Source organism: Lithobates pipiens, unplaced genomic scaffold (genome assembly GCF_037356315.1).
Source record: "Lithobates pipiens isolate NorthernLeopardFrog02 unplaced genomic scaffold, aLitPip1_a1.2 Scaffold_18, whole genome shotgun sequence".
NCBI lineage: Eukaryota > Metazoa > Chordata > Amphibia > Anura > Ranidae > Lithobates > Lithobates pipiens.
In genome coordinates, this window is record NW_027507758.1 from 604,950,387 (window position 1) to 605,094,565 (window position 144,179).

The following is a 144,179-nucleotide window of genomic DNA, read 5'->3' on the forward strand; positions in this document are numbered from 1 at the left end:
TATGGTTCTGGCCTCCAGGCAGGCTCAGTCAATCTCCAGCAGAGTGAACGATGCCCTTTAGCACAAAGCAGGGAAAGCATATGAGGTTAAATAGTTACATATGATTACATTGAGTCAGTGGCTGGCTACTACCCCCCCCCCCCCCAGCTACATACAGAAAATACTCGGGCAGATTGTGCATATATTAGCTTTGGAGGAATCTGCTACTTTTGCAGGGGGATCTATTGTTGCTCTGGGGGGGGGGTCTATTATTGCTGTAGGGTCATCTATTGATGCTGGGTGGTCTATTAATGTTGGGTGGTCTGTTGATGCTTGGTATTCTGCCGATGCTGAGTGGTCCACTGATGCTGAGTGGTCCACTGATGCTGGGTGGTTTACTGATGCTGGAGTGTCTGTTGATGCTTGGTGATCTACTGATGCTGAGCGGTCCATTGATGCTGGGTGGTTTACTGATGTTGGGTGGTCTATTAATGCTGGTGTGGTCTACTGATGCTGGGAGGTCTATTGATGCTGGGGGGGGGGTAATGTTTCATAGTGGTCTATTGATGCTGGGTGGTCTACTGATGCTGGGTGGTCTATTAATGCTGGGGGTCTATTGCGATAGGGCAGTGATGGTGGAACTAGTTCCAGATGTTTTGGAACTACATTCCCCATGATGCTCAACTACACTACAGAGTACATGAGCATCATGGGAAATGTAGTTCCAAAACATCTGGGGTGCCAAGGTTCGCCATCACTGATAAAGGGGGTCCACTATTGTTACTAGGTGGCGTATTGAGGCTTGATAGTCTAGTGAAGCTGGCCGGTCTATTGATGTGAGGGGATTTATTGTTTCTGGGTGGTTTATTGATGGTAGGGGGTCGAATATTTCTGGGTGGTCTACTGTTGCTGTATGGTCTATTGATGCTTGATGGTCTAATGATGCTGGGTGGTCTACTAATGCTGGATGGTATGTTGATGGTGGGGGGTATATTGTTGCTGGGTGAACGACCGCAAATTGCACTTCTTGTGGCTGAGGATCGGTGCTCTGGCTGGAGTGTCTCAGCACTAAAATGGCAAAACGTGTAGTAAACTTTGACCGGCCATGTTAAAACACAAGTGGTACCACGTCGGCTGTAAATATTTGTTTTAACATGTAGCCAATAAAGATTTGCATTTCTACAGATGATGGCAAGCTTATGTTTACTACAATTGTTGCTGGGTGGTCTATTGTTGCTGAAGAGGGTCCACTACTGTTGTTAGGTGGTCTATTGATGCTGGGTGGTCTACTGATGCTAGGTGGTCTGTTGATGTTGTAGGATCTACTGTTGCTGCGTGGTCTATTGAGGGTGGGGGTTCTATGGATGACTGGTGGTCTACTGATGCTGGGTGGTCTACTAATGCTAAGGGGTATTTTAATGCTGGGGGGTCTATTGAGGCTGGGTAGCCTATTGATGGTGGGAGGTCTGTTGATATTTGGAGGTCTGTTGCTGTTGGAAGGGGTCTATTGTTACTGCAATTGTCCAATACTGCTGCAGAGTGGTCTGTGGTTGTTGTGTGGTCTATTGATGATGGGGGTCTAGAGCCAGGACAAAGGATGGGCAGAAGGAGTGGCTGCCCTAGGTGCAGCATCTCTCCCCCTTCTTCTCATAAGCTCACACATAATGAAGGGGGGCACAATGGGGCATCTTTGCCCTGGGCACTGGATGATCTTGTCCCAGCACTGTAGCTGACTATTGTTGCAGGGTAGTCTATTGTACTGTATATAGCACCACAAAAAGGGAACTCGACTCCGTGTTCTAAAAAAGGGGCAGTGCTGGGAGGAGATTAGGATGCAGACACAAGGGGAGGTAATGGGAGCCCCGGAAATAAGTACAATAAGACCCGCATTTACAGAACCCTAAACCCCCAAATGACCCAGAGGAAGACAAAAAAATGTAGTGGTGTGTTAGTCCACTTTATCTTACGTCTGACTCTATTTGCTGCCAGTCAAGATGACTGCCCATCTTGTTGGGTGTATGTAGGGAGGGGCAAGAATAAGAGTGGTGGAGAGCAGTGCAGAGGTTTTCCTTGTGCAGGTTTTCCCCCGCCATCAGTGGACTCAAACTCACCCTAATTTTTGGGAATTGGAATGCAGGCAGCCTTGAGTATTGGGACCAAGTTGTTTACCTAGGGAGCAATTGAGGGAACACCTGACCATTGGTGAGCCCTTAAGCCTAAAATGTGAGACTGCCAAAGGAGAAACAGCAGACTGCAGCAGTAGCCACCTCTTAAAGTGGAGTTCCAGCTGAAATATGATTTTTAAGATAAAAAATACCCCTAGAATACTCATGTCTTGTATGCTGTAAACTATGCACAGTTTTCTATTTGTGCAGCACAGTTTTCTTACTTTGCAAAGTTCCTGCACAGTGCAGCCATCTCCAATGTGGGCATCTGAAGCCGCAGTGTCCTTCTTACTGGATTCCGTGCATGCTGGCTACCCAGCATGCACCTACCAATCTCACGCATATGCAGTGCAATCTTGGTCAACTTGACATGGCATGGCTCCAGTAACATTTAACATTAGCTTCTATGGAAAATCTTGGTCAGCTTGACATGGCACTGAAGCAGTGCCATGTCAAGCTGACTAAGATTTTCCTTAGATATCAATGTTAAATGTCACTGGAGCCATGCCATGTCAAGGTGACCAAGATTTTCCATAGATGCCAATGTTAAAGCGGGGTTCCACCGCCGTTTTTTTTGGGGGGGGGAAATGGCAAGGAGTACGTTTTATAATTGTTTTACTTACTTTTGCTTTTTTCTAAGGCTCCTGCTGCCGATTTTCCATATTGTAAACACTTTATAAAAACGTCTCCTGACGTTTTCCATCTTGCCTGTGGGCATGTGAAGTCCACAGGCATTGTCTTCCGGGACACTGTGCTGCTGATGTCCCAGCATGCACCGCCTGTTCAATCGCCGATCTCGCGCATGCGCAGATGAAACAAATCGAGCGCTGACAACAACTCAGGGCGCCGCACAGACTCCTGGGAAATTGAAAAAAACGATCCCAGGAGACAGTGCGGCCAACAGGAAGCGCAGACCTGCCGCTGAAGCCCCGCCCATATCCGCAGCCGCACCGCCCCCTATCCGGAATCTCCAGGACCAGGAAATTCAAAAAGAGAAAAAGACAGAAGGTGCCAGCAGCAAGGTAAGGGGGATATCTTGCAATTAGACAACAAGACAATCCTAAGGGCATAGGAGTTGTAATTCGGGTGGAGCTCTGCTTACGGGAGCAGTGCCATGTCAAGTTGGCCAAGATCTCCCAGCAGCCAATGCAAAACCAGAAATGACATATGGCGCCATGGCCCCTAAAGGAGGAAGTGAAATTAGATATAGGCATAAATCAGGTAAGTGAACGGAAAAAATTAAAATAAATTGCCAATTCATTTTAAGGATGCACATTAGTGCTGCATGGTGAGGAGTGAAAAATGTGGGTGGAACCCAAAAACCAATAGAAGTCTGACGCATGGGTTTATTTAAATGCACAATGTCCAGAATGTCTTTTCCTTTGGGCAAGTGTGTTCATGACAAACTAGCGTGTTTTCAGACTGTAAACCTATATGTACAAACCTCTTCATTAGAGTCATTGTGGTGGAGTAGGGGGAAAATTGTGCCTGTGGAAAGCCCTTTTATTCTTTTATAGCACGCTTTTTGTCATATCATTTCTAATGCCTTTCCTACAAGCCACTTGAATTTTGAAGAGCAATGGTTAGGTAAATATTTATGATCATATGGAATTTAGATGTAATTATCATCTTCTATTTAAGTGGAGATGTTCCCTCTGAATGGAGATTGCTTAGAAATGCTATTTAAGTGACTGCCGGGGACAGGGGTCTGAAACCACTGAATAAAGAACAGTACAGGTCATAGCAGAAATGTACCTGGAGTTGTGTGATGACACAGGGGTCACTGAGATGCACAGGGGCACTGAGATGTACAGAGGTCACTGAGATACACAGGGCCACTGAGATGCACAGGGGTCACAGACATGCACAGGGGCACTGAGATGCACATGGGTCACTGAGATACACAGGGGCACTGAGGTGCACAGAGGCACTGAGATTCACAGGGGTTACTGTGATTCAAAGGGGTCCCTGAGGTGCACTGAAATACATAGGGGTCACTGAGATGCACAGGGGCACTGAGATACACAGGGGTCACTGAGATACACAGGGGTCACAGACATGCACAGGGGCACTGAGATGCACAGGGGTCACTGAGATACACAGGGGTCACTGAGATGCACAGGGGCACTTAGATACACAGGGGTCACTGAGATACACAGGGGTCACTGAGATGCGCAGGGTCACTGAGGTGCACAGGGGCACTGAGATTCACAGGGATTACTGTGATTCAAAGGGTCCCTGAGGTGCACTGAGATGCACAGGGGTCACTGAGATGCACAGGGGCACTAAGATGCACAGGGGTCACTGAGATGCACAGAGGCTCTGAGATTCACCGGGGGGCACTGAGATGCACAGAGGCACTGAGATGCACAGGGGTCACTGAGATGCACAGGGATCATTGAGATGCACAGGGGTCACTAAGATGCACAGGGGCACTGAGGTGCACAGGGGCACTGAGATGCACAGGGATCACTGAGATTCAAAGGGGTTCCTGAGATGCACAGGGGTCACTGAGATGCACAGGGGTCATTGAGATACAGAGGGGTCACAGACATGCACAGGAGCACTGAGATGCACAGAGGCACTGAGATGCACAGGGGTCACTGAGATGCACAGGGGTCATTGAGATACAGAGGGGTCACAGACATGCACAGGGGCACTGAGATGCGCAGGGGCACTGAGATGCGCAGGGGCACTGAGGTGCACAGGGGTCACTGAGATACACAGGGGTCACTGAGATGCACAGGGGCACTGAAATACACAGGGGTCACTGAGATGCACAGGGGCAGTGAGGTGCACAGGGGCACTGAGATTCACAGGGATTACTGTGATTCAAAGGGATCCCTGAGGTGCACTGAGATACACAGGGGTCACTGAGATACACAGGGGCACTGAGATGCACAGGGGTCACTGAGATGCACAGATGCACTGAGATTCACCGGGGGCACTGAGATACACAGAAGCACTGAGATGCACAGGGGGCACAGAGATGCACAGGGATCATTGAGATGCACTGGGGTCACTGAGATGCACAGGGGCACTGCACAGGGGTACTGAGATTCACAGGGATCACTGAGATTCAAAAGGGTCCCTGAGGTGCACTGAGATGCACAGGGGTCACTGAGATGCACAGAGGCACTGAGATTCACCGGGGGCACTGAGATTCACCGGGGGCACTGAGATGCACAGGGTCACTGAGATGCACAGGGTCACTGAGATGCACAGGGGTCACTGAGATGCACAGAGGCACTGAGATTCACTGGGGGCACTGAGATGCACAGAAGCACTGAGATGCACTGGGGGCACAGAGATGCACAGGGATCATTGAGATGCACTGGGGTCACTGAGATGCACAGGGGCACTGCACAGGGGTACTGAGATTCACAGGGATCACTGAGATTCAAAGGGGTCCCTGAGGTGCACTGAGATGCACAGGGGTCACTCAGATGCACAGAGGCACTGAGATTCAACGGGGGCACTGAGATTCACCAGGGCACTGAGATGCACAGGGTCACTGAGATGCACAGGGGTCACTGAGATGCACAGAGGCACTGAGATTCACAGGGGTCACTGAGATGGATAGGGGACCTGAGATGCACAGGGGTCACTGAAATTCCCCGGGGCACTGAGAGTCCCCATATTTTTTTTCCATATAACACTGCATATAATGGAAATAGTACTGCTGTTAACTATCAAGCAACTAGCAAATATGAATGACAATATCATATGAGAATAATAGATGTTATGATGTCAATGGACACAATAAAAAAAAACTACATTTGTATCAATAGACGCAATAATAAGCCCCTGAATTGGTGTAAATGGAAGTAATAATAAACCCTGCATTGCTGTCAATGGACGCAATAATAAACCCTTATATTGGTGTTAATAGACCCAATAATCAAACCTTGAGTTGGTGTTAATAGACACAATAATAAACCCCTGAATTGGTGTAAATGGAGGTAATAATCAAACCTTGAGTTGGTGTTAATAGACGCAATAATAAACCCCTGAATTGGTGTCAATTGACGCAATAATAAACCCTTGAATTGGTGTCAATGGACACAATACTAAACCCCTGCATTGGTGTCAATGGACGCAAGAATAAACCCTTGAATTGGTGTTAATGGACGCAATAATAAACCCCTGCATTGGTGTCAACTGATGCAATATTAAACCCTTGAACTGGTGTCAGTGGATTTAAAAATAACCCGCAATATTGGTGTCAGTACTATTAACCCCTACTCCCATGTTGGTGGTTAGTGGAATTGAAATTTATCTCCCTAATGACCACTAATGCTGGGGGAGGTAAGTTAACTTTTGCTGTATGACCAAAAATGCAGAAAGTAATTGGTTAAAATTTCACTGATATAACCACTAATGCTTAATGGTTGGGCGATGGGAGCTAACTTTCACTATCACTGACCATCAATGAGGGGGGACAGTGAAAGTAAACCCCAACCCCATCCTAAGTTGCTGATCAAAGCAATGACATTTTACCCCCCCCCATCTGCATTTGTGGTCATACAGGGAAAGTTAACCCACCTACCCCCAGCTTTGGTGGTCGGGGGGGGGGGGTAAATTTAAATACCATTCAATCCTACGCTCCTTCACTGCCTAATTGTTGATCACTTACCTGATTAGAGGTTCCCACGCTGCTCTATCTCCCTCCATTCTTGGACTTTGGTTGTACTGTGAGCGGAGATATCTCCTCCCACAGTGCAGGTTCCTTTTATTGTTGGGTGCTGGAATGCAGAAAGCCTTTCAGTGTCCAGCATCTTGCTGCATGCTCGGCATGCTTTGGGTACAAGGGACATTGGTAGATATCATTGCTGCTGTCCCACATCTCGGATCCTGGGACATAGCTGTGGGGCAGCTGGCAAAGTGGCAAGTATGAGCTCACACTGCACTGCATATCAGTAAGTGGAGGAGACAGACTGCGGCACCATGAATGAAACCCCCCTGACCCTCCCTTATCTACGCTCCTGTACGTGATGGCGTGATGGTGTCACCCCTCTGGCTAGTGTCACCTGGGTGGGATCCACACCCCCATAGCAACACCACTGGCTGGTAGGTTAATTTGCTCATGTCCAAACTGGCCTTAGTATGTACATGTGTGTAAAATGTGATAGTGTCAGAAACCATGAAATCAGACCGAGTGTCAGGGAACCTCCGCAGAAAACGCCTGTTCCTGTGCACTAATCACCAACCTTTGTTCCCTCCAATGCGAACACGCGTGCACCAAGTCGCAAGTGAGAGCAAGTGAGTCCCGGATCCACTGGCACTGGTGCATCCACCTGAACAGATATGTGCATCAGCGCATCCATTGGAATAGATATGCGCATCCATTGGAACAGATATGCGCATTGGCGCATCCATTGGAACAGATATGCGCACTAGGCACATCCTTTGCACTGGTATGCGTGCGTATTTGCGCACGCCAACGAATCACGGCACACCGCGCCCTATTTAAATGAGGAGCCACTTAATGTCAGTGCTGGATTGTCTCAGCTTGTTCCTGTATACCTTCTGTTACCTTGTTTGACTTCTCCTGATCCTGAACACCCGGCTCTCCCTGGCTACTCTCTTGGATTACCCCTGCAACCTTGTCTGCCTCTGTTTACCTTCACCAACCTCGACTTGGACTTCTGACTACGGGTCTGTCTTCTGATTTTGTACTTCGCTGCCTAGCCTATTTGCCGACCTCTGACTGTCCCCGACCACGAGTCTGCCTGCCATTTGTGTACCTCTCTGCCAGCCCCGTTTCTGACTCTTACTTGTTTCTTACCTGCTATTTACCTGCCTACAGGCACCTGCACCCTTCCGCTGCCTTAGCAGTTCCTGTCTCCACCTCCAGGGGTGCTAGGACCGGGACCGTGCAAGAGGCCGCCCTCGTCATTTTGAACTCCGCTGTAAGGTACGTGACACCGAGACAGAAGTACAATTAAATAACACTTTTTTAATAATAAAAGTAAATAGAACAAATGTAGTCAAAACATAGCCAGTGTGAAGGAACCGGAATGGATAGTCAGACAAGCCAAACGTCAGGGAGTCGGAGATGAGCGTAGTAAAACAGCAAGCAGGATCTGGAGCCAGAAGGGATGTCAGCCAAGCAAGTCTTTTAACAGGAATGCAGGAGATAGTCTCTGTGATGTTGACTACGGCAAAGGCAGAGATTCACTGGGCTGGGCGGCTTAGGTAGGCAGGACTGACGAGCAGGATATCATCAACAGCTGAATAACTGTGGAGAGATAGAAGCTGGCAATTAGCCGTCAGCTGAGCGGCCACCTCAGAGAAGGAAGGGCTGAGCCCACCCCGGACAGATAGTGACTTTAGATCGTAAGCTCCTTGACGGCTGGGAACGATATGAATGTCCAAAATGTAAATTCTTGGTGCTATATACATGACTTGCTGAAGTTCAAACCAAGCATCAGAATGGGGAAGAAAGGGGATTTAAGTGACTTTTGAACGTGCCTTGGTTGTTGGTGTCAGACAGGCTGGTCTGTGTATTTTAAAAACTGCTGATCTACTGGGATTTTCACACACAACCATCTCTCGGGTTTACAGAGAATGGTCCGATAAAGAGAAAATATTCCGTGAACTGCAGTTGCGTGGAGGAAAATGCCTTGTTGATGTCAGAGGTCAGAGGAGAATGGGCAGACTGGTTCCAGATGATAGAAGAGTAACAGTAACTCAAATAACCACTCATTACAATCAAGGTATGCAGAAAGCTCTGAACGTACAACACATCGAACCTTGAAGCAGATGAGCTACAGCGGCAGAAGACCACACCAGGTGCCACTCATGTCAGCTAAGAACAAGAAACTGAGGCTACAATTTGCACAGGCTCACCAAAATTGGACAATAGAAGATTGGAAAAAAAACTTTGCCTGGTCTGATGAGTATCTATTTCAGCTGCAACATTCAGATGGTTGGGTCAGAATTTGGCATAAACTACATGAAAGCATGGATCCATCCTGCCTTGTATCAATGGGTCAGGCTGGTGGTGGTGGTATAATTCTTACAATGGCCTACCTGGGTATTGTTGCTGACCATGTCCATCCCTTTATGACTACAGTGTACCCATCATCTGATGGCTCCTTCCAGCAGGATAACGCACCATGTCACAAAGCTCAAATCATCTCACCACTGGTTTCTTGAACATGACAATGACATCACTGTACCCCAATGGCCTCCATAGTCACCATATCTCAATCCAGTAGAGCACCTTTGGGATGTGGTGGAACGAGGACATTCACATCATGGATGTGCAGCCATCAAATCTGCAGCAACTGCGTTAAGTCAATATGGACCAAAATCTCTGAGGAATGTTTCCAACACCTTGTTGAATCTATGCCACAAAGAATTAAGGCAGTTCTGAATGCAAAAGGGAGTCCAATCCGGTACTAGAAAGGTGTACCTAATAAAGTGGCCGGTGAGTGGAAATACCTGTAATTGTACTAAAAATACAGTGCTTCTAAGAACCTATATGGTGTATAAGAGCCAAACGGAACCCAAAACTGGCTTGCATCTTCTTGGAAAAAAATAAAAAATTTGGAGGGCCATTCCCCAATAAACAAAGGAAATGAACATGGTCCACAGCACAATGCCAATAAAAAAAAAAATAAGAAAAATATATGCGGTTGTATCAAGGGGACAGGAAATAAAAAAAGGCTCCTTTCATCCCCTCCCTGTATTAGTTCAAAATCAATTACAACCACTTTTAATAATGACTAATTCAGGGTAGCACGCACTTTGTGCAGGCCAGCAGGGATGGTTGATTACAGTTCAAACATAATTGATGGTCTCTAATATTGAAAATGAAAAAAAAAATTAAGAGAGTAATGGGAGTCATTCCTGCTTAGCAGAAAATTCAAATCAGCATCTCACAAAAGGAGCCTTTGTGGCCCAGCCTGCCTTCTTTTTTCGGGGCCCGAATTTTTAGTCTTATTTGTGTTTGCTGTATACGCAATTTTCTGCTGCCTTTGTGCCAGCCAGGAGCGGAGGTGTAAAATATGCGCAACCTGTGGTCATATTTTTCTACCTTTATGTCTTTCTAATCAAGGGTGATATTATGGCACAAAGGCACTGCTACAAGGCGAGAGACGGCAATTGTAATATTCCACCGAAACCGTCCAAAGTTACATGGAGAAAATGACTCTGAGGCGGCGAATAATAAAGTATTTTGCCCTGATAAAGAAATTAGAGAAGGGGAATGCTGAACAAATTTATTGTCCTCGAAATGTTGTTTCTTTTTGTAACTTTGTTCTTTCTGTGAAAAGTAACCGGTTCTCTTGGAAGAATGCCCTACCTATTGGTCCTCACATTTTTCCCACCTGCTCAGAGCCCTCAATAATTATCTGGTGCTTCTGAATATGGGGAGCATGTGACTTCTTCCCAGGATGGAGAACTTGGGCTTGGGTGGCGATAAGGCGGTGGAGAGCAACCCTGTGTAAGCTCTAAGACCAACTGATACAGAGCTTACACAAGGTTAGGACTCCCCTCTTAAAGGGTGTAATGGAGTGGTGGCAGGTGGAGGGGGATTATTTGTATTAGATCAGGAAATGTGACCGTAGACGTGGATTTACAAAATGAACATTATAGGTAACATCTAGAAATGTTAATTGTGTCTAAACACTATCCTTACCCCTGTGTATAATGTACAGCCTGGTATATGATGTGCAGAGCCCTGTGTATAATGTGCAGCCTGGTATATGATGTGCAGAGCCCTGTGTATAATGTGCAGCCTGGTATATGATGTGCAGAGCCCGGTGTATAATGTGCAGCCTAGTATATGATGTGCAGAGCCCTGTGTATAACGTGCAGCCTGGTATATGATGCAGACCGGGTAAAATCTTGTAATGGGTCGGATGTGGCTCTCATGCCATAGTTTGGAGACCCCTAGTCTATACTTCCTTTCAAGTGTGCAATCTAAGGGGAAATACCCCAAAATAACAACTGATAGCTATTGTTCCAAGATAAACTGAAAATTTCTGGCTGTGTTTTTCACATGGCAATATTGAATAAACATGCATCCAGAACATTTGAAAAATGTGGTGATCAGGTTGAACCTACATAATGTACCCTGTACATTTGTTCTCTGAAGTCTATTGCCAGTATAAAAGCCAGCCACAAACTCAGCACAGGGATGGTGGGAACCCTTCATAATGGGCACAGTGGGTGTACAGACCCGGGAACTCAGCACAGGCATGGTGGGAACCCCACATTATGGGCCAAGCGGGTGTACAGACCCAGGAACTCAACACAGGCATGGTGGGAACACCTCATTATGGGCACAGTGAGTCTGCATATGATGTGCACAGTGAGGCTACATTTGATTAAATAGACACTTGGATTTGGCAGCCATACCTATCTCTTAAACTTACACTAAACTAACAGTGTAATTTTTCCGTTTGTTTGCGCCAATCTGTAAGGCTGCGTTATATACCATGATTTGTGATGCTGGGGCTGTATACTCTGTCCTATGATGCTGGGGCTATATACTCTGTCCTGTGATGCTGGGGCTGTATACTCTGTGTTGTGATGCTGAGCTGTATACTCCTGACACTATGAGTGTAAGTGGAATACAGGGGACAGAGTGGGTGAATTCTATAAGGGGTGTGGCTTGTGTGAAGGGGGGCCAAACATGGAGTCTTGTGCCCCCCATCCTAAAACTTTACCAGCCGCCACTGCTTAAAGATTTACATTTTGTCTTGAATTCCTATAAAAAGTGCAGTGCACTTCCTGTGCCTAAGCATTCCTATTCTGTTGCATCCTAGCTGTATATCTGTGCTGTGAGATCATCTAAGGCAGGGGCCTCCAAACTTTCTAAACAAAGAAGAACACATAGATTGGACTTGATGGACTTTGTGTATTTTTTCTACCTCACCTACTATGTAAGGGCCAGTTTATTGTCCTTCTGACTGTGACCAGTGGAGGTAGAAATTGTCCTGGCATCAGTGGGAGTAAACAATTCAAATAATGCCTCCCCCTAGTACATGTAAACATAGTGGGGGGGAATAGTGCCTCATCTTTGGTGTCAGTTGGAGTAAACAATGTGCCATGATTGGTATCAGTGGGAGGAATAGTGCCCTGTCATTGGTATCAATGGAAGGAATAGTACCCCATCACTGGCATTAGTGGGAGGAATAGTACTCCATCATTGGCGTCAGTGGGAGAGATAGTACCCCATCACTAGTATTAGTGGGATCAATAGTGCCCCATCCTTGGTATCAGTGGGAGGAATAGCACCCCATCACTGGTATCCGTTGGAGGAATAGTTCCCCACCATTGATAATAGTTGAAAGAATAGTGCCCATCATTGGTATCAATGGGACGAATAGTACCCCATCACTGGCATTAGTGGGAGGAATAGTACTCCATCATTGGTATCAGTGGGAGAGATAGTACCCCATCACTAGTATTAGTGGGAACAACAGTGCCCCATCCTTGGTGTCAGTGGGAGGAATAGTGCTCCCTCCTTGGTATCAGTGGAAGGAATAGCACCCAATCATTGGTATCGGTTGGAGGAATAGTTCCCCACCATTGAAAATAGTTGGAGGAATAGTACCCCATCATTGGTACTCGTGGGCAGAATAGTACCCCATCATTGGTATTAGTGGGAGCAATACCACCTCATTATTGGTATTAGTGGGTGGAACTTGCCTCATCATTGGTATCAGTGGGAGGAATAGTGCCTCATCATTGGTATTAGTGGGAGGAATACTACCACATCACTGGTATTAGTGGGCGCAACTTGCCTCATCATTGGTATCAGTGGGAGAGATAGTACCCCATCACTAGTATTAGTGGGAACAATAGTGCCCCATCCTTGGTGTCAGTGTGAGGAATAGAGCCCCATCATTGGTATCAGTTGGAGGAATAGTTCCCCACCATTGATAATACTTGGAGGAATAGTATCCCCTCATTGGTACTAGTGGGCGGAACTTGCCTCATCATTGGTATCAGTGGGAGGAATAGTGCCCCATCAATGGTATTAGTGGGAGGAATTGTACCCCATCATTGGTATTAGTGGGTGGAACTTGCCTCATCATTGGTATCAATGGGAGGAATAGTGCCTTATCATTGGTATTAGTGGGAGGAATAGTACCACATCATTGGTATTAGTGGGCAGAACTTGCCTCATCGTTGGTATCAGTGGGGGGAATAGTGCCCCATGGTTGGTGTCAGTGGAAGGCATAGTGTCTCAAATCATTGGGAGGCATAGTGCCCCAAGGGCTGGATAAAGGCTAGGAAAGGGTCACATCTGGCCCTCGGACTGCAATTTGGAGATCTTTGGTCTAGATATAATATGAGATTGACTACACCCTGCCAGTTTTGTGTCTTTAGTTCAATTATATCCTCTTTATCTTGTAGGCACTGTTTAAACGAAGATCTAATGTTTACAATAGGGCGTTGTTTTTTGGGGTTTTTTTTTTTACATGACTGTATCAGCCAAACAACTAGCATATTGAGGAGCAGGAGTAGCAGCAATCCAGTATTTTCTCAGGAATCATTGAATTCAAACATGATAAACTTATTTGAATCTTCATGGCTTCAAAAGTGTGGAGTTTGCTTGGGTTATGTCGCTACAAATGAACTCAGCCGTTAACGAGTTAAAGATTCAATCAGGGAAGAAAAGAGACCCTCAGACACAGACGCAGCAAAATCAGCCACGTGCATTAACTTAATTAACTCAAACATTTTGCAGACAATTTAAAAAAAAAAAAGTATTGTCAGGGCATAAAACCCAGTCCTCGGAGGAAACAGAATAGAAGTACTTTGCGAGGGATGCAAATTACGTGCTGTTAATGTGTCAGAGTTGTTCTATTTAAATGGATACATTCAGTCTCTTCATTTGAGTCATTAAGATGTTAAGTATTTAGTTTAATCATCTGTTCTGTTTCTCTTGTGGACAAGAGCAATGTTTTCCAAATGAAGTCTCTTCAACTTTAATACATATAATAGGTCCCAATTTATAGCTGATTAGTTGCTGTGAATACTGGAGGCTCCGGCAATCTTTTATAGAGGTGGTCGTCTCTTTTGCCTTGCATTGTGGAACATTTTTTGAAAAAAAAAAAGAAGTTTATTTCATAGAAACCTGTCGGGATAAAAAAATTTAGAAGTTGTCACACCCAGCATCAGGTCTGCACTCCAGCACACAGTTGCTGCCACATCTGGGTTTCACCTGGAGCACTGGCACTGCTTTCTGGAGACCGCTTTCTGGATTGCCACCAGCTTTAAAGGGTGGAGTGATATGTAGCTCAGTGTTCAAGGAACGCCTAAGCCAAGTCCCTCGCTGCAGTGTCTCCTATGTATTACTGTGATTCCCTGTGTTTTCTGGTGACTTCTGAAATTTCTAAGCACTCTGAACATCCTGTGTCACCCCATGACCTCAGGGACTCCTTAACACCCTGAGCATCTTGTGTCACCCCTTTGCCTCAGTGAGTCCCAAGCACCCTGAGAATCCTGTGTCATCCCATGATCTCAGTGACTCCTGAGCACCCTTGTGCATCTGGTTCCCACCATGACCTCAGTGACTCCCGAGCACCCTGAGAATCCTGTATCATCTCATGATCTCAGTGACTCCTGAGCACCCTTGTGCATCTGGTTCCCACCATGACCTCAGTGACTCCCGAGCACCCTGAGAATCCTGTGTCATCCCATGATCTCAGTGACTCCTGAGCACCTTGTGCATCTGGTTCCCACCATGAACTCAGTGACTCCCGAGCACCCTGAGAATCCTGTGTCATCCCATGATCTCAGTGACTCCTGAGCACCCTTGTGCATCTGGTTCCCACCATGACCTCAGTGACTCCCGAGCACCCTGAGAATCCTGTATCATCTCATGATCTCAGTGACTCCTGAGCACCCTTGTGCATCTGGTTCCCACCATGACCTCAGTGACTCCCGAGCACCCTGAGAATCCTGTGTCATCCCATGATCTCAGTGACTCCTGAGCACCTTGTGCATCTGGTTCCCACCATGAACTCAGTGACTCCCGAGCACCCTGAGAATCCTGTGTCATCCCATGATCTCAGTGACTCCTGCGCACCCTGTGCATCTGGTTCCCACCATGAACTCAGTGACTCCCGAGCACCCTGAGAATCCTGTGTCATCCCATGATCTCAGTGACTCCTGAGCACCCTTGTGCATCTGGTTCCCACCATGACCTCAGTGACTCCCGAGCACCCTGAGAATCCTGTGTCATCCCATGATCTCAGTGACTCCTGAGCACCTTGTGCATCTGGTTCCCACCATGAACTCAGTGACTCCCGAGCACCCTGAGAATCCTGTGTCATCCCATGATCTCAGTGACTCCTGAGCACCCTGTGCATCTGGTTCCCACCATGACCTCAGTGACTCCCGAGCACCCTGAGAATCCTGTGTCATCCCATGATCTCAGTGACTCCTGAGCACCCTGTGCATCTGGTTCCCACCATGACCTCAGTGACTCCCGAGCACCCTGAGAATCCTGTGTTATCCCATTAACTCAGTGACTCCTGAGCACCCTGTGCATCTGGTTCCCACCATGAACTCAGTGACTCCCGAGCACCCTGAGAATCCTGTGTCATCCCATGATCTCAGTGACTCCTGAGCACCCTGTGCATCTGGTTCCCACCATGACCTCAGTGACTCCCGAGCACCCTGAGAATCCTGTGTCATCCCATGATCTCAGTGACTCCTGAGCACCCTGTGCATCTGGTTCCCACCATGACCTCAGTGACTCCCGAGCACCCTGAGAATCCTGTGTCATCCCATTAACTCAGTGACTCCTGAGCACCCTGTGCATCTGGTTCCCACCATGACCTCAGTGACTCCTGAGCACACTGAGCATCTTGTGTCAACCCATGACCTCAATGACTCTCAAGCACCCTGAGAATCCTGTTTCACCCCATGAACTTAATGACTCCTGAGCACCCTAAACATCCTGTATTACCCCATGACCTCTGTCACTCTCAAGCACCCTGAACATCCTGTGTTATACCACGACTTATGTGACTCCAGAGCACCTTGAGCATCCTGTGTCGTCCATCATAGGTTAATGTCAGTGTAGGTAGGTCAGTGTATGTAAATGTCAGTGTATGTTAGGTCAGTCAGTGTAGACAGGTCAGGCAAGTCAGTGTAGGTAGGTCACTACCGTTAGTGTATGTATATGTCCAGTGTATGTAGGTCAGGCAGGTGAGTGTAGGTAGGTTACTATCGTCAGTGTAGGTAGGTCAGGTAGGTAGGTCACTGCCGTCAGTGTAGGTAGGTTAGTGTATGCAAGTCACTATCATCAGTGTCACGGCCCAGCCAAAAAAAAAACCTGTGTCGCGTACAACACCCCCCCCCCCCCCCCCGGTTTCCGGCTTGGACTATGAGCTGAAGCCCCTGGTCCTTTTGCCACCTAGCAACGCCCCTGAGTCCCACCCTGTGACCTCTGCAACCTGAGTAGCCTATGTCTGTCCATAACCCCTGTGATGAACACTCTGAGCATAATTTGTTATCTTGTGACATTTACAAAGAAGAAAAAAAATTCTGAAAGCATTATGGTATTACAAAAAGTTGGAGACGATTGCTTAATCACTTGGCCCTACCAGTGGTTTCTTTGCAAGATGGCAGCTTTTCATAGAGTGAACTCTCTAACTCAGAAATCCCACAATTTATCTTCTAATTTCAATATACGAATTGGTACCACACAGCAGTACTCACTACCTCTTTGGGCAGATTAAAATTTCTCTAAACAAATTTTGCCATTGAATTCATAAATAACCTTATACAAAAGGTAATAATTATAGAATTCTACTCAAAGGACTTTCTACATATTTTTCCCCTGGGTTATCCATTTCTATTTAGACTTATTTGTTATATTTTATGTAGCACCCTCTACCAGAAGTTAGGTGCTAGTAATGCCGCATACACACGACCAAACTTTTCGACTGACTAGGTCTGACGGTCTTCCCGACGAACTTTTGGCAGAGTTCCAACAGACTTTCCAAACGAACGGACTCACGGCCACACACAAGCACACCAAAGTCTGACGGATTCGAACGTGATGACGTATGACCGGACTAGAATAAGGAAATTCATAGCCAGTAGCCAATAGCTGCCCTAGCGTCGGTTTTCATCCATCGGATGAACATATAGATGAACGGATTTTTCGACCGGACTCAAGTCCGTTGGAAAGATTTGAAACATGTTTTAAATCTAAAGTCCATCTGATTTTTAGACAGCAAAGGTCCGATGAAGCCCACACACGATCTAATTTTCCAACGGATTAATTCCATTGGACCTAATCCGTTGAAAAGTCTGGTCGTGTATACGCGGCATAAGGGTTGTTTTACTAGGTTTGTTCAGCACAGGCAAATGCTGTAAGCTAGGCCTGTCTGTTTTAATTCTGGGGCTGGGAGTGGTTAGAGTAGCAGTGGGTGTGACCACCTGGGCTCCACTCTGAGGCGCCTCCCCTGCTTCCAGGGAGAATGTTCTGGAAGAGGAGGCTGGGCCTAGAGCTGGAGTGGCAGGCTGCTGGGTAGGAGAAGTCGACTGGGTGATGTGAGGAATGGAGTGCTAGACAGCCACAGGATAACACCCCCATCAGGGGGGGGGGGGGTTGTGGGGTTGTGGGATTGCAGGAGGAGGCCCGGAGAGAGCTGTGAGGGAACATTGCCTTTACACGGTCATTGGCAATGTCTCTGTTACCACACGGTTGGTGGCAGGGAACTCCTGGAGCAGAAGGGGCAGGAGAAGCTATCAGAAAACATGGTCCGGGAAAGTTCCTCATCAAGGACTCAGGGCTGGAAGGTTGGAAGGTCAGCGAGTGTTACCGATGGATGGCACAGGGAGTCTGTAAGGAAACTCTGCTTCTACACAGTAACTAGCAGAGTCTTTATCATGCACACAGTGGATGGTGAAGAGTCCTGGATCAGAGAAGAGACTGTGGGGATGTGTGTGTCAAACCAGTGTGGCGGGGGGAACACATGGTTTGCAAGTTGGACTGGCTGGGAGGAGTAGTCCATTTCCTAGAACATAGACTTTAACCTACTAGGTCTCCGGGGAGAGGTTCTGCAGGCCTCAGGGCAGGGGTGGATCCAGAGCCTAGTCTCGGGAGGGGCACTGCTATAAAATATGTTTTTTTGGGGGCAATTTATATGGGAAATGGCTGGTATTGGCGCTTCAATCATTACGGCACCATGGTTGTTATGGTGTCAGGATGATTGAAGCGCATAATTTCTATTATTACATTGTAATATAAAATGAAATGGTTCATCTCACCATAATGCAGAATCAGTGGGAGCCCTGAGGGTGTCACTTGCCATATCGCCTTCCACCAAATGCGGATTGTCACTTGCCAGGTCACTTGTCACCAAATGCGGATTGTCACTTGCCACGTCACTTGTCACCAAATGCGGAATGTCACTTGCCAGGTCACCTGCAACACATTGCGAATGGTCACTTGCCACATCACCTGCCACACATTGCGGATTGCCACTTGCCACGTCACCTGCCACACATTGCTGCTAAGGTGGTCTTTTGTTGTGTCCCAGAGTGAAGATAGGCAGCAGAGAGATGATGTAATCTCTCTGCTGCACACAGCTTCCCGCACATTGAGGGCGGAACTGGAGGGATGCAGGGCAGTGAAAGATGATGTCATCTCCCTGCTCCCCTGCCCGCTGGCTTCCTGATTGGCCAGCAGCCCTCAGACCCTAAGCCGCCCAGCTGCCCCCCCCTCGCCCGTCCACTCACCAGCACTCAGCGCAGTCACCCGCAGAACTGGCCTCGCTGGCACCCGCAGAACCGGCCGCGCTGGCACCTGCGGAACCGGGAGCGCTGGCACCTGCGGAACCGGCCGTGGGACCGGCCGCGCTGGCACCCGTGGAACCGGCTGCGCTGGCACCTGCAGAACCGGCCGTGCTGGCCCCCGCCGGCCTTATTCTCGGAGGGGGCAATTGCCCCGTTGCCCCCCCTGGATCCGCCCCTGCCTTAGGGTTAGTAGCAGCGAGTCCCCAGAGCCAGTAGAGGGGCTTATTCAGAGTGAGTTCTTCATACCCATTAGAAGAAGATGTGTTATACCCTAATGTAATTACAAGTTGTGCATGAGGAAAACCAAGTGTGCAAGGAGAAGCAAGTTTGGACAGCTTGTAAAGAGAACTAAGACCATTACTTTTACACGGTCAAAGGTGATGTTTCTGTCCCTCACACAGTGATGGGTGGAGAACTCTTGGAGTAACAGCAGTCTGCATGGAGATGTTCTATCTTCAAGCTCTAAACAGACCAAAGTATATTGAAACCTGTAAATATGATGGCAATGATTAATTCTATGGGCATCCCATATCCCAATCCCTATCCAAGTTGTACCCCCCCCCCCCAATAAAACAACAAAAACAAAGCTTGCAAATGACTGTTCATTGTAAGGGATGCATGAAGTCTGGCAGTGGGGTGATTTAGAGGATTGTTTGTCAGTAGTGCTATCACCATGGCTACATTTATTTTTCTGTCAAGTTGTTTGACTGTATTTTCTATTTTTTGTTCACAAAAGCATCTTAACCACTTCCCGACCGGCGCATGCTGATGTACGTCGGCAGAATCGCACGGGCAGGCAAATGGGCGTACCTGTACGTCCCTTAAAAATTTGCCGCCTTGCCACCGCGAGCGCGCTGGAGGCGGCGAGCTCGTGTGCCGGTCGGGACCCCCGTGAGTCCGGTCGCGGGTCCCGCGGACTCAATCGCCGCGGGCATACCCACTATCGTCTCATGGGGCGGCTGAACTGGGAGATGCCATTACACAGCATCTCCCCGTTCTGCCTAGCAACAAGTGACGCTGATCTCTGCTCCATGTGATTGGAGCAGAGATCAGTGTTCGCTAAAAGTAAGCCCAGCCCCCAACAGTTAGTAACACGCACCTAGGAACACTTAACCCCTACACTGCCACCCACTGGTTAACCCCTTCACTGCCAGTGTCATTTACACAGGAATCACTGCATTTGTATAGCAGTGATTGCTGTATAAATGACAATGGTCCCAAAAACTTGTCAAAAATGTCTGATGTGTCTGCCATAATGTCGCAGTCACAATAAAAATCACTGATCGCCACCATTACTAGTAAAAAAAAAAATATTAATAAAAATGCCATAAAACTATCCCCTATTTTGTAAACGCTATAACTTTTGCGCAAACCAATCAATAATCGCTTATTGCGATTTTTTTTTACCAAAAATATGTAGAAGAATACGTATCGGCCTAAACTGAGGGGAAATTTTTTTTTTATATATATTTTTGGGGGATATTTATTATAACAAAAAGTAAAAAATAATGCGTTTTTTCAAAATTGTCGATCTATTTTTGTTTATAGCACAAAAAATAAAAACCGCAGAGGTGATCAAATACCACCAAAAAAAAGCTCTATTTGTGGGAAAAAAAGGACGTAAATTTTATTTGGGAGCCACGTCGCATGACCGCGCAGTTGTCAGTTAAAGCGACGCAGTGCCGAATCGCAAAAAGTGGTCTGGTCTTAAGCCAGCAAAATGGTCCGGGGCTTAAGTGGTTAATACACATGCTTAATGGAGAAAATCTTATGAGCATAGTGTTATCTTCTGGGCATATTGTTCATCCATGCTTTGAGTGTAACACAGTTAGTAATCTTCTAATAGAAAAATTATACACTGTATATGTTCTTATATCAAGTGCTATACTACACAAAACACTGTCTCTTGAAATAACAAAAGAAACCTTAAAGCGGAGTTCCACCCAAAAATTGAACTTCCGCTTTAAGTGTAGGTGACCCCCTGACATGCCACATTTGGCATGTCATTTTTTGGGGGGAGGAGCGGGTACGCTGTTTTTATGGGCACCCAGCTCCCACTTCCTCCTTGGATCACTTCTCCCCCCTCCCTCCCTGCAATCTTCTGCTTCATAGGTCCCAGAAGATTGCCCGGCCAATCACAGCGTGCAACGCGGCTCGCGCATGTGCAGTGCGCGCCTGGCTGTGGCTTCACAGCCAGGCGGCCACAGTAACAATGCCGACGCCACAGAGAGGAGCGGCGTTTTGTTCGCCCGCATCACTGGACCGTGAGACAGGTGAGTGTCTGATTATTAAAATTCAGCAGCTACACTTTTTGTAGCTGCTGACTTTTAAATGGTTGGAACTCCACTTTAAGATATTTTGTATTGCCATTTATTCTTATTATTCTGATCTCTCTTGTCTACCTTTATTTTATTTTGTATTTTGTATTTAATTACAATTTTTCATAATTTTATTTTGTAATTTTTTGGGAAAATAATAAAATTGTATAAAAAAAATAATAATAATTGCCAGTAAATGACAGCTTCCAGCTGCTTTGTTCTAGTTGTAAAGAAAGCAGCAGAAGATTGCCTTCATCTATACCAGATTCTTAACCTAGAATGACAAAAAATCATTTTTTCAATGATATCACCCAGGATATCTCACTCCTTTATTTTGATTCCGTTGTAGGGACTGGGAGCTGTCATTTGCAGCAGTCACCAGGTTCAGATCGTGTCAGTGACTGATGTTTTTTTTTTCCCTTCGGAGAGTTGGCAGAAATCATTTGTGTTCAGTTTTTTTTTTTTTTTTTTTTTTTAATAAAGACCTTGTCAAAGTGTGTCATTGTGTTTATTTACTATTTATTTAAATGTATTTACTATTATTTACTGTTTATTTACGAATTGCATTTTTTAATGAATGACTAAGGATGCCCCTGTCCAAAGACCCCCATAATCACCAGGCCAGGGTTGTAGACAAGAGACCCCCGTCCTCATCAACAAGGTCTGACCAAGTACCCTCCCAATGTTGAGGAAATGTGTTTTAGTATGGTTCAGGAGGAGGGAGGACTTGCTTGTCTCCCCTGTTTCTAGGCCTCCCAGACTGCATGCTCAAATAGCGTCCTGGTGTGGACTGTGAAGGGGAACCCATGCTTTTTATTTCAGTGCTGTCTTCCCGTGGCTAGTTCTTCTTACTGCTCTTGTTCCCCCGTGCCACCATCTTTGATATGGGAGCTAGTTGTGGCTTCCTGAGGAACCACAGCTGGCTCCCCACTGTGCACGTGGGAGCTCATGTGGCACTCTGTACATGATCCCGCAGCCTCCTCTAACATGTGACGTGTCCTAGGAGGCTGAGGGAAGTAATGGCTCGGCAAGTGGCGTCATACTCGCCTAGGAGAGGATTGTGGAAGTGAAAGCAGGTATCGATAAAAATTGGTATCCCCCCCGAAACTCAGTTACAGGCTGGGATGAGGGAGCAAACCAGCGATACTACACTTTTTTTACACTACACCTTGCCCTGGACCCCTAGCCTAACTACAAGCGTAACTTTTTTTTCTACGATTCCCAGGGTTCAGCTTTAACTAGTTTAGAACAGTGGGGATGCTACACACCACAGCTCCCAACTGTCCCTGATTTCGAGGGACTGTCCCTGATTTGAAGTAATGTCCCTCTGTCCCTCATTCCTCCTCATTTGTCCCTCATTTTGGTCTGATCTATATGGATCAGGGGCGGACTGACCATTTGGCCACTCGGGCAATGCCCGAGGGCCCCCGGGCCAGGAGGGGGCCCCATCAGGGTTGCCAGCCTCAGTAAAAAGAGGGACAGTATGTAAAAATCTGTGTTTTTTTTTTTTTACTTCTGTCTCTGAAATGTCCCTTACCGACATCCTTTTGGTCTAAAAATCCTGAGATTATAGCTGCCCCACCTCTCCGGTACCTTCTCAGCCAATAGAAACATGTCTGTATATACTATGTAATTGTATACTGTGTGTGTGTATACTGTGTGGCCCCATAATCTCCGATTGCCCGGGGGCCCCATAATCTCCTATCGCCCGGGGGCCCCATGAGTTGTCAGATATAGATGTAAATAAAATTCACTTTTTATCTATCAAAAAGTGTTTTCCAGCGTTAAACCTGTCATCTGATTTCTAAATGGTTGCATTTGTAAATTCCAAAAGCCAATATAAAAGAATAGTAGTGGTAAAAAAAAAGCACTTGTGGGTTTAACCAATCTTGTTTTTTTGTACAATTCTCCTTTAAGGGGGAGTGGCAATGGGGTGTGTCCTATGCCTGCATACTTTTGCTGACAGGCATCCCTCATTCCCATCTTAAAAAGGAGGGAGGTATGTAAACACACCCCAACAAAAATCAACCCCCTCCACTCCAAAGCAATTTTTGGCTCTAATTAATCAAAGCCAGGAGTTGACAGTTGACTCAGCTGACAGCTGAATGTAAAAAACAAAACAAAAAAACAAAAAAAAGATTACCGGGAAATAAAAAATTGTGGAAAAAAACGGCATGGGGGTCCCCTCCAATCCATACCAGGCCCTTACAGGGATCCCAACGCCAAAATAAGGTGAGTGGAGCTTTTTTTTGTTTTTCCATTTTTTTTTAGGTTGGCGGTGGCTGTGGGCGTTGTGATTGATGATGGATCTACATCGGGGGACATTGTTTCTGTCTTTCAATAAAGGAATAGGCAAGAAGTGTGTCGTTCTTTTTACTTGACACCTTTTCGGTGAATGAGTAGGGGTACAATTATTCAGATGGAGGGGTTGTGGGATCTGGGTGTCCCCTTGTTAAAGGGGGCTTCCAGTTTCCGATAAACCCCTTTCATGCAGACTCCCAAAACGACTGGCCAGGGTTGTGGGGAAGAGGCCCTTTGTCCCCACCAATACGGGGACACGGTGCATTGGGGTGGGGGGCCCCCTGCCCCAAAGCACCCCTCCATTTTGAGGGCCTGTGGCCTGCCATGGGGGGGGGGCACTCGTTTATCCCCTACTTTCCTAGGCTGCCAGGCTGTATGCTTGGATATGGATCTGATATGGACTTTTGGGGGGACCCCACATCATTTTTTTTTTCATTTGGCGTGGGACTGCCTCTCAAAATCTATACCAGACCTAAGGTATGATTTTGGGGGGACCCCATACCAAAATAAAAAATGGCGTGGGATCCCCACCCCCAAATCTATACCAAACCCAAACGGGCCTGATATGGGTTGGGGCGAGGATGCTGTTTTGTTTTTTTCAAAAAGATCAAATTTGTGTTCAAAACTGATCAGATGTGCCATTCAGCTGCTTTCCCATAGAAGGCAATGAGCCTGGAACCCACATCTGAACCACATCACAGTGCTCAGAAACCGCATAGGACTCTTTTTAAATTTGCAGCAAATTCGCACTACCACTGCACTGCACATATGTGAACTGGGAAAAGGCTGCTGGTTCACAATGCGAGGTAGGGGCACAGAGCCGTAGGCAGCGTCTGCATGTGCCTGACATTGTACCCACCATCCACTGTTGTGGAGCCATTGGCTCCATGCTGCTATCAGGCAAATCCTGTGAGCAGAGAGTGTGGGACAGGGCAGAGCCATGCTATGCGTGTCTATGGATACACACAGAAACACAAGAAAAGAACAACTTCTCCTGCGCTCTGGTGTCAGGATCCTCAATATGTGGTACAGGCAGCTTCACAAGGTAGTGTCTAAAAGTCTTGCAGGCCTCCTCAGAATAATGGGTATTCAAAAGCTGGAGAAAACAAAACAGAAAAGGAGGGCACACCAACCTAGTGCATTACCATAGACAGAGCTTTATTTGAACAAAACACATGGATACACACAGACCAGCTTGGGAGCATGCCCACACGCCCACAAGCAGCTTGATATAGGGGCACATGGAGAAGAGGGGGAGTCAGGAGCACCAGTGGGGTAACCCAGTAGAGGTGCTAAGGGTAGGGTTGCCACCTGTCCAGGATTCACCTGGACAGTCCTGATTTTACATCATGTGTCCAGGTTTCAGACCACCTGAAACCCGAACACAATATTTAGAATGGACTGTGGCGCCACCAAGTGAGCAAGTACCACAACTGCTGAATGCATAGGTGTGCACATGGGCCCCACCCCCATACACGAACAGTAGAGAGGGCTTCATCTGCTCCTCCTCCTCCTGCCCCTACCCCTCTGTCTGCCCACCCACACTCCAATCCCCTGTGTTCTGTGCCTCATTGAAGGGATGTGTGGACTGGAAGTTTGAAGCTCAGCAACTGGCAGATACATTGTGGATGAAGGGTGTCAATGTCGATGCCTGAGCCTCCATTTTCTGATGAATAAGCTCACCATCCAATGTCTGTGACTGAAGTCTCTACCCTCCCTCCTTTCTCTCTCCTGCCTCCAAGCAAGTGAGTACACTAAGGTACTTGTGGACTCTGATGAGAGGGGGGCTTTGGGAACCCTAATTTAAGGGGAATTCTGGAAACTCTGATGTAAGTGAGAGGTTTGGTGAACAGAAACCCCCCCTTACATCAGAGTTCCCCTTTACACCAGAGTCCACAGAGTTCTCCCTTCAAAATAATATTTTTCCATGCAGGGATAAAGTGTTCGGGTTTAGCTTGAAGAAAAGGTGGCAACCCTAGCTAAGGGGATGCTCTATGCAATTCAATTGCACAGAGCAGGTAGGTATAAACCTTTTTTTATTTTTACAATCACTTTAACACCTTCACTTTAATCTGCTGTAAGGAGAGTAGGGTGGAGCGCTGGCGGGAGCAACTGATGAGATAAATAAATAGGTGATAGTAGAATACCTCCCAACATTTTGAGATGGGAATGAGGGACAATTACTAGCAAATGTATGTAGGCATCAGACACTTCCCCTTGCCATACCCCCTAAAGGAGAAATAACCCCCCAAAAAAAGGTTAATTAAATCCACAAGGGCTTTTTTTTTACCACCACTATTCCTTTATATTGGCTTTTAAAGAGGAAGTAAACCCTTCCAAACAACTTGGACCTATAGGTAAGCCTAGATTAAGGCTTACCTGTAGGTCCAAGCAATATCTCCTAAACCTATATGGTTTAGGAGATATTTGCCCGAAAATGGGCACCGCTGTCTACGGCGCATGCGCCGTAGACAGCGGCGCGCAGGCGCACTAAATGCGGCAAATCCAAGAATGGATTTGCCTAATTTGTCGACTCCCGTGCGCATGCGCGGGAGTGACGTCATCGCGGCTTCGCCGTATGGCAGCGGCGGAGCTGCGAGACGCGACTCCCGTGCGCATGCGCGGGAGTGACGTCATCGCGGCTGCGCCGCTGTGATTCGTCGGAGCTGCGAGACGCCACCAGCAACATGGATGCGGCGGACTACAGGGGACAGCGGCGACTTCGCTGGCTCCTGTGTCAGGTAAGTGACACATAATGAGCTACTATGCGATGCATAGTAGTCCATTATGCTTTACCTTTGCAGGGAAAAAAAGAGGAAGTAAACCCATCAGGGTTTACTTCCTCTTTAAGATGTACAAATGCAGAAATTTAGAAATTGGATGAAAGGTTTAGCACTGGGAAACACTTTCTGAAGGATAAAAAGTGCATTTTATATACAACTATATAGATCAGACCAAAATAAGGGACACATGAGGAGGAAAGAGGCACAGAGGGACAGAGGGACATTGCTCGAAATCAAGGACAGTCCCTCGAAATCAGAGACAGTTGGGAGGTATGTAGTAGTAAATAATAAAGATGGTAGTAAAAGTCCAGTTTTGATTTTGGGGAGATTAGTCCATTTTTCTTTCTGGATCTGGACCTGTGTTAAAGGTTCTGGTTGGAGTTGGGAGCGGCAGCCAGCTCAGGAGAGCAGAAGTGACTCTATGGTAACAAGAGAAGAGGAGAGAGAGAGAGCAGCGCCGCTCTAAGCGTAACAAATTAGTTAAAACAAGCTTTAATTTGCTTTTAAAATATACTCACATTCTGGCAGTGGTAATCAAGCATTTGGTTAAAAGTTAGTACTGGATGTTCTCTCGGATCCTGGCTGAACAGAAGTGATGAAACAATCAATAGGGGTTGGGAGAGGAGGGGGTGAGGGAGTCAGGGGTTTAGCTGGCAGATTGGAGGAGTCCTGATGGCAAGTTGTAAGGGGTAGCTAGAGTTACAATGAAAAAGTCTTTGGGTGCCATTATATGTTAATAGATTAAAGTGTTGGAAACCTTTACAGACCACTTTTACCTACAGGTAAGCCTAGATTAAGGCCTACCTGTAGGTGCAAGAAATATCTCCTAAACCTACATGGTTTAGGAGATATTTACAAAAGACAGGGACCGCTGTCTAAGGCACATGCGCCATAGACAGCGGCGCTCAGGCGCACCGAGCGTGCCATTGCTAACGGCAATCATACCATTGGTGGAGGCTCCCGTGACGTCATCGCGGCTCCGGCCAATTACAGTGACACATAATGGGCTACTATGCGATGCATAGTAGCCCATTATGCTTTACCTTTTGCAGGGAAACAAAAAGGAAGTAAAACCCATCAGGGTTTACATCCTCTTTAATAGATTGAATGAATTTCAATTTCCTCATTTAGGCTCCCAGGCTTTAAACTATCTAAAGTGTAGAACCTGAATGTTTCCCTTTCACACAAACGCTTAATGGGTTCAGCTCGAGGGGAAACTAACCAGTCCTGTAGGCCATTGTGGTGGAGCCCTTATGGAATTCGGTGAAATGTCTAGGAATGGTGAGGTTGTTATTGCCTTCAATGGAGCGTCTATGTCCTCCAAACCTTTTTCATCGAGTTCTGGTAGTGCGGCCTACATAAAGCAGCCCGCAGGGGCAATGAAAGGCAATATACCACAAATTCTGTTGAGCAGTTAAAAATTTTTCCAAGGGGATATGTTTTGCCTTTTGTGGTAAAATGTTTTTGTCTGTGTTGAACAAATTTTCAGGTCAAGCAATTAAACTTACGGCATTGGTACATCCCCTTTATGTCTAGAAAGGTAGGAGTTGATGTTGGTTTAGGTTTACGGAATTTCAATTTGCTGGGTGCTATTTTTCCTTTTATATTTTGAGCCTTTCTGTGTGTGATTTTTGGTATATCACTGAGGCTGTTTTGGAGGTGGGGATCTTCTCGCAGTATGCCCCAGTGTTTTATGGAAGATGTGTTCCATCATTTTGTGCTGTGTATGGAACAGGGTGATGAATCTGGGTGTCTGGGAGGATGTGGTGGGTTGGTGATGGTGGGGTCTGGGTGCTTCACTCTGGAAATGGTTATAGGCACCATCAATTAGAGGGGCACGGTGGCCGTTTCGAGGAACTTCTTCTTGAAGAAATCACTCTGTTCCTCATAGTCCTCGGTGCAGTTATGTTTTAACCCGAAAAAATTGACTTTTGGGTATATTGGAAATCCATCTTGAGTGATCTTGGGCAGCTACGGAAATTAAGATATGAGTTACCTGTGGTCGGTTTCGTGTAGTTCTTTGCATGGATGATGTTGTCAGTATGGCTGAGTTCTAGATCTAGCAAGGCTACAGTGTCAGGATCGCAAACTGAGTTAAAGGCCTTTCGTCCCCTTTTCGGAGTGGATGTCGTATGATATCATCCCAGAAGGTGGCACTCATGCGGCCACAGGGCTGTGCATCGGCGTGATCTGTCACTGGCTGTCAATGCCTAATCAGTGTATTGGCTCGCTGCTGGTACCATGTGACTACTGTGACCAATGACAGTTGTATACAATAGATGGCTTCCATTCATGCCATCCATTCTGCATAATTGTGTTGCTAGATGAGATTGGTCAATGTGATCACATGGTGCAGACAGGACCAATCACGGCTTATCTGTACCATGTGATTGGCTGTGGCCAATCACAGCTAATCACAAACAAAAATGGAATAACAAATGAATCCATTTCATTCAGTAAAACACTTGCTTATAGCAATGAAATTCACTGTTAGAAGCAATCATAACGTGTAAAAAATAAATAAAATACTGATCACTTACCCAAAGTAGTACAATGTTACTATGATAACATTATATTTCTCTAGTCACAGTGTGTTAAAAAAAAACAAAAAACTGGCCAATCACAGCTAATCACAAAAAAACGGAATGAATTGATTTCATTCAGTAAAATGATTGATTATAGCAATGAAATTTACTGCTATAAGCAATCATAATGTGTAAAAAAAATATATATATCGATCACTTCCCCAGAGTAGTACAATCTTAGTCTGGTAACATTACATTGCTCTGGTCACAGTTTGTTAAAAAAATCTTACATTTTTAAAAAAACATTTGTCAAAAATTGTGAAAAGAAAACAAAGGAGGCCATTTCTGTGAAGAGAGAGAGAGAGAGATTTTGCTAGTTTCAAGCAACTTGACCGTCTTGAATATTGTCTCTAACCACAAAAATGGCCGCCCTTGCCCCGTATAATGTAAGTGACCGGTATGCTTTTGAGTGACAAACACAATAAGAGCGAGCCTTTCCTGTAATTATTTTTTTGCACGGTAAAAGCAGCTGCTCTTATTTCCTCCTGTCTATGAGAGCCATAGATATTCCGCCTGATTGAGAGAATATTGATTTGGAGGCCTTGGCGCAGGCTGTTCCATCAGAGCCGGGCCTGGCTCCCATCCCCCCCTCCCCCCTCCTCTGCTCGCCTTCCATTATTCAGCATCTGCTGTGCACTTACACTGCATTTCTTCACTCACCTGCTCCAGTGATTGATGCCGCATCCGCCGCAGCCTCTAATGAAGCACAGCCAGATGGATCTTGCTGTGCGCCTAACGCGCCATCCCACATAAGGCCGGGGGGTATTATTCACAGGCCGCTCACCTCCGTATCGATTATACATCTGCAATGGTTAGATTACACGCTGTGTGCCTGTTATATATGCATTGCTGTAGGGACATATATTACTCCCTCTCTGCAGAGACCTTCGAATTATTACTTTGTGGTTTAATATAGATGTGTGTGTGTTGGGGATAAACTTGTAATTCTCAAATGTACCATTTTTTTTTAAAAAGCCACTTTACACATAGCACAGGTATTCTTTTTATTTTTATTTTAAAATGTTAAATCTTTTAAAAGAGAAAAGAATGAGTGAAGGGTTTCAATCAGACAAATCATGCCTAAAAGCAGACAGGTACTGCTGTACTGTCGCTTTAGATAACCCATCATGCTCTGGGAATCCTTTGGCTTGTATTAAAAGGTTCTTATATAAATAAATATGATATACATGTAGAAAGAGAGGAATATAGAGAAGTTTGATGGTCTGCGTTATGCCACAACTGCTTCTCTACCCATAAAAATCAATGGGGACACAAAAGCAGCTTGAAGTAAAGTGACGCAACTTGATGCAGAAGGAAGCAGAGTGAAGCAGCTTGAAGCAGAGTGAAGCAGCTTGAAGCAGAGTGATGCAGCTTGAAGCAGAGTGATGCAGCTTTAAGCAGAGTGATGTAGCTTTAAGCAGAGTGATGCAGCTTGAAGTAGGGTGATGCAGCTTGAAGTAGGGTGATGCAACTTGAAGTAGGGTGATGCAGCTTGAAGTAGGGTGATTCAGGTTTGATCAGAGTGATGCAGCTTGAGGTAGGGCGATGCAGCTTGAAGTAGGGTAATGCAGCTTGGATCAGAGTAATGCAGCTTGAAGTAGGGTGATGCAGCTTGAAGTAGGCTGATGCAGCCTGGAGCAGAGTGATGCAGGTTTAAGTAGGGTGATGCAGCTTGAAGTAGGCTGATGCAGCTTGGAGCAGAGTGATGCAGCTTGAAGTAGGGTGATGCTGTTCGGAGCAGAGTGATGCAGCTTGAAGTAGGGTGATGCAGCTTGGATCGGAGTGATGCAGCTTGAGGTAGGGTGATGCAGTGTGGAGTGGAGGGATGCCGCTTGAGGTAGGGCAATTCAGCTTGAAGTAGGGTGATGCAGCTTGGAGCAGAGTGATGCAGCTTGAAGTAGAGTGATGCAGCTTGAAGTAGGCTGATGCAGCGTGGAGTGGAGGGATGCAGCTGGAAGTAGGGTGATGCTGCTTGATGTAAGCTCTTGCAGCTTGGAGCAGAGTGATGCAGCTTGAAGTAGAGTGATGCAGCTTTAAGCAGAGTGATGTAGTTTGAAGTAGGGTGATGCAGCTTGAAGTAGGGTGATGCAGCTTGAAGTAGGGTGATGCAGCTTGGATCAGAGTGATGCAGCTTGAAGTAGGGTGATGCAGCTTGAAGTAGGCTGATGCAGCTTGGAGCAGAGTGATGTAGCTTGAAGTAGGGTGATGCAGCTTGAAGTAGGGTGATGCAGCTTGGATCAGAGTGATGCAGCTTGAAGTAGGGTGATGCAGCTTGAAGTAGGCTGATGCAGCGTGGAGCAGAGTGATGTAGCTTGAAGTAGGGTGATGCAGCTTGAAGTAGGGTAATGCAGCTTGGAGCAGAGTGATGTAGTTTGAAGTAGGGTGATGCAGCTTGAAGTAGGGTGATGCAGCTTGGATCAGAGTGATGCAGCTTGAAGTAGGGTGATGCAGCTTGAAGTAGGCTGATGCAGCTTGGAGCAGAGTGATGTAGCTTGAAGTAGGGTGATGCAGCTTGAAGTAGGGTAATGCAGCTTGGATCAGAGTGATGCAGCTTGAAGTAGGGTGATGCAGCTTGAAGTAGGGTGATGCAGTGTAGAGTGGAGGGGTGCAGCTTGAGGTAAGCTGATGCAGGTTGAAGTAGGCTGATGCAGCTTCGAGCAGAGTGATGCAGTTTGAAGTAGGGTGATGCAGCTTGAAGTAGGCTGATGAAGCTTAAAGTAGGCTGATGAAGCTTGAAGTAGGGTCATGCAGCTTGAAGTAGGGTGATGCAGCTTGAAGTAGGTTGATGTAGCTTGGAGCAGAGTGATGCAGATTGAAGTAGGGTGATGCCGCTTGAAGCAGGATGATGCAGCTTGGAGCAGAGTGATGCAGCGTGGAGTGAAGGGGTGCAGCTTGAGGAAGGGTAATGCAGCTTGAAGTAGGGTGATGCAGCTTGAAGCAGGATGATGCAGCTTGGAGCAGAGTGATGCAGCGTGGAGAGGAGGGGTGCAGCTTGAGGAAGGGTAATGCAACTTGAAGTAGGGTGATGCAGCTTGATGTAGGCTCTTGCAGCTTGGAGCAGAGTGATGCAGCTTGAAGTAGAGTGATGCAGCTTTAAGCAGAGTGATGTAGTTTGAAGTAGGGTGATGCAGCTTGAAGTAGGCTGATGCAGCTTGGAGCAGAGTGATGCAGCTTGAAGTAGGGTGATGCAGCTTGAAGTAGGCTGATGCAGCTTGAAGCAGAGTGATGCAGCATGGAGTGGAGGGGTGCAGCTTGAGGAAGGGTAATGCAGCTTGAAGTAGGGTGATTCAGCTTGAAGTAGGGTGGTGCAGCTTGGATCAGAGTGATGCAGCTTGAAGTAGGGTGATGCAGCTTGAAGTAGGGTGATGCAGCGTAAAGTCGAGGGGTGCAGCTTGAAGTAGGGTGATGCAGCGTAGAGTGGAGGGGTGCAGCTTGAGGTAGGGTAATGCAGCTTGAAGTAGGGTGATGCAGGTTGAAGTAGGCTGATGCAGCTTCGAGCAGAGTGATGCAGTTTGAAGTAGGGTGATGCTATTCGAAGTAGGCTGATGCAGCTTGAAGTAGGCTGATGCAGCTTGAAGTAGGCTGATGAAGCTTGAAGTAGGCTGATGAAGCTTGAAGTAGGCTGATGCAGCTTGAAGCAGAGTGATGCAGGTTGAAGTAGGGTGATGCAGCTTGGAGCAGAGTGATGCAGCTTTAAATAGGCTGATGCAGCTTGAAGCAGGGTGATGCAGTTTGAAGCATAATGATGTAGCCGGAAGTTCAATGATGCAGCTTGATGCAGTGTGATGCAGCTTGAAGCATGATGATGCACCTTAATGCAGGGTGATGCAGCTTAGAAGGAGGTCAAATGCACCTGTCAATGAACTCTGAATATTCTCAGAAGCGGGATTGTAGATAGGAGGGTACAGGCAGTACTTTTGTGCCGGGCCCAAGCCCCATCAAGTCAGCAAAAAAGGCCCAGTTTGTCAGATAGGCTGTACAGGGCCCCATGATTTCTAACGGCGGTCCTGCATAGCTATACTACAAGGAATCTGAGCTTATATAAGCAGGACTTGTCATTACTGTGGGTGACCAGGAAAAGTAGCAGAAAGGTCAGCACTGAGCAACATAGGCAGTGTGTTGTGATGGTTATGGAAGGGTCCCAACTGCAGAGGAAAGCAGGGGAAGAGTAAGCCACCTATGATGCCCGCGGAGAGGAGCAGGGGAGGGGGAAGCTGCCCGTAATGCAAAGGAGGAAAGCAGGAGAAAAGCAGGGGAAAAAGAAGCCACCCGTGATGCCAAGGAGAAGAGCAGGGAAAAGGAAGCCACCCGTGATGCTGAGGAGAAGAGCAGGAAAGGAGAAACCACCCATGATGCCGAGGAGGAGAGCAGGGGAAGGGGAACCCGCCTTTGATGCCTGCAGAGGGGAGCAGGGGAAGGGGAAGCCGCCTGTGATGCTGAGGAGGAGAGCAGGGGAAGGGGAAGTTGCCTGTGATGCTGAAGAGAGCAGGGGAAGAGGAAGCCGACAGTGATGCCTGCGGAGGAGAGCAGGGGAAGAGGAATCCGCCAGTGATGCAGAGGAGGAGAGCAGGGGAAGAGGAAGTTGCCTGTGATGCCAAGGAGAGCAGGGAAAGAGGAATCCGCCAGTGATGCCTGCGGAGGAAAGCAGGGGAAGAGGAAGCTGCCTTTGATGCAGAGGAGGAGAGCAGGGGAAGAAGAAGCTGCCTGTGATGCCTGCGGAGGAGAGCAGGGGAAGAAGAAGCCATCTGTGATGCCTGCGGAGGAGAGCAGGGGAAGAGGAAGCCATCTGTGATGCCTGCGGAGGAGAGCAGGGGAAGGGGAAGCCGCCCGTCACCCGAGTGAAGATCTTTCTGTTCATTGCTTATTGCATTGACTACTGGGGTTACATTTTAACAAGCGCATGTGCTGTCGATTTTTCTAACTGTTTTCGATCGGTTACACTACTGATCTTTCAAAAATCAATAGTTTCGTCAAAAAAATACAACCCAGCGGGTTGTTTTTTTTGCATTAAAATTGCCATTTCGGGAATCAAAATAAGCCCACTAACATTTCCCACTAACTTTTCGGCAGTCGAACAAATCTATCTAATATCCTATCTATCTATCTATCTATCTATCTATCTATCTATCTATCTATCTATCTATCTATCTATCTATCTATCTATCTATCTATCTATCTATCTATCTAATATCCTATCTATCTATCTATCTATCTATCTATCTATCTATCTATCTATCTATCTATCTATCTATCTATCCTCTTATGATCTATCTATCTATCTATCTATCTATCCTCTTATGATCTATCTATCTATCTATCTATCTATCCTCTTATGATCTATCTATCTATCTATCTATCTATCTATCTATCTATCTATCTATCTATCTATCTATCCTCTTATGATCTATCTATCTATCTATCTATCTATCCTCTTATGATCTATCTATCTATCTATCTATCTATCTATGTATCTATCCTCTTATGATCTATCTATCTATCTATCTATCTATCTATCTATCTATCTATCTATCTATCTATCTATCTATCTCTTTTTCCATAGAAGAAAGTTCAGTAGTTTCTATAGCCTTGTAGTACAGTTGGGTGCTGCGGTGCAGTCTTTTATCAGACAGTACATTTCGGCAGTTCTGATTGGTAGTGGGTTGTGTGCCGCAGTCCTAATGGCCGCTGCCCACAGGCCAGGCACATCCATCTTGTTCTGTACTCCGCTGCCAAGCCCTTTAATTGGTTCTGGGTTAGTTCTCAGATAACAGCTAAAAGATTGTGAACAAATGAAGGTGAAGCAGATTGAATAAAGGCGATTTTAATAATAAACTTATTTCCTCCAGGACCTTCCTGTCAAAGCGTTTTACAGCTGCGATGTATTGCGGCCTACAGCGCCGTGTAGAGGAAAGTGGACGCTCGGAGCCGTACGCAGTGGCATGGTTATGGTAATGTAAAGCGACCTGATTTTTTTTTTTTTACGTGCCGTTGACAAATTGCTGGAGAAAAGTAATTTCTCTGAATCTTAAAAAGTCTGCATCTGTTAGTGCCGGATGAAGGAAGGGAGCCTGGAGCCCGGGTAAATTATGCATGGGAATGTTGTGGGTTTTCCAATTTGGTGTAGAGTGTGCAGCCAAAACATTTTACATTGTATTTGGGTTTTGGGGAGAGTTTGTAAAAATTAGGACCATTGTTGAGTTTTTTAGGCCTCATGCACACAGCGCTTTAACAGGCGCTTTTACCAGCGTCAGACATTTTTTTTTTGTTTTGCAAGCTTAAAAAACGCCTCTCCATGTCATTCTATGTGTCCATGCACACATAGGCTTTTAGGAGCTGTAAGAGGCATAGACAATTTCAAGCTGCAAAAAAAAAAAAAAAAAAGGGGGGGCCAGCGCGTTCTGAAGACCAGCGTTACAGCTGTATGTCAAAATCAATAGTTCCCTATGAGAGCCGTCTATACTGATCTGACTTTCAGCCCCTTGATTTACATGGAAGTCGCATCCAAGTCAGATTAACATGATCTGACTTGTGGCAATAAGACTTGTGCTCTGAAGATCTTTAAGAGGAACCCCACGCCAAAATAAAATAAAAAAAACGGCAAGAGGCCCCCCCCAGATCCATACCAGGCCCTTTGAATCTGGTATGGATGTTAAGTGGGAATCTCATGCCAAAACGAAAAAAAAAACAGCGCCCCCCCAGGACTATACCAAACCCTTCGGCCTGGTGGACGGGAAACCCCAGGCCAAAAAAAAAAGGTGTGGTCCCCCTCCCCACAATCCATGCCAGACCCTTATGCAGCCTGGCTGGTCAGGAAGGGGGGGGAACGAGTGAGCGCACCCCCTCCTCCTGGACCATACCAGGCCACATGCTTTCAACATGGGGGGTTCTTTGGGACGGAGTGGGCGCCTTGTCACGGGCCTTTTCCCAACAACCCTGGGCAGTGGTTGTGGGGGTCTGCGGGCAGAGGGGGCTTATCGGAATCTGGAAGCCCCTTTTAATAAGGTGGCCCACAGATCCCTCCCATATATGAATAGGTATGCGGTACATTGTACCCCTACCCATTTACCCCCAAAAAAAGGCAGTGTAAATAAAAACAAGAGACGGTTTTGAGAAGACCTTTATTAAAAATTAAGAATGTCCCCTGTCATAGCGTCAACATGTCTTCTCCCTCTGGTGATGTGTCCTTCCTCCGGTCTTCTCCCTCCACTGCTGTCATCCCCGCCACTGCTGTCTTTTCCACCACTGATGGCCTGTGCCAACACAAGGGATGGAGTCTCATGGTGATGTCACCGGGTGGCCAAGCCCCATGGTTATATGAGAACTGGCTGAGAATGGAGCTGGCACAACCACAGGAGCCAGGGTCGAAGGAGGAGACAGCAGTGACAGAAAAGTCCAGACAGACAAGGTGGTCAGAGGGAAGAATGTTCCTTACATTGGTGATCAGTGGGAAGAATGTTCCTTACATTGGAGAACAGTGGGAAGAATGTTCCTTACATTGGTGATCAGTGGGAAGAATGTTCCTTACATTGGTGATCAGTGGGAAGAATGTTCCTTACATTGGTGATCAGTGGGAAGAATGTTCCTTACATTGGTGATCAGTGAGAAGAATGCTCCTTACATTGGTGATCAGTGGGAAGAATGTTCCTTACATTGGTGGTCAGTGGGAAGAATGTTCCTTACATTGGAGAACAGTGGGAAGAATGCTCCTTACATTGGTGATCAGTGGGAAGAATGCTCCTTACATTGGTGGTCAGTGGGAAGAATGTTCCTTACATTGGAGGTCAGTGGGAAGAATGCTCCTTACATTGGTGATCAGTGGGAAGAATGCTCCTTACATTGGAGGTCCATGGGAAGAATGTCCCTTACATTGGTGGTCAGTGGGAAGAATGTTCCTTACATTGGTGGTCAGTGGGAAGAATGTTCCTTACATTGGTGATCAGTGGGAAGAATGTTCCTTACATTGGTGATCAGTGGGAAGAATGTCCCTTACATTGGTGATCAGTGGGAAGAATGTCCCTTACATTGGTGATCAGTGAGAAGAATGTTCCTTACATTGGTGATCAGTGGGAAGAATGTTCCTTACATTGGTGATCAGTGGGAAGAATGTTCCTTACATTGGTGATCAGTGGGAAGAATGTTCCTTACATTGGAGGTCAGTGGGAAGAATGCTCCTTACATTGGAGGTCAGTGGGAAGAATGCTCCTTACATTGGTAAATTTGGTAAATACAGAGCAATAAGTGTAGTTAAAGTGGAAGTAAACCCTCCTATCATTTTCAGCCATGGAAGCTGCCATTTTCGACCCTGTTTAATCTTCAACTGCCATGGTGCTGCACATGTGATCAGTTATGACACCAGCCATTGGATGGTTTGACAGTTTGACTGAGAGCACAACTAATGTGCAGTTAGCATTCCCGGCATGCCGGGAATGTAACTGTTTTTTGAAACTGTTAAATTGATAGGTTTACTTCCACTTTAAACCAATACATTTGCCTCCTGTCCTTTCTTGTTATAGCTAATAGCAAAATGCATCCTGAATTTCCAAATAAGATAGGTTATCTGTCATTGATTTTAGTTCAGGAATAATTATACACATCTGTCCTAATTTTCTTATACAAATAACGTATATGCATTTGACTAAATGAATCTGAACTGAAGTTGAAATGATGAAAATGTCCTCTGGGTGGCAGTGTTGAGAACATACAAAATTCAATTTTCAGCTCCTGCTTGTGAAATGATAATTATTATTATACAGAATTTATACAGCGCCAACAGTTTGCGCAGCGCTTAACAAAATGAAGGCAGACATTACAGTTACATTACAATTTGGTACAAGAGGAATCAGGGGACCCTGCTCATTACAGCTTACAATCTAGGATATAATGATTATATTTTTGTTTTTGATTACAGCTTGTTAATATGTCTGCGGAAATCTGAAGTTCTACATATCATCAGCTGATCAAGACTCCTTCACAATGATGATTTTGCCATGTCGTGTCCAGGAAAATGCATGGGCGAGAGTCATTGTATGCAGAGGCGTGCAATGGACTAGGTCTGTGCATTGCAAAATATGGGTGCATTTTTGGTGCATCCAACTTCCTTTTCCTATTTCAGACAATCTAATGGGAACCTTCAAGAACACAGCAGTTCATTCAGTCCATTGTGCATTGTGACTTACAAATATACAATATAAAGTCAGAGTGATCACTTGGGCATCAATGTATTTTAACCTTGCATCCCCCCCCCCCCCCCCCTTATCTTTATGTACCTTTGATGCTGGCAGGGTCAGATCTAAACTATCTGATCTGGGAATGCATTAAAAAAGTCAGGGGGCATAATGTCATTAGCATGACAGAGATACAGGGAATCAGTATTCTCTGTTCACTCTGCACTCTTCTACACCATGGGGGTTATTTACGAAAAGCAAATCCACTTTGCACTGAGAGTGCCCTTGGAAGTGCAGTCACTCTAAATTTTAGCCCTTGTACACACGGTCGGACATTCCGACGGAAAATGTTCCGATCGGACCGTGTTGTCGGATAATCCGACTGTGTGTGGGCTCCATCGGACTGTTTCCGTCGGAATATCTGACGGACAATGTTTTAGAGCTGGGCTATAAAAGTTTCCGACAACATGATCCGATCGGACTTTGTCCGATCGTTTGTAGAGAATTCCGATCGGACAAAGTGGCACGCATGCTCAGGTCAAATTCCTAGACCAAAGCTATTGGCTTCTAGCCTGAACGTAGTCCCGTCGTAACGAAATAACATCGTCACGTTACGTACGAAAGGATTTTCCGACAACTTTGTCCGACCGTGTGTATGCAACACCAGTTTCGGCCAAAATCCGTCGGACAAAATCCGACGGATTTTGTTGTCGGAATGTCTGACCATGTGTACAAGGGCTAAGGGGTAGATCTGAAATGAGTGGAAGCTCTGCTGATTTTATCATCCAATCATGTGCAAGCTAAAATGCTGTTTTTTCTTTTCCTTGCATGTCCCTCTCGGATCTACAGCGACTTTACTTCCAAATGCACTTGCAGTGCAAAGTGGATTTTCGTTTAATAAATGTATGTATTACATAATGTATGTATGTAATAATGAGAAATCTTTGGATTGAGGTTTACTGCAGAACTTGGTACAGAAATTGCACATTCTATGAGCGTTTCCTGCACCACACTGGAACGCACTGCCCTCGATTGGTTGTTGGTACCAATGACCTGTGATCTGACCTGTGTGTTACGCACTCCTGACCCCTGTTAGTCCACTGCATGCATAGGGAGGGGACTATTCACAAATTTTTAGGAGCTGGCAGGTGTTAACTGCTAGTTTAGGTCTAAGGACATATAAAAGAAGATCTATTAACCCAATACAGGGGTGTAGATGAAGGGGGGGATAGGGGGGTCCAAACCCTCACAGTGTCTGTACTGGGAGGAAGGGGGAATTTGGCTAGGGGAGGAAGGTCATTTTTTGTTCTACCCCATCTACTGACCTGTGCGTTATGCACTCCTGACCCCTGCTAGTCCACCTCTCACACGGAGGAGGGACTATTCACTCGTTTTCAGGAGCAGGCAGGGGTTAACCTTACTTGTTTAGGTCTAAGGGCATAGAAAAGAAGATCTATCAATCCAATCTAGGGGTGTAGATTAGGAGGGAATGGGGGATCCAAACCCTCACAGTGTGAGATCTGTACTAGGGGGGAGTGGGAATTTATTATCCTACTCTATCTACTGACCTGTGCGTTACACACTCTTAACCCCAGTTAGTCCACTGCTTGCATAGGGAGGGGACTATTCACTAATTTTTAGGAGCAGTTAAGGGCATAGAAAAAGAGATCCATTACCTCCATCCAGGGGTGTAGATAAGGGGGGGATAAGGGGGATCCAAACCCCCCCAGTATGAGATCTGAACTAGGGAGATTTTGGGGAGGAAGGTAACTTTTTTTGTTCTACCCCGTCAACTGACCTGCGCGTTGTGCATGCCTGACCCCATTAGACTCTCATGCTCGTGGCACAATAATTAAAGAATGTTTTTTGTGTACAAGGACTGTGCCATTTCTTTCCATGTGCATATAGCTACATAGTTAGTCAGGTTAAAAAAAAAAAGCAGGTCCATCTAGTTCAACCAGGGGAAAATAGTGTGTGTACCCTTTACGTTTTAAGCCCCTCCCACTGCTGTAATTTTGCCACACCCACAATTCTCCTTGGAATGTTGCATGCAATGCCTAATTTTAATCCCTTAGTTGCCGAAGGGTTAAAAATAAAAATTATATAGAAACCCTTTCACTGCCTAACACTGGGAGAGTGGGCAAAAAAATTGGGGCTTTATATGTGCCAGCAAGGAATAACAGAATTAAAAATGTCAATGATTTATTTAATCTCATAAAAAAAGTGATACGAATAGAAGAACATGGTTAAAAAAAAAAAAAGAAAAAAAATAGTTCATGTATATAACCAGTATGGTGGTATTTGACATCTAGGACCGACGCATTTCACAAAAGACTCACTTCTTCAGGATCCATTACTTTTATATCAACAATAAATAGAAGTCTGTATTCATTATTCAGTGTATGTATAAAAGGAGTGGATCCTGAAGAAGTGAGTCTTTTGTAAAATGCATCGGTCTTAGATGCCAAATACCACCATACTGGTTATATACATGAACTCTGTATTTTTTTTCTTTTCCTTTTCTGAAGAACCGAGTGTTTCGGGGAACTCTATTTTTAACCATGTTCTTCTTTTTTGTATAACTTTTTTTATATAATATAATAAAACATTATTAAAATTGTAACTCTATGTGATTTCTATATTCATTGCATAAATAAAATGCATGGATGCTGAAAAAGCTATTTTTCCATGAAACATGTCAGTCCTAGACACTAAATACCATCATTTTGGTTATATGCAGTACATGAACTCTGTATTTTTAACCATGTTCTTCTTTTTTGTATCACTTTTTTATATGATATATTACAACATCATTGCCATTTTCAACTCTATGTGATTTCTATATTTATTGTACTGTATATATAAAACACGTGGATCCTGAAGGAACAAGTCTTTTGTGAAATGCGTCAGTCCTAGATGCCAAATATCACCATATTGGTTATATACGGTACGTGTATTTATAACCACGTTCTTCTTTTTTGTATCACTTTTTTATATGATATATTAAAACATTATTGGCATTTTTAACTCCATGTGATTTCTGTATTTAATGTACTGTGTATATATAAAACACGTGGATCCCAAAGAAGCAAGTCTTTCATGAAACGCGTCCTAGGCACCAAATACCACCATATTGGTTATATACATGAACTCTGTATTTTTAACCGTGTTCTTCTTTTTTTGTATCACTTTTTTATATGATATAGTAAAGCATAATTGGCATTTTTAACCATATGTGATTTATTTATTTATTGTATATATAAAAAGTGTTTATCCTGATAAAGTGACTCTCTCGTGAAACATGTCAGTCCTAGACGCCAAATACCATCATATGTATTATATACATGAAATCTGTATTTTTAACCCTTTTCTTCTTTCTTGTATCACTTTTTATACATATAATAAAACAATATTGACATTTTTAACTCTATGTGATTTCTATATTCATTGTATACATATATAGATATAGATATACAGTGGTGTGAAAAAGTGTTTGCCCCCTTCCTCATTTCCTGTTCCTTTGCATGTTTGTCACACTTAAGTGTTTCGGAAAAACATCAAACCAATTTAAACAATAGTCAAGGACAACACAAGTAAACACAAAATGCAATTTGTAAATGAAGGTGTTTATTATTAAAGGTGAAAAAAAATCCAAACCATCATGGCCCTGTGTGAAAAAGTGATTGCCCCCTAAACCTAATAACTGGTTGGGCCACCCTTAGCAGCAACAACTGCAACCAAGCGTTTGTGATAACATGCAATGAGGCTTTTACAGCGTCCTGGAGGAATTTTGGCCCACTCATCTTTGCAGAATTGTCCTAATTCAGTTACATTAGAGGGTTTTCGAGCATGAACGGCCTTTTTAAGGTCATACCACAACATCTCAATAGGATTCAGGTCAGGACTTTGGCTAGGCCACTCCAAAGTCTTCATTTTGTTTTTCTTCAGCCATTCGGTGGTGGACTTGCTGGTGTGTTTAGGATCATTGTCCTGCTGCAGAACCCAAGTTCGTTTCAGCTTGAGTACACGAACAGATGGTCGGACATTCTCCTTCAGGATCTCTTGGTAGACAGCAGAATTCATAGTTCCTTTTATCACGGCAAGTCTTCCAGGTCCTGAAGCAGCAAAACAGCCTAAGACCATCACACTACCACCACCATATTTTACTGTTGGTATAATGTTCTTTTTATGAAATGCAGTGTTCCTTCTACGCCAGATATACTTGGACACACACCTTCCAAAGAGTTCCACTTTTGTCTCATCGGTCCACAGAATGTTGTCCCAAAAGTCTTGGGGATCATCAAGATGTGTTGTGGAGAAATTGAGAGGAGCTTTGATGTTCTTTTTGCTCAGCAGTGGTTTTCTCCTTGGAACTCTGCCATGCAGGCCATTTTTGCCCAGTCTTTTCCTGATGGTGGAGGCATGAACGCTGACCTTAACTGAGGCAAGTGAGGCCTGCAGTTCCTTGGACGTTGTTGTGGGGTCTTTTGTGACCTCTTGGATGAGTCGTCGCTGCGCTCTTGGGGTAATTTTGGGCGGCCGGCCACTCCTGGGAAGGTTCACCACTGTTCCATGTCTTCGCCATTTGTGGATAATGGCTCTCACTGTGGTTCGCTGGATTCCCAAAGCTTTGGAAATGGCTTTATAACCCTTTCCAGACTGATAGATCTCAATTACTTTCTTTCTCAATTGTTCCTGAATTTCTTTGGGTCTCGGCATGATGTGTAGCTTTTAAGGATCTTCTGGTGGACCTTACTGTGTCAAGCAGCTCCTATTTAAGTGATGCCTTGATTGTGAACAGGTGTGGCAATAATCAGGCCTGGGTGTGGCTAGAGAAATTGAACTCAGGTGTGGACAACCACAGTTATAGTATGTTTTAACAAGGGGGGCAATCACTTTTTCACACAGGGCCATGATGGTTTGGATTTTTTTTTCACCTTTAATAATAAACACCTTCATTTACAAATTGCATTTTGTGTTTACTTGTGTTGTCCTTGACTATTGTTTAAATTGGTTTGATGTTCCGAAACACTTAAGTGTGACAAACATGCAAAGGAACAGGAAATGAGGAAGGGGGCAAACACTTTTTCACACCATTGTATATACATATATATGTGTGTGTGTGTATATATATATATATATATATATATATATATGTAAATATATATATATATATATATATATATAAAAAACGTGGATCCCGAAGAAGAGTCTTTCGTGATACGTGTTGGTCCTAGACTCCAAATACCATGATATTGGTTATATACATGAATTCTGTATTTTTAACTTTGTTCTTCATTTTTGTATCACTTTTTTTATATGATGTAATAAAACATTATTGACATTTTTAAATTTTAACCACTTTAAGACCAGACCCTTTTCTGACATGTGTTGTTTACAAGTAAAAAAAATCTGTATTTTTTGCTAGAAACAAACATTATACATAGATTTTTTGTAGCAAAGACCCTAGAGAATAAAATGCCAGTCGTTGCAATATTTTATATCACACTGTATTTGAGCATGGGTCTTTCAAACACATTTTTTTTTTTTTTTAAATACACTTTAATGATAAAAAAACAAACAGTAAAGTTAGCCCAATTTTACCCAATAGATACCTAACATGTCATGCTTTAAAGTTGGTCATGATTGTGGAATGGCTCACGCTCTAATGGTCACGGCAATACTTCAAATGTGTGATTTAACCACTTCCCACCCGGCCAATGTATATATACGGCCGGGTGGGAGCCGCCTGCTCCTGATAGGACGTTCAGGAACGTCATTCAGGAGCAGCGGGATCGCGCGGCCGCGCGCCCGCGCAGCGGCGCGATCCCGATGTGCTCGTGTCACCCGGACACGGCACATCTCAGATCGGCAGGAGGGCTCTGTGATTGGCCCTCCTGATCACATGACGGCCGTGTCCAATCACGGCCGTCATGTGATGTAAACAAACAGCCGGTTGCTAGGCAATCGGCTCTCCTCTCCTCACACGGAAGTCACCGCTGAGAAGAGGAGAGCAGAACGCTGCAGCCGGCTGATGATCAGTGAGTATGGGCTGCTTTTCACAGCTTTTTACTCACTGATCATCAGTGTAGTGTAAACACACAACACACCACACAGTGAAAACACAGTGCCCACATATGTCCCCAAAACACACATGTCCCCAAAACATACATGTCCCCAAATAATAAAAACACATGTCCCTAATAATAAAAACATGTCCCCCACATATGTCCCACTAAAATCACATGTCCCAATGATTATCTGCACACATATGTACGTGATCACCTGCACACATATGTACATGATCATTTGCGTACATATGTCCGTGATCACACAAACCAATTATTATACACTTAACTGAATTTTTTTTACCAAAAACATGTAGCAGAATACATTTTGGCTTAAATTTATGACAAAATTTGATTTTATTGGATTTCTTTTCAAATAGAAAAAAGAAAATATTGTTTTTTTCCCAAATTTCCGCTTTTTTTGCGCTTATATCGCAAAAAAAAAAAAACGGAGTCGTGAATAAATAACACCAAAATAAAGCTCTATTTGTGCGAACAAAATGATAACAATTTCATTTGGGTACAGTGTAGCATGACCGCGCAATTGTCACTGAAAGCGCTAGAGCGCTGAAAGCTGAAAATTGGGCTGGGAAGGAAGGGGGTGAAAGTGCCCTGTATTGAAGTGGTTAAACAGGGATTACATATGTGGGCACAAGGAATGTAAATGTGTCTTGAAATAGAAATAAATATGACAGGTCCTCTTTATTGAGAGATCTGGGGTCAAAAAAGATCCCAGATCTCTCACTTACCTTTAAAAGCAAAAAAACATTTTGCTTTAAAAAAAAATCCTTTCTGTCTGACCAAGAACAGGAAGTGATGTAGGTTGCTCTGGTCCTCCAAGGGCATAGAGCTGAGTGGGGGCTATCTTGCCCTCACTCAACTTCCTGCCTAGTCATCGGCTGCACCGGATCGGTTCTGGGCTTACCAACGGCTCCGGTGTAATTAGCTGCTGCCATAACCCCTGTATTTAACGTAAAAGTAATGATGTACATTTACAGTTAGTCAATCAGTTAAATGTGATTTCTTGGTGGCACACATAAAGTCCCAGTTTCCTTTCTCACCCTCCTGGTGTTGGGGAGAGAAAGGGTTTCTATAATGTTTGTACATGATCAGGGATGGTGTCCACTGTGAAATAGATATAAGCCACTTCCTGCTGGCCATACACCAGCCAGTTAAGTTCCTCCACCCCAAACTCACTCATCCATGTCTTTATGAACCTTGCTTTGTGCACTGGTCCAAATCATTTGGTGGAGGGGGGATTATGGTGTGGGGTTGTTTTTCAGGGATTGGCCTTGGCCACATAGTTCAAGTAAAGGGAACTCTTAAGGCATCAGCATACCAAGACATTTTGGTCAATTTCATGCTCCCAGCTTTGGGGGAACAGTTTGGGGATGGCCCCTTCCTGTTCCAACATGACTGCATACCAGTGCACAAAGACAGGCCCATAAAAGACATGGATGAGCGAGTGTGGGGTGGAGGAACTTGGCTGGCCTGCACAGAGTCCTGACCTCAACCCTGTAGAACACCTTTGGGATGAATTTGAGCGGAGACTGGGAGGTTGGCCTTCTCTTCCATGTGCCTGACCTCACAAATGCACTTCTGGAAGAATGGTCAAACATTCCCATAGACACACTCCTAAACCTTGTAGTCAGCCTTCCCAGAAGAGTTGAAGCTGTTATAGCTACAAAGGGTGGGCCAACTCAATATTGAACCCTACGGACTAAGACTGGGATGCCATAAATGTTCACGTGCGTGTAAAGGCAGGAGTCCCAATACTTTTGATAATATAGTGTATGTGTACTCGCAGCGGATGGGCTTTAACACTGAATGGCCACCTATGTGCGCCCTTATGCAAACACTTTACTGTCCCTTCGCACCCCCGACACAGTAACCGACAGGTACCAGAAAGCTCCTGATGCATACTTGCGATCGAGAGCTTTCCGGTCACGTGACCATTGTGACTGTCAATCACTGCGTTCACATGATCAAAATGCCCGCATCTGCCTTCTGGCATCTAGAACCTGTTAAAGTGCTGGTAGGTGGCGGTAGGAACCTCCACATACTTCTATAGGATAAAAAAAAGGATCTATGGCCTTGTCTGATCTTTCTCTGTCAAACAGGCTGTATGGTGGCGAAGGGAGGGTGTTGTCAGGCAGGCACTTTGGGGGGGGGGGGGCAGAGGGCGCAGTCAGGCAGGCCATATGGGGCCCCCGTAATTTCTAATGGCCCTGCTAGAAAATGAAATAGGGGAGGGGTCTGTGGACCCACTTCGGGATACAAAAGGTGCCGCTCCAGGCTCCTTCTTCCTGATTTGCTGACCAGCACTGTGGGTCCCGGCTGGGAAGAGCTCCTCCCGGCTCAGGAAGAAGATATCCTGAACGCCACACACTAACATACCCGACAGATGCTTGGATTATTATTGTTATACAAGATTTATATATCGCCAATAGTTTGCACAGCGCTTTACAATGTTAGGGCAAACAGTACCATTACAATACAATTCAATACAGGAGGATTAATAGAGCCCTGCTCATTAGAGCTTACAATCTAAAAGGGAGAGTCAAGTGATAGCGTACAAAAGCTAATGACAGAAAACATGAACCAGACCGAGACAGAAGTAGAGTAAAATCACACTTGCTTATTAATAAAAATAAAAAGATAAATAAAGTAAGCGTAATCAAAGCATAGCCAGAGTCCAGTAAACAGATCGGGTAGTCAACCAAGCCAGAGTTCAGTAACCAGATCGGGTAATCAGCCAAGTCAGAGTTCAGTAACCAGATTGGGTAATCGGCCAAGCCAGAGTTCAGTAACCAGATCGGGTAAACGGCCAAGCCAGAGTTCAGTAACCAGATCGGGTAATCGGCCAAGCCAGAGTTCAGTAATCAGATTGGGTAATCAGCCAGGCCAGAAGTCAGGGATCCAAGTAGAGGAACAGCAAGCAGGATAAGGAGCCAAAAGGGATGTCAGCAAAGCCAGTCTTTAAACAGGAATGCAAGAGATCGTTTCTTGTGATGTGACCAAGGCAAAGGCAGGAATGAAGTGAGCTTGAGATCTTTAAGTAGGCGGGACTGACGAGCAGATTCACAACAGCTGGTTAACTGTGGAGAGAGATGAGAGCTGGCAATTAGCTGACAGCTGAGCGTTCAGCTCAGAGAAGGAAGGGCTGAGCCCAGCCCTGACAGGTAATAACTGTGGGGGATGAGCTGATGGAGAAAATAAAAGTAGGTGTGAGCAGGATATGCTTCCCTGAAGAGAATGAAGGCAGACTCAGCCCAGCCCCGTCTAGGTTACAAACTCGACGCGTTTCACCACGCCAACGGAGCTTAATTATGGAGGTATTTCTTACAAGCCAGCACCGCTTGGGCTGAGTACAAAAACCCCGCCCCCTCTTCCTGTGCAAGCAGATACCCACCCCTGCTGTCCAGCATCAGTTCCAAGCAATGTAAAGAAGCTTTTTTTATAATATTATTATTATTATTATAATACAGGATTTTTATAGTGCCAACAGGTTGCACAGCTACAATATAAAGGGAAACGATACAGTTACCTTACAATAAAATACATGGGAGTTAAGAGGGTTCTGCTCATAAGAGCTTACAATCTAATAGACTGTACAATTTTTAAAATTACTTCTTGCCATTTACCATTTGATTTTAAAAACTGCGCTTTCAAATCTTCCATTCCCCTAAGAAAAGGACACGCTGATCCTTTGTTTCATTTACTCAAATATTTCTTTTTATATATATATATATATTATATATCTATAAAGTCATATATATTTTATTTTTCTCTGTTCACAGAAGAAAGAATATTTTTTCCCCCTTAATTTGTAAATTTCGGAAAACACAGTAGTGTGTGCGGCTCAGCTAAGAAGAAATGATTTTCCTTACTAAGAATTCTTCATTTTGGCAATTTGTTTACTTAGAGCTGACATCTGCTCTTGAACGACCTTAATGCTTTGTTTAGTCGCCGCACACAAGCAGATTACCAATGTAACATGTTTGTCAGGCTTTGTAGCGTTTTTTCCCTTACCATTTTTTGAAAGGAAATTTTGTCTTTTTAACTTAAAGGACCCTTACATATGGCAGGCAGGAAAACTAGCGGCTGATATATTTAAAGCTGAAGTTTAGTCTGCTTTTATTTGACCTTCTTTAATCCTGGAGGAGTGGGTGTTCCTAGGCAGGAATGCACTTGTATTCAGACCACCCTAGGTAATGCCCGCATGTAATGTTGAGCCTGTCAGGACCTTAATCACCTGCTGGTGGCACTGTGCTTCCAAGAGGAGAAGTTTGTATTTTCAGTGCTCACCAAATCCCAGTAATCAGCTCCACCTGGTGCTGGCTGCTGGGAGGGTATTTAGTCCCTCTTCTGCTGTTACACCTTGCTTCCTTGTTTTGCTTTCTGCCAGGTACTGCTATCCATCTTCTTGCTTGTGCTTTTTGATGTCTCGGGTGTCTCCCAGGAGCCAGCAGATCCCAGTAATCAGCTCCACCTGGTGCTGGCTGCTGGGAGGGTATTTAGTCCCTCTTCTGCTGTTACACCTTGCTTCCTTGTTTTGCTTGCTGCCAGATACTGCTATCCATCATCTTGCTTGTGCTTTTTGATTGTGCGCTCTGCCTGGTACCATTAACTGGAAACCTCCTGCCTTGTTCCTACTTCTTGTTCCTGATCCCAGATTTAGTTCTCCCCTCCTATATGTTCCCTGCACCTCCAGTTTTACCCTGCTTTCTTTATGTTTGGTGTTTTTTTTCAATAAATTTTATTGAAGAAAAGGCATTATGTAGAATCATAACAATGAGTATACAATTTTCTCATACATTATGTATAAGCCAGTAGTCTGGGCACTTACAGACATGGATAGAGACAAGTAACTAGAGTAGAAATTGCTGGTGTTTAGCTGTCTTTTGTTTTACAAAAGGGGACCACCCCGCCCCCCCTCCATATCAGCATTTTGTTAGACCGCCTTTTGCTTTAATTACAGCCTTTATTCCCCACACACACGGTCGAAAATTCCAACGGAAAAAGTCAGATTGGATTATGTTGTCGGAAAATCCAAACGTGTGTGGGCTCTATCGGACTTTTCCTGTCGGAATTTCCGACAGAAAAAGTTTGAGAGCAGGATCTAAAATTTTCCGACAAAATCTGATCTGACTTTTTCTGATCATGTGTAGAGAATTCCGATGCACAAAGTGCCACGCATGCTCAGAAAAATTTGGAGACGAAAGCTATTGGCTACTGGCCTCTACGTAGTTCCGTCATAAGTTACGAACGTCACCTCATTCCGAACGATCGGATTTTCCCACAACTTTGTGCGACGGTGTGTTTACAAGACTAGTTTCGGGCAAAATCAGTTGGAAGAAATCAGAGGAATTGTGTTGTCGGAATGTCCAACCGTGTGTACAAGGCATTAGTCTGTGGTGATATGTCTCCACTAACTTTGCACAGCTAGACTTTGCAATATTTGCCCACTCTTTGCAGAACTGCTTATGTTCAATTAAATTTGATTGTAACCGTTTGTGGACTGCAGTCTTCAAGTCATGGACTCTGACTAGGTCATGCAAGGACATTCACCTTTTTCTCCTTCAATCACTGGGTGCTCATTTTTGCTGTGTGCTTTGGGTCATTGTCATGTTGGAAGGAAAAACATCTTCTCACTGACAACTTTCTGGCAGAGGGCAGCAGAATTTCCTCAAGAATTTTATGGTATTTTGCCCCATCCATTTTTCTTCTATCCTGAAGTGTACCAGTCCCTGCTGCAGAGAAACACCCCATAACAGAATATTACTACCTCCATGCTTTACTGTAAGAATGGTGTTATTTGGATGGTGATCTGTATTGGATTTCCAACATATATTTTGTTTGGTGTTGAGGCCAAATCATTCAGTTTTAGTCTCATCTGACCACCTTAAATGCACCTTGAAGTTTCTGAGGCCACATGGAAAAGGTTGTTATGGTCAGATGAGACTAAAATTGTCACATACCTGGTTGGAGGCCGAAGTGCTGAGAAAGCTCCTCTTGTGTCTAAGTGCAGGACATCCCTGGAAGTGGCACAGGTAATGCAGTGCCCAAAGAAGCACTGGTTGTTAGTTGTAGTAATCTGCAGAGCTGATCACCAGATGGCAGCAGGAACAAGCAGGATGCACTTCAGGGCAGGTGTCCTTAGCAGTTCCAGGCATACTTGGCAGCAGGGAAAAACAGGAAGCAGAACCAAAACGCAGGCCAAGGGTCATACATGGTGGATCGGTCAGTGGCATAGGCAGGGAGCAAACTGGAACAAGTCGGGGTCATACATGGGTAGACAGATAACAGCAGAGTCGGTGAGCCAAGCTCAGGTCAAACACAGTGGATAAAGAAGAAGCAAAGTCAGTAGTTCAAGCCAGGGGTCAGAGCCAGGAATTAAGATGAAGCAGGTCCAAAGGCAAGCCGGGTGGGGTTATGAGAGGAGCTTCTGTTCTTATATAGGCCACTGGATGCTAGCAATTAGCACGCTTTGTCTGCCCTGATGCGCCGTCGCACTTTGAGATTCGCCAATGCATGCCATTCGCTAATACGCATGCGTGAATTAGCGCGGCCATAGTGGATATTGACATATTTGCCAGGTCTTCTCGGAATTCTTCTCTGACAAAAATGTAATTATTTGACTTCAACATCAAACAATATGTCTTGTGGAAATCCAATGTAGCAGCAGGTAAGTACTGCAGGCAGGTACAGCAGGTAGGTATGATGTATGAACATGGCAGCGAAAGGGTTAATACAAAAAGAGACCGCAGATGATATAGGAGGATAAAATTGGAGCAGCAGGATATTGTTTAATAAATAGCAAGGCTAGGCCCAAATTTACTAGCGACAAAGAACCCAGGCTGGGGCTTTACTAAATTAAGATACTGCAATAGATACAGCAATATAAAATTGTCCAGCAGCAGAACAGTTTAAGTTCAAATATCTGTTTGTTAAAATTATTAAAGTTTTTCAGAATAAAAAAATCATAACAAGCAGAAAGGGTGATGGAAAGTCATCAGTATGGTCAGCTAACATCTTATTCTATCTCCTAATTGAATTCCAATATGAATGACCCAGAGAGAGAAAACTTATGGAGAGAGAACATAACATTGATACTTTCTAAAGAAGAAAGATGGAACCCCAATTTAAGTTACCAAAATTTGTAAAACGGTCACAAAGATAGATAAATACGTTCACCACATGGAACAATCAGGCCGTACGGGTCTGTCTGCGTGTGGAACGGTATTAGCGCACAATAACGAGAGAGCAGGGAAGCTATCGGAGCCCACCAGCATGTCCACATAGCGTGGGTTTTTGCTGTCCATAGCCACTAGAGTTTACATTGTCATTAAGTCATTTAGAATTTGGGCCCTAAGATGTGTAGTGGGATAATGGATTTCCAGTGGCAATGTTTTTTTGTGCAGTTAAAGGAGTCACCACTGTGAAGACCTTTTGAATAATCCGCCTTCTTTCAACACAGCTAAAAGTGATTCAATGCGATAAGTGTGAGAAATAGACCAGAGCTCCACCTTCTGGCAAGATAACAGACTGCATAATAAAAATATGAAACGTTTCACATTTATCTGGGTAAAAACATTTTTTGTTTTTTTTTACCCTGACCACAATAAATTCAGAAAGTATGTACAAATGTAATTACTATTAGTAGCATCCCACCACTACAGCACAGCCACCAAGAATAGTGAGTTTTATGAGAAAAGGTTCGCTTAGTTGGATTGTGTGGTTAAAACCTCTGTGTCTGATTCTTTCTGTGTTCGCTGTGTCTTCTGAGTCTTTTCAGAGAAGGTTTGCTTAGTTTGATTTGTGTGGTTAAAACCTCTGACTGTGTCGTCTGATAAGGAAGGAGTCACCACTGTGATGACCTATTGAATAATCTGCCTTCTTTCAGCACAGCTAAAAATGATACAATGCCATAAGTGTGAGAAGGAGACCAGGGCTCCACCTTCTGGCAAGATAGAAGACTGTATAATAATATTATGCAACGTTTCACATTTATCTGAGTGAAACATGTTGTTGTTTTTTAGACTAACTTTAATAAATAGGGGAAATATATAAAAATGTAATTCCTTTTAGTAGCATCCCACCACAACACCATTTCCACCATGCATAGTGAGGCTCATCATCGAAAGTTTGCTTAGAGGTTTGATTTGTGTGGTTAAAACCTTTGACTGTCGCCTGATAAGGAAGGAGTCACTGCTGTAAAGACCTATTGAGAAATGTGCCTTCTTTCAGCACAGCTAAAAGTGATACAGTGCTATATGTGTGAGAAGGAGACCAGGGCTCCACCTTCTGGCAAGATAGGAGACTGCATAATAATAATATAATAGGAATAATATGCAACATTTACTTTTTTTTTTTTAAACATGACTATAATAAATTAGGAAAATTTGCACAAATTCAATTCTTTTTAGTAGCATCCCACTCTTATAATCACCTTCCTTTACTCCCCTGTTGTTGGAATAATGGTTGTTTGTGGGTGGTCTATTGTATAAACCTGGTCACTATAGCCTGCCCTCCCTCTCTTTAGCCCTCTACTCTTCTGACTACCGCTAACTGCTGTTCCCAACTCCAAGCAACGTAAGTGCAACGCCAAGGTGATGTCATGTTATGCAGGGCCACCCTGGAAGTCCTGGAAATGTGCTGCAATATCTGGCTCGATCCCATGTATGGATAACAAGAAAAAAGACTAAAACCTACAGGGGCATCACAAAAAATTGGAATATCATCAAAACCTTAATTTATTTCAGTACTTCAATTAAAAAAGTGAAACTCATATATTATATAGATTCATTACACACAGAGTGATGTATTCCAAGCATTTCTTTCTTTTAATTTAGATAATTATGGCTTACAGCTAGTAAAAACCCCAAATTCAGTATCTCAAAAAATTACAATATTGTGATTAAAGCGGGTTTCCACCGCCGTTTTTTTATTTATTTATTTTTTTGGTAAAATGCCAAAGAGTACGTTTTATAATTGTTTTACTTACTTTTTATGTTTTCTAAGGTTCCTGCTGCCGTTTTTCCGTATAGTGCAGACTTTATAAAAAACGTCTCCTGACGTTTTCCATCTTGCCTATTGGCATGTGAAGCCCACAGGCATTGTCTTCCGGGACACTGTGCTGCCGATGTCCCAGCATGCACCACCCCTTCAATCGCCGATCTCGTGCATGCGCAGATCAAAAAACTTGAGCGCTGACAACAAGAACTCGAGCCTGGGCGCTGCACAGACTACTGGGAAATTGAAAAACGATCCCAGGAGCCAGGGCGGCCAACAGGAAGCGCAGACCTGCCGCTGAAGCCCCGCCCATATCCGCAGCCGCACCGCCCCTTTCCGGAATCTCCAGGACCAGGACATTTAAAAAAAAGAAAAAGACACAAGATGACAGCAGCAAGGTAAGGGGGATATCCAGCAATTACACAACAAGACAAACCTATAGGCATAGGAGTAGTAATTTGGGTGGAGCTCCGCTTTAAGTTCAATATTGTAGACTAATGGTTTCACACTCTAATCAGATAATTAACTTAAAACACCTGTAAAGGTTTTGTGAGCCTTCAAATTGTCTCCCAGTCTGGTTAGGTAGGTTACACAATTATGGGGAAGACTGATGACTTGACAGTTGTCCAGAAGACAGCAATTGACACCCTCCACAAGGAGGGTAAGTTGCAAGGCTCTCAAGGCTCTTAAGGCTATGGTTATCCTTGTTGCTTGTGCACCTTTTTCTACCACACTTTTTCCTTACACTCAACTTTCCATAATATGCTTGGATACAGCACTCTGTGAACAACCAGCTTGCTAAAGCAGAGTGTTGTATCCAAGCATATTATGTAAAGTTGAGCGGAAGGAAAAAGTGTGGTAGAAAAAGGTGCACAAGCAAGATGGATAACCACAGCCTTGATTGGATTGTGAAGCCAGGGCCATTCAAGAATTTGGGAGAGATTCACAAGGAGTGTACTACAGCTGGTGTCAGTGCTTCAAGAGCCACCACACACAGATGTATGCAGGACATGGGCTACAACTGTTGCATCCCTTGTGTCATTACCTGGGCTAAGGAGAAAAAGGACTGGACTGTTGTTCAGTGGTCCAAAGTCCTGTTTTCAGATGAAAGTAAATTTAGTATTTCATTTGGAAATCAAGGTCCCAGAGTCTGGAGGAAGAGTGGAGAGGCACAGAATCCAAGTTGCATGAGGTCCAGTGTGAAGTTTCCACAGTCATTGATGATTTGGGGAGCCATGTCCAAAGTCAGCACAACCTTCTACCAGGAAATTCTAGAGCACCTTAATGCTTCCCTCTGCTGACCGGCTTTATGGAGACGCTGATTTCATTTTCCAGCAGGAATTGGCACGTGCCCACACTGCCAAAATACCTGGTTTAATGACCATGGTATCACTGTGCTTGATTGGCCAGCAAACTCATCTGACCTAAACCCCATAAAGAATCTGTGGGGTATTGTCAAGAGGAAGATGAGAGACACCAGACCCAACAATGCAGATGAGCTGAAGGCCATTATCAAAGCAACCTGGGCTTCCATAACACCTCAGCAGTGCCACAGGCTGATCGCCTCCATACCACACCGCATTGATGCAGTAATTCATTCAAAAAGGAACCCCAACCCCCACAGCATACTATACTGTGCATGGACATACTTTTTAGTAGGCCAACATTTCTGTATTAAAACTCCTTTTTTTTATTGGTCTTATGTATTTTTCTAATTTTCCGAGATACTGAATGAAGTTTTCACTAGCTGTAAGCCATAATCATCAAAATTAAAATCAAGAAATGGTTGAAATATATCACTCTGTGTGCAACTGATATATATAATATATGGCTTTCACTTTTTGAATTGAATTACTGAAATAAATGAACTTTTTGATGATATTCTAATTTATTGCGATGCACTTGTATTAGGCCTAGTTTGGATGATGGGTGGAATGACATACTAAGTGCTTAGAAATGAAAGTTGGTCTAGTGTGCTGCCCCCCAATCCCTTTGTGAAATACCCTTAAATATGCCTCTAGGGAGAGATAAATCTATGGTGAGTCTTCATTTTAAAAGAGCATCCTGCCCTCCCATTAAATCTACTTTACAAAAAAAGTTACCAGGAATTATATAAAATTAATCATCAATCAACAATCTCAGCAGTCAATGTGGGCAAGCAATAAACTCATAATTAAAGAACGGAGCAGCCTGGATCATCCCTGTGTATCCGCGAAGCCTAGTAAGCTACAGATATATTTTCGGCGTGGGTTGGTGGCTACACCTCCAGTTATCGTGATTCATGAGAACATTTTGTGTGATGTTATAATCCTCCTCTGCAAGAATCATTATATAATAATCACGGCTGGTGGTTGCGCTGTGTGTGTCTCTCTCTCACAGAACGCCATTATCGTTCTGCAAAACTCCTGCCAGGGGGAAAAAAAAAATTATCTATTAAATGGTTTAATCCATTTTCTCACCAAAGGCCTCTTTTGTGTCAGCTTTTGTCCTGCAGGCCTTAAACGTAGCTTTTACATGATGATAATGTCAGGGTAACCTTATGGTATAAAGTATATGTAAACCGGAACAATGAACTTCTATTATTTGCTCCCTTCTGGTCTGTTCAATATACTATTGAAAGTGTTTTGTGATATCTGTGAGATTCAACTCCAAATAACTTTCCAGGAACTCAGTTCACTTGGAAATATACATTATTCTGCCCACTTTTAGTCATCAACAGACGTCCCTTTACATAAGGTTTACCCTCGCAGGGGTTCATAGAATCACACAGATACATAGTGAGTCTTCAGCCTCCTGGTTATATGGTCTACATAGACCCCCCAGCCTTTCATAGCTAGGGTTCCTCCAGAAGTTCCTTGGGGTTCCTTGAGCAATGAGCAATTTCTGACTCTCAAGTAACCACTGGCACCAAGTTCCTCCATGGTAAAAAGGTTGGGAAAGGCAGGCGTAGACCCTAAGTCTATTTCAGCAAAGATTTAATTTTTCCCTCAGGTGTTGTAGTGGTCAGGGCCTGGATCAGAACCAGGGACCTCTGCCGTGTCTGGTAGTAACTCTTAATGCTGAACCATCTGAGATGCTTGACAGCTCCCTGCCTGATTGCTTAGACAACATTGCTTTGTGTCTTGTTTTTCTTGAACCTTAAACTCTTTGCTCCTCCCATGAGCTTCCCATTTTGGCCATGCCTTTGCATTTCCTGTTTGCCAGATTTTTGTGCTCTCTCTAATCAATATCTTGCTCTTGTCGCTTCTGATGCTTTCCATGTCTTTGCTACTTCTCGTCACTGACCTTTGGCTTGTTCATCGACTATGTTTCTGCTTGATTCCAACCTGCAACCATTTGTTAGAGACCTTTGGCTTGTTTACTGACTACGCTTCTGCTTGATCCCTACCTGCTATATTTGCTACTTGCTCACCTCCTGGTGGGGCGATCCTGAAGACAATGACATGATACTAACACGCAGTAAAACCCATCTCCGCCATCAGGAACTTTGGTGAATACCGGTTAGTAATCAGACTCCACACCTTTGGATGAGCCCGCATCATCCGCCAGGGTGACCTGCTTTTATACCTATCCTGCTGGTTGGCGGGAGCCTCTCTACTGCTTTAGCTACTGGTTGCTGAGCCTGACCCTTGACTGTAATATCAGGGTGCCTGTCCATAAGGCTGGATGGGCCTGGACATGAGCATGGATGGGATGGGCCTTGCATGTACGCCTACTCACACGTGGTCATGCACTAACCTTCTGGTTATTTGGTCTGCTTGGACCCTCAAACTGTTTCAATACAGATTGGAATTTTCCCTCCGGTTTCAGTTTAGTCACAATCCCTGGACACAAGCTCCTTGCTTGTCCATCTACACATACACTGCTTCTGCAGCAACCTCCCAGTTATATATATATATATGGTCTGCTTGGACACACACACAAGTACATCTCATCCTGGTACAGATTCCTCCCTCAGCATCAGTATAGCTCCCCAGTACAGAATTCTCCCTCCCATAACCACAGCCCCCCCCCCCCCCATTAGATTTCTCTCTTCCTACCAGTATAGTTCTCCCCAGTACAGATTTCTCCCTCCGGACCAATATAGCACCCCCCCAAAATATTTTTCCATCCCCATCAATACAGCTCCCCTGTACAGGTTTTTTCCTCCCCCCCAGTACAGATTTCTCCCTCTCCACCAATACAGCTCCCCCAGTACAGATTTCTCCCTCTCCACCAATACAGATCCCCCAGTACAGATTTCTCCCTCTCTACCAATACAGCTCCCCCCAGTACAGATTTCTCCCTCTCTACCAATACAGCTCCCCCAGTACAGATTTCTTCCTCCCCACCAATACAGCTCCCCCAGAACAGATTTCCCTCTCCCCACCATCATAGCATTCCCCATTACAGATTTCTCCCTCCACCCCAGTACCACCCCCCCCCCCCCAGTACAGATTTTTACTTCACCACCACAAGTACAGAACCCCCCAGTACAGATATCTCCCTCCTTACCAGTACAACTCCTCCCCCTCACCAGTACAGCTGACCCCAGTAAGATCCCCCCTCTGTACTGCTCTCTCCAGTTCAGCACTCCTCTCCACCAGTATAGCTCTTTCTCCAGGACAGCCATGCTGCCCACAAGTACAGCTTGCCCCCACAAGCACAGCCTTCCCATATATCTGCCCCTCCCCCCTTCCCCGTGTAGCTCTCCTCCCTCCCTGAAATCCACTCACAAGACCAGGTAGTTTAAAGTGAGTTTGGTGTGGGGAAGTCCTCCCTTGGCTGTGCCATGTGACCGTAATCGAGGAGGAGATAAATAGACGCTCCTTCTCTTATTTTTTGACAGGAGTTCTGACAGGAGTAGTGCCTGCAGTGTTTCGAGTTCACACCAGGTTTCAGTGCTAAGTTTGGCATCACGGATGCTCTGGGAGGAAGGGGTTTGGACCCCCTTCCCCCTCTTTATCTACGCCCCTGTCACCGTACTATGTCATGGTAAAAAAGGAGATGAAGGGGTGACCTAGGATGACATCACCACTCCTCCTTGGATACAGTACAGTGAGAGAGTGTTGTCACCCTAGGACAGGAAGCATGTTACTGGCAGGAACACCAGGTGAAAATAAAGAAACAAAAAGCACGAAAAGAAAAATACTAATGCACCCACCATATATAAGGACCGGCAAGCTGCCATATATTACATTTTCCTCTTGGGTTAACATGCACTTTAATGGACATAATGAATGGCTATTTTAAAGTGAAAGTCACGGACCCCTTTAAATAAAAAATAAATTCTCCGTGAGGTCAACTCTAAATCTTTTACAAGGATTGAAGCAAACTTTATTGAAGATGCTGGCCTGCTTAGGTTCTGTAGATGCTGAAGTAGGACTTGCTAAAAGTGACTGGCAAGAGAAGAAATCTGCATTCTATGATCACATGATCAATTCTAGTGTAAGAAACGTTGTGCCCTCTGCGTCCCCTTAGACATGCAGTAGTACCTCACCACAGATGGTCTCCTTGCACTTTGGAAAGCAGGCCTGGAATTTGACATCAAGACCAATGGAGAATTCTACAGAAAGCCAGAGTCCACATATGGGGCAACACAGTGGCTTGGTGGTTAGCACTTCCGCTTGGCAGCACTGGGGTACTTGATTCATATCCTGATCAGTAGATTATCTACATGGAGTCTGCATGTTCTCCCCTGTACTTGCATGGGTTTCCTCACACTTTCCAAGGACAAAGTCTAAAATGGCCCCCTAGTATATGTATGTGAGATGTGAGGGACCTAAGATTGTAAACTCCTTGAGCAGAGACTAATAGAAATGTAGGAATGAAGTGTGGTATAAAGAAGCAGCACAAGGTGCCAATCAGATCATGTGCAGATTAAAAGCATGCTGACAGGAGGAGAGAGCAGAGTGACAGAGAGATAATCATCATTGTGCGACTTCTCCTTTCATTGTCCAGTCACAGGGCGAGGGCAGGTCCGGTACAACCTAGGCTTAGATGAAGTGGGCTGAATGAATGATGCTGGCTATTCTGACTCCGACTTTTGTAACAGTGACTTATCCCTTGCTGAGACTTCCATGCCTACCCTGTATAAGCAGATATAATCACCCTGGACAGTTCCCATCAGATAGCTTGAACTCACCAGACACGTCTTTACCATCAGCGTAACGTTTATTGCAAGCAGCAGGTCTAGCAGACAAAAAGATGTGGCAGATGAATGAAAGACGGTATCTGCAAGTCAGAACATGGTAATGTGTTCCAGGATGTGAGCAGATTGCATGGGGCCTATACAGAAGTGGCCATCTCTGTTCTCCCGAGACAGGGAAGGGACAGGAAAAGGAAGTACATCATAATGTGGGAGGGGACACAGATAATAGACAGAAAAGGATAGCGCTACAATCAAAATAATCACAAGATTGCAGTATAATAAACAATTATATAAACATTACCATAACTATGCATAGTATTATATTTCACACACAAATGTAGCAGCACACTGGCCATCAGCTCATGTGACAGAGTGACAGTAACAGTGAAATAAGCTCACTACTGTGTTGCTTCTCTTTTCACTGTCCAGTCAAAGGCTTGAGGGGATTCAGGACAACTTGGGCTCAGAGGATGTGGGTTGAATGATGATGGTCATCAGCTCATGTGCTGACAAGAGGCACGCTGATAGGAGAAGGGAGCAGAGTGACAGAGGGATGAGCTCACAACTGTGCTGCTTCTCTTTTCACTCTCCAGTCAAAGGCTGGGGGACGGGTCTAGGACAACTTGGACTCAGAATAAGTGGGCTGAATGATGCTGGCCATTGTTTCCTGTGCTGATAAGAAGCATGCTGATAGCATTAGGGAGCAGAGTGACAGAGATGAGCTCGCTACTGTGCTGCTTCTCTTTTCACTGTCCAGTCAAAGGCTTGGGGGGATTCAGGACAACTTGGGCTCAGAGGATGTGGGTTGAATGATGATGGCCATCAGCTCATCGAGGATGCTGATAGGAGGAGAGAGCAGAGCGAGAGCAAGACAGGCTCATCACTGTGCTGCTTCTCTATTCATTGTCCGGTCACAGGCTGGAGGTGGATCCAGGACAAGATGAACTGGGTCGAATGATGTTGGCCATCAGGCTGAGGTCATCTAGTCGCAGGAAAAAGTACTGCAAATCTTTACACAGAAGGTAAATATTTTAGCAGAAGCCTTTTGTGTTATTTTTCTATTTTTTTCTGCTTTATATTAGCTCAAATGCGACCTACCTGCACCCACGAGGATATCATATCACACTTTTAATTATGCCGCTCTGTTCTAAAAGAAGTCCTGAAAGGGAAGGGCCACCTCTAAAAACCCAACATGAAAGATGTGGGAGATAAAAGGATCCTGAGGCAAGGAAGGGCATGTAGTGTGCATCATGATGACCCCGGCTTGCTAAATTACAGCCATCATAAAAAGGAGAAAAAAGCTTGCAAAGAGGAAAAAGAAACAGATGTCATTATGTGTGAGCACGGCACCAATTTGTTTCAGCACCATAGACAGCGGCATGGGGAAATCAGAACGCTGTATTCTTATTGGATGGCGGGTTTGTTCCGAGAGGCCTACAAGGGCGGCTGCCGCTGGCCCCCTGTATGGATGTCTTCAGTACGCAGAACAGAACATGTGGCAAGTCAAATCAAAGACCGGCCAGACGTCCTTAAAGCTGAAGTTTAATCTGCTTATATTTGCCTATCCCTGATCAAATCAAATCGTACCACTTGTATATCTTTTATAGCGGGGGGGGGGGGGGGGGGGGGTCTCTAAACTTTCTAAACAAGGGTCCAGTTTACTGTCCTTCAGACTGTAGGGGTGCTGGGCTGTGCCCTTTAGAAGTAGAAAAGGTCCTGGTGTCAGTGGAGAAAAAAACAATGCCCCATCTTTGGTGTCAGTGGGAGGAATAGTGCCCCATCATTGGTAGCAGTGGGAGGAATAGTGCCCCATCATTGGTATCAGTGGAAGGAATAGTTCCCCATCATTGGTATCAGTGGGAGGAATAGTGCCCCATCATTGGTATCAGTGGAAGGAATAGTGCCCCATAATTGGTATCAGTGGGAGGAATAGTGCCCCATCATTGGTATCAGTGGGAGGGATAGTGCCCCATCATTGGTATCAGTGGGAGGAAGAGTGCCCCATCATTGGTATCAGTAAAAGGAATAGTGCCCCATCATTGGTATCAGTGGGAGGAATAACGCCCCATCATTGGTATCAGTGGGAGGAATAGTGCCCCATCAATGGTATGAGTGAAATGAATAGTGCCCCATCATTGGTATCAGTGGGAGGAATAGTGCCCCATCATTGGTATCAGTGGGAGGAATAGTGCCCCATCATTGGTATCAGTGGGAGGAATTGCGCCCTATCATTGGTGTGAGGGGGAGGAACCGTGCCCCATTATTGGTGTCATTGTGCCTCATTGTTGGTGTCATTGGGATAAATTGTGCCCCATCATTAGTGTCTTTGGCAGTTTGGAAACCACTGTTTTATGGGATGTCATCACTGGGTCCCTGCACTTCTCTATGCCAGTGTTTCTCAACATTTTTCCATTCATTGCCACCTTTCTAGTTTTGCAAAAATCTCAAGACACCCCAATCTAAAATGATGTACCCCATTCACTTTAGAGTTCTCAGGCCCCCCCCTTTTACATCAGAGTTTTTAGCCCCCTTTTCTTTTTCATCAGAGTCTTACCACCCCCTCCTTTCTATTTCACATCATAGTCTCTGCCCCCACCTTCACATCATAGTCCACCTTCACATCATAGTCTCTGCCCCCACCTTCACATCATAGTCTCTGCCCTCACCTTCACATCATAGTCTGTGCCCCCACCTTCACATCATAGTCTCTGCCCTCACCTTCACATCATAGTCTCTGCCCTCACCTTCACATCATAGTCTCAGCCCTCACCTTCACATCATAGTCTCAGCCCTCACCTTCACATCATAGTCTGTGCCCCCACCTTCACATCATAGTCTCTGCCCTCACCTTCACATCATAGTCTCTGCCCTCACCTTCACATCATAGTCTCAGCCCTCACCTTCACATCATAGTCTCTGCCCTCACCTTCACATCATAGTCTCTGCCCTCGCCTTCACATCATAGTCTCTGCCCTCGCCTTCACATCATAGTCTCTGCCCTCACCTTCACATCATAGTCTGTGCCACCACCTTCACATCATAGTCTCTGCCCTCACCTTCACATCATAGTCTCTGCCCTCACCTTCACATCATAGTCTGTGCCCCCCACCTTCACATCATAGTCTCTGCCCTCACCTTCAATTCATAGTCTGTGCCCCCGCCTTCACATCATAGTCTCTGCCCTCGCCTTCACATCATAGTCTCTGCCCTCGCCTTTACATCATAGTCTCTGCCCCCACCTTCACATCATAGTCTCTGCCCTTGCCTTCACATCATAGTCTCTGCCCTCACCTTCACATCATAGTCTCTGCCCGCACTTCACATCATAGTCTCTGCCCTCGCCTTCGCATCATAGTCTCTGCCCCCACATTCACATCATAGTCTCTGCCCCCACCTTCACATCACAGTCCTAATCCCCCCTTCACATCCGATTCCTCTTTCCTTCCATTCATGTCAGAGTCCTCAGTCCCTCCACTTCTCACATCAAAGTCCTAAGCCCATTCTTTCACATCATAATCCTCTATCCCCGTTTTCACCCCCCCCCCCCACCTTCACATCAGAGTCTTCAGTCCCTCCACCCAGGGTTGCTGTTATAAATCACGGGGCCCCATCAGCCTTCCTCACAGCAGAAAATGACCGAGGACATAGATTTATCAGTCCCTTGCTCGGCAGCCTCAGCATAACAGATGAATGAATAGGAAGCGCTCTGAGGCTTTCTGCTCATTCACAAACTGAAGCACAGTACGCACAGTTTACTATGCTTCAGTGATGAATGGACACAGGAGTAATTGGTACCTATTGCCCACTGTGCTTATTCAAGAAAGAAAGGGGGCCAGTATATGACATATTTACTGACCCCTTTCTCCGCTCTTCACCCTGAAGCACCCCCCTGTGTGCCGATGGAAGAGGAGAGAAGGGAAGCCAGAGGGATTAAGAAGAAGTGAATAGAGGCAGTTCCAAAGCGCCAACGCCCGCTGAACTCTGCCAGCAGAGCTTTGACTCTCGTCCTGCAAACCGTTTAGTCTCTATGGTTGTGATGGCATTTCTTCCATTAAACAGCCCCCTACTTAGACTGGGCATGAATCTCCAATCTATGCTACACAGATCATCAACTCAGCAGCTTCCTCTCAGCCTCCAAGATTTGAGAGGCGGTCCCAAAGCTTAATATATCCCTGAAATGATTGGTCAGTTCCTGGCTTTAGTGCAATCCAAGATAATAACTTAATATGAAAATTAGAAATGAATCTATCAATTCGCTCCCACTTGCTATGGTTCCATCTGCTGTCCCCTCTGTCAACATGGGGCACAGTCAGTGGCGGCCTGTCCATTAGGGGCACACGGGTGCCGTCCCCCTATCCATGTATCCAGCCTCCTGATCTACATACAGGGCGTCGGACTATGGATTCCAATGCGGGGTGGGTGTTTTTTTGAAGCACGTGATTAGAGCCAGAGGCTCTAATAGGCTTCAAAAAAGGGTGAGCTCGGGGTGTAGTGCTCTGTGTGACAATAGCGAATTAATATTCTCTATTTTCACACTAAATATCCTCCCTGCCAATCAGGAAGTGGGTCGTGAGACTCATTTCCAATTGGCCAAAACATCAGGTGATTCTATTAGATGCCTAGCGTCTAGGAGGAGGAGAGAGGAGATGCGCAGAGAAAGCCCCCATTCTGGAGATGAAGACACCAGAGCCACTGCCCGCAGCCGCCACCTAAATTGGGTCTGCTGTGCTAGAGCAGAGGACACAGGAGCCGCTGCCCACAGATTGCCACCTAGATTGGTCCGCTGTGCCAGAGCAGAGGACACCGGAGCCTATGCCCTCAGCCCGCCACCTAGATCGGGCCCACTGTGCTGGAGCAGAGGTCACCAGAACCACTGCCTGCAGACCGCCACCTGCCACCTAGATCAGGTCCACTGTGCCGGAGCAGAGGATACCGGAGCCTCTGCCCTCAGCCCGCCACCTAGATCGGGCCCACTGTGCTGGAGCAGAGGTCACCAGAACCACTGCCTGCAGACCGCCACCTGCCACCTAGATTGGTCCGCGGTGCCGGAGCAGAGGACACCGGAGCCTCTGCCCTCAGCCCGCCACCTAGATCGGGCCCACTGTGCTGGAGCAGAGGTCACCAGAACCACTGCCTGCAGACCGCCACCTGCCACCTATATCAGGTCCACTGTGCTGGAGCAGAGGACACCAGAGCCGCTGCCCGCAGCCCGCTACCTGCCACCTAGATCGGGTCCGCTTTGCTGGAACAGAGGTCACCAGAGCCACTGCCTGCAGGCCGCCACCTGCCACCTAGATCAGGTCCACTGTGCTGGAGAAGAGGACACCAGAGCCGCTGCCCACAGCCCGCCACCTGCCACCTAGATCGGGTCCGCTGTGCTGGAACACAGGTCACCAGAGCTGCTGCCTGCAGCCCGCCACCTGCTACCTAGATCAGATCCGCTGTGCTGGAGCAGAGGACACCAGAGCCACTGCCCACAGCCCACCACCTAGATCGGGTCCACTGTGCTGGAGCAGAGGTCACCAGAGCCGCTGTCCGCAACCCGCCACCTGCCAACTAGATAGGGTCCACTGTGCTGGAGCACAGGGCACCAGAGCCACTGCCCACAGCACGCCACCTAGATCAGGTCTGTTTTGCTGGAGCAGGGGACACCCGAGCTGCTGCTCGCCACTCTCCACCTAGATCAGGTCCACTGTGTTGAAGCAGAGGACACCAGAGCTGCTGCCTGCAGCCCACCACCTAGATCGGTCCACTGTGCTGGAGCAGAGGTCACCAGAGCCTCTGTCCGCAGCCCACCACCTGCCAACTGGTTCAGGTCCACTGTGCTGGAGCAGAGGACACCACTGCCCACAGCCCGCCACCTGCCACCTAGATCGGGTCTGCTGTGTTGGAACAGAGGACACCAGAGCTGCTGCCCGCAGCACGCCACCTAGATTGGGTCCGCTGTGCTGGTGCAGAGGCCACCAGAGCCGCTGCCCGCAGCCCGCCACCTGCCGCCTAGATTGGGTCCACTGTGCTGGAGCAGAGGACACCAGAGCCACTGCCCACAGCCCGCCACCTGCCACCTAGATCGGGTCCGCTGTGCTGGAGCAGAGGTCATTAGAGCCGCTGCCCGCAGCCCGCCACCTGCTATCTAGATCAGGTCCGCTTTGCTGAAGCAGAGGTCACCAGAGCCGCTGCCCACAGCCCGCCACCCAGATCGGGTCTGCTGTACTGGAGCAGAGGACACCAGAGCCACTTCCCACAGCCCACCACCTAGATCGGTCCGCTGTGCTGGAGCAGAGGTCACCAGAGCCGCTGTCCGCAGCCCACCACCTGCCAACTAGTTCAGGTCCACTGTGCTAGAGCAGAGGCCACCAGAGCCGCTGCCTGCAGTCCACCACCAGCCACCTAGATCGGGTCCACTGTGCTGGAGCAGAGGACACCAGAGGTGCTGCCCGCAGCCCACCACCCGCCGCCTAGATCAGGTCCGCTGTCCTGGAACAGAGGTCACTAGAGCCGCTGTCCGCAGCCCGCCACTTGCCAACTAAATTGGGTCCGCTTTGCTGGAGCAAAGGACACCAGAGCCATTGTCCGTAGCCCGCCACCTAGATCAGGTCCACTGTGCTGGAGCAAAGGACACCAGAGCCGCTGCCTGCCACCCACCACCTAGATCGGGTCCGCTGTGCTGGAGCAGAGAACACCAGATCGGGTCTGCTGTGCTGGTGCAGAGGCCACCAGAGCTGTTGCCCACAGCCCGCCATCCACCACCTAGATCGGGTCCACTGTGCTGGAGCAGAGGTCATCAGAGCCACTGGCCGCAGCCCACCACCTGCTACCTAGATCAGGTATGCTTTGCTGAAGCAGAGGTCACCAGAGCCGCTGCCCACAGCCCGCTACCCAGATTGGGTCCGCTGTGCTGGAGCAGAGGACACCAGAGCCACTTCCCACAGCCTACCACCTAGTTCGGGTCCGCTGTGCTGGAGCAGAGGTCATTAGAGCCGCTGCCCGCAGCCCGCCACCTGCTATCTAGATCAGGTCCGCTTTGCTGAAGCAGAGGTCACCAGAGCCGCTGCCCACAGCCCGCCACCCAGATCGGGTCTGCTGTACTGGAGCAGAGGACACCAGAGCCACTTCCCACAGCCCACCACCTAGATCGGTCCGCTGTGCTGGAGCAGAGGTCACCAGAGCCGCTGTCCGCAGCCCACCACCTGCCAACTAGTTCAGGTCCACTGTGCTAGAGCAGAGGCCACCAGAGCCGCTGCCTGCAGTCCACCACCAGCCACCTAGATCGGGTCCACTGTGCTGGAGCAGAGGACACCAGAGGTGCTGCCCGCAGCCCACCACCCGCCGCCTAGATCAGGTCCGCTGTCCTGGAACAGAGGTCCCTAGAGCCGCTGTCCGCAGCCCGCCACTTGCCAACTAAATTGGGTCCGCTTTGCTGGAGCAAAGGACACCAGAGCCATTGTCCGAAGCCCGCCACCTAGATCAGGTCCACTGTGCTGGAGCAAAGGACACCAGAGCCGCTGCCTGCCACCCACCACCTAGATCGGGTCCGCTGTGCTGGAGCAGAGAACACCAGATCGGGTCTGCTGTGCTGGTGCAGAGGCCACCAGAGCTGTTGCCCACAGCCCGCCATCCACCACCTAGATCGGGTCCACTGTGCTGGAGCAGAGGTCATCAGAGCCACTGGCCGCAGCCCACCACCTGCTACCTAGATCAGGTATGCTTTGCTGAAGCAGAGGTCACCAGAGCCGCTGCCCACAGCCCGCTACCCAGATTGGGTCCGCTGTGCTGGAGCAGAGGACACCAGAGCCACTTCCCACAGCCTACCACCTAGTTCGGGTCTGCTGTGCTGGAGCAAAGGCCACCAGAGCCACTGCCCGCAGTCCGCCACCTGCCACCTAGATTGGGTCCACTGTGCTGGAGCAGAGGACACCAGAGCCTCAGCCCGCCACCTGCTACCTAGATCAGGTCCGCTTTGCTGGAGCAGAGGTCACCAGAGCCGCTGCCCGCAGCCCGCCACCCAGATCAAGTCCACTTTGCTAGAGCAGAGGACACCAGAGCCGCTGCCCTCCAACCGCCACCTAGATCGGGTCCGCTGTGCTGGAGCAGAGGACACCAGAGTTGCAGCCCGCAGCCCGCCACCTAGATCAGGTCCGCTTTGCTGGAGCAGAGGTCACCAGAGCCGCTGCCCACAGCCCACCACCTAGTTCGGGTCTGCTGTACTGGAGCAGAGGCCACCAGAGCCACTGCCCGCAGTCCGCCACCTGCCACCTAGATTGGGTCCACTGTGCTGGAGCAGAGGACACCAGAGCCGCAGCCTGCCACCTGCTACCTAGATCAGGTCCGCTTTGCTGGAGCAGAGGCCACCAGAGCCGCTGCCCACAGCCCGCCACCCAGATCTGGTCTGCTGTGCTTGAGCAGAGGACACCAGAGCCACTTCCCACAGCCCACCACCTAGATCGGGTCCGCTGTGCTGGAACAGAGCCCGCCACCCAGATCAAATCCGCTTTGCTAGAGCAGAGGACACCAGAGCCACTGCCCTCCAACTGCCACCTAGATCGGGTCCGCTGTGCTGGAGCAGAGGACACCAGAGCTGCAGCCCACAGCCCGCCACCTAGATCAGGTCTGCTGTGCTTGAGCAGAGGACACCAGAGCCACTTCCCACAGCCCACCACCTAGATCGGGTCCGCTGTGCTGGAACAGAGGTCACCAGAGCCGCTGCCCGCCACCTGCTACCTAGATCAGGTCTGCTTTGCTGGAGCAGAGGCTACCAGAGCCGCTGCCCACAGCCCGCCACCAAGATCTGGTCTACTGTGCTTGAGCAGAGGACACCAGAGCCACTTCCCACAGCCCACCACCTAGATCGGGTCCGCTGTGCTGAACCGAGCCCGCCACCCAGATCAAATCCGCTTTGCTAAAGCAGAGGACACCAGAGCCGCTGCCCTCCAACCGCCACCTAGATCGGGTCCACTGTGCTGGAGCAGAGGACACCAGAGCTGCAGCCCACAGCCCGCCACCTAGATCAGGTCTGCTGTGCTGGAGCAGAGGACACCAGAGCCGCTGCCCACCACCTGCTACCTAGATTAGGCCCACTGTGCTGGAGCAGAGGACACCAGAGCCACTGCCTGCAGTCCACCACCTGCCACCTAGATTGGGTCCACTGTGCTGGTGCAGAGGACACCAGAGCCGCAGCCCGCCACCTACTACCTAGATTAGGCCCGCTGTGCTGGAGTAGAGGCCACCAGAGCCGCTGACAGCAGACAGCAGACAGAGGTAGTAACGCCGCCGGCCACCCAGGGGGGTGGTTGTTTGCCGCCACCCCCCCAAAACAAACAAAAAACACCGCCTCCACTGGTCACAGCAGCACAGTGATTCAGCAGCTTGTGATCCACAAATGGGTTGATGGTGTAGGTGAGGATAAACTTTTTATTTTTGAGGTGCTTCGCTGAAAAGGTTCCCCCCCCCCCCAGAATGGGGAAGGGTTATAACCTCTGTCAGGTTTTTGTTGCTGTCTATGTCCCCCCTGGGAAAAGTGCACCTGCCCTTCCTGTTGAGTGGGAAAGGGATAGAAATTATGTTATTAATGCTGAAAAAATTAAACTACTGGAAATTGATGTGCTTTGCATCTTACCCACCAGATGCTAAAATTTGACTTTTATTCTCCACCATTAAATTTATTTATTTATTTTTTCACATAATTTTTTCCCCCACACATCTACAGCCTCAAAATTATGTAGGGGTTTAGTCTATTTATGTATATAGTATATATATATATATATATATATATATATAGATATATTACACAGTAATGAATGTGCCAATATCTCAACGTTGTCACAGCCGTCACAAATAATCCCTGTTTAACATATTTATTTATTATGATCATCAGCTCCATCTAGTGACCATTATATATATTTTTCTGATTGGGGTCCATTTATAAAAAGAAATTGCTGAGAGAATGTATCAAAATTTGAACACCCGTCAGAAATAATTCCCATCTAATATGTTTATTTACTATGATCATCAGCGCCATCTAGTGGCCTTTATGCATATTTTCCTGATTGGTATACTTCATAAAAATACTGTATTATGGCCACTAGATGGAGCCTATGGCCATAGGAAATAAACATATTAGACACATTGCAGGGATTATTTGTAATGGTTGTGCGAATGCTGAGACATTTGCACAGTAAATATTTTATAAATAGACATCCTAGTGTTTTTTACAATGGGGGCTTTTCAATATATAAATGCTACAGCACTGACAGTTCTTTGAAAAACATGTTTCCCTACATTGGGGCTTCTTCAGGGATATAGTGCTCAAGGGATGTGCATAGGTGCCGATATCACCTGGCGGGCCCCATCTAGTTATAGGGTGCCCTCCATGTGCCTGAATGCTACTTAACCACTTCCAGTCTGCCCCATAGTAGTTTTACTGCTACAGGGCGGTTCTCCTCTGTAGAATCACGTTTCTATGTGATTCTGCACTTCCGCCTGCAGGGGGAGCATGTGCCACCGGCGGACTGCTTCTGTTATGAATATTCACAGCAGAAGCCGACCTTCGGGTGCCAGGCACTCGATGTCCTCCAGCACCCACCGACCATCGGTATGTAAACAAGGCAGAAGGGGGGAGGGATGGATTCTGTGTTCCCGCAAAGCAGGGACTGGCATCCATGACTCCCCCTAGTAAAAGCAGCACATACATGTCGCGGCCTTGACTTATTGGGCTTACCAGTTACCTTCTCTTGGCCTGCTCTTCCACGTCTAGGGGTTCCCAGGGTTGATACCCAATGACTTGAACACTGACACATATGAAGTCCTCTTTAAAAGGTTTTATTTTGCAGCAACAACTTCAATAACACAGTCTCTTAGGGAACAGAGGGTACGGGTGAAGAACTAAGGCACCTTGAACTTCAGGTCTAGCAATGTCTCTATATCCCAGACAGTAGCCACTCGCAGCTGGGTACTTCAAGGCTGAACAGATCTCTAGCCAGAGATCATGGCAGTCAGCACGTTGACTCAAAACTTGAACAATCAACTAAGGGTGAACAGGAACCTCTTTCCTCCGTACCTGTAACGTTTCCCGCTTCCTTTATGGTACTGGAAAAGTGTGAATTTGTCAATGTCCTTCCTAACTCAGTAACCAGGCACTTCTCAGGATGCCACTTGCCGGCCCTCCTCTGAAGAGTCCTCCCCCGGTCACTTCCACAAGCTGTGGTGCCCCTCCAAGCCGAGAGCACACCCGGACACTTTGAATCCTCCCTCAGTTACTGTGCCTCGGACCAGCCGGGTCCGAGACTAGGGAACAGACCGATCACTACCCCAGACCAGACAGGTCCATCAGGGGCCATCAACAGGAACATGTTGCGGGATGTCGAACACCCCGTGATCGGGACCCCTTACGAGGCTACCCCGGTCCTGGAACCAGACCCCACGGGTCTCACAAACACCTCTCCTCTAACACGTGACCCACACCCCTTAAGTACCCCTTCCCAGACTCCTCAGTGGGCCTCGACACTCCCACTGATTGGCTCAGAGAAGGCTGATACCTAAACATCCAACCAGGCCTGGTTCTGGCCTGTCATGTGCACCTCACCGCTCACATGACCAGGCAGAACTTCCAAACACAGCCTGGCCAGACTGGTGTTAAGGCCTAGATACAATAAATAGCCCTCAGAACCCCTATTGTTCTGAGGAAAAAACTGAATTTACATGCATATGACATTTTATCCAAAATGTCATCCGCTACATACAGTACACATAAACAGTGGCCAGGCACACATTTAACCTTTTGATCGCCCTAGATGTTTAACCCCTTCACAGCCAGTGTCATTAGTACAGTGACAGTCATTCCTCCCAACATTTTGAGATAGGAATGAGGGACACCTACTAACAAACGTATGTAGGCACAGGACACTCCCCCCTGACACACCCCCTTAAAGGAGAAATAACAAAAAAAAAAGGTTAAGTAAATCCACAAGGGCTTTTTTTTTACCACTACTTCCTTCATATTGGCTTATAAAGTTTACAAATGCAGCAATTTAGAATTTAGATGAAAGGTTTAGCACTGGAAAAACTTTTTGAAAGATAAAAAGTGCATTTTATATACAACTATATAGATCAAACCAAAATGAGGGACAAATGAAGAGGAAGAAGGGACAGAGGGACATTGCTCCAAATCAGGGACTGTTGCATACACACGGTCGGACAAAGTTGTCGGAAAATCCGATCGTTCAGAACGTGATGACATTATTTTGTTACGACAGGACTATGTTCAGGCTAGTAGCCAATAGCTTTGATGTAGGAATTTGATCTGAGCATGCGTGGCACTTTGTCCGATCGGAATTCTCTACACACGATCATAGTATGTCCGATCGGAGCATTTTGTCGGAAAATTTTACCAACAAGTTGGAAAACTTGGTCCGTCGGATACTCAGTCGGAAACAGTCCAATGGAGACCACACATAGTCGGAATATTCGACAAAACGGTCCGATCGGACACATTCCGTCGGAATCTCCGACCGTGTGTACAAGGGCTTTGACAAGTCCTTTATTAAAGTCTTCTTTCATCTTCTTTCTTCTGGTCTTCTTCTGTCTTCCTTTCTTCAACCTTTGGTTTCTTCCTCCATCTTCTTCTTCCTCCATCTTCTTCTCCCTCGGATCCGCTTCCGCTGTTCTCATCCGGCGTATTCCTCCACGGCGTCTCTTCTTCGTTCTCGGGCCGCTCCGCTCAATGGGAGGCCCAATGTTGAGGGCATCTGTCCTGGTACGGTTCTTTTCCTGCGGCCTGCCAGGTTGCGTGCTCGGATAAAAGTCTGGTAATTCTCTACACACGATCATAGTATGTCCGATCGGAGCATTTTGTCGGAAAATTTTACCAACAAGTTGGAAAACTTGGTCCGTCGGATACTCAGTCGGAAACAGTCCAATGGAGACCACACATAGTCGGAATATTCGACAAAACGGTCCGATCGGACACATTCCGTCGGAATCTCTGACCGTGTGTACAAGGGCTTTGACAAGTCCTTTATTAAAGTCTTCTTTCATCTTCTTTCTTCTGGTCTTCTTCTGTCTTCCTTTCTTCAACCTTTGGTTTCTTCCTCCATCTTCTTCTTCCTCCATTTTCTTCTCCCTCGGATCCGCTTCCGCTGTTCTCATCCGGCGTATTCCTCCACGGCGTCTCTTCTTCGTTCTCGGGCCGCTCCGCTCAATGGGAGGCCCAATGTTGAGGGCATCTGTCCTGGTACGGTTCTTTTCCTGCGGCCTGCCAGGTTGCGTGCTCGGATAAAAGTCTGGTATGGATTTTGAGGGGGACCCCCATGCCATTTTTTTTTGCCACGGGGTTCCCCTTAATATCCATACCAGACCTGAAGGGCCTGGTATGGAGTTTCGGGGGACCCCCACGCATTTGTTTTCTTCATTTTTTTTCTTAATGCTAACAAATAGCCTTAAAAAACCCATAGAAGTAAAAAAAAAAGTCAAGTTGAGAGGTGCACCTGTTCAACTTATGCAAATGAACCTACGTGGCTTGACATTTACGAAGATTTTGCCGGCTCAGTGAACCAGAGGACCTGAACGGGCGCAAATGCCGCTTGCGCATGTGCAGTGCATAAATTGACCTAGCGCTGTTCCGAGTGTATTTGCAGGAGCAGCAAGCTTGCTCAGAGAAAGTACATTTTTCGTTCTATTTTGGGCATAGTGGTTACTTGGACAGTCATATCTATACTTCTTCACATCACCCCACATCACCCCCATAATATTGGCACTTCCAGCTTCTTTTAATTCTGAGCTGAAGATGCCGTGTGCCAGGTCTATAGCGGCGCGGCATGCTCATAGTAAATGGGGAATCGTGCTGTGTTACAGGCGCAAATGCTTCGTGAATACGAAAACGGCTGTTGCGCGTTGGCGTGCGCTGCAACTCATGGTGCAAATGCTTTGTAAATCAGCCCCTATAACCTTCACCCAAACTAACCAATATACGCTTATTGGGATTCTTTTACCAAAAACATGTAGCGGAATACATATTAGTCTAAATTTATGAAGACATTTTTGAGATTTTTTTTTTTATTGGATAGGTTTTCAAAATTGTCTGCCTTTTTTTTTGGGATTATAGCGTAAACAATAAAAACACTGAGGTGATCAAATACCACCAAAAGAAAGCTCTATTTGTGGGGAAAAAAAGTGGCATAAATTTTAGTTGGGTACAGCGTAGCATGACTGTGCAATTGTCAGTTAAGGTAATGCAGTGCCGCATCGCAAAATATGGCCTGGTCATGAAGGGGGATAAATCTTCCGGAGCCTCCAGTGTCCTCGACCACAGCGGACCCCATCTAGGTGGCAGGTGGTGGGTGGCGGTCAGTGGCTCCGGTGTCCTCGAGCACAACGGACCCCATCTATGTGGCAGGCTGCGGGCAGCGGATCCAGTGTCCTCGAGCACTGAGGACCCCATCTAGGTGGCAGGTGGTTGGTGGCAGTCAGTGGCTCTGGTGTCCTCAAGCACAACGGCCCCCTATATGTGGCAGGCTGTGAGCAGCAGCTCCAGTGTCCTCGAGCGCGGCGGACCCCATCCCGGTGGTGGGTGGCAGGTGGCGGACAGTGGCTCCGGTGTCCTCGAGCACAACGGACCCCATTTAGGTGGCAGACTATGGGCAGCGGCTCCAGTGTCCTGAAGCACAGCAGACCCCATCTTGGTGGCAGGTGGTGGGCTGCGAGCCGCAGCACCAGTGTCCTCGAGCACAACGGACCCCATCTAGGAGGCAGGCTGCGGGCAGCGGCTCCAGTGCCCTCGAGCGCGGCGGACCCCATTTAGGTGGCAGGTGGTGGGCTGCGGGCCACGGCTCCGGTGTCCTCAAGCACAACTGACCCCATCTAGGTGGCAGGCTGCGGGCAGTGGATCCAGTGTCCTTGAGCACGGCGGACCCCATCTAAGTGGCAGGTGGTGGGTGGCGGGCAGCGGCTCCGGTGTCCTCAAGCACAATGGACCCCATCTAGGTGGCGGGCTGCGTGCAGTGACTCCAGTGTCCTCGATCACGGCGCACCCCATCTAGGTGGCGGGCTGAGGGAAACGGCTCCGGTGTCCTCTCCTCCAGCACGCCAGCTTCTGCCATGCAAGCCCCTGTGCATCTCCTCTCTCTTCCTCCTAGGCGCTGGGCGTCCAATAGGATAGCCTGACGTTTTGGCCAATCGGGAAACTGGCCTCATGACCCACTTCCTGATTAGCGGGGCGGAGATTTATTGTGAAAATAGGTAATATTAATTCGCTATGATCACACAACTGGGTGCTCTGCGCCCAGAGCCCACCCTTTTTTTAAACCTATTAGAGCCTATTGCTCTAATCACATACTTCATGTATGTAGATCAGGGGGCCAGACGCATGGATGGGGGGGGGGGGCGGCGCCCGTGCACCCCTAATGGACGGGCCACCACTGTTCATCAAACTACGTGCACAATGACATCATTATATGACACCAACTAACGTCTGGCCATGTGTATATACTTTCTCAGCATTGTACTGCCTTTCATTTCTTTATCTCTTCCTTCTAGCTACAGGGCTATATGCATTCAAAGGAATTATTTATTAAAGGGGGTCATTTATGTTCATCAAACTACGTGCACAATGACATCATTATATGACACCAACTAACGTCTGGCCATGTGTATATACTTTCTCAGCATTGTACTGCCTTTCATTTCTTTATCTCTTCCTTCTAGCTACAGGGCTATATGCATTCAAAGGAATTATTTATTAAAGGGGGTCATTTATTTTTCTGGAAAATTGTAGGAATTCTGTTCTGAGAAAAGTGAAGAGGAAGAAGAATAGAACTGTCATTTAAAGGACAATGGTCAAGGTTAAAGGAAGAAGAAGAAACCGGTAGGCAAATGATAGGAATCATCTTATGAGATACTTCAGAAAGAAGAAGGATACAATGGTTTTATCCATGAGATCAGGAATACGAGAGAGGAGAAAATGGTTGACATAGAAGAGGGGTAAGATTGCTTTTTACCATTCAATAAAAACAGAATAAGATAGCATAGACTGCAAAGAACGGTCAGTACCATAGTATTTATAGATTGCCCAGCCTCCATTATAGGAAACACAATATGGTTTCTGAGTTTGCTGATGTGTACAGAAATTGCAGCCTACATGTTGTATTTCTGTCAATGGAAGTATCCTATGAACCAGGGGTCCTCATACTTTAAGCAAAGGGCCATTTCACTAACCATCTGACTGTACAGGGGCCAAACTGTGACCAATCAGACTAAAGAAAAGCCCTGGTGTCCATTAGAACTCAATATTTTTTTATAATGCCGCGTACACACGAGCAGACTTTCTGGCAGACTTGGTCCGGCGGACTGGAGTCCAGCAGACAATTCAATAGTGTGTGGGCTCCAGTGGACTTTTTTCCCCAAAAGTCCAACGGACTTAGAAATAAAACATGTTTCAATGAGTCCGTCGGACTAAAAATCAGGAAAAACCATTCGTCTGTGTGCTGGTCCGATGGACCAAATATGATGCAAGGGCAGCTATTGGCTACTGGCTATTGACCTTCCTTGTTTAGTCCCATTTACGTCATCACGTTCAAAACGAACAGACTTTCGAACTTACTTTGTCCGGTCATGTGTGGCCAAGTCCGTTTCGTTCAGAAAGTCCGTTGGACCTCCGCAGAAAGTCCGTCGGGAAGACTGTCGGACCTAGTCCGTCGAAAAAGTCCGGTCGTGTGTACGTGGCATTAAAGTTCAGTAGTTCTGTAGTCAACAATTCAAGTAGAAGCAAAATCTCTTAATCACAAAGATCAATACAAATGGTTTCCAAAAATTTAGTTGAAAACATACACTATATTGGGACGTCTGCCTTTACACACACATGAACTTTAATGGCATCCCAGTCTTAGTCCATGGGTTCAATATCGAGTTGGCCCACCCTTTTACTGCTATAACAGCTTCAAGTCTTCTGGGAAGGTTGTCCACAAGGTTTAGGAGTGTGTCTATGGGGATGTTTGACCATTCTTCCAGAAGCGCATTTGTGAGGTCAGGCACTGATGTTGGAGAGAAAACCTGACTCCATCACTGGTGTCATTAGTGCCCCATCATTGGTGTCAGTGAAAGTAATAAATACCACATCATTGTTGTCAGTGAGTGTATTAAATGGCCCATCATTGGTGCCAGTGGGAGTAATAAATACCCCATAACTGGTGTTAGTGGAAGGATTAGTGCCCCGTCATTGGTGTCAGTGGAAGGATTAGTGCCTCATCATTGGTGTCAGTAGGAGAATTAAATGCCCCATTTTTGGTATCAGTGAGAGTAATAAATGCCCCATCACTGGTGTCAATGGGATTCAATCCCCCCCCCCCCCCCCTACCAGCATTGGTGTATAGTGGCTTTGCCTAACAGTGCCTAAGATAGATTGCCTGCATTACACTGCCCAGCACCCACTGCCACTTAACAGGTTCCTCTGGCTTCCAATTAGAGAGCCCTGCATGAGGGCCATCTCATTGGAGAAACCAGTTTATGGCAACCAGCGGGCTGTTACCAACACACAGACCATAGTTTAAGGGCCGTTGCTTTAAAGAGAAGAGAGTACCATGATGTCAATGTGTGAAATGCGCCAGAAGGAAGTAGCCTCCTGCTGAGCTGAAAGAGAGGCCTTCCTCGCTTGTCGTGCTTGAGGAGAGTCCTACCCTGCCTGTTGTGCTTGAAGAAGGTCCTACTTTGCCTGCTGTCTTAAAGTATAGTTCTACCCTGTCTTCTGTGCTAGAGGATAATCCTAAATGACCTGCTGGGCTAGAGGAGAGTCCTACCCTCCCTGTTGTGCTGGAAGCGTGTCCCACTCTGCCTGCTGTGCTAGAGACGAGTACTGGCCTGTTGTGCTAGAGGAGAATCTTACCCTCCCTGTTGTGCTGGAAGCATGTCCCATTCTGCCTGCTGTGCTAGAGAAGAGTACTGGCCTGTTGTACTAGAGGAGAATCCTACCCTGCCTGTTGTGCTAGAAGAGGGTCTCACTCTGCCTGCTGTATTAAAGTAGAGTTCTACCCTGTTTGTTGTGCTAGATAGGAGTCCTATATTTCCTGCTGTGCTAGAGAAGTGTCCTACCCTGCCTGGTGTGCTGGAAGAGTGTCCCATCCTGCCTGCTGTGATGGAGAAGAATACTGGCCTGTTGTGCTAATGGACAATCATATCCTGCCTGTTGTGATGGAGAAGAATACTGGCCTGCAGGGCCGGATTAACATAGGGGCTATTGGAGCTGCAGCTCCAGGCCCCTTTCTCAAGATAGGCCCATTTGCCCAAAAAAAATAAAAAATAATCAAAAAAAAAAAGATTGACTTTGAGAATTGTAGCTCGGCGATCAGGAGTCACAGAGACCCCACCTTTGGAGAGTAGGTAGCTAAAGACCCACTCCAGCACTGGTTCAAATATGGGGCTGCTATCATCTATGGTTCCGGAGATACTGGGCTCCTTGCACAGCCTGTCAGAAGCTGCATACAGAGCGACAGTATAAATACAAGCTGGAACACTCTGCAGCAGACGGAGAGGATGAACTCACAGAGCTTATAATAATTATTTGTAGATAACTTATGATAATTAACCCCTTGCCACCCAGGCCCATTCTGAGACTTCTCTCCTACATGTAAAAATCATCATTTTTTTTATGCTAGAAAATTACTCAGAACCCTCAAACATTATATATTGTTTTAGCAGACACCCTATGGAATAAAATGGTGGTCTTTGCAACTTTTTATGTTATACAATATTTGCGCAGCAATTTTTCAAACTTTTTTTGGAAAGAAACTGTTTCATTCATAAAAAAAAACACTAAAGTTAGCACGATTTTGCTTTACATTTTTTACAGGTTACATGTTTAGAGTTACAGAGGAAGGTCTAGTGCTAGAATTATTGTTCTCGCTCTAACAATCGTGGCATATGTAACCTGTGTGTATCTGACTCTAAAACTAACCAGAGCCTACCCAGGGACTGACTAGTATCTCTCCCCAGCCTGTCCCCACACACCCTCTCACCTGCTGACCTGTGAATGGGGCAATCACTCCCGCAGTGTTATTGTGTTCTGCCAGTCAATACAATGATTAGTGTTGCTAACTATAGCTGGCAGCACTGATTGTTTTGGGGAAAACCTGACAGGCTGGTGGTACTCAAGTTGGTTAATAGGTTATTTTCCAAAAAAAGCTGTGCTAAAATGATCCAGTAATACTTGTGAAAAATAGATAAATAAAATAAATGAATATATCAAACAACATTTAGACAAAATATAATCCAAAAGTGTATGTGTTCAAATATTGGTCCATATCCCCATGAAAATTTTTTCTAATTGTAGTCTGCACTGTGTAACACACCACACCAGTAAAGGAAAAGTGTCCTCAAAGTTGCAGAGACAGGCTTCCACCACCAACACTACTGCCGCTTACCAGCTAGACTGGTCCCATCACAGAGACCAGATATCGCCACAAATGAATCGCTCCTTCTGCAAATGAACCGCCTGGGGGATATATCTCTATTAGGCACTCAGTTCAGGTGGTTGGAAAGATCCTACGGCCACACCGCTCATTGCCCGGCACATATAGAAACGAAAGGGATCGCCATAGTGTAATAAATTCTTAAGTTTAATAAATAAAATAAAGGTTGCACTTACATCAAACTGAAAAACAGTTTGCTGTATTAAAAACAAGTTTGCCGGCCTGCTTCGTGAACGCTGCCCGTCGCTTCCGGGTTCAGCGTGGATCACGGTGACGTCAATACGCCACTCCTCCCTACGCCGTTTCGTTAAAAGTAACGTCTTCCAGGGGCACTGTCATATCCTACACACTCCTCCTCTCTTGTAAATAGTGCCCACTGTCATACACTTCTCTCCTGTACATATTGCCCACTGTCATACCCTCCATACTCCTCTCCTATACATAGTGCCCACTGTCATACCTCCAACACTTCTCTCCTATGCATAGCACCCACTGTCATACCCTCCGCACTCCTCTCCTGTACATACTACCCACTGTCATACCCTCCGCACTCCTCTCCTGTACATACTACTCACTGTCATACCCTCCATACTTCTCTCCTATACATAGTGCCCACTGTCATACCTCCAACACTTCTCTCCTATACATAGCGCCCACTGTCATACTCTCCACACTCCTCTCCTGTACATACTACTCACTGTCATACCCTCCATACTCCTCTCCTATACATAGTGCCCACATCATACCCTCCCTCCACAATCTTCTCCTGTAATTACTGCTTACTGTCCTACTCTCCACACTTCTCTCCTGTACATAGTGCCCACTGTCATGCCCTCCACACTCCTGTACATATTGTTCACTGTCATACCCTCCACACTCTTCTCTTATACATAGTGCCCAATGTCATACCATCTACACTCCTCTGCTTTGCATACTGCCCACTGTCATACCCTTCACACTCCTCTCCTGTACAAAGTGCCTTCTGCCATACCCTCTGCACTCCTCTCGTGTACATAGTGCCCACTGTTAGACCCTCCACATTCCTCTCCCTCACCTGCACATACTTCCCACTTGTATACCATCCATACTCCTCCCCTATGCCTCTTACCCACAAAAACTGTTCTTTAAAATTATACTGAATATCCTCAATGTTACCAGCTCTAGAATGGGCACACTTTTGTCAGTTCAACTAAAGGAAACCTCACAGTCCTCATATTTGTTCTGCCCCATTATTAGTATTTATTTCATTTTGTAATTACTATTGTGATGTATAGAGGAACACGGGGGATGTCAGCTACTATAAATATAGCACTTGTAAAGAAAAGCGTCCCTGAAAATATTTTTGAAATGTTGACAACTATGCACTTAGGCACTGCCCAAGGGCCACAGGGTCAGTAGGGGGCCCCATGAGAGGCTTGTGATATTAAAGCGGTGGTTTACGACATCTTCCCCCGGTCTTCCTTCTGGGTTCTGTGCCTTCGGTCACTTGCCTTGGCCAGGCTGCGTTGATGTCATTCCCATCCTCTCTCTCTCACCCCCCCCTTTCTCTCACATCCTCCCTCCCTTACCCCTCTTTCACCCCCTTTCTCTCTCTCTCTCTCTCTCATCCTCCCTCTCTCTCTTTAATTTAATTTGTTATCACAAAAAATAGTTTGCATTTTTATTTATTTATTGTTTATAAAAGGCCCCACCAAAATCCTCAGCACCAGGCCCATGATGTTCTTAATCTGGCCCTGCTGGCCTGTTGTGCTAATGGAGAATCATATCCTGCCTGTTGTGATGGAGAAGAATACTGGCCTGTTGTGCTATAAGAGAATCATATCCTGCCTGTTCTGATGGAGAAGAATACTGGCCTGTTGTGCTAGAGGAGAATTATATCCTGCATGTTGTGCTAGAAGAGGGTATGACTCTGCCTGCTGTAATGAAGTAGAGTGCTACTACACTGCCTGTTGTGCTAGAGAAGAGTCCTAAATTTCCTACTGTGCTAAAGACGAGTGCTGGCCCAGTGTGCTAGGAGAGAGTCCTACCTTGCCACCTGCGCTTGAAAAGAGTCTTATGGCACGTACACACGATTGGAATTTTGGTCGGAAAAAGCTCTGATGGTTTTCCCAACGGAATTCCGAAGGGATTTCGCTCAAGCTGTCTTGCATACAAACGGTCACACCAAATTCCGACCGTCAAGAAAGCGGTGACGTACAACACGTACGACGGGACTAGAAAAAGGAAGTTCAATAGCCAGTAGCCGATAGCTTCCGTCTCGTAGTTGAATTTCAGCATGCGTGAGTTTTTGCGCATCAGAATTGCATACACACGAACCCATTTTTGGGATAGAAACTTTTTTCCGACCGAACAATTGACATGCTCTCAATCTTCTGTCTGATGGAGCCTACACACAATCGCATTTTCTGACCAAAAGCTCTCATCTGTCTTTTGCGGGCCAAATTTCCGATTGGGTGTACGAGGCATTACTCTGCCTTCTGTGCTAGGAGAGAGTCCTACCCTGTCTGGTGTACTAAGGGAGAGTCCTACCTTGCCTGCTGTGCTAGAGGGGAGTTCTACGCTATATGTTATACTAAAGGAAAGTCCTACTTTGCCTGATGTGCTAGCCCAGTTTGCTAGGAGAGACTCCTACCTTGCCACCTGTGCTTGAAGAGAGTCTTATTCTGCCTTTTGTGCTAGAGGAGAGTCCTTCCCTGCCTGCTGTGTTAGAGGAGAGTCTTACCTTGCCTGCTGTGCTAAAAGAAAGTGCTACATTGCTTGCTGTGCTAAAGAAAAGTCCTACATTGCCCACTGTGCTAAAGAAGAGCCCTACCCTGCCTGCTGTGCTAGAGGAAGGTTCTTCCTTGCTTCATGCACTAGAGGAGAAGCCTAGCCTACCTGCCGTGCTAGAGGAGAGTCCTACCTTGCCTGTTGTGCTAGAGGAGAGTCATACCTTACCTGCTGTGCTAGAGGAGAGTGCTGGCCCAGTTTGCTAGGAGAGAGTCCTACCTTGCCACCTGTGCTTGAAGAGAGTCTTACTCTGCCTTCTGTGCTAGAGGAGAGCCCTTCCCTGCCTGCTGTGTTAGAGGAGAGTCCTACCTAGCCTGCCGTGCTAAAGGAAAGTCCTACATTGCTTGCTGTGCTAAAGGAAAGTCCTACATTGCCCGCTGTGCTAAAGAATAGCCCTACCCTGCCTGCTGTGCTAGAGGAAGGTTCTACCTTGCTTCCTGCACTAGAGGAGAATCTAATGCCGCGTACACACGATCGAATTGTCCGGCGGAATTGGTCCGGCAAACAATCCGGCAAACAATCCGCCAGACTTTATAACTAATGGACTTGGCCACCCACGGACACTCCGAAAGCCTGGCGATTTCTAACGCAATGATGTACAGCACGTACGATGGGACTAGAAAAGGGAAGTTCAATAGCCAGTAGCCTTCTCGTACTTGCTTCAGAGCATGCATCATTCTTAGTCTACCGGACTAGCACACCAACGAAAGGATTGTCCGCTGAAAGCCAAGTCCGGCGGACAAATTTTGAGTCAAAACTACTTTCTAAGTCAGCCGGACTTTATGATGAAAAAGTCCGCTGGAGCCCACACACGATTGAATTGTTCGGCGTACTGTGGTCCGGCGGACCGAGTCCGCCGGACAATTTGATCGTATGTACGCGGCATTACCCTACCTGCCATGCTAGAGGAGAGTCCTACCTTACCTGTTGTGCTAGAGGAGTGTCCTACCTTGCCTGTTGTGATAGAGGAGGGCCCTACCTTGCCTGTTGTGATAGAGGAGTGTCCTACCTTACCTGTTGTGATAGAGGAGAGTCCTACCTTACCTGTTGTGATAGAGGAGAGTCCTACCTTACCTGTTGTGCTAGAGGAGTGTCCTACCTTGCCTGTTGTGATAGAGGAGGGCCCTACCTTGCCTGTTGTGATAGAGGAGAGTCCCACCCGACCACAGTTTCAAAGTCATTGGGTACTCTGTTCTTTGTAAAGCTGACCCCACCGATGTGTTCTTGGATTGCTGTCTACTGCAAACTTTCAGTTATAATAATTTGCTGGGAGCAAGTTATCTTGCAGCCGTAAAAAGCATTGTTAACCCACAATATATCTGTGCCCCATGCTTCCCGTCCAACATATGTTTTTTCCCCCAGGCAGGAAGAGTGAGCCTCAATTTAACACCGCCATTACAGGCTCATAGTCAATAGCAATGTTTGCGCCGTAAAAATATAAGCTCTCTTGATGCAAGGAACTCATTGCCCTTTAGATGTGTACATCTGAACATTATTCTATTTAAACAACCTTTCATGACATCTCCACCAATTACCTATGCTAAAACTCCATTACCGGGAACGACGGGGTCAATCAGGTCGCACTATGCTGATGAATCAATTTCTCCAACTTTGTCTAGGGATGATTTGATTTGGTTTTATTAAATACTCAGTACATGCAGAAAATGTGTAATGCCGCATTTTATAGGAATTTGCATTCATTTTCTGTTCATCCGTAGAAAATGAGATGGACGATTAGCAAAACCAGAAAAGGAGCAAAAATTCCATGTACTTATTTAAATCAATATGTCAACATTTTATTCTTGTCCCCTCATGACACACAATTTCTTGAATGCAAGCTATCAAATGTATTACGGATCGAGTGCTGAAACCGCATTCAGCAGCATTGATCTTATGCATACAGGTGTTCTTATATATCAAAATGTCTTAGCCCTTGTACACACGGTCGGACATTCCGACAACCAAATCCATCGGATTTTGACCGACGGATTTTGTCCGAAACTGTTGCATACACAGTCAGACAAAGTTGTCAGAAAATCCGATTGTACTTAACGTGATGACGTTATTTCATTAGGACGGGACTATGTTCAGGCTAGTAGTCAATAGATTTGGTCTAGGAATTTGATCTGATCATGTTGTCGGAAAATTTTATAGCTCAACTGCAAAACTTGGTCCGTCGGATACTCCGACGGAAACAGTCCGATGGAGCCCACACAATGTCAAATTATCCGACAACACGGTCCTATCGGACATTGTCCATCGGAATGTCCGACCGTGTGTACAAGAGCTAAAAGTGGGCTTGTGGGCCCCTAAAAAATGGTAGACACTAAAGAGACTCAAATGATGCTGGGCAAACATGGTCATCTTTTGGAAATTAAAATGTCCTCCAAAGGCAAATGGTGAACCTATTAACCAATTTTATGTGGTCTCACTACAATTTTGGTACAGAAACCAACTTGTGAAGCACTGAGACACCAGAGAACAATGGTCCTGCTCCCTCCTAGTGCTAAGCCCATTCTCTCCAACTAATGGATAAATAGCAGAACCTTCCTGGCCAGTAGAGGTTCAGGGTGCTACATTGACACTTGGGGGGTTAAATCATTAAGGGGAACAATAGTGCCCAGTGGAAGGTGGGAGGAACAGTAGTACTCATACTAAATGATGGATGGGTGCCTAGAGAGGGGTAGGGAAGAAAAATACTGGCCAGTGTGAGGAGAGGGGATCAGTGGTGCAAAGCAGGGGGTGGGAAAAGCAGTGCCTAAGGATAGGTGGGGAGAACACTAAGGTTCAGTGGGAACCAGTGAGCCCCTAAACAATGGTAGACAGGAAAGAGACTCAAATGACGCTGGTCTGATGTGGTCATCTTTGCTAATTAAAATGTCATCCAAAGGCAAACAGTGAACCTATGAACCAAATTCATGTGGTCTCTCTGCAATTTTGGTGTAGGAAACCAACTTGTGAAGCACTGAGACAGCACAAGACAATTTCCCTGCTCCCTCCCAGTACTAAGCCTTTTCTCTCCAACTGATGGATCAATGGCAGGACCTTCTTGGCCAGTAGAGGTTCTTGTAGGTGTTTAGGGTGATAAATTGACATTTGGGAGGTTGGTGCATTGGGAGGAACAATAGTGCCCAGTGGAGGGTAGGAGGAACAAGAGTACAGAAAGGGGGGTGGGTGCCTAGAGAGGGGTAGGGAGTACAGTATTACCCGGTGGGAGGAGAGGAGCTCAGTGGTGCCCAGCAGGGGATGGGAAAAACAGTGCCCAAGAATAGGTGGGAAGAACACAGTGGCAACTTGTGGGATGGGCCCCTAATAAACTGGTAGACATTAAAGAAAACCAAATGATGCTGGACAAATGCTGCCATCTTTGTTAATTGAAATGACCTCCAAAGGCAAACAGTGAACCTGCCAATCAATTTCATGTCGACACACTGCAATTTTGGTGTTTGGAGTTCCTTGTGGGGGTTTAGGGTGTTAAAATGACTTTTGGTGCATTGGGGAAACAATAGTGCCCAGTGGAGGGTGGGAGGAACAGGAGTACTGAAAGAGGCATAGGTGCCCACTGCCTAGAGAAGGGTAGGGAGGAACAATATTGCCCAGTGGGAGGAGAGGGGATCAGTAATGCCCAGCAGTGGGAACTTGTAGGCTCCTTACAAATGGTAGACATTAAAGAGACTTAAATGATGCTGGACAAACGTGGCCATCTTTGATAATTAAAATGCCCTCCAAAGGGAAACAGTGAACCTGTCAACCAAATTCATGTGGTCTCGATTAGTGATGGACGAACTTCCGACGGGACGTTTCGCGAACGCGAAACGCGAACGGACACAAACGTTCGCGAAAACGACCGTTCGCCGCGGGCTCCATTGACTTCAATGGGAGGCGAATTTCGCAAACCTTTAGGTCGAATTTGCGGCCACGGGGTAATTATTAGGGGGTAGCACGTAGTCCCACCACCTGGACAATAGCATAATACATGTATGAGGTGAATTTGGGATCGATAACTACAAGCATTTTTTTTTTATTTGGGAAATTGTTCTGACAATTCAGGACTATGGAGCTAATGAAGGCAATGGAGGAGAGGGAAGGTCAGGGACCAGGGTAGGCAAACAAGAGGGTGCAGGAGATACAGAGCACTGACAGCAGCACCGTAATACAGAGCACTGACATCAGCACCGTGACATACAGCGCTGACAGCAGCTCCGTGACATACAGCGCTGACAGCAGCTCCGTGACATACAGCGCTGACAGCAGCTCCGTGACATACAGCGCTGACAGCAGCTCCGTGACATACAGCGCTGACAGCAGCTCCGTGACATACAGCGCTGACAGCAGCACCGTGACATACAGCGCTGACAGCAGCTCCGTGACATACAGCGCTGACAGCAGCTCCGTGACATACAGCGCTGACAGCAGCTCCGTGACATACAGCACTGACAGCAGCTCCGTGACATACAGCGCTGACAGCAGCTCCGTGACATACAGCGCTGACAGCAGCACCGTGACATACAGCGCTGACAGCAGCTCCGTGACATACAGCGCTGACAGCAGCTCCGTGACATACAGCGCTGACAGCAGCTCCGTGACATACAGCGCTGACAGCAGCTCCGTGACATACAGCGCTGACAGCAGCTCCGTGACATACAGCGCTGACAGCAGCTCCGTGACATACAGCGCTGACAGCAGCTCCGTGACATACAGCGCTGACAGCAGCTCCGTGACATACAGCGCTGACAGCAGCTCCGTGACATACAGCGCTGACAGCAGCTCCGTGACATACAGCACTGACAGCAGCTCCGTGACATACAGCGCTGACAGCAGCTCCGTGACATACAGCGCTGACAGCAGCACCGTGACATACAGCGCTGACAGCAGCTCCGTGACATACAGCGCTGACAGCAGCTCCGTGACATACAGCGCTGACAGCAGCTCCGTGACATACAGCGCTGACAGCAGCTCCGTGACATACAGCGCTGACAGCAGCTCCGTGACATACAGCGCTGACAGCAGCTCCGTGACATACAGCGCTGACAGCAGCTCCGTGACATACAGCGCTGACAGCAGCTCCGTGACATACAGCGCTGACAGCAGCTCCGTGACATACAGCGCTGACAGCAGCTCCGTGACATACAGCGCTGACAGCAGCTCCGTGACATACAGCGCTGACAGCAGCTCCGTGACATACAGCGCTGACAGCAGCTCCGTGACATACAGCGCTGACAGCAGCACCGTAAGCAGCCCCAGGAGGAAGTCAGCACAGCACAGGGATGGTGTGATCCCCTCATAATAAGAACCCCCAGGAGGAAGTCAGCACAGCACAGGGATGGTGGGAGCCCCTCATAATAAGAACACCCAGGAGGAAGTCAGCACAGCACAGGGATGGTGGGAACCCCTCATAATAAGCAGCCCCAGTAGAAATATGACACCGCTCAACCTCTTCAAAGAGGAGGGTAGGGGCATATAGTACGGTGTGCTTTTTTGGGTCAGGGAAGTGAGCCAAATGAATTAAGAAGGTCTGTGTGCTTGATTCCAAAAATTGTTTATAGACATATACATGGTCTACTGATCACATGTGTTGAATTCCTCCGAGATCCATGCCTCATTCATTTTTAGAAATGTGAGGTAGTTAACACTGTGGTGAGCTAGGCGAGTACGCTTATCGGTCACAATCCCCCCTGCTGCGCTGAACGTCCTTTCGGACAGGACACTGGATGAGGGGCAAGCCAACAGTTCGATTGCAAATTGGGCAAGCTCTGGCCAGAGGTCAAGCCTGCCCACCCAGTAGTCTAGGGGTTCATCACTCCTCAGAGCGTCCACATCGGCTGTTAACCCAATGTAGTCGGACACCTGACGGTCTAGGCGTTCCCTGATGCTGGATCCGGATGACACCTGTCGATGGGTCGGCTGAAAGAATGACCTCATATCCGAAGTCACCAACACATCTTCAAACCGGCCTCTTCTTGCAGGCGCTGTTGGATTGGTACCCGCAAATCCTTCTCTGGGAGTGGGAATTGCTCCTCTGCCAGCGCACGCAAAAGCAGAATGCAGCATTTCTCGAAGCAAGGCCTGGAAGTGCTGCATTCTGACAGCCCTCTGCGACGGCGGTAACATTTCCGCCATTTTGTGTTTGTACCGGGGGTCTAAGTACGTTGCCACCCAGTACTGGTCCTTGACCCTCATGCTTTTTATACGGGGGTCCCTATTAAAACACTGGAGCATGAAGGCCCCCATTTGCACTAAAGTGGAAGCGGTGTGGTGGCCTGGCTCCTGCTCATCATCCAGGATAATGTCGTCCTCTTCATTCTCCTCTCCCCATCCTCGCACAACAGGGATCCCAGAAAGGTTTAAAGCATGCTCTTCTTGCTCCTGCTCATCCGCCCCGGCACCATCCTCCTCTGACTCCTCATCAGACTCCTGTTGTTGACTTGTCTCAGATAGAGTAGCCCCCCCTGGGAATTCATCCAGCATTGCGACTTCCTCATCTTCCCGCTCCTGCTCCTCCACAGCCTGATCAATGACACGACGCAATGCACGCTCCAGAAAGAAGGCATAAGGTACCATGTCACTGATGGCGCCATGGCTGCGACTGACCAGTTTGGTGATCTCCTCAAATGGCCGCAGAAGTCTGCATGTGTCGCGCATGAGCAGCCACTGGCGCGGTGAAAAAAAACCCAGCTCCCCAGAACCGTTTCTTTCGCAGAGTTCATACAGGTAGACGTTAACTGCACGTTTCTGCTGGAGCAGCCTATCAAGCATATAGAAGGTTGAGTTCCATCGCGTCGGGCAATCGCAAATAAGACGTCTGACCGGCAGATGGTGTCGCCGCTGAATGTCAGCAAGGCGAGCCATGGCCGTGTAAGATCTTCTGAAATGGGCCGAGATTTTCCTTGCCTGCCGCAAGATGTCCTGGACCCCAGGGTATTTGACAAGGAATCGCTGCACGACCAAGTTTAAGACGTGTGCCATGCACGGCACGTGCGTGATTTTGCCCTGTTTCAATGCGCTAAGCAGATTGGCACCGTTGTCACACACCACTTTACCAACTGTCAAATTGAGCGGTGTTAGCCACTCATCTGCCTGTGAACGCAAAGCTGAAAGGAGTGCCGGGCCAGTGTGGCTCTTTGCTTCCAGGCACAACAGACGCAGCACGGCATGGCAACGTCTCACCTGGCATGTGGAATAGGTTCTGGGGAGCTTGGGCGGTGCAGTGGAAGAGACGCTAGCAGCGGAAAAGGAGGAGGCAGCTGAGGAGGAGAGGGAGGAGGATGGAGTAGGAGGAGGAGAAGAAGAGTCAGGCCTGCATGCAATCCGTGGCGGTAAAACCAAATCTACACGGGTGCCACGGGTTACATGCTTGACGGCCGTCAGAAGGTTCACCCAGTGGGCAGTAAAACTGATATACCTTCCCTGCCCGTGTTTGCTAGACCACGTGTCTGTGGTCAGATGTATCTTGGCACCGACACTGTGTGCCAGAGATACATTCACTTGCCGCTGAACATGGCCATATAGCTCTGGGATGCCCTTCTCTGAGAAATACTTCCTTCCTGGGACCTTCCATTGTGGTGTTCCAATGGCCACAAATTTGCGAAAGGCCTCCGAGTCCACCAGTTTATATGGCAGTAGTTGGCGGGCTATGAGTTCTGACAAGCCAGCCGCCAACCGTTGGGCAAGAGGGTTATCCGGCGTCATCATTTTTTTACGCTCAAACATTAGGCCCACGGAAGCCTGCCTTTTTGCAGAAAAATGTGAGCTTGGCGTGATGGAAGGTGGAGTGGAGGACAATTGTGAGGAGAGAGGAGAAGGAGAAGTAGAAGACGAGGCTGGACGGTGAGAGCCTGCAGTGTGGCTTTGTGTGTTCCGTTGCTCCCACTGGGCTCGGTGATGGCTGCTCATGTGCCTTCTTAAGGCGGTCGTCCCTAGGTGAGTATTGGGCTTACCGCGACTAACGCGTTGACTGCAAAGATTGCAGATGGCAACGCTATTGTCAGCAGCGGACACGTTAAAAAAAGCCCACACTGCGGAGCCATGTGCCGGTGTCCTGGGAGCGCCAGATGTGACCGTACATGGTCGATGACTCGCTCCTGATACATTTGCAGTCTGCTTTGTCCCTGCTGTGCAATGTAAGTCATTGCTGCTTCTCCTCCCTATCTGCTGGTCCATATCTCCCTCTGAACTCCCCTCCTCTTCCTCTCTTGTGGGCACCCACGTGACATCACTAGACACGTCATCATCAACGTCACCTTCCCCACCGCTATAAGTAGAGTAGGCAGCAACACCGGGGACCAACCTCCTCCTTGGGCTGATCTGGGTACTGGCGTCAGACTGCTGAGTAGCGCTTGTTGCTACCTCCTCTTCCTGATCCAATACCAAGAGTGGCTGCGCATCAGAAATGTCCTCTTGATATGGATCGGAAAATAATTCCAGTGACTCAAGCGGAAGGTATGTGGTGGTGGTGGTGGTGGTCGTGTTGTTGGTGGTAGTGTCTTTGGGGGTGCACATAGCAGAGAGTGAAGAAGAGGGTGCAGATCGAGAGGATGAGGAGGGTGCAGAAGAGTAAGGCTGAGCGAGCCACTCAACCAAGTCTGGTGCATCCTTTAAAGTAATTGAACGCACCTTCTGCAACTTCCCACTTTGGCTCAAGCCTGTTGCTCCTGCCCTACCCCTACCACCCCTGCGGAAGGGCCTGCCTCTTCCTCTGCATGTCATTTTTTAAATGACCCTGTGACAAAACTCTTAGTCCCTATACCGCTGAAGGACTGCTGCAGTATAGGTGAGCGGTCAGCAGTGGTGCACGTCAACCCTATCTATTGTGGACCTATAGCGGTCCTTACAGAACAGCAGACTGTACCGCACTCAAGCCTATGTACCGTAGCACCCTATACCAAGTTACCAGTCCTTATAAGAACTTTTGTGGACCAAGCAGGTTGTGTATTAGTGTTTAGCAGACTGTACGTCAGTCCCTATACCGCTGAAGGACTGCTGCAGTATAGGGCAGCGGTCAGCAGTAGTGCACGGCAACCCTATGTATTGTGGACCGATAGCGGTCCTTACAGAACAGCAGACTGTAACGCACTCAGGCCTATGTACCGTAGCACCCTATACCAAGTTACCAGTCCTTATAAGAACTTTTGTGGACCAAGCAGGTTGTGTGTTAGTGATTAGCAGACTGTACGTCAGTCCCTATACCAATGAAGGACTGCTGCAGTATAGGGCAGCGGTCAGCAGTAGTGCACGGCAACCCTATGTATTGTGGACCGATAGCGGTCCTTACAGAACAGCAGACTGTAACGCACTCAGGCCTATGTACCGTAGCACCCTATACCAAGTTACCAGTCCTTATAAAAACTTTTGTGGACCAAGCAGGTTGTGTGTTAGTGTTTAGCAGACTGTGCGTCAGTCCCTATACCGCTGAAGGACTGCTGCAGTATAGGGCAGCGGTCAGCAGTGGTGCACGTCAACCCTATCTATTGTGGACCGATAGCGGTCCTTACAGAACAGCAGACTGTACCGCACTCAAGCCTATGTACCGTAGCACCCTATACCAAGTTACCAGTCCTTATAAGAACTTTTGTGGACCAAGCAGGTTGTGTATTAGTGTTTAGCAGACTGTACGTCAGTCCCTATACCGCTGAAGGACTGCTGCAGTATAGGGCAGCGGTCAGCAGTAGTGCACGGCAACCCTATGTATTGTGGACCGATAGCGGTCCTTACAGAACAGCAGACTGTAACGCACTCAGGCCTATGTACCGTAGCACCCTATACCAAGTTACCAGTCCTTATAAGAACTTTTGTGGACCAAGCAGGTTGTGTGTTAGTGATTAGCAGACTGTACGTCAGTCCCTATACCAATGAAGGACTGCTGCAGTATAGGGCAGCGGTCAGCAGTAGTGCACGGCAACCCTATGTATTGTGGACCGATAGCGGTCCTTACAGAACAGCAGACTGTACTGCACTCAGGCCTATGTACCGTAGCACCCTATACCAAGTTACCAGTCCTTATAAAAACTTTTGTGGACCAAGCAGGTTGTGTGTTAGTGTTTAGCAGACTGTGCGTCAGTCCCTATACCGCTGAAGGACTGCTGCAGTATAGGGCAGCGGTCAGCAGTAGTGCACGGCAACCCTATGTATTGTGGACCGATAGCGGTCCTTACAGAACAGCAGACTGTAACGCACTCAGGCCTATGTACCGTAGCACCCTATACCAAGTTACCAGTCCTTATAAGAACTTTTGTGGACCAAGCAGGTTGTGTGTTAGTGATTAGCAGACTGTACGTCAGTCCCTATACCAATGAAGGACTGCTGCAGTATAGGGCAGCGGTCAGCAGTAGTGCACGGCAACCCTATGTATTGTGGACCGATAGCGGTCCTTACAGAACAGCAGACTGTAACGCACTCAGGCCTATGTACCGTAGCACCCTATACCAAGTTACCAGTCCTTATAAGAACTTTTGTGGACCAAGCAGGTTGTGTGTTAGTGTTTAGCAGACTGTGCGTCAGTCCCTATACCGCTGAAGGACTGCTGCAGTATAGGGCAGCGGTCAGCAGTAGTGCACGGCAACCCTATGTATTGTGGACCGATAGCGGTCCTTACAGAACAGCAGACTGTACCGCACTCAAGCCTATGTACCGTAGCACCCTATACCAAGTTACCAGTCCTTATAAGAACTTTTGTGGACCAAGCAGGTTGTGTATTAGTGTTTAGCAGACTGTACGTCAGTCCCTATACCGCTGAAGGACTGCTGCAGTATAGGGCAGCGGTCAGCAGTAGTGCACGGCAACCCTATGTATTGTGGACCGATAGCGGTCCTTACAGAACAGCAGACTGTAACGCACTCAGGCCTATGTACCGTAGCACCCTATACCAAGTTACCAGTCCTTATAAGAACTTTTGTGGACCAAGCAGGTTGTGTGTTAGTGATTAGCAGACTGTACGTCAGTCCCTATACCAATGAAGGACTGCTGCAGTATAGGGCAGCGGTCAGCAGTAGTGCACGGCAACCCTATGTATTGTGGACCGATAGCGGTCCTTACAGAACAGCAGACTGTACTGCACTCAGGCCTATGTACCGTAGCACCCTATACCAAGTTACCAGTCCTTATAAAAACTTTTGTGGACCAAGCAGGTTGTGTGTTAGTGTTTAGCAGACTGTGCGTCAGTCCCTATACCGCTGAAGGACTGCTGCAGTATAGGGCAGCGGTCAGCAGTAGTGCACGGCAACCCTATGTATTGTGGACCGATAGCGGTCCTTACAGAACAGCAGACTGTAACGCACTCAGGCCTATGTACCGTAGCACCCTATACCAAGTTACCAGTCCTTATAAGAACTTTTGTGGACCAAGCAGGTTGTGTGTTAGTGATTAGCAGACTGTACGTCAGTCCCTATACCAATGAAGGACTGCTGCAGTATAGGGCAGCGGTCAGCAGTAGTGCACGGCAACCCTATGTATTGTGGACCGATAGCGGTCCTTACAGAACAGCAGACTGTAACGCACTCAGGCCTATGTACCGTAGCACCCTATACCAAGTTACCAGTCCTTATAAGAACTTTTGTGGACCAAGCAGGTTGTGTGTTAGTGTTTAGCAGACTGTGCGTCAGTCCCTATACCGCTGAAGGACTGCTGCAGTATAGGGCAGCGGTCAGCAGTAGTGCACGGCAACCCTATGTATTGTGGACCGATAGCGGTCCTTACAGAACAGCAGACTGTAACGCACTCAGGCCTATGTACCGTAGCACCCTATACCAAGTTACCAGTCCTTATAAGAACTTTTGTGGACCAAGCAGGTTGTGTGTTAGTGATTAGCAGACTGTACGTCAGTCCCTATACCAATGAAGGACTGCTGCAGTATAGGGCAGCGGTCAGCAGTAGTGCACGGCAACCCTATGTATTGTGGACCGATAGCGGTCCTTACAGAACAGCAGACTGTACTGCACTCAGGCCTATGTACCGTAGCACCCTATACCAAGTTACCAGTCCTTATAAGAACTTTTGTGGACCAAGCAGGTTGTGTGTTAGTGATTAGCAGACTGTACGTCAGTCCCTATACCAATGAAGGACTGCTGCAGTATAGGGCAGCGGTCAGCAGTAGTGCACGGCAACCCTATGTATTGTGGACCGATAGCGGTCCTTACAGAACAGCAGACTGTACTGCACTCAGGCCTATGTACCGTAGCACCCTATACCAAGTTACCAGTCCTTATAAAAACTTTTGTGGACCAAGCAGGTTGTGTGTTAGTGTTTAGCAGACTGTGCGTCAGTCCCTATACCGCTGAAGGACTGCTGCAGTATAGGGCAGCGGTCAGCAGTAGTGCACGGCAACCCTATGTATTGTGGACCGATAGCGGTCCTTACAGAACAGCAGACTGTACCGCACCCAAGCCTATGTACCGTAGCACCCTAGACAGACCAAGTTACCAGTCCTGATAAAGAGCTTTGTGGAACAAGTGAGTTGTGAATGATTAGCAGACTGCAGCAGAAGGGCAGCAGTCAAGTATAATATTCTTTCTATATTTGGAAGAAAGAATATTATACGTGTACAAGCCTATTACCGTACCACTGATACCAGTCCTGAAAAGAACCTTTGTGGAACTAATAGTAACAGCAAGTCTTTAAAATTATCCTCACTGCCTGACACACTGCTTCCTGCCTGTCCCTATACAAATTGGCAAAAAAGAGTAGGCTGGAACGATTAGCTGGAACAGCTCTTTTGTGGACCTGATAGTAACAGCTAATGATGATGATGATGATGATGATGAAGAAAGACTAATCTGGCTGAGCTGTCCCTAAAATAGCAGCATACAGCGCTCTGTCCCTTTATCTAAACTGACAAAAGAAACTCAGGCTGCTGACCTAACACCTATACCAGTCCTGAAAAGAACTTTTGTGTACCAAATAGCTAGCGTTTTCTCTGTCCCTACTCCACACAGGATCCTTTCCCTACAGTGACAGAAGAAAGAATGTAAAATGGCCACCGGATCGGGTGTATTTATAGGTTAGGGGGAATGTCCAAGTGTCCATGAGCTGTCATGTCTCAATTGGTTGTCCTGTAACACATGATAAACGTGTCACGAAAGGTTAAAGTTCTTGTATACATTAAACACGTAAGTCCGCCGGGGCGAACGACGGAAAAAGGCGTTCGAACCCGCGGACGGCGAAAGTCGGAAATTCGCCGCGAAACGACCGCCGGGCGAACCGTTCGGCCATCACTAGTCTCGATGCAAATTTGGTGTTGAAAACCGACTTGGGAAGCAGAGACCCTAGAGAACAATGGCCCTGCTCCCTTCTAATGCTAATCTAAAGACCCTCCCTTCCAACTAATGGATCAATGACAGAACCTTCCTGGCCAGTATAGGTTCTTGTAGGGGCTGAGGGTGCAAAATTGACATTTAAGGGATTGGGGCATTAGGGGGAACAATAGTGCATAGTGGAGGGTGAGAGGAAAAGGAGTATTGAAAGAGGGGTGGGTGTCTAAAATGAGGTTGGGAGGAACAATATTGCCCAGCAGGAGGAGAGGAGATCAGTGATGCCCAGCAGGGAATGGGAAAAAAACAGTGCCCAAGGTATGGTGGGGAGAATGCTAGTGCCCAGTGGGAGGTAGGGGAAACAATAGTGCCCAGCAGGGGGAAGGACAATAGCGCCCAGCATGAAGGTGATGGGAAAAAAATCCCAGCAAGGTGTGGGGGGACAATCATGTCCAGCAGGGGATGGAGAGGTATGTGAGACTTAGGGTCCTTCTGCACCAATTAGCCAGTCGTGAGCAGAGACTGTTGGGGTGGCATCTAGTGGTGGGCCTTGGGGGAAATTCTCTATCCAAAAATCAAAAAGGTGGACCCATATATATGTCTCCCCTAGGAGGTATGTGAGAGAAAGGGTTGTCCTGCACTTATTACTCAGTGGTGGGCAGAGACTGTTGGGGTGACATCTGGTTGAAGTCCCCCATAGCCTCATAGGCCTTGAGGCAATTTCTCTATCCAAAAATTAAAAATTTGGAGCCATGTATATCTCCCCCCCAAAGAGAAATGTGAGAGGAAGGGTGCTCCTTTACCAATTATTCAGTGGTGAGCAAAGACTGTTGGGGTGACATCTGATGGTGGGCCCCCATAACCTAGTGGACCTTGGGGCAAATGCGCTATTAAAAAAAAAAAGTGGACTCATATATATGACCCCCCTAGGAGGTATGTGAGAGGACTTGTACTCCTGCACCAATTACTCACTCAGTGGTGAGCAAACACTGTTGGGGTGGCATCTGGTGGTGGGAATCTCCAGGAATTATGTGAGAGGAAGGGTGCTCCTGCGCCTATTACTCTGTGATGGGCAGAGACTGTTGGGGTGATTTCTGCTTGAATGTGGACCCATATATATGCCCCCCTAGGAGGTATGTGAGTGGAAGGGTGCTCCTGCACCAATTACTCTGTGGTGGGCAGAGACTGTTGGGGTGCATCTAGTGGTGGGCCCCCATAACCTGATGGGCCTTGGGGCAAACTCTCTGTCCACAAATAATAAATGTGGCCCCATATAAATGCCCCCCCCCCCCTTAAGGAGATATGTGAGAGGAAGAGTGCTCCTGCATCTATTACTCAGTGGTGGGCAGAGACTGTCGAGGTGATTTCTGCTTGAATGTGGACCCATATATATGCCCCCCTAGGAGGCATGTGAGTGGAAGGGTGCTCCTGCACCAATTACTCCGTGGTGGGCAGAGACTGTTGGGGTGCATCTAGTGGTGGGCCCCCATAACCTGATGGGCCTTGGGGCAAACTCTCTGTCCACAAATAATAAATGTGGCCCCATATAAATGCCCCCCCCTTAAGGAGATATGTGAGAGGAAGAGTGCTCCTGCATCTATTACTCAGTGGTGGGCAGAGACTGTCGAGGTGATTTCTGCTTGAATGTGGACCCATATATATGCCCCCCTAGGAGGCATGTGAGTGGAAGTGTGCTCCTGCACCAATTACTCCGTGGTGGGCAGAGACTGTTGGGGTGCATCTAGTGATGGGCCCCCATAACCTGATGGGCCTTGGGGCAAATTCTCTGTCCACAAATAATAAATGTGGCCCCATATAAATGCCCCCCCCCCCCTTAAGGAGATATGTGAGAGGAAGAGTGCTCCTGCATCTATTACTCAGTGGTGGGCAGAGACTGTTGAGGTGATTTCTGCTTGAAGTCCTCCATGGCCTGGTGGGCCTTGGGGCAAATTCTCTATCCAAAAATCTAAAATGTGGACCCATATATATATATGTTCCCTCTAGGAGGTATGTGAGACAAAGGGTACTCCTGCACCAATTATTCAGTGGTGAGCAGAGACTTTTGCGGTGGCATCTGTTTGTGGGCCTCCATAACCTGGTGGGAAAGCTAAAGGTGTGCCCAAATCACCAGGTTCCTGACAACTTAAAGTCATAAACCCTGGGCTTTATTTCCTATGCACATTTTATTTTTGCCTTGAGTATCCCTTTAACAATTTTCTTCTTTAGCCCCCACCTATCCTAGACGCAGTCGCTGTGGTGGAATCGGCGAGTGAGCTAGGTCTTGTGACACAATAACTGGAATGTTCTGAACCTTCAGATTCCATTTTCCTCCTCCTGCTTTACATGTTCTGCAGTTGCCACAGAGATTTCCAAACGTGAGACGGAGCTGCCGCTTCTTAAGAATAATGGAGATTGTCAAATCAAAATCCTACTCATAGCTCAAATTAGAAAGATGAATTTATAATCTTTTTTTTTTTCGGGGAGAATATAACGGATGACACCATTATCTGAGCCGCGCTCTTCTGCATATTTCTGCATAACAACTCTGATGTTTCAAAGTTAAATGACTTTTCCTTTACCACTCTGTTTAAGGGTTTGATTCTGTCTCAAAGTGTACCTGCCATCAGTTCTTGGCTGGGGAATTCAGTTTTGTGGGTTAAGTGTACACTATATTGTCAAAAGTATTAATGGCACCCCAGTCTTAGTCCGTAGGGTTCAATATTGAGTTGGCCCACCCTTTCCAGCTATATCAGCTTCAACTCTTCGGGGAAGGTTGTCCACAAGGTTTAGAAGTGTGTCTATGAGAATGTTTGACCATTCTCGCAGTCTCATGGCTCGAAGTCTCAACTCTAATTCATCCCAAAAGTGTTGAGGTGTAGGCCAGTCAAGTTTCTCCACCTCAAACTCCCTTATCCATGTCTTTTTGCGCAGTCATGTTGGAACAGGAAAGGACCATCCCCAAACTTTTCTCAACAAAGTTGGGAGCATGAAATTGTCCAAAATGTCTTGGTATGCCGATGCCTTAAAGAGGGAGTAAACCCAGTTTAAAAAAAACTTACATTCCCGGGCATGCCGGAAATGCTAACGTCCACATTGGTTTTGCTCTCACCCAAACTTTCAAACCATCCAATGGCTGGTGTCATAACTGATCACGTGTGCAGCATTATGGCAGTTGAAGAATTATTAGAGGCCAAGATGGCGGCTTCCTTAACTGAAAACGATAGAAGGATTTACTTCCACTTTGAGAGTCTTTGATGTCAATAGACCTTCAAAACCTGTCAAAAGGGGCTGTCATAATAGCATGGAAGAGAGCTATTGGCTATGTTAGTTAACAGCCTTGCCTTTCTACCGCAGGTTGGATAATTAAAATGTTCAGTCCTGAGCCCAAGCAGTACACAAGACATGGGGGCCTTACAGCCTGACATGTCGGCTGTGACAGGGTAAGAATACAGGAGAATAATAGCACACATATTTATTGCTTGGAAGTAAGGCTGCATTATTGGAGTAGATGAAGTGCGGATATTCAGACTCTTACAATTGGCCATCAGGGCCAGGACAATGGGTAGGCAAGAGTGGCAGCTGCCCTGGGCATAACCGAGCAAGGGGACAGGGAATGGATACAGGGCAGTAAACCCATTCTAAGGCATGCCATAACAGTAGGGGAGGGGCACAGTTCTGCATCCTTGAACTGGGCACTAGAAGAACCCGTCCTAAAACTGGTGGCCATTTTGGGCTATAGTAGTGGCAATAGTTTAGGATACTGGGGGTGATACACATTCCCCCCAAAAAATTTCATTATAGTACACAAAGTGTGTATTATGCCTTGAGCTTCTGCCCACTGCCACTCCACCCCTCGCATTTGCAGGCAATTTCCAACTGTCAAAATGACAGAAAGGAGCTGCTGTGTAAATATAGCAGCTATTACAGCATCTGCTGTCAAAAACCTTCTGACACAGTGTTTATAAACATTAATCAGATGGGACATAGAGAGATACAAAGTAACATTGTTTATAAACATTGATCAGACGGGAGATAGAGAGATATAAAGTAGCATTGTTTATAAACATTGATCAGACAGGAGATAGAGAGATACAAAGTGACATTGTTTATAAACATTGATCAGATGGGAGAGATTTTTGGATATTCATCTGCACATCAAAGGAATGAGCTTCCATCTGCTTATTGTAAAGTAAATTGACGGAAAAAAAGTTTTTTGTTTTTTCCCCTTATAACCCCTTATTAACCCTTAGTTTACCCTGTTCAGCCCTAATTAACTCCTTTTACCCTTATACCCTTAACTATTATTTTGTGGATAATTTTTTTATTTATATTTTTTCTAACCATTAATATTTACATTTTTCATTTTTGTTCTCTCTTTTTTCCGCATTGAATTAAAAAAGAAAAATATTTAAAAATATAAAGTTTTTGTTCATTTTCTAAATAACTTTGCCACATATTGTACCAGAATCACAGTTTAGGTGTCATTTTAAATGACACAAGTCGTGGAATGAAACTTCTACTTTTTATCTACAATAACATTATTGCCTGTGGATTGCATTAAAAAAATAAATTAAAGGATTTTTGCAAGACAGTATCACCATAAGAAATGTTGTGTAAATATATTGTATTGCTTTGTTGCATGGTCCTCCATTCCTGGAACTAGGGATGAACTGAACAACCCCCGGTTCGGTTCGCACCAGAACTTTCGAACGGACCGAAAATTTGTGCAAACTTTAGAACCCCAATTGAAGTCTATGGGACTCGAATGTTCAAAATAAAAAGTGCTAATTGTAATGGCTAATATGCAAGATATTGTCCTAAAAAGGGTTTGGGGACCTGGCTCCTGCCCCAGGGGACATGGGTCAATGCCTAAAATTATTTTAAAAACGGCCATTTTTTCGGGAGCACTTATTTTAATGACAATTAAAGTGAACAAAAAAAAGTGAAATATTCCTTTAAATATTGTGCCTGGGGGGTGTCTATAGTATGCCTGTGAAGTGCCACGTGTTTCCCGTGTTTAGAACAGTCCCTGCACAAAATGACATTTAACGAAAAAAAAAGTCATTTAAAACTGCTTGCGGTTTTAATGTAATATCTGGTTCCGGCAATGAAAAATGACATAGGTAGCCCCCGCCCCCTCATTACCAGCCCCTTTGGGTCTTGTATGGACATTAAGGGGAACCCCGTACCCATATTAAAAAAGGGAAAGGCGTGGGGCCCCCAGGCCCTATATAATCAGAACAGGAGTATACAGGCGGTGCAAACAAGGCAGGGACTATGTAGGTTTGTTGTGTTAAGTAGAATCTGTTTGTAAATTTGAACTGGTACATTTTTAAAGTGTAGCTCCAGTCACAAAATCTATTTTTAAGCTTTTTGGAAAACATGGGAAGGGTTATCACCCCTGTATAATTTGTTTTGCCGTCCGTCTTTTTTCCTCTCACTTCCTGTTGTCTCCTTTCGTTTGCAAGTAGGAGACGTTTGTAAGTTGGATCTTTGAAAGTAGGGGCCTGCCCTACATGCTCTGCAGAAATGGCGTAACAAGGTGTTGGTGTTGCCACAACACTGTAAGCCCTCAAAGTGAATCTTGGTGGGTGCTGGAGCGCCCTGCTGTGAACGATTATATCAAGAATTGTAATTACATGCCATTGATGAACAGTGGTAGAAAAATTGGGTCTTTGGTGGTTGTGGTGGTGGTGCCACAACACTATAAGTCCTCACAGTTACTCTCGGTGGGCACAGGAACGGGCCCTGCTGTGAAATATTATATCAAGAATTGTAATTACATGCCCCTGTTAAACAGGGGCTGAAAAAGTGGGCCTTAGGCACTGCTTGCTGGTGCCACAACACTGCAACCTCTCCCAGATACTCTAGTTGGAGTTCAGGAATGAGCCCTGCTGCAAAGCATTGCATCAAAAATTGTATTACATGCCCCTGTTATACAGGGGCTGAAAAATTGGGCCTATACACTGCAGCCTCTACCATATACTCTAGTTGGATTGCAGGAATGAGCCCTGCTGCAAAGCATTGCATCAAAAATTTTAATTACATGCCCCTGTTAAACAGGGACTGAAAAATTGGGCCTTAGGCACTGGTGCTGGTCCCACGACACTGCAACCTCTCCCATATACTCTATTTAGAGTGCAGGAATGAGCCCTGCTGCAAAGCATTGCATCAAAAATTGTAATTACACGCCCCTGTTAAACCAGGGCTAAAAAATTGGGCTGGTGGCATCACCCAGAACCAAAAATGTTCTTCCAAGATATCAGCAGAGGAGGAAGAGGATAGACAGTCAACATAACAGGAAAGTCACTCAGCATCAGCATAGACAGTCTTGAAGGGATGTGATATTTTATGAAGGTCAGTCGATCAACCGAGTTGGTGGACAGGCGCACCCTGTGATCGGTTACAAAGCGACCAGCAGCACTGAAGGTGCGTTCTGAAAGAACGCTGGATGCAGGACAGGCCAGTAGCTCAATTGCATACTGTGCAAGCTCTAGTCAGTGATCCATCCTCAAGACCCAGTAAGCCAGAGGATTTTTGGTGGGAAAGGTGTCCAAGTCTGACCTTGCCCCTAGGTATTCCTGCACCATGTAAATCAGACGCTGGTAATGGTTGCTGGAACCAATCATACTTTGGGGCTGCGGACTAAAAAATGGTCTGAACTCATCGGTCAGACGGCCACCTTCTCCACCGCTCCTTCTGACCGAAGCCTCAGCAACACGTTGTCCAGAACCAGGAGTTTGTAACCTCCCAGTCTCTGGGAACGCATTGCACAGACCTTTCTGCAAGGCCTCCCGGAGATGTCTCATCCCCTGCTCCCTCTGCGATGGCAAGATAAGGTCGGCAACCTTTCCCTTGTACCGTGGATCAAGGAGAGTGGCCAGCCAGTAATGTTCCCTCTCCTTGATTTGAAGAATACGAGGATCCTTCCACAGGCTTTGCAGGATCACGGAGGCCATGCAGTGTAGGTTAGCTGAGGCATTCGGTTTGGAGTCCTCTGGGTCACTAAGGATAAAATGATCCACAGCCACCTCCTCCCAACCACGTACAAGTCCATGGGTTTCTTGGGACTGTAAATCATCCCTACAAGACTGCTGCTGCTGATGCTGAGTGCCAGGCTCCACCTCCATGCTGACACAATCATCCTCCTCCTCCTCCTTCTCTTCCTGTGGGATGGGTGGGACAGCAGGAACACTGTCTGGATAAAGGGGGCCTTGAGAGGCAAAAAAAGTCCTCCTCTTCCTGCCTCTGTTCTGCCTCAAGTGCCCTATCCATTATTTCACCCAGCATATGCTCCAACAGGTGGACAAGAGGTACAGTTTCACTGATGCATGCACTGTCACTGCTCACCATCCTTGTGGCCTCCTCAAATGGTGACAGGACAGTGCATGCATCCCTGATCACGCCCCACTGGCATGGTGAGAAAAAAACGAGCTCCCCTGACCCTGTCCTGGTGCCGTAGTCGCACAGGTACTCATTGATGGCCCTCTGCTGCACGTGCAGCCGCTGCTGGATGGCCAACGTTGAGTTCCACCTGGTGGGCATGTCACATATAGGGCGGTTCTTGGGCAGGTTCAACTCCTTTTGGAGCTCAGCCAGCCGAGCACTGACATTAAATGATCAGCGGAAATGCACACAGACTTTCCTGGTCTGCTTCAGGACATCCTGTAAGCCTGGGTACCTGCCCAAGAACTGCTGCACCACCAGGTTAAGGACGTGAGCCACACAGGGCACATGGTTTAGTTGTCCCTGTCGGAGGGCGGAGAGGAGTTTGGTGCTATTGTCACAAACCACCAATCCTGGCTTAAGCTGGCGTGGCGTCAACCACCTCTTGGCCTGCCCCTGCAGAGCTGACAAAATATCTGCCCCAGTGTGGCTCCTGTCCCCCAAACAAACCAGCACAAGCACGGCATGGCATCGTTTTGACTGCGTACTTGCATAGCCCCTTGAACGCCTACGGAGCACCACCGGTTCCGAGGACAGAGCACTGGAAGAGGCCATGGAGGAAGAAGAAGAGGAGGGGGTGGAGGAGAGAGGTGTGTCACAACCAGTAGTATTTTGGAGGCGTGGTGGCGGAACAACCTCCAACACTACTGCACCTTGTCCTGCATCCTTGCCAGCTGCCAGAAGAGTGACCCAATGGGCCGTGAAATACAGGTAACGTCCCTGTCCATGCCTGCATGACCATGAGTCAGCGGTAATATGCACCTTACCGCTGACCGCCCTGTCCAGCGAGGCAAGGACATTGCCTCCCACATGCCGGTAGAAAGCCAGAATCACCTTCCGTGAGTTTGGGGACCTGCCACTGAGGAACCGCACATTGCACACACTCACGGAAGGGGGCCGCGTCTACCAACTGAAAAAGCAGCAGCTGAAGTGCTAGCAATTTAGCCAAGCTAGCATTCAACCCCTGGGCATGTGGATGGCTGGGAGTGAACTTCTTTCTACAGTCCAGCAGCTGGAGTAGGGAAATTTGCCTGCTACAATCGGACGTGGGTGTACTGCTAGCAGAGTGCCCGCAAGCACTTGGCTGTGACACACCTAATTCACACCTTCATTCCTCTCAGAGCAGGTTTCAGAGAGGACTGAAGGTCTAGTGGGGTTGGAGATCCCAGCAGATGAGGAGCAAGGAGAGGTCCGCTTTGTTCTTTGGTGTGGGTCTCTGAGGTACGCTTGCCAACGAGCTGCATGGCAGGTCAACATATGTCTGGTCAAGCATGTGGTGCCCAAGCGGCTGATGTTTTGGCCAAGCGAGATACGCTTGAGACATATGTTGCAAATAGCAGTGGTGCGATCTGATGCACTCGTCTCAAAAAAGGCCCACACCAAAGAACTTTTAGAATAACGTGCAGATCTCTCTTACCAGGCACCCACGTGGAGTCAGTGACCTCATCATCCCCTCCCTCTTCATCACTGGAGCAAACCTGGCAGTATGCTGCAGCTTGTGGAACATGACTGCCAGATTGCTGTCCTTCTTGAGCATCCCCCCTCTCTGCGCTCACGCTACTGCCTTCCTCTAGCTGAGTATCATCATCAGAGCCTACAAAACACTGGGCATCCTCCTGGAGCTTGTACCCAACCCTGTGCTCAAACAGTTCGGAAGAATCCTCAGGAGGACATGGTGGGTCTAGGGAAGGAGTGACTGATGCTGACATTGAGATGAGGGAAGAGGATGCGTTGGCAGCTGCTTTGCGGCTCAACACGTCCAGCTGCCGAAAATAAGGATAAGCGTGTCCCAAGGCCACGTGCTGATGACGATGCATCGCGTCCACGGCCGGCACTGTTGCCTCTAGACACAGAGCCTGCTTACCCTCTTTTATTGGCTCGTGCCTGTCTGCCTCTCCTTGTTGGCCTTCCAGACAAAGTAATGGCCTGCAGGGAGATGGGAAAACCAGCAATTGGGTAGTGTAATTTGTGCTGGAGGCACACAATACCCACTAACTCCTGCAGATGCCTTTATTATAGAACACCAGCAATTAAAGGGTAGATACAGGTGTATACTGTGCTGTGCTGGAGGCACACAACGCCCACTAACTACTGCAGATGCCTTTATTATAGAACACCAGCAATAAAGGGTAGATACAGGTGTATACTGTGCTGGAGGCACACAACACCCACTAACTCCTGCAGATGGCTGTATTAGAGAACACCAGCAATAAAGGGTAGATGCAGGTGTATACTACGCTGGAGGCACACAACACCCACTAACTCCTACAGATGGCTGTATTAAAGAACACCAGCAATAAAGGGTAGATACAGGTGTATATTGTGCTGTGCTGGAGGCACACAACACCCACTAACTGCTGCAGATGGCTCTATTAGAGAACAGCAATAAAGGGTAGATACAGGTGTATACTGTACTGGAGGCACACAACACCAACTAACTCCTGAAGATGGCTGTATTAGAGAACACCAGCAATAAAGGGTAGATACAGGTGTATATTGTGCTGTGCTGGAGGCACACAACACCCACTAATTCCTGCAGATGGCTCTATTAGAGAACAGCAATAAACGTAGATACAGGTGTATACTGCGCTGGAAGCACACAACACCATCTAACTCCTGCAGATGGCTCTATTAGAGAACAGCAATAAAGGGTAGATACAGGTGTATACTGTGCTGTGCTGTGCTGGAAGCACACAACACCCACTAATTCCTGCAGATGGCTCTATTAGAGAACAGCAATAAAATAGGATTTTTATATACAGATTACCTGTAAAATCCTTTTCTTGAGAAGTACATCACGGGACACAGGCGCTTCATTACATAGTGGGTTATATAGTCACCTCTGGTGATTGGACACTGATTAACCCTCAATTAAGGAGAATTCCTCCCCTATATAACACCTCCCATATGGGAGGCACCTCAGTTTTGTAGCAAAGCAATAAGAAACCACATAAAACCCAAGAGGGCGGGAGCCCTGTGTCTCATGATGTACTTCTCAAGAAAAGGATTTTACAGGTAAGCTGTATATAAAAATCCTATTTTCTTGATCATACATCACGGGACACAGGAGCTTCATTACATAGTGGGATGTCCCAAAGCAATGCTCAGTTTGAGGGGAGGGAGACACAGATCAGAATTATAGACCGCCATGGACCGGAGGATCTAAACTGCAGCCTGCAGTACACTGCGCCCAAAGGCGATATCCTCTTGCCCTCTGACATCCACCTGATGAAATCTGGTGAATGTGTGGACTGATGACCAAGTAGCGGCCTTACAGATCTGAGCCAGGGAGGCCTGGTGATGCACTGCCCAAGAAGTACTAATAGCCCTCGTCGAGTGCGCTTTCACTTGAAAAGGAGGGATCTTCCCCTTTACACTATAGGCCTGAGAAATAACCTGCCTAATCCACCTTGAGAGAGTGGATTTTGATGCCGCCTGGCCCTTCCTAGGGCCTTCCGGCAAAATAAATAAGCTATCAGTTTTTCTTATCTGAGCAGTTGCCTGAAGAAAGATACTGATTGCCCTTACCACATCTAAAGTGTGGAAAGATTCTTCTTCTGTAGACTGTGGGTCCGGAAAAAAGGATGGTAGGATTAGATCTTGATTCAAATGGAATCCTGAAACCACCTTAGGCAGAAAGGACCTGTTGGGATGCATTACCACCCGGTCCTTATGAATAATTAGATATGGTTCCTTGCTGGAGAGAGCTGCTAGTTCTGACACTCTTCTAGCGGAGGATATGGCTTATATAGTGTGGGGCGTGTTCTAAACAGCCTGAGCCATAATTGGCCACAGGCATCCTGCCTGTGGCCAATTATGGCTCTCCTAGCTGCCAACGCTGTGATTGGCCAAGCATGCGGGCTCACAGTGGATGCTTGGCCAATCATGAGCCAGCAATGCACTGCGATGGCGCAGTGCATTGTGGGGCGTGATCGCCATGCAAATTTGGCGTGAATGGCCCACAGAGCCAGCCTTCACACTTGTAATCGGAGTCTTCATGTGGGAAATGCGATATACCCAAGAAACAAGGCCTGAGGTGTGCCATAGCCTAGCTGGTCAGTACACCTGAAAAGAAGGCAAAAAGACACAAGTTTAGGTGGAAAAGGGAAGGTAATGATCCAACACGTAGAATAACGTGTGCCCGGATGGCAACAGTGAGTAACCGGTAAGTATCCGTTGTGACAGGAGAACCCACCGACCGAATGAACTGTTGTGAATGAGAGGATACGTGGGGGAAAGGGAGCAAGGGCTGGCCCGAGGAACCCCTGCAAGATGATGGCCAGGAAGACTGAAACACCTCAACATACACCAGTCAAGTAGCTTAGTGAAAATGCCCCCCCGACCCCTGGCCTACCCATACTTGGTATGAGTAAGTGAGAGGGTGAGTGCAAAAAACCCACTGGCAGGAGTGCAAAATGCTGGATACCTGATGGATGTGATGGAGAAGGCGCCATGGCAATGAGCATCGTCAAACATGGAGAAACCATGCCAGACACAGAACACTGGTCCCACCTGATGCGTTCAGGTCGTGCTTCAGCCTGAGACCTACCAACCGAGACTGAATCCTGAACCGAGGAAGGAGAGTCAGACTCCATCCCAGGGAAATAAGTCCCATGGCATGATACAGACATACCTAAAGTGACTAAAGCTCTCCCCCCTCCACCTGGATCAGTGCTAAGAGTGGAATCCAGACTCATGACTGCGTTGCCCGTACCTACCACCTAAGGGCCGTGGCTTAGGACACACCCTGAGAGAGTATAAATCCCAGGGCGGTAACCAGGGCCTCTGTGCAACAGGATGTTAACTGAAGAAAATTGACGACTGCTTCTGACCCAAAGGGTGAGCCCAGTGACGAAACAACATCTGCACCAATCAATTAGCCCCAACAACGGGCAGGACTAAAGGAAGTGCGTGCAGGCATGGTTGATATCAGTAAGGATGCCAAGACAGCCCAACCTGAGAACACAACTAGAAAATGACAGACAACCAGACATGAGAACAACAACGCCCCCTCAGCCTACCTAAGAATGAGAACATGAGCAGAAATGTCAAGACCACTGCGCATAAATTAACCTGATGATGGACCCTCCCCCCTTTATGTAAGTAGTGAGTGACCCCGAGTAACCTGCAGTGCAAAGACAGGTAATTAACAGAAAAAACTCAGGGCTAGTGTACCCACAGACCGTGGTGGGTAGTCGTACAGGTGTGGTGAATGAACATGCATCATATGACGTATGGTATACGGGCAAGAAGATTGTGGTCAACAGTCATTAACAAACGAAAACTCAGCCCGTATGGATCCGTAGACATGACAGATCCTGATGTGTGAGCCCTAGCTAACTGCCCCCAGGTACAAACACGAACACAGACACAATGAGACATGACAATCAACAAATATGAAAAACAGGTACCGTAGTATGCCTTGAGTGAATAACAATGCCCCTCTAAGAAATGCTAAGTCTGAAAACCTAGGCTGAAAAAGCTATGACAGAAATGCTGGGCCAGAAATGCAAGCACAGCAACACTACGACAGAACGCTGTGACAGAAATGCTGAAAATAAATGCTGAGGCAGAAACAAAATTACATGAATCCTGGGGCAGAAACACCATGACAGAAAACAACGCTATGACAGAAGACAACGTTATGACAGAAGACAACGCTATGACAGAAAAAGCTGAACCGAATGCTGAGGCACAAACGTAACAGCGATCCAGGGGCAGAAACACAATGACAGAACGCTGTAGCAGAAAATGCAATAACAGAAATCCTGGGCAGAACGCTAAGGCCGAAATGCAATGACAGAAATCCTGGGCAGGAACGCTGAGGAAGAAATGCTATGACAGAAATCCTGGGGCAGAACGCTATGACAGAACGCTGAGGCAGAAATGCCATGACAGAAATCCTGGGCAGAAACGCACATGACAGAAACACTCTGAGATGTAACGTTGATGCAGAAATGCAATGACAGAAAACCTGGGGCAGAAATGCTGAGGCAGCAATGCCATGACAGAAATCCTGGGGCAGAACACCAAGACAAAAATGCTGGGGCAGGAAATGCTATGACAGAACCGCAGAGACTGTACGCCAAGACAAAATGCCAGGGCATGACGCAATGACAGAAATCCTGGGCCGAACTCTACGACAGAAATCCAGGGGCAAAGCACTACAACAGAAATCCAGGGGCAGGACACTACAACAGAAATCCAGGGGAAGAAACGCTGAGACAGAAAACCAGGGGCAGAAACGCTGAGACAGAAAACCAGGGGCAGAAAACGCTAATACAGAAATCCAAGGGCAGAAATGCTAAGACAGAAAACCAGGGGCAGAAACACTAAGACAGAAAACCAGGGGCAGAAAACGCCAAGACAGAAATCCAGGGGCAGAAAACGCTAAGACAGACATGCCGGGGCAGAACGCTATGACAGGAATCCAGGGGCAGAAATGCTAAGAAAGACCTGCTGGACAGAGCGTTATGACTGAAATGCTAGACAGAACGCTATGACTGAAATGCTGGAGAGAACACAATGACAGAAAATGCTGGGCAGAACGCTAAGACAGAATTGCTGGACTGAACGCTAAGACAGAAATACTGGACCGAACGCTAAGACAAAAATGCTGGACTGAACGCTAAGACAGAAATGCTGGACAGAACGCTAAGACAGAAACGCTGGACAGAACGCTAAGACAGAAACGCTGGACAGAACGCTATGACAGAAAATGCTGGACAGAACGCTATGACAGAAATGCTGGACCGAATGCTATGACAGAAATGCTGGACCAAACGCTATGACAGAAAATGCTTGACAGAACACTATGACAGAAATGCTGGACCGAACACTATGACAGAAAAGCTAGACCGAACGCTATGGCAGAAATGCTGGACCGAACGCTATGACAGAAATGCTGGGCAGAACGCAATGACAGAAAATGCTGGGCAGAACGCTATGACGGAAATGCTGGGCAGAACGCTATGATGGAAATGCTGGGCAGAACGCTATGATGGAAATGCTAGGCAGAACGCTATCACAGAAATGCTGGACCGAACGCTATGACAGAAATGCTGGACAGAATGCAATGATAGAAAATGCTGGGCAGAACGCTAAGACAGAAAAAACTGGGCAGAACGCTATGACGGAAATGCTGGACGGAATGCTATGACAGAAATTCTGGACCGAACGCTATGACGGAAATGTTGGAAAGAAACGCTATGACGGAAATGCTGGAAAGAAACGCTATGACGGAAATGCTGGAAAGAACACAATGACAGAAAATGCTGGGCAGAACGCTATGACAGAAAATGCTGGGCAGAACGCTAAGACAGAAATGCTGGACTGAACGCTAAGACAGAAATGCTGGACCGAACGCTATGACAGAAAAGCTGGACCGAACGCTATGACAGAAAATGCTGGGCAGAATGCTATGAAGGAAATGCTGGGCAGAATGCTATGACAGAAATGCTGGACCGAATGCTATGACAGAAATGCTGGACAGAACGCAATGACAGAAAATGCTGGGCAGAACGCTAAGACAGAAAAAACTGGGCAGAACGTTAAGACAGAAAAAACTGGGCAGAACGCTATGACGGAAATGCTGGACGGAATGCTATGACAGAAATGCTGGACCGAACGCTATGACGGAAATGCTGGAAAGAAACGCTATGACGGAAATGCTGGACAGAACGCTATGACGGAAATGCTGGACCGAATACCAAGACAGAAATGCTGGACCGAACGCTATGACAGAAATGCTGGGCAGAACGCTAAAACAGAAAAATGCTGGCAGAACGCTATGACAGAAACACTATGACAGAAACACTGGCAGAACGCTATGACAGAAACGCTGGCAGAACGCTATGACAGAAACACTATGACAGAAACGCTGGCAGAACGCTATGACAGAAACACTGGCAGAATGCTATGACAGAAACGCTGGCAGAACACTATGGCAGAAACGCTATGACAGAAACGCTATGACAGAACGCTATGACAGAAACGCTATGACAGAAACGCTGACAGAAATGCTAGCAGAACGCTATGACAGAAACGCTATGACAGAAACGCTGGCAGACTGCTTTGACAGAAATCCTGGCAGAACGCTAAGACAGAACGCTGGCAGAAAGCTATGACAGAAACGTTGGTAGAACGCTATGACAGAAACGCTGGCAGAACGCTATGACAGAAAAATGCTGGCAGAACGCTATGACAGAAAACGCGGGCAGAACGCTATGGCAGAAAAATGCTGGCAGAACGCTATCACAGAGAAAACTGGGCAGAATGCTGGCTGCGATACAAACACTGACCAAAGAAAATAAAATAACAAGTAAAAGCAGCAACCTGGGTGGACTGAGATCCTCTGTCACTGCTGCAGAGATGCTAGTTCGCGGGGAGGAAAGGAGCAATGGGCAGGTGATAGCCCAACCCCCCTCCGTGAGCACTAGGACCCCCCCTTGTGTAAGTAGTGAGTGAGCCGAGTAAGTTGCAGTGCAGAGACAGGTAATTAACAGAAAAAACTCAGGGCTAGTGTACCCACAGACCGTGGTGGGTAGTCGTACAGGTGTGGTGAATGAACATGCATCATATGACGTATGGTATACGGGCAAGAAGATTGTGGTCAACAGTCATTAACAAACGAAAACTCAGCCCATATGGATCCGTAGACATGACAGATCCTGATGTGTGAGCCCTAGCTAACTGCCCCCAGGTACAAACACGAACACAGACACAATGAGACATGACAATCAACAAATATGAAAAACAGGTACCGTAGTATGCCTTGAGTGAATAACAATGCCCCTCTAAGAAATGCTAAGTCTGAAAACCTAGGCTGAAAAAGCTATGACAGAAATGCTGGGCCAGAAATGCAAGCACAGCAACACTACGACAGAACGCTGTGACAGAAATGCTGAAAATAAATGCTGAGGCAGAAACAAAATTACATGAATCCTGGGGCAGAAACACCATGACAGAAAACAACGCTATGACAGAAGACAACGTTATGACAGAAGACAACGCTATGACAGAAAAAGCTGAACCGAATGCTGAGGCACAAACGTAACAGCGATCCAGGGGCAGAAACACAATGACAGAACGCTGTAGCAGAAAATGCAATAACAGAAATCCTGGGCAGAACGCTAAGGCCGAAATGCAATGACAGAAATCCTGGGCAGGAACGCTGAGGAAGAAATGCTATGACAGAAATCCTGGGGCAGAACGCTATGACAGAACGCTGAGGCAGAAATGCCATGACAGAAATCCTGGGCAGAAACGCACATGACAGAAACACTCTGAGATGTAACGTTGATGCAGAAATGCAATGACAGAAAACCTGGGGCAGAAATGCTGAGGCAGCAATGCCATGACAGAAATCCTGGGGCAGAACACCAAGACAAAAATGCTGGGGCAGGAAATGCTATGACAGAACCGCAGAGACTGTACGCCAAGACAAAATGCCAGGGCATGACGCAATGACAGAAATCCTGGGCCGAACTCTACGACAGAAATCCAGGGGCAAAGCACTACAACAGAAATCCAGGGGCAGGACACTACAACAGAAATCCAGGGCAAGAAACGCTGAGACAGAAAACCAGGGGCAGAAACGCTGAGACAGAAAACCAGGGGCAGAAAACGCTAATACAGAAATCCAAGGGCAGAAATGCTAAGACAGAAAACCAGGGGCAGAAACACTAAGACAGAAAACCAGGGGCAGAAAACGCCAAGACAGAAATCCAGGGGCAGAAAACGCTAAGACAGACATGCCGGGGCAGAACGCTATGACAGGAATCCAGGGGCAGAAATGCTAAGAAAGACCTGCTGGACAGAGCGTTATGACTGAAATGCTAGACAGAACGCTATGACTGAAATGCTGGAGAGAACACAATGACAGAAAATGCTGGGCAGAACGCTAAGACAGAATTGCTGGACTGAACGCTAAGACAGAAATACTGGACCGAACGCTAAGACAAAAATGCTGGACTGAACGCTAAGACAGAAATGCTGGACAGAACGCTAAGACAGAAACGCTGGACAGAACGCTAAGACAGAAACGCTGGACAGAACGCTATGACAGAAAATGCTGGACAGAACGCTATGACAGAAATGCTGGACCGAATGCTATGACAGAAATGCTGGACCAAACGCTATGACAGAAAATGCTTGACAGAACACTATGACAGAAATGCTGGACCGAACACTATGACAGAAAAGCTAGACCGAACGCTATGGCAGAAATGCTGGACCGAACGCTATGACAGAAATGCTGGGCAGAACGCAATGACAGAAAATGCTGGGCAGAACGCTATGACGGAAATGCTGGGCAGAACGCTATGATGGAAATGCTGGGCAGAACGCTATGATGGAAATGCTAGGCAGAACGCTATCACAGAAATGCTGGACCGAACGCTATGACAGAAATGCTGGACAGAATGCAATGATAGAAAATGCTGGGCAGAACGCTAAGACAGAAAAAACTGGGCAGAACGCTATGACGGAAATGCTGGACGGAATGCTATGACAGAAATTCTGGACCGAACGCTATGACGGAAATGTTGGAAAGAAACGCTATGACGGAAATGCTGGAAAGAAACGCTATGACGGAAATGCTGGAAAGAACACAATGACAGAAAATGCTGGGCAGAACGCTATGACAGAAAATGCTGGGCAGAACGCTAAGACAGAAATGCTGGACTGAACGCTAAGACAGAAATGCTGGACCGAACGCTATGACAGAAAAGCTGGACCGAACGCTATGACAGAAAATGCTGGGCAGAATGCTATGAAGGAAATGCTGGGCAGAATGCTATGACAGAAATGCTGGACCGAATGCTATGACAGAAATGCTGGACAGAACGCAATGACAGAAAATGCTGGGCAGAACGCTAAGACAGAAAAAACTGGGCAGAACGTTAAGACAGAAAAAACTGGGCAGAACGCTATGACGGAAATGCTGGACGGAATGCTATGACAGAAATGCTGGACCGAACGCTATGACGGAAATGCTGGAAAGAAACGCTATGACGGAAATGCTGGACAGAACGCTATGACGGAAATGCTGGACCGAATACCAAGACAGAAATGCTGGACCGAACGCTATGACAGAAATGCTGGGCAGAACGCTAAAACAGAAAAATGCTGGCAGAACGCTATGACAGAAACACTATGACAGAAACACTGGCAGAACGCTATGACAGAAACGCTGGCAGAACGCTATGACAGAAACACTATGACAGAAACGCTGGCAGAACGCTATGACAGAAACACTGGCAGAATGCTATGACAGAAACGCTGGCAGAACACTATGGCAGAAACGCTATGACAGAAACGCTATGACAGAACGCTATGACAGAAACGCTATGACAGAAACGCTGACAGAAATGCTAGCAGAACGCTATGACAGAAACGCTATGACAGAAACGCTGGCAGACTGCTTTGACAGAAATCCTGGCAGAACGCTAAGACAGAACGCTGGCAGAAAGCTATGACAGAAACGTTGGTAGAACGCTATGACAGAAACGCTGGCAGAACGCTATGACAGAAAAATGCTGGCAGAACGCTATGACAGAAAACGCGGGCAGAACGCTATGGCAGAAAAATGCTGGCAGAACGCTATCACAGAGAAAACTGGGCAGAATGCTGGCTGCGATACAAACACTGACCAAAGAAAATAAAATAACAAGTAAAAGCAGCAACCTGGGTGGACTGAGATCCTCTGTCACTGCTGCAGAGATGCTAGTTCGCGGGGAGGAAAGGAGCAATGGGCAGGTGATAGCCCAACCCCCCTCCGTGAGCACTAGGACCCCCCCTTGTGTAAGTAGTGAGTGAGCCGAGTAAGCTGCAGTGCAGAGACAGGTAATTAACAGAAAAAACTCAGGGCTAGTGTACCCACAGACCGTGGTGGGTAGTCGCACAGGTGTGGTGAATGAACATGCATCGTATGACGTATGGTATACGGGCGAGAAGATTGTGGTCAACAATCATTAACAAACGAAAACTCAGCCTGTATGGATCCGTAGACGTGACAGATCCTGATGTGTGAGCCCTAGCTAACTGCCCCCAGGTACAAACATAAACACAGACACGATGAGACAATCAACAAATATGAAAAACAGGTACCGTAGTATGCCTTGAATGAACAACAACTCCCCTCTGAGAAATGCTAAGTCTGAAAACCTAGGCTGAAAAAGCTATGACAGAAATGTTGGGCCAGAAATGCAAGGACAGCAACACTACGACATGACTAATGCATTAGAGAGGTCTTTCCCATTAATACATTTTAAAGATGAAGTAAACCCTGATGAGTTTACTTCCTCTTTCAATCCCTGCAAAGGCAAAGCATAATGGACTACTATGCATCGCATAGTAGCCCATTATGTGTCCCTTACCTGACACAGGAGCCAGCGAAGTCACTGCTGTCCCCTGTAGTTCCGAGCGTCCATCTTCTTGGTGTGTCTCCGTGGGCCTGGCTGCTCCGGCGCTGTGATTCGCCGGAGCAGCGATTACGTCACTCCCGCGCATGCGCACGGGAGCCGAGACGCGCGGCATTGCGCGACATCTTCGTCATCGACGATGCCACGCTCAGTGCGCCTGCGCGCCGCTATCTACGGCGCATGCGCCGTAGACAGCGGTGCCCGTCTTCGGGCAAATATCTCCTAAACCGTATAGGTTTGGGAGATATTTCTTGGACCTACAGGTAAGCCTTAATCTAGGCTTACCTGTAGGTCAAAGTGGTTTGTAAGGGTTTACAACCACTTTAACATTCTATTTTACCATTCTATTAACCTTTACCTTAAAATAAATAGGCGACACAGGAGTATTTTGGAGTGTAACCGTCCATAGCAGCCTTTTATTAACCAATATCTTTTTAACCAATATATAAAATTAACCTCATTAACATATGTACAATATTTTCCCAACAGTAGTTTTCTCCCAGTCAATTGGTCTTTGACGGCACCTGATTTTGTTACCTTTCCACTTAAACACATTTCCACCAGTACACTGCGGGACCAACTTTACCATAACCCGGCCCCCGGCGGTTTTATCAGCCCGGAGACAACCCCCTTCCTGCAGTGCAACCATTTCCGTATGCCAGCCTACCCTTCCGCTGGGATACACCAAAAAGGGGGGGCACCTACCACCTATGAGCCCCCCCACCATTCCATCACATCAGTTCACTTGCCACCATCAAAGACCAAAAGACCCCCCCCCCGCCACAGCCCGCAAAGGATGACACCTTAGCCTTAAGGGCCCCTCCACATCCTCAGGGCCCTCTGAATCCCATTCTGAAGGCCCAAAGCCCATAAGTCAATCCCCACTGCTGAAAGGTGTACCCCAACCACTCTCAGGTACAGACCCACATCCTTCTCCAACTCCATGTGCCGAATAACCAAACCTCAATTACGCCTACAAAATCGCCCCACAACTTTGTTGACTTTTATCCGCGCTTTGTTGATGCGAAAAAACGAACGAGCCATCCGCCACAAAGTCAGAGCAACTATGTCGGACCACACCAGTATTATTCACGGAAAAAGTCTTTGCAGCAGGAAAAAATCGCCTTTCACGTCCGCGATAAGATCCCGCGTGGTTCTAGCCCCAAAATCATTCCCTCCGGCGTGAATGACCAACACATCTGGTGGCCAATCAAGACTGGCGTATCGCTGAGCCTCCGGTACAACCCTACTCCAACCCATCCCGGGAATGCCCAACCATCGGATACACGCCTCCCTCTGGGGAATCCACAATTGCCTGCTGTCTGGCCTGACATCCGCTCTCCTGGCTCCCCAAAAGACGTACGAATGCCCAAGAATCCAGACGAGGCGTGTGTGACCTCCATCTGTAATGACATAACCAAAATGACACCCGTAACATATGATCCCCTCGTACCACCGTATGGTTTACCATTGTGTTTTTTTTTGTTTTTTATAAACACCAGTCTACAGCAAGTGCGGACGCACATATGACCTAAACCGTCGTGACTCCCATCTCCCAATCCTCTTCACCGCCGCCTCATCCAGCCCACACCTAGCGGCTTCAGTAGACGCCCTGATGCGAAAGGAGTGTGAGGCAAATTGTGAACTCCTAAGTCCCAGCCACAAACTGAAATCGTGACAAGAACGACCCATCCTGATGTAACAACCAAGGTCCCATACCCCGTGGGCGTACCCCATTAAACTCCCGGACCACCTGTACCGGACAAACCGGAGACCCTGGCAAAGTGAACAACTGCTGTACATCCAACCCTCTGCCCGCTTGGTCAGTTTTGGACCTCCTCAGCCTAAGTACCAACCTTTCTTCCCCCACAGACACATCCTGCATTGACAGCCCCCCGGCAACCCGTTTTGCCGGGCTGACCAGTTCGCCCACTCGAAAAGCTCCAAAAAACGCCACCGAAAAAGTCGCCCTAAACAGTAACACCCCGTATGCGGAAAGGCACACTGCGCCCAACTGATCGCAAATCTGGATAAAAACCGAAAAGGACACCGGTCTTCGCGTGTCCTGCTGACGGTGACATTTCCTATACCCTTTCATCGCCTGACGCACCCAAAAGTCCTTAGTAAAATCACGCTCCCCCCTTAATTTAAACCAGAACGCCAAGGCCGCCAGCTGCCGCTCTATAGCCGAAACCGACCCCTTCTTCTCCATCTGTCTTGTGACAAAATACAGCACCAACAAACCCCATTCTGAAGCCCCCAGCTCGGCGCACGCCAGCTGTGTAAAACCCAGCCATTCCCCCCAAACCTTGGTATATGCAGCCCCCGTGGATCCGCTCACCGACCTCCTGATCCATCTCGCGGCGACTCCAACGCAATCTCCCAAAGCCAAGCCGGGCAAGGTGTCCCATCCATATCCGCGGCCGGCGCCAACTCCCTGAAACGCTGCCACTGGAACCGAGATAAGGAGTCAGCCAGATTATTATCAATGCCCGGGATATGTACCGCATACAAGAAAATGTTTAGCTGTAAACATCTCAGAACCAAATGACGCAACAACAGAATCACCGGTCGGGACGACGCGGAAATGCGGTTAATCGCCTGAACCACCCCCATGTTGTCACAATTCAATCTGATCTTCAAATTCTGACACGCGGATCCCCAAATTTCCATGGCCACCACCACCGGAAACAATTCCAAGAGAACCAGATTCTTCATAAAGCCTACGCCCACCCAGGATTCCGGCCATGTTTCCGCACTCCAGTGGCCTCGGAAGAATGCCCCAAACCCAGTCGATCCCGCCGCATCAGTGAACAGTTCCAAGTCGCTGTTACTCGCCGGCCGCGCCATCCAAAACAATCGTCCGTTGTACGTAGCCAGGAACGTAGACCACACTCTCAGATCTTCCTTCAGTTCCCTTGTGAGTTGGATAAAATGGGTCGGCACCTGCACTCCCGCTGTGGCCGCCGACAGCCGTCGCCAAAAAATCCTGCCCATCGGGATAATGCGCAAAGTTCAACTTACCCAAGACCGATTGTAACTTCTGAAGTTGCACCTTCCGTAGCCCCATTAATTCCTGGATGTCCGCTTTAAGCCCGTCCACCTTGTCCCTCGGCAATCTGCACTCCATCGCGACGGTATCAATCTCGATCCCCAAGAAACTAATCACCGTTGTCGGGCCCTCCGTCTTCTCTGCCGACAGCGGGACCCCAAACCACTCTGCAATGTGCTGCAACGTAGCCAAGAGGATCGCACACACGTTGCTGGATGGGGGGCCCACCACCAGGAACTCGTCCAGATAATGAATTACCGAGTCCAAACCAGACACATCCCTCACCACGCATTCCAAGAAAGAGCTAAACAGTTCAAACAGGGCGCAGGAGATGGAACAGCCCATGGCCAAACATTGATCCACATAAAATTGCTCCCGCCAATAACATCCCAAGAGGTGAAAACTCTCCGGGTGCACCGGCAAAAGCAGAAACGCAGACTCAATGTCCGACTTCGCCATGAGCGCCCCATGTCCATAGCATCTGACCCATCCTACCACCGCATCAAATCAAGTGTACGAAACCGAACAAGCCTTGGGGTCAATGGCATCATTCACCGACCCACCTTTCTAAAACGAAAGGTGATGGATCAGTCGAAACTTGTTTGGCTCCTTTTTGGGCACAACCCCCAATGGGGACACGACAAGCTCAGGTAGAGGCTTCTCGGAAAAGGGGCTGCCCATGCGCCCCAAAGCCACCTCCTTGGCCAGCTTCTCTGAAACCCCCCCCCGGGTTCAATAAAGCCGACTTCGAATTCCGCGCCATCGAGGGAATCACCGTCAACGAGCAGGGAATCTGGAAACCCTCAGAAAACCCCTCCCCCAGGATCCGGGCAGCCGCCCTGTCCGGATATCTACTTAGGAAAGGGCGCATCCTTACCTCCATCACTGGGGAAGTCCCTTTTCGGCGCAGACTCTCCGGGACGTTTGGCCTTCTTAAAGCATCGGGACAGAGGGTGGGTCCCGCCGCAGCCGGAACATTCATGTTTGAATCGGCATGCTCCCCCAAACTTGCAGGATCCCTCATTGAACTGCCAGCATACCCCCCATTTTTTTCCGGCCAGCAGCCCAGCGGAGGGTGCGCCCCCTGCCCCGCCCTGAAAAAACTGATTCGGGGTCTTAGCCAGTGACATCAATCTCATCCACAGACTCATGTCCTTATGATCCCCCAGGAGAGCCGGCCTAACCACCCTATGATGCCGAAACTGCTCATCGTAACGCAGCCACGCAGTCCCACCATACACGCGATGCGCTTCCCCTATCGTATCCATGTAACAAAACAAGGCAGAACAGTATTCCGGAGTTTTTTCCCCAATCACACTGGCCAAGATTACAAACGCTTGCAACCAATCGGTTAACGTCCTTGGTATCAGCCGATATCTCCTCTTCTCCTCGTCCTCCTTCTTGGAATCGTCTGGTTTTACCCTGTCCAGGTTGAACTTTTCCAACGGGAGCAAGGAAAATATCTCCACGTACTCACCTTTTTCAATCTTGTCCCTAACCTCCTGCTTCAAATGCGCTCCCAATGGTCCCACGTAGCAGACATACACTTCGCACCATGCTGCATCCGCCAACCTGACCACGTCCGCCCTGGCTGCAGTCGCCGGTTCCGCCACCTTCTCCGCCCCAGCCGGCTTCACCACCGCATCCTCCGCTGTCACAGCCGCGGGTGCCTCCGTCCTGTTGGCATGCTCCGTCGACCCCACCTGGCTGGACTGTCCTCCAACCAAGGGGCTGCCTGCGGTGGTTGCTCCTGCACCGCTGCAAAACACTGCAGCAAGTCCCTCAACCCCCCTAACAGCTCCTGCAATGGCTCACAGGTACCCCCGCGGCTCCCCCGCCACCGTGTCCGCTGCTAAAATCTGTGCCGGCTGTACCGCAACGGCCCCCCGGAACCGTATTCGCCCCCACACGTACGCCCGAGGCACTCCCCAACCCTCCATCCAACAGACCCTGCAAAGCATTAAAGAAACGCTATGACGGAAATGCTGGACAGAACGCTATGATGGAAATGCTGGACTGAACGCCAAGACAGAAATTCTGGACCGAACTCTATGACAGAAATGCTGGGCAGAACGCTAAAACAGAAAAATGCTGGCAGAACGCTATGACAGAAATGCTGGCAGAACGCTATGACAGAAACACTATGACAGAAACGCTGGCAGAACACTATGACAGAAACACTGGCAGAACGCTATGACAGAAACGCTGGCAGAATGCTATGGCAGAAACGCTATGACAGAAATGCTATGACAGAATGCTATGACAGAAACGCTATGACAGAAACGCTGGCAGAACGCTATGACAGAAACGCTGGCAGAACGCTATGGCAGAAACGCTATGACAGAAATGCTATAACAGAACAATATGACAGAACGCTATGACAGAAACGCTGGCAGAACATTATGACAGAAACGCTGGCAGAACGCTATGACAGAAACGCTATGACAGAAACGCTGGCAGAACACTATGACAGAAACACTATGACAGAAACGCTGGCAGAACGCTATGACAGAAACACTGGCAGAACGCTATGACAGAAACGCTGGCAGAACGCTATGGCAGAAACGCTATGACAGAAATGCTATGACAGAACGCTATGACAGAAACGCTATAACAGAAACGCTGGCAGAACGCTATGACAGAAACGAGGACAGAAACACTATGACAGAAACGCTGGCAGAACGCTATGACAGAAACCCTGGCAGAACGCTAAGACAGAATGCTGGCAGAACGCTATGACAGAAACGCTGGTAGAACGCTATGACAGAAACGCTGGTAGAACGCTATGACAGAAACGCTGGCAGAACGCTATGACAGAAAAACGCTGGCAGAACGCTATGACAGAAAATGCTGGCAGAACGCTATGACAGAAAAATGCTGGCAGAATGCTATCACAGAGAAACCTGGGCAGAACGCTGGCTCCGATAGAAACACTGACCAAAGAAAAGAAAATAACAAGTAAAAGCAGCAACCTGGGTGGACTGAGATCCTCTGTCACTGCTGCAGAGATGCTAGATGCCAGCCCAACCCCCCTCCATGAGCACTAGGACCCACAGAGAGATGCACATTTGGACAGAACACCGGCCGATACCAACCCCCCCCCCCACCATCACCACATGAACAAGGGGGGAGAGAGGATCTAGCGGGCGGCCGATCACCCGGCGGGCTCTCAGCAGCTCTGGCGATAGACGTGTATGGGGAGCAGAGCCAGCGGTGGGGCGATCACCCCCTCCCCCCAGGCAGAATCAGCCGATGGCCGCCACGTGGAGCAAACAAGAGCCTGGGGAGAGAGGAGCTGGCAGCCGAATCCCTGGTGGAGCTAAAAGCACGGGGAGTGGGCAGGCGGGTAGAGTGATGATGTGAAAAGGAAATGACGGACGCACCCCTGCTCCCCCCGGCATGAACGCGGGCGGGGGACATGCTGTCAAGAGGGAGTCATGGGTGGTGGTGGAGGATGGAAGGATGGATGGATGGATGGACTGCCCTCCCCACACACGCGCTGCTGGAACATGGGCTGCAAGGCAGACGGCAGGGCGGCCAGCCTTCACACAAAGAGGAGTTTCTACACTGGCCACCAATGTAATGGGGATTTACACTAACCTCTAATGTAATAGGAGCATTCACAGTAACCACCTATGTAAGGAGAAATTTACACTGACCACCAATGTAAGGGGGACAGTCACACTGGCCATTAGTGTGAATAAAAGGATTGTACACCAAGCTCCAATGTAATGAGAAGATTTGCACTGACCACCAATGTATGGAGGGGCCATCACACTGGCCATTAGTGTGAATGAAAGGATTGTACACCAAGCCCCAAAGTAATGAGAAGATTTACACTGACTGCCAATGTAAGGGGGGCACCATACTGGCCATTAGTGTGAATGAAAGCATTGTACACCAAGCCCCAATGTAATGAAAAGATTTACACTGACCACTAATGTAAGGGGGGGCCTTACACTGGCCATTAGTGTGAATGAAAGGATTGTACACCAAGCCCCAAAGTAATGAAAAGATTTACACTGACCACCAATGTAAGGGGGGCATCATACTGGCCATTAGTGTGAATGAAAGCATTGTATACCAAGCCCCAAAGTAATGAGAAGATTTACACTGACAGCCAATGTAAGGGGGGCCGTCACACTGGCCATTAGTGTGAATGAAAGGATTGTACACCAAGCCCCAAAGTAATGAGAAGATTTACACTGACCATCAATGTAAGGGGTACCGTCACACTGGCCATTAGTGTGAATGAAAGGATTGTACACCAAGCCCCAATGTAATGAGAAGATTTACACTGACCACCAATGTAAGGGGGACCGTCACACTGGCCATTAGTGTGAATGAAAGGATTGTACACCAAGCCCCAATGTAATGAGAAGATTTACACTGACCACCAATGTAAGGGGGGGCCGTCACACTGGCCATTAGTGTGAATGAAAGGATTGTACACCAAGCCCCAAAGTAATGAGATGATTCACACTGACCGCCAATGTAAGGGGGAATGTCACACTGGCCATTAGTGTGAAGGAAAGAATTGTACACCAAGCCCCAATATAATGAGAAGATTTACACTGACCACCAATGTACCTGAGACATTTAGCCAGCATTCACATTTGCTGTGTGTCGGGAACATATGCAAAATCGCTTTCCTGACACCACAGAAATGTGCTGCTCTTTAGCAGAGACACAGCACTGCCATTAATTGTTAATGACACCCCATGCATCTGCTAAGATGTGCGTATTCACATCCACCAAAATTTACAGTGCTGTGGCACCATGTTATTTTGAATAAGGGTTCGACCTCCAATGTACTTACCTTTGCAGAACAGGCTGATGTTAGGCTTAATGACCACAGTTGTAGGCTGGACTTTCAAGCATTCCCCTTTACCTCCCCCCCAGTGGGCAGCATTCAGCAGAAGTGATGGCGGATATGAACTCAGGAGGGCATGTCTATACATATGAATGCCGCCTCAATTTAAATATCAATGCTACCAGTCCGCAGCTGTTTACTTATTAATGCTGTCGCACTTTACATATCATTGCAGGTTATTTACATGTAAACATAGGGTCTGCAGGTGAGTCATCTGCATACAGCAGTAGGGCAGAGCTGGGCAGCATTCATAACAGAACTTCACACTGAGATATCGGGACACAGCACGTGACTAAATGTTTAAGGGACGAGGGAATTTAAACTGGGATAGTTGGCAAGTATGAGGCAGCTGCTTTGGGCCCCTCAATAATGATGGAGCCCAGGGAAGCTGCTCCCTTCACCCTGCCTTAAAGATGGCCCTGCTCTGTTCTGGGGTAAGCTCCATCTGGGTCCCCAGAACTGTGACCAAGCTGGTCAACTACTGAAAATCAGAAAGGGACAGGACAGGCTGCAGATAATGTCAGCACTGTGACACCAATCACAGTGTTGCATGATTGGGAGCCCTTTCTACAGGCCACAAGTTTCATTGCCCATTGAAATCACCAGTTCCTGCAGGCGTAACCAGGTTGAGGATACAATATTCCATGCAACAGGCTGTCTTGGACCTTAAAAAACAGTGAGAAACCCTGATTGCCAACGGAAAACCATTTCTAATGCTGCGTACACACGACCGGACTTTCCGGCAGACTAGGTCCGACAGAATCAGTCCCTCGGACATTCCGATCGTGTGCGGGCTAATTCGATAGTTTTTCATTCAAAAAAATCAGATGGACCTAGAAATAGAACATGTTTCAAATCTGTCCGATGGACTCAATTCCTATCAGGAAAACCGCTCGTCTGTATGCTGGTCCAACGAACCAAATACGACGCAAGGGAAGCTATTGGCTACTGGCTATTGAACTTCCTTTTTTAGTCCCGTCTTACGTCATCACATTCAAAACGAACGGACTTTCGAACAGGTATAGTCCATTCATTTATGGGCAAGTCTGTTCGTTCAGAAGTCTGTCGGAACTCCGCCCGAAAGTTCATCGCATCGGGAAAACCGCCTGAACTTTTCTGTTGGAAAGTCCGGTTGTGTGTACGCGGCATTACAATTCATAAAAATTTTAATATTTCGTCAGTTAAAGCAATGAGCTTGTATGGCAATGGCATGGGGTCCATTACGAAAATATTCAATTCAACCTTCACAATAATTCCTATTTTTGCTTAATATGTTTTTTATGTTTGTTTTTTATATGGCTGTCAGCTCCATCTAGTGGCCATAATAAGGTGTTTTTTTGAAAATAACTCCATGAGGAAAATACCACATTATGGCCAATAGATGGAGCTGACAAGCGTAGGAAATAAACATGTTAGGCAAATTTAGGATCATTTGGGGCAGCTGCGTGAACGCTTGAGACATTTGCACAACAGATTGTTTATAAAAAGGCCCCTGCGTGTCATATCACGAAAAAAAAAAAAAAACACCTGCGGCTATTTTATCCACAGATATAATCTAGAAATGTTGACAAGTATTCCGGAATCTATTATGCAGGGACAGCGCTAAAAATCACTTTAACCTGTGCAAAAATGTGACTATCATTCCTACGAAAACCCGCTGCTGATTTATTCAGAGAAAGTCTTGTCCATGCAAGTTTGGGAGGTGATAATTAAAGCAAGTTATTTTAACATGTGTTAATTGAAAAGCTGAAAGAAGCACAAACACATCATTTCAATGAACCTTTCGCTAGTTCATAAGTCGGGCGGCAGTGAAATAAACAAAGAGGCAACTCATCAAAGATTCTCATGAGTATGGCGGTGTACGAGACTACGATACTATCAGGTTTATTTTATAAGGCAATGATTAAGGAGCATCTAATCATAATCCTCCAATTGCAGCGCTACCCTCGAAGGAGCCACTTTGGTTAACTGGTCCTTTCCCAAATAGTGCAGAGGCAGCCAGGCACACAGCAACAGTGCATTCACTTCGGCTCATTGAACAGTCCATGTGTTTGTCTTTTTTTTTGTTGTTGTTTATAATAAGGATGTGGTGCCCGGCTTCCCGGCTCCGCTACCAACTGTTTACTGTGCCTTGGAACGCACTGTGCAGCATGCAGTGCAGGGCATTTGGTGGCGCGAACACCCGCTGAACGCCCTGCAAAGAGATGTTCAGGCCAGACTTTTGTTCTGCCCAACCCATTCGCCCAACTCTCTTTAATTGCTTGTAGAAACTTGGGAGATGATTAAAGGCACAATGAGAAATTCCGAAACGGTAGACAAATAGCAGTTCAAGAACAATTTTCTCCTTAAAGCGGTTGTATACCCGTACATAAAAAAAAAAAAGGAAAAAAAATAAATAAGAAAACCCTGCAAGGCAAAGGCATAATGAGCTAGTATGCACCACATACTAGCTGTTTATGAAATACTTACCTTAGATCAAAGCCCCCGAATCCACGCATAAAAGAGGGAGTTGACATCTTGCCCTCTGCGTTACTTCCGGGTTAGCCGCTCCGGTGCTTTGAGTGGCCGGAACCGCGATGATGACGCATCTTCTTCCCGGCAAGGTCCGGCAGCGTCTGCCGGATCTTCAGCAGGGCATTCAGAGCGCATGTGCCGCTGACGTCAGCGGCTGCATTGCAAAGGGAATATCTCCTGAACCGTACAGGTTTAGAAGATATAAATTTTACCTAAAGGTAAGCCGTATATGTCCCTAAAGAAGGGATATACATTTTCTCCTGAAACGTGTCGGGCATAATGAGAAGAGTGCATATCTTTAATAAACCGGCTCTATAAGAGCCCCTGTATACTTGTTTTTTGTAAACTCATGGTGATTTATGCACCTATGTTTTAATTGTGTGTTAATAAACGTTATATGTTTTTACTCTGAGTTTGCCGTTAAAGTACCAGAATACTGGGGGGGGGGTATCTTTTCCATATTTTTTGTCTACAAATTCAAGAGATGCTGGCAACATAATTTGGGGGTTTTGTCTTTCGCCATGGTGGTTTAACTTTTCTAATACTGTTTCCATTAGAAGATTTCCCTCTATTCTTTTCCCAGATTGTTTTGTATTCCCCATCACTTTCTGTTTTGGTGACAATGATCAACAATAGGAAGGGTGAATATCAGCAGCAGAGACATAAACAGCAATAAAATCCTAAATATAGGATACAAAAATAGAAGCACTATTTTGCATGTGAAAGTCCAAATTGTTGTTTATTTAAAATTGCCAAGAAAAAGCAAAACGCATCCTTGTAAAAGTCCCCCTTCTTCAGGGCCATATATATACAAAACAGTGAATACAGTATCTCACAAAAGTGAGTACACCCCTCACATTTTTGTAAATATTTTAATATATCTTTTCACGTGACAACACTGAAGAAATGACACTTTGCTGCAATGTAAAGTAGTGAGTGTACAGCTTGTATAACAGTCTAAATTTGCTGTCCCCTCAAAAGAACTCCATTAAACCATTAATGTCTAGGCAACAAAACAGCTGGCAATAAAAGTAAGTACACCCCTAAGTGAAAATTTCCAAATTGGGCCCAATTAGCCATTTTCCTTCTCCGGTGTCATGTGACCCGTTAGTGTTACAAGGTCTCAGGTGTGACCTGGGGGGGGGGGGCAGCTGTGTTACGTTTGGTTTTATCGCTCTTACTCTCCCATACTGGTCACTGGAAGTTCAAAATGGCACCTCATGGCAAAGAACTCTCTGAGGATCTGAAAAAAAGAATTGTTGCACCACATAAAGATGGCCAAGGCTATAAGACGATTGCCAAGATCCTGAAACTGAGCTGCAGCACGGTGGCCAAGACCATTCAGCGGTTTAACAGAACAGGTTCCACTCAGAACAGGCCTCGCCATGGATGACCAAAGAAGTTGAGGGCACGTGCTCAGCGTCATATCCAGAGGTTGTCTTTGGGAAATAGATGTATGAGTGCTGCCAGCATTGCTGCAGAGGTTGAAGGGGTGGGGGTGGTCAGCCTGTCAGTGCTCAGACCATACGCCACACACTGCATCAAATTGCTCTGCATGGATGATGTTGTCCCTGAAGAAAGCCTCTTTTAAAGATGATGCACAAGAAAGCCCGCAAACAGTTTGCTGAAGACAAGACTAAGGACATGGATTACTGGAACCATGTCCTGTGGTCTGATGAGACCAAGATAAACTTATTTGGTTCAGATGGTGTGAAGCGTGTGTAGAGGCAACCAGGTGAGGAGTACAAAAGACAAGTGTGTCTCTTGCCTACAATCAAGCATGGTGGTGGGAGTGTCATGGTGTGGCGCTGCCAGCACTGGGGAGCTACAGGTGATTGAGGGAACCATGAATGCCAACATGTACTGTGACATACTGAAGCAGAGCATGATCCCCTCCCTTTGGACTGGGCCGCAGGGCAATATTCCAACATGATAACAACCCCAAACACACCTCCAAGACGACCACTGCCTTGCTAAAGAAGCTGAGGGTAAAGGTGATGGACTGTGATGGATGGGCTTGTCTCCAGACCTAAACCCTATTGAGCATTTGTGGGGCATCCTCAAACAGAAGGTGGAGGAGTGCAAGATCTCTAACATCCACCAGCTCCGTGATGTCATCATGAAGGAGGGGAAGAGGACTCCAGTGGCAACCTGTGAAGCTCTGGTGAACTCCATGCCCAAAAGGGTTAAGGCAGTGCTGGAAAATGGATACACAAAATATTGACACTTTGGGCCCAATTTGGCAATTTTCCCTCAGGGGTGTACTCACTTTTGTTGCCAGCGGTTTAGACATTAATGGCTGTGTGTTGAGTTATTTTGAGGGGACAGCAAATGTATTATTATTATTATTATACACAGTTTATGCAGTGCTTTACAATGTATGGGGGGACAATATAATTACAGTACAATACAAAAGGTACAGGAGGGCCTGGCTCATAGAGCTTACATTCTAAAGGGAGGGGGTGGTGGTACAAAAGGTAATAGCTGCAGAGAATGATTTGATGGCGGTGGCTCTGGGACAGTTGTTAGGTGGGTGTGGGATAGGCTTCCCTGAATAAATGAGTTTTCAGGGATCTCCTAAAGGTGGACAGGGTAGGGGATGATCGGATATACTGGGGCAGGGAGTTCCAGAGGATTGGAGAGGCTCTGGAGAAGTCTTGAAGGCGAGCATGAGAGGAGGTAATAAGGGAGCTAGAAAGCAGGAGGTCCTGGGAGGACAGGAGGGGGTGATTTGGGTGATATCTGCAGATGAGATTGGTGATATAGATGGGGGCAATGTTGTGGATGGCTTTGTACGTTATGGTTAGCATTTTGAATTTTACACGATGGGGTAGGGGAAGCCAGTGAAGAGATTGGCAGAGAGGGGCGGCAGTCACGGAACGATTAGTGAGGTGTATTAGTCTAGCAGCAGCATTCATAATAAACTGAAGGGGGGATAGCCTACTTAAGGGTAGGCCATTAAGGAGAGAGTTGCAGTAGTCAAGGCGGGAAATAATCAAGCAGTGAATGAGTTGCTTTGTGGTGTCATTAGTCAGGAAGGGTCGAATTCTGGAGATGTTGCGGAGGTGAAGGCGGCAGGATTTAGCCAGTGATTGGATATGGGGGCTGAAGGAGAGGTCAGAGTCCAGGATTACACCCAGGACCCTGGCATGTGTGGAGGGACCAATGGTTGTGTTTTTGATATTAAAGGGATTGTAAAGATAATAAAAAAAAAAAAAAATAACAAACATGTTATACTTACCTCCACTGTGCAGCTCGTTTTGCACAGAGTGGCCCCTAACCTGCTCTTCTGGGGTCCCTTGGCGGCTGTCTCGGCTTCCTCCCACAGGTGCTTCTCACGTTCATGCGAGCTCCCTCGCATGGTGAGAAGCATCTGCGGGTGCGCTCCTGTGATACAGCCGGCAGCTATAGCCGCTCGCTGTATCACACGGCCCCGCCCCCCCGGCGCTCCACGTCAGTGGATGTGATTGACAGCAGCACGAGCCAATGGCTGCGCTGCTTTCCATCCATCCACTCCAGCCAACCAGTGGCCAGGCTGAATGGTGGAAAGGACGTCGGGGAACGAGCGTGGGACTTTCCAGGGGTGAGGTAAGTAAAACGGGGGGGCTGGGGGCGCCGGGACTGTCAGATGTTTTTTCACCTTAATGCATAGAATGCATTAAGGTGAAAAAACATTTACCTTTACAACCCCTTTAATGGTGAAGTCACTGGGGGGATCGTGAAGGAGGAAATATAACAAGCTCAGTTTTAGAAAGATTGAGTTTGAGGAAGTGGTGTTACATCCACACTGATATGTCATTCAGTAAGTTGGAGATCTGTGAGGAGATTGAGGGGGTGAATTGAGGAGTGGAGAGATAGATCTGGGTGTCGTCGGCATAGAGGTGGTATTGGAAGCCATAGGAGTTTATCAACTGGCCCAGGGAAGAGGTATAGAGCGAGAATAGGAGAGGCTCAAGGACAGAACCTTGGGGTACCCCAACAGGAAGAGGAAGTGGAGCGGAGGAGATGGAGTTGTAAGTGACACTGGAAGTGCGCTGAGATAGGTAGGAGGAGAACCAGGATAAAGCAGAATTGAGGAGGCCAAGGGAGCGTAATTTGCTGAGGAGGAGCATTTACACTGTTTACAAATTTACGCTGTTATACAAGCTGTACATTCACTACTTTACATTGTAGTAAAGTGTAATTTCTTCAGTGTTGTCACATGAAAAGATAAAATCAAATATTTACAAAAATGAAAAAATGTACCAATATTAAAACATACTTTAAAAACTTCATAAATGAGGGGAGAAAAAAAATGATATATATATATATATATATATATATATATATATATATATATACGGTATATATATCAAGATTCATGGGAATCTCATGAATTAGTTAATGGTTGTACATCAAACTGCAGGAATGATCTTTCTTTATGATCTTTAAAAAATTTCTTGGCTCATACATATTCAGCACTCTCCAATCCTCTAGTTCAAGTGTACACAGTCTTCCTCCGCGGTGCCCTTTAGCCCCCTAGATTTATCTACTAGATTTATATATATATATATATATATATATATATATATATATATATATATATATATATATATATATATGGCCCAGAGCCCTCTGACCGATACGGATAAGGATGACAAACAAGGTTAACACAAACTCGCTTACTTGAACCGGACCTGAAAGTGTGCCCTGGCCTAACGTAGGGTATACCAAAATAAGGGGGCATACCCTTGATAGAGAAATGAGTAATAAATGAAATGAAAATGAAATGGAGTGAAATGAGTACTCGCCCGAGGAGTATAATGCTTGAGAAATGCCCTGACAGGGGATGGGTGGGTGGGTATCGCGCACCGGAACCGACGAGGGAGCCAGGCGAACGGGCTGGTTATATACTCCACCGGGCTCCACCCATAATTCCAGGCCACCATACTGGCCTTTCCATTTATGGCCCAGAGCCCTCTGACCGATACGGATAAGGATGACAAACAAGGTTAACACAAACTCGCTTACTTGAACCGGACCTGAAAGTGTGCCCTGGCCTAACGTAGGGTATACCAAAATAAGGGGGCAAAAACATACAGGTAGGGAATGCCTTTATTGATTCAAGTTTGTTACTGGGTGAGCTTGACAAAGGCCTGGGCCATCTCTACTTGCGGATTGGGTATGTAACGGGCGAAACAGGTGGACTTCCATCTACCCAACTTTTTGATAACGTGGACCGGGACCCCTTGGCGGGAGGCAGTTGAAGCCGCTCCGATCCGAAATGAATGTCCGGAGTAGTGAGCCGGATTGAGGTGAAGGATGCCCAGGAGTATCCTGACATGCTCCATGAACTGGGCTGCGTTCAGTGGCTTACCGTGGAATGGCAGAAGCGGGCCAGTTCCTGGTTGATCGGCCAGAAGGGTCAACAAGCGGGTGAGCATGGCGACCGGGCACCAGCGGTTGTTAGTTTTATAAAAATGTATGTCCGTACCTGGGCCAAGCTGCTGCGTCTTGGATACTGCTATATGTAGGATGAAATGGTCTCCGTGCCTGACCAGGTGGTGCTTGCATAGCGTGCGAGCTGAGGGGCTACTGGAGGTAAACTCGCCTGGCCGCAAGAAGCCGTAGAAGGCCAGGTGTATGGCTGCTTGTATAACGATACTAGTGTGGAGTCCGAAAGGTGCAGTGGCCAGAATATCAGACATGTTTCTGAAAACGTCTCCTGTGATAGGCAGGCGTTTGAGGGAGGCCGTAGGCTGGCGTTTCTGGATGCCACGCATGACGGCCCGAATGGCGTGAAAAGTGAACAAGGAGGGTTCAGCAGGGTCCTGGAGGGACGTAAAATGTTGTACCCCGGCCAGGTATAGTCGGATCGTGTTAAAGGATAACGCCAAGTCCGAGTGGCAATGGGCAATGAAGGCCAGGACTTGCTTGACCCGGGAGGTCTCTGTGGAGTGAGATGTTAAGAAACGGTTAAAGGCCCTCCAGGCTGTTTGGTAGGCCTTGCGGGTATTGTCTGCGAGGGAGTGATTGATGAGTTGAGTCGCGGCTACTAGGTGAGGGGTTAATCCAGGGTCAGTTGAGACCAGTCCGGGATAACTGCTGACGTTGGTCCGGCTCCGGGCACCTGATCAAAAAAGGAAACTAAGTTAAAGCGGGAGAGGGCGTCCGCTGCCCGATTACATTTACCGGGGATAAAGGCACAATGAACATTAAATTGAAACAATAACGAGAGCTGGACCAGTCGCCGCAGGAAGGACATAATCTCCAGAGACTTAGACCTGCCTTTGTTAATGATTTCCGCAGTGGCGAGATTGTCCGTTGAAAAGGTCACTGTTTGACCGGACCAACTGCGGCCCCACGTGTGGGCAGCGGCTACGATGGGGTACAACTCGAATAGGGAGGACGTCTCGGTGAAGCCCGGAATTGCCAGTATCTGAGGAGGCCAAGGGGCTGCGAGCCAGAGGTGGCCAAAAATTGCCGCAAAACCCGTGGAGGCCGCTGCGTCGGTCACGACCTGCGGTGACGAGGAGGACACGGAGGGAATGAATAGGGACACACCATTCCAGGACGTCAGGAATTCCTCCCACATGGCAAGATCTGCTATAGCTGCGGGGTCCAGGCTGAGGATATGCTCCGGGTCTTGTGAATGAGACAGTAGGACTAACAGGCGTGATACGAAAGCGCGACCTTGAGGGATGATGCGCATAGCAAAATTAAGCATACCGAGAAGGGACTGTAGCTGCCTCTTGGTGCAAGTTCTGGTGCGGGTGAAGTCCCTCATGACCGACCTGATGCGGCTTAGTTTATCCGGGGGGAGGCTGGCCTGCATAGTGCTGGTGTTTAAGCTGACCCCGAGGAAGGTGATTGCCTGCGCAGGGCCCTCCACCTTGTGCTCAGCAATAGGGACGTCAAGGTTATTGAAGACCACCCTTAGTTTATCCAGATCCCCTGGAAGGGAGCCAGGTGACTCGACCAGCAGGAAGTCATCCAAATAGTGTATGACTCCCTGGCACTGGGCTACGTGCAGCAAGATCCATTCGAGAGCCTGCGCAAACGAGTCGAAGAGCCAGGGGCTACTCTTGGACCCGAAGGTTAGCTTAGTGGCAAAATAGTAGAGCTCCCTCCATTTGATGCCATGCCAGCACCAGAGAGATGGATGGATAGGAAGGAGCTTGAAGGCGTCCGAGATGTCGGCCTTGGAGAGCCATGTTCCTGTGCCTGACTTGAGAATGGCCTGGATGGCCATGTCTACGGATGCGTATTTAAGGGAGAACTCCTCAGAGGGGATAAGAGAATTAAGACTGGGGACAGAGGAAGAATAAGGCGCTGACAAATCGTAGACCAACCTAAGTTTATTGGAGAACTTGCCCTTGACAAGCCCAATAGGGCTGACTCGCCAGGTGTTAAATGGGGGCTTCGTGAAAGGGCCTATGATGAAATCCCGGTCTAGCTCTGCCCGTAATAGCTGGTCGATGGCTTGTACGTCCGTGGCTGCTGACCGCAGGTTCTGGCACTCGTGTGTAAGGTGAGGGAGAGAGATAAGTCCTGTATGAAAGCCCTGAGTAAAGCCCTGAACTAGGTAGGTGGCAAGTGAGGGGGTGGGATGATTGGCGAGGTAGACACTGAGCCACGACACGTTGACCCGGCTTAGTCAAGATTTTCTAGCCTGCTTGACCTCGCACATGAGCCTGGGATGAGCTCTATGACATCGTGAGCATACATGAAGCAGCCTGCACTGGCTGAAATTGCACGACCCACTGTTGTAGTTGTTACAGATGGCCGCGCCTCCCAAGGTCTTGACCGGGCGCCCCAGTTTATCCGTCTGCGGCAGGCGTACCGGCGCCGGTAGGGCCTGGGCGGTACCTGAGGTCGATGGACCGTCTACGGGCGGGGTTGCCACTGAGCTGGCACACCAAGTTGCGGTGTGAGTAGCCGACTGGCAAATGGCACAAAGGGGAGACCGCAGCCCTGCGAAGTGTCGGCAGAATAACTCGGTGTCCATGACACTCCAATCCGTAGGTATCTGAAATTGGGAAAGCCTGGCGGCCGCCTTAGCGGAGAAGGAGCGGTGATAGTCATAAAATGAAAAACCGCCGTATTTATACCCCAGGTCAACTACCGCGTGGAGGTAACGATCCAGTTCCTCCCTCCTGCCGGGGGAGGCCGAGCAGATGACATCCCTCAGCATGCCGAAGGCCAAGGTGAACTCGGTGACAGAAAGCTTCCTGTCCAGCCTGGGGTCTTTGGCTTTGAGGACCACCGACACGTCCCCCCAAGTGTAAGCTTTGTTTTCTGCCAGCTCATGAATGGATATCAGGAGTGAAGCCAGATTGACGTCCTTGCCCTCTAGGATGTCCTTCCTGACGTTGGCTGAAATTAAATGAGAAGGGTACACTACTGGTGTACACCCGGGGGTACCTGCGCTGGTGTTCTCCACTGCTTGTAAAGCTGGTGTAGGAGGAGAAACAACTGGGCGGGTCTCGAGGAGGGCCACCCGACTCTGAACCTCTGACATTGAGGTCGTCAGGGATGACACCAGCGTGTGAAGCTGCGTGATGGAAGCAGCGATAGAGCCCAGGGAGGCCTGCTGGACACTATCCTCAACCGCGGCTGGGGGAGGAAAAAGGAGCCCGAAAAGCTCGGCCTTTCTGGCTGTAGCTGGGAAGGGTACACCCCTACGCCTCAACTCGGCTGTCAGCCTGGGAATGGTCCATGATCTGAAGGACCTTTGGCTGCCGCTCTCTGAGACGAGAGACGGAGACAACGGAGCCGTGTAGTCCTCGCTGCCAGCCTGGGACATGGTGGCAAAATCCAGGCTTGGTGAGCCTATTAATCCTTGGGTCCGGGTTTTTCTCCTATACGGAACCTAAGAGGGTGACATGGATTACAAGACTCGTAGGAGACTCCTGAGCAAACATTTTTTTTTTCTTTTTTTTTTTTTTTTTTTTTTTAGAGAAGGATACTACCGCTTGTGAGCGTTTCCTTCCCAGAAGATTCTCTTACCTAAGGGGGCACCGTCCGACCCGGTGCAGGTTGGACCTACTGAAAACTCGACTGATCTGAGGAGATGAAGGTGAGTTTGTATGAGACTCCTATACCTGCAGAGAGATGTCTAGCTAAATAGTGGAGGTAAGACTTGAAATGTGATGAAAGACATAACTGAAACGAGCTACATAAATAAAACGAGCAGACAACCGAATTTAGAATAACGTGCATATGGCGACAGAGACGTGACTTGGTTGCGCCGCAGATGCAAAATTTCCTTTTCCTTCCCTTTCCCCATTTTTTTTTTTCCTTTTTGTTTCCAACGCAAATTGCACATAGAACGTGGGGCTCAAGCGAAGGTGGACCCTGCCACGTGGAGCTCAGGCAGGGGGGTGAACCCCGCCACGTGGAGCTCAGGCAGGGGGGGGGGGGGGTCTGCCACGTGGAGCTCAGGCGGAGGTGGAGCCCGCCACGTGGAGCTCAGGCAGAGGGGGGGGGGGCCTGCCGCGTGGAGCTCAGGCGGAGGTGGAGCCCGCCACGTGGAGCTCAGGCGGGGGGGGGGGGGGGTCTGCCACGTGGAGCTCAGGCGGGGGGTGACCCCGTCACGTGGAGCTCAGGCAGGGGGGGGGGGGAACCCCGCCACGTGGAGCTCAGGCGGGGGGTGAACCCCGCCGCGTGGAGCTCAGGCAGGGGGGGGGGGGGGAGGGGACCCCGCCGCGTGGAGCTCAGGCAGGGGGGGGGGACCCTGCCACGTGGAGCTCAGGCAAAAGGGGGGGGGTACTGAAATGAGGCGTAGCAGCTGGGCGCACCAGAACGAATCGATGCATAAGGAATGCGATGGGATTCGAATTGGAGCGTAATAAGTAGTGATGGACGAACTTCCGACGGGACGTTTCGCGAACGCGAAATGCGAACGGACCCAAACGTTCGCGAAACCGACCGTTCGCCGCGGGCCCCATTGACTTCAATGGGAGGCGAACTTTGCAAACCTTCATGTCGAATTTGCGGCCACGTGGTAATTATTAGGGGGTAAAACGTAGTCCCACCATCTGGACAATGACATAATACATGTATGAGGTGAATTTGGGATCGATAACTACAAGCATTTTTATTTTATTTGGGAAATTGTTCTAACAATTCAGGACTATGGAGTTAATGAAGGCAATGGAGGAGAGGGAAGGTCAGGGACCAGGGTAGGCAAAGAAGAGGGTGCAGGAGATGATCACCAGCAGCGTGACATACCGGAATGACACATGCACCGTGATAGAGGCATCTGACAGCAGCACCGTAATACAGAGCACTGACAGCAGCACCGTGACATACAGCGCTGACAGCAGCACCGTGACATACAGCGCTGACAGCAGCACCGTGACATACAGCGCTGACAGCAGCACCGTGACATACAGCGCTGACAGCAGCACCGTGACATACAGCGCTGACAGCAGCACCGTGACATACAGCGCTGACAGCAGCACCGTGACATACAGCGCTGACAGCAGCACCGTGACATACAGCGCTGACAGCAGCACCGTGACATACAGCGCTGACAGCAGCACCGTGACATACAGCGCTGACAGCAGCACCGTGACATACAGCACTGACAGCAGCACCGTAAGCAGCCCCAGGAGGAAGTCAGCACAGCACAGGGATGGTGTGATCCCCTCATAATAAGAACCCCCAGGAGGAAGTCAGCACAGCACAGGGATAGTGTGATCCCTTCATAATAAGAACCCCCAGGAGGAAGTCAGCACAGCACAGGGATATCATAAGCAGCCCCAGTAGAAATATGACACCGCTCAACCTCTTCAAAGAGGAGGGTAGGGGCATATAGTACGGTGTGCTTTTTTGGGTCAAGGAAGTGAGCCAAATGAATTAAGAAGGTCTGTGTGCTTGATTAAAAAAATAGTTTATAGACATATACATGGTCTACTGGTCACATGTGTTGAATTCCTCCGAGATCCATGCCTCATTCATTTTTAGAAATGTGAGGTAGTTAACACTGTGGTGAGCTAGGCGAGTACGCTTATCGGTCACAATCCCCCCTGCTGCGCTGAACGTCCTTTCGGACAGGACACTGGATGAGGGGCAAGCCAACAGTTCGATTGCAAATTGGGCAAGCTCTGGCCAGAGGTCAAGCCTGCCCACCCAGTAGTCTAGGGGTTCATCACTCCTCAGAGCGTCCACATCGGCCGTTAACCCAATGTAGTCGGACACCTGACGGTCTAGGCGTTCCCTGATGCTGGATCCGGATGACACCTGTCGATGGGTCGGCTGAAAGAATGACCTCATATCCGAAGTCACCAACACATCTTCAAACCGGCCTCTTCTTGCAGGCGCTGTTGGATTGGTACCCGCAAATCCTTCTCTGGGAGTGGGAATTGCTCCTCTGCCAGCGCACGCAAAAGCAGAATGCAGCATTTCTCGAAGCAAGGCCTGGAAGTGCTGCATTCTGACAGCCCTCTGCGACGGCGGTAACATTTCCGCCATTTTGTGTTTGTACCGGGGGTCTAAGTACGTTGCCACCCAGTACTGGTCCTTGACCCTCATGCTTTTTATACGGGGGTCCCTATTAAAACACTGGAGCATGAAGGCCCCCATTTGCACTAAAGTGGAAGCGGTGTGGTGGCCTGGCTCCTGCTCATCATCCAGGATAATGTCGTCCTCTTCATTCTCCTCTCCCCATCCTCGCACAACAGGGATCCCAGAAAGGTTTAAAGCATGCTCTTCTTGCTCCTGCTCATCCGCCCCGGCACCATCCTCCTCTGACTCCTCATCAGACTCCTGTTGTTGACTTGTCTCAGATAGAGTAGCCCCCCCTGGGAATTCATCCAGCATTGCGACTTCCTCATCTTCCCGCTCCTGCTCCTCCACAGCCTGATCAATGACACGACGCAATGCACGCTCCAGAAAGAAGGCATAAGGTACCATGTCACTGATGGCGCCATGGCTGCGACTGACCAGTTTGGTGATCTCCTCAAATGGCCGCAGAAGTCTGCATGTGTCGCGCATGAGCAGCCACTGGCGCGGTGAAAAAAAACCCAGCTCCCCAGAACCGTTTCTTTCGCAGAGTTCATACAGGTAGACGTTAACTGCACGTTTCTGCTGGAGCAGCCTATCAAGCATATAGAAGGTTGAGTTCCATCGCGTCGGGCAATCGCAAATAAGACGTCTGACCGGCAGATGGTGTCGCCGCTGAATGTCAGCAAGGCGAGCCATGGCCGTGTAAGATCTTCTGAAATGGGCCGAGATTTTCCTTGCCTGCCGCAAGATGTCCTGGACCCCAGGGTATTTGACAAGGAATCGCTGCACGACCAAGTTTAAGACGTGTGCCATGCACGGCACGTGCGTGATTTTGCCCTGTTTCAATGCGCTAAGCAGATTGGCACCGTTGTCACACACCACTTTACCAACTGTCAAATTGAGCGGTGTTAGCCACTCATCTGCCTGTGAACGCAAAGCTGAAAGGAGTGCCGGGCCAGTGTGGCTCTTTGCTTCCAGGCACAACAGACGCAGCACGGCATGGCAACGTCTCACCTGGCATGTGGAATAGGTTCTGGGGAGCTTGGGCGGTGCAGTGGAAGAGACGCTAGCAGCGGAAAAGGAGGAGGCAGCTGAGGAGGAGAGGGAGGAGGATGGAGTAGGAGGAGGAGAAGAAGAGTCAGGCCTGCATGCAATCCGTGGCGGTAAAACCAAATCTACACGGGTGCCACGGGTTACATGCTTGACGGCCGTCAGAAGGTTCACCCAGTGGGCAGTAAAACTGATATACCTTCCCTGCCCGTGTTTGCTAGACCACGTGTCTGTGGTCAGATGTATCTTGGCACCGACACTGTGTGCCAGAGATACATTCACTTGCCGCTGAACATGGCCATATAGCTCTGGGATGCCCTTCTCTGAGAAATACTTCCTTCCTGGGACCTTCCATTGTGGTGTTCCAATGGCCACAAATTTGCGAAAGGCCTCCGAGTCCACCAGTTTATATGGCAGTAGTTGGCGGGCTATGAGTTCTGACAAGCCAGCCGCCAACCGTTGGGCAAGAGGGTTATCCGGCATCATCATTTTTTTACGCTCAAACATTAGGCCCACGGAAGCCTGCCTTTTTGCAGAAAAATGTGAGCTTGGCGTGATGGAAGGTGGAGTGGAGGACAATTGTGAGGAGAGAGGAGAAGGAGAAGTAGAAGACGAGGCTGGACGGTGAGAGCCTGCAGTGTGGCTTTGTGTGTTCCGTTGCTCCCACTGGGCTCGGTGATGGCTGCTCATGTGCCTTCTTAAGGCGGTCGTCCCTAGGTGAGTATTGGGCTTACCGCGACTAACGCGTTGACTGCAAAGATTGCAGATGGCAACGCTATTGTCAGCAGCGGACACGTTAAAAAAAGCCCACACTGCGGAGCCATGTGCCGGTGTCCTGGGAGCGCCAGATGTGACCGTACATGGTCGATGACTCGCTCCTGATACATTTGCAGTCTGCTTTGTCCCTGCTGTGCAATGTAAGTCATTGCTGCTTCTCCTCCCTATCTGCTGGTCCATATCTCCCTCTGAACTCCCCTCCTCTTCCTCTCTTGTGGGCACCCACGTGACATCACTAGACACGTCATCATCAACGTCACCTTCCCCACCGCTATAAGTAGAGATCTCGGAGTAGGCAGCAACACCGGGGACCAACCTCCTCCTTGGGCTGATCTGGGTACTGGCGTCAGACTGCTGAGTAGCGCTTGTTGCTACCTCCTCTTCCTGATCCAATACCAAGAGTGGCTGCGCATCAGAAATGTCCTCTTGATATGGATCGGAATATAATTCCAGTGACTCAAGCGGAAGGTATGTGGTGGTGGTGGTGGTGGTCGTGTTGTTGGTGGTAGTGTCTTTGGGGGTGCACATAGCAGAGAGTGAAGAAGAGGGTGCAGATCGAGAGGATGAGGAGGGTGCAGAAGAGTAAGGCTGAGCGAGCCACTCAACCAAGTCTGGTGCATCCTTTAAAGTAATTGAACGCACCTTCTGCAACTTCCCACTTTGGCTCAAGCCTGTTGCTCCTGCCCTACCCCTACCACCCCTGCGGAAGGGCCTGCCTCTTCCTCTGCATGTCATTTTTTAAATGACCCTGTGACAAAACTCTTAGTCCCTATACCGCTGAAGGACTGCTGCAGTATAGGTGAGCGGTCAGCAGTGGTGCACGTCAACCCTATCTATTGTGGACCTATAGCGGTCCTTACAGAACAGCAGACTGTACCGCACTCAAGCCTATGTACCGTAGCACCCTATACCAAGTTACCAGTCCTTATAAGAACTTTTGTGGACCAAGCAGGTTGTGTATTAGTGTTTAGCAGACTGTACGTCAGTCCCTATACCGCTGAAGGACTGCTGCAGTATAGGGCAGCGGTCAGCAGTGGTGCACGTCAACCCTATCTATTGTGGACCGATAGCGGTCCTTACAGAACAGCAGACTGTACCGCACTCAAGCCTATGTACCGTAGCACCCTATACCAAGTTACCAGTCCTTATAAGAACTTTTGTGGAACAAGCAGGTTGTGTGTTAGTGATTAGCAGACTGTACGTCAGTCCCTATACCGCTGAAGGACTGCTGCAGTATAGGTGAGCGGTCAGCAGTGGTGCACGTCAACCCTATCTATTGTGGACCGATAGCGGTCCTTACAGAACAGCAGACTGTACCGCACTCAAGCCTATGTACCGTAGCACCCTATACCAAGTTACTAGTCCTTATAAGAACTTTTGTGGACCAAGCAGGTTGTGTATTAGTGTTTAGCAGACTGTACGTCAGTCCCTATACCGCTGAAGGACTGCTGCAGTATAGGGCAGCGGTCAGCAGTGGTGCACGTCAACCCTATCTATTGTGGACCGATAGCGGTCCTTACAGAACAGCAGACTGTACCGCACTCAAGCCTATGTACCGTAGCACCCTATACCAAGTTACCAGTCCTTATAAGAACTTTTGTGGACCAAGCAGGTTGTGTATTAGTGTTTAGCAGACTGTACGTCAGTCCCTATACCGCTGAAGGACTGCTGCAGTATAGGGCAGCGGTCAGCAGTGGTGCACGTCAACCCTATCTATTGTGGACCGATAGCGGTCCTTACAGAACAGCAGACTGTACCGCACTCAAGCCTATGTACCGTAGCACCCTATACCAAGTTACCAGTCCTTATAAGAACTTTTGTGGAACAAGCAGGTTGTGTGTTAGTGATTAGCAGACTGTACGTCAGTCCCTATACCGCTGAAGGACTGCTGCAGTATAGGGCAGCGGTCAGCAGTGGTGCACGTCAACCCTATCTATTGTGGACCGATAGCGGTCCTTACAGAACAGCAGACTGTACCGCACTCAAGCCTATGTACCGTAGCACCCTATACCAAGTTACCAGTCCTTATAAGAACTTTTGTGGAACAAGTGAGTTGTGAATGTTTAGCAGACTGCAGCAGAAGGGCAGCAGTCAAGTATAATATCCTTTCTATATTTGGAAGAAAGAATATTATACATGTACAAGCCTATTACTGTACCACTGATACCAGTCCTGAAAAGAACCTTTGTGGAACTAATAATAACAGCAAGTCTTTAAAATTACCCTCACTGCCTGACAACACTGCTTCCTTCCTGTCCCTATACAAATTGGCAAAAAAAGAGAACGATTAGTGGTTACTGGAACAGCTCTTTTGTGGACCTTGATAGTAACAGCTAATGATGATGATGATGATGATGATGATGAAAGACTAATCTGGCTGTCCCTGTAGCATACACCGTCCTTTCCCTTTCTCTAAACTAACAAAAGACACTCAGGCTGCTGCAAGAATCAGCAGCACAGCAAACCTATCAACACCTAACACCTATACCAGTCCTGAAAAGAACTTTTGTGTACCAAATAGCTAGTGGTTTATCTCTCCCTACTCCACACAGGAACCTGTCCCTATCTTAACAGAAGAAAGAATGTAAAATGGCCACCGGATCGGGTGTATTTATAGGTTAGGGGGAATGTACAAGTGTCCATGTGCTGTCATGTCTCAATTGGCTGTCCTGTATCACATGATAAACGTGTCACCAAAGGTTAAAGCTCTTGTATACATTAAACACGTAAGTCCGCCGCGGCGAACGACGGAAAAAGGCGTTCGAACGTGCGGACCGCGAATGTCGGAAATTCGCCGCGAAACGACCGCCGGGCGAACCGTTCGGCCATCACTAGTAATAAGTGACAGAAATGATATGCCATGACAAAGACTAGAATCAAGGACCATGCTTGAACCTGCGAGTGACTCAGTCTCTGGAGCATGTACAGAAATGAGGCCGAACCTTGGGGCACTTCGAAGCGAATCGGTGCGTTAGAGATGCGACGGGATTCGAATCGGAGCGTGGTAAGTGACAGAAATGATAACATGGTTAGAAGTGGCAGAAATGAAATGATTCGACATAACCGACTGGCATGATTGAAATGACTGCAATGATTGACATGGAAAGAAATGACCTGACGGACATAGTACAAACGGTATGAAATGATTTTTTTTTTTTTTTTTTTTGAACAACCTGAGATTGACATTGCCCGGACTGCTCAATTTAGCGTGACAAGCAGACAGCTGTGATTTCGAAACGGTTCGATCGATTCGAACACGATGAAATGAGTCGTTCGGTTTAGCAATGACGTGCTACGAAACGAAGTGCCTGTCGGCACGAACGACAAGTACCGAAAAGGTGACAACGACTTCTTCGAAGAAGGGGTAGTGACATGAGGTATCGAATACAAGTTAAGACGTCCGTGTAATCTAGAGTGAGTGGTTCGTGAGTTCCGGAATCTAGTTTACGTGACTTAATAACACATGAACGAAAAGGGTGCCGAAGCCCTACCTGCGACAGCCGGCCCAGACGTGTTGTACGACAACGGAAAATTTCGATTTAGAGTATAGCGACTCAGACGGCAACCAGACGGACGCTGACGAACGACAAGGCTTTGTCGACACGAGGCGGACGAAAACGTAGGAACTCACGAACCCGGCTCACTGTAAAGTCTTGTGGATAGTCGGCCCTTGATTTCTGACGTATCAGATATCGCGCACCGGAACCGACGAGGGAGCCAGGCGAACGGGCTGGTTATATACTCCACCGGGCTCCACCCATAATTCCAGGCCACCATACTGGCCTTTCCATATATATATATATATATTCTGCATTTAGCGTAGCGTAGATTAGATATTCAGTGTAGACTCTATATTCAGTCAGTCCTGGCAGTGTATTTAAAATGTATATACAGCCTAGCATATACTCTGCATTTATTGTAGATTAGATATTCAGTGTAGAATCTATATTCAGGCAGTGTCGTATATATAATATAGTGTATTGAAGGTCTGGTATGAATAAAAAAAAAAAAAAGCACCTTATTCCCATGCACCTTGTCCAGGGGCGGGGGGCTTATAGGAATTTTTTTTTAACAAGGGGGCCCCCAGATCCTGCCCCCCCCCCCCCCCAAAAAAGTAAAAATGATAGGAGACAGTTTTTGACAATTGACAATGACCGGAAAAAAAAAAAAAACGGAAAAACTCTGCCTCCACGGGAGGCGTCCCCAATGACTGCAGCCTTTTTCGCAAGAACAGCTGTTATATAGCTGAGGGCGGGGCCACGCGGTGACGTAAATGGGTGACCCCGACCCTCTCTCCGATGTCACGTAATGGCACATGACATCTATATAACATGAAGCTATATAACAGCTGTCATCATGAAAAGGATGCAGTCAGCAGGAAACGTTTTTTTGGGGGGTCATCGGCGCTGTGATTGAAGATGGATTTACATTGTGGAACACTTTTTTTTGTATAAAGGAATTTTAAAAAAATATTTCCTGTCATTTTGACTTTTTTGACACTTTTTTTGGTGAATGGGTAGGGGTAACATTTTACCTGATACCCATTCACATAGGGGGGAGGGTGGGATCTTCCAGATTCTGATAAGCCCCCCACCAACAGACCCCCACAACCACCAGGCAAGGGTTGTGGGGATGAGGCCTTTGTCCCCGGGCCTGGTATGGAATTTGGGGGGACCCCTACGCCATTTTTAAAAAAAATTACGCACTGGGTTCCCCTTAATATTCATACCAGACCTAAAGGGCCTGGTAATGGACTGGGGGAGGGGACCCACACCGTTTTTTTCAATGTTTTTTTATGTATATTGCCGTGATCCGGGAATACATTACAGCTGCAAGCAATTTTAAATGACATTTTTTCCTTTAGAAATGTCATTTTGCTGTGGTACTGTTATGGACATGGGAAAGATGCCCTACTTTACAGGCAGACTAAGGAGACCACCAGGCACGATATTTAAAGGGATATTTAATTTTTTTTTTTTCACTTTAAGCATTATTAAATTCACTGCTCCTGAAAAAAAATGTCTGTTTTAAAAACTTTTTTTTTTGCATTGATACATATCCCCTGGGGCAGTACTCAGGTCTCCATACACTTTTTATGGCAATATAGCAGGAACTCAGCACATGGATGGTGGGAACCCCTCATAATGGGTACAGCGGATGTATAGACCCAGGAACTCGGTACAGGGGTGGTGGGAGCCCCTCATAATGGGCACAGTGGATGTATAGACCCAGAAACTGGGCACAGGGATGGCGGGAGCCCCTCATAATGGGCACATCAGGTGTACAGACCTGAGAATGCAATGCAGGGATGGTGGGAGTCCCTCATATTGGTCACAGCAGGTGTGCAAACTCCAGGTGGGAAGTTATTCTTTATTCAGCATAGATTAACCACTTACAGACCGGAAGATTTTTCCTCTTAATGACCAGGCCATTTTTGCAATACAGCACTTTGTCACTCTAACTCACAATTGCGCGTCGTGCAACGCTGTACCCAAACAAAATTGACGCATTTTTTTACCCACAAATAGAGCTTTCTTTTGGTGGTATTTTATCACCTCTTCGGTTTTTATTTTTTGCGCTATAAACAAAAAAAGAGCGACAATTTTGAAAGAAAATAAAACAATAATTTTTACTTTTTGCTATAATAAATATCCCCCAAACAAATAAAAAAAAAATCTTCATCAGTTTAGGCCAATATGTATTCTTCTACATACTTTTGGTAAAAAAAAAAAAAAAAACGCAATATGCGTATATCGATTGGTTTGCGCAAAAGTTTATTTATATTTATGGCATTTTTATTATTC